Genomic DNA, 134,625 nt, shown 5'->3' on the forward strand with positions numbered 1-134,625 from the left:
CTTCTGGGATAAAACAGGTGACTCGAGCTCGGAACTGCATCTGTGACTCTGAAGAGAGCTCAGTGTGGCTCAGCCAGGTGAGGCACCTTTTTTGCAGGAAACTACAGTCCCACCAAACTGTGTTTGAGTTACCAGCACTGACAAATTTGGGTTGGGTGATGATGGCCATGAAAAGACATCTTGCTTTCCAGCAACAGCACTTGCCCAGACCTAGAACACTCAGGGTATCACAGTTCCTGTGGCCACTTTCTGCACCTTCTGAAGTTGTTCTGGCCTCAGAGAGGTCCATGCCTGCAACAGTGTTCTATGTTGGAAATGAAACTGTCTGCTAAGGGCATTCTCCTGATTTCCTGACCTGGTGGTTGCTCCCTTTCCCCTCTTGGCTGCCATAAACCCCTCCCAGCTGCCTGCAGACCCCAGCCCTTCTCAAAGAAGGGGTCTGTCACAGGTGCTGTGACTCACCAGGTCGATGAGGTGGGTGGTGACAGAGCAGTCAGGGATGCGGATGGCCACACTCTGAGGGGTTCCAACGTACTTAGCAGAGTCCTTCATTCCCAGGAAATCCACCCATTCACCTGCACCAAGCAGAGCCACCCAGCACTTTGAGATTTACATCAGTCCAAACACAGTGATTGTAACAGGAATATCCCTGTGGAACACGTGGTATTGCAGGGATTCAGAGTTCTAGGAATTTCAAACCCAAAGCTCTCCAGAGAGCTTGGAGCTAACAGCATTTCCTCACCTCTGGGAATGACCAAGCTAATGGGAGATGGCCAGGCAGCCTCCATGAAGTCCCAGAGGAGGGGAGTGAACAAATGCTTGGCAGGTTCCAGTTGCTTTAGGCTGGAAATCCAGAGGGACATGGGGCGATCCTGAGCCTGGCGCTTGGACCTGGAAAGAGGGAAGAAAACGTGAGGCTGGAAGTAAGATAAGGATTTAAATTCAAGGAAAGGAAACTGTTGGAGAGGTCTAGAGCTAAGACAAGGTGTGCAGGCTCTGCCCGAGGTCACCAGTCTGGAGTAAAAGTAGAACTGTTCAACAACTGACTGGTAAGGAGGCAACATTAATGACTATTCCCAGTTGGGAATGTCTACTCCAAATCAAGGCTTTAACTTCTTCTGTAGTGACGGGTAAAGGTCCCAAAGGCCCAAGATCTGAGGAAACCCCACCGATACGAGAGGCTCCAGCTTACAGCAAGAGTCTGTTGTCACCAGAGGGGTTTTGTTGTGACAACATGTACTTCCAAGTCAGAACAATAACCCCCTGGCCCTTTTGCCACTGGTTTGGGTTTCTTGTGGAGTCCAAGTTACCTGGCTCCATCAGCCCTCAGTACCTCAGAACACAACTACAGCTCAACTCCCTCCTTTCCTGCCCTGGATCTTCTCCCCGCCCTGCTGTCCCCACCAAGGCTGAGCTGCCTTGCTCTCACCCGGTGCTGCCGCCAGCACTCAGTAGCAGCTGCGAGTTCTAGAAAGTTCCTGAGGCCAGCCCAGGTGCCAGGACTCACCGGTGAGCTTTCTCCACGGCGTCAGGCCGGCTGCAGGCGGCCACCAGCACATACACGGTGTCCGTGGGGATGCCGCAGGTGCCGCCGTTCCTCAGGATATCTGTTGGCATGGGAACAGGGCACGAGCCCCTGAGTGACAGGTGAGGGGTGTAATTCCCGTGGCAGAGCTGTCACACAACGTGTGAGCCTTTTCCCGGCTCTGGCAGTGCGTTTTCCCAGCACTCCTCCAAGGGGACATCTGGCATTTAGGGGGGTTCTGGGCCGGAGTGGAGAGAGCAAGGACCAAAGCATTGGCTCTGCTTTCTCTGTGCAAAGCTTGGGGCGGTAGCCCCAGCCTGGAGGATTCCTGGTCTCAGACCAAATGATGACACAGGGAAACGATGCAGGAGACACAGCAGGGAATTTGCTGCTCGACTCAGCTGTGACTCCTGCAACTTGGCCCACTTTACCCAAACATCACCACATCATCCAGGCTGCCACACAGGCTGGATGGGGCTTGGAGCAACCCAGTCTAGTAGAAGGTGTCCCTGCCCACGGAACAAAATGTGTTTTAAGGTCCTTTCCCACTCAAACCACTCTGATTGGGATAATGTCCTTTTAAGAGTGTTCTGCTATAAAACCTCGCAGAATTTCCCCTCCATCCCCGTGTTGTGCCCTCTGTTTTTCCCTTACCTGCAATTCTCTTGACTGAGGAAGCTTTCCTGGCAGGCAGGTGAAGGCACTTGGTCGCTCCTGCCCCGACACCACTGAGCTGCACCACGGGCCTCCCCATGGGAAAGCAGCAACCCACAAAGGTGCTGCTGGACAGGGCAGCCAGGAAGCAGTAAAAGCTGACCAGCCCAAAGATGAGGGTGGCAGCGATGTCGTATCCAGCGGGCAGAGCATGGATGGCATCCAGCAGGAAGCTGACAGCGATGAGCATGAACGTGAGGGAGTAGAAGAACCAGGCCATGTTTAGGAAGAGCGAGCAGAAGACAATGAAGGTGTTGAAAAGCATGAAGGCAACGATGCCCACGGCTGTGTGAAAGCTTCTGGCAGTGCCGTAGAGGCCACCAAACCTTGTCAGGCCCCAGATGATCCACATGACAGAGTAGAGGATGAAGGCACTGCTCTCCAGGGTTTTACCCCGGGCAAAGGCCACTGAGCCACCAAGAAGCATCAGGATACCACCAGCTACCACCACCCATGGGATGACAACGGTGGCGAGGGGAGCCTGGGGGTCTCCTGTGGCTGTTAGAGCAAAAGAAGCCAGGACACTGCAGGCATAGGCAAGGACTTCTGCATCGGCATACTTGGAATAGCCCAGGTAGGGAGCGTGAAGGTCTGGGCCCTCCCGGAGCTTCAGGAGGCTGCTGTGAGCAAGGAGGGCCTTCACAGCACCCTTCCCTGGCAGGATCTTAGCCCTGGCCCTCACATTGTACAGGTGAATCACAGCCACCAAGGCTGAGGCCACAAAAATGGCCACGGCCACGCCTTGGGGGCCACCTGCAAAAAAACCCCGGGGACTGCAAGCCAAGGCAATGCAGTAGGTGACAAAAACCAGCAAGTACAGGCCATCCACGGGGCTCTGAAGGGAGAGGAAAAGAGCCAAGACAGCAAAAAGAATGGAGAAAACCACCAGGAATGGGGTTGGGAAAGACGGCTCCTCTGGCTGCCAGGTGGGGTACAGGAGGCTGTAACCTGCAGCGAATTTGAGGATGGAAGTGAAGCCGAAGGCTGTGGCCATGGGAACGTCCATTGCACGGTAGGACAACACACAGATGCCAATCTGGTAGGTGCCAGCTGCCCACAGCCAGGGCACGTGGCCCAGGAAGAGTCTGTGGGTGACTCCCAGGAGCCTGCAGCCCAAGACACTGGCTGACAGCATGTTCAGGAGCAGCCCAGGGGCTGCAAAGGGGTTGGTGCTGCCAGCGCTGCCCCAGCCCTGCTCCTGGGCCTTTTTCTCGGTGAGATCCGTGCCAGGGAGGGCAACTTTCCCCTTGGTCAGGAAGTAGAGGATCCTCCCCAGGGCAAAGTATCCCCCGACCAAGCAGACAACGAGGTGGCTGCAGGCCACGGCCGAGGGCCCGAGCGAGGAGCTGTAGTGCAGGGCCACCTCATGGGCACTGGCCAGGGACACAGCAGCTGCCACCAGGGCCAGGACGGGCTCTCTGCAGAGGAAACCCACCAGGGCCACCAGGAGCAGGGCCAGGGTGAAGGTGGCCAGGCCTGGCACCAGGGCATCGCGGGCATCCCCCGGCTCGGGCAGCATGCCCTGCCCTGCCAGGACCAGGATCACTCCATAACCACTCCAGAAGGCTGACAGGGTCAGGCACAGGGACACCAGCAGGGAGGCGTTCCTGAGGCTTCTCCGGATCCCTGCGGAACAAAGGGAGACAGGGCTGTGACTTCAGACAGCAGGGTGTGGGAAGCAGGATCACTACAGAGCGAGGATCAGCATAGCTCCTGCCTGATGACGGATTTGTGCTGGAGAAAAGGCGGCTCAGGGGGACCTTATCACACTCTACAACTACCTGGAAGGAGGTTGTAGGGAAGGGTCAGGCCCTTCTCCCAGGGAGTAAAAGGACGAGACGAAATGGCCTCAGTTTGTTCCAGGGGAGGTTTAGGTTGAGTATCAGGGAAAATTTCTCATGGAAAGAGTTGTCCAGCCCTGGCACAGATGTCCAGGGCAGTGGTGGGGTCCCCATCCCTGGAAGTGTTCAAAAGACACAGATGTGGCACTTGAGGACGTGGCTTAGTGGCGACCACGGTGACGGTGCTGGTGGGTGGTTGGACTTGACAATCTTTAAGGTCTTCCAACCTGAACAATTCTGTGATTTGATGATTCTGTGATCTCACATTATCATTGCTATGAATTACAAAGAATAAATAATTCAACATTCATTCTGGAAAGTGTGGCATTTTTTTCTAGGCAGTGATTGTTTTCACTCAGATAAGTAGAGGCGCAGTTTCCTGGCATTTACCCATTTCAATCCATGGATGTTAAAAGCACTCTCAGAAAGCCTGGGAGAGAAATGGTGTGTTCAGTGTGTTAAAACCCTGAGATCCTGGTAGAGGATTTGTTTAAAATACCCAAATTCTTCTTCTATAAGCAAGACAAGAAATCAATGTTAAAACCACATTGATTCATTTTCTTGCCTGTAGCGAAAAAAAAATTTGCTGTGCTGACCCAGAGCCATGGAATGGTTTGGGACACCTTCCACTGTCCCAGGCTGCTCCAAGCCTCATCCAGCCTGGCCTTGGACATTTCCAGGGACCCAGGGGCAGCCACAGCTGCTCTGGACAACACACTCCTCTGGGAGAAGGGATGAGTCCAGCGAGGCTGCCATGGTTTGTATCCTGTTGGCAAAGCAGGCCTGGATGTGCAAAGCCGTGGGAGGGAGGCTTTGGGCCTGGCCAGCCCCAGCTCTTACCTGCATAGGCCAGGAGAGCCGACAAAACGAGCAGCAGGACTCCGAGAGCTGTGCTGGGGATCAGCGGGGCGGCCCGCGGGGAGCTGTAGAAATGCACGGCCAGCAAGAGAGATCCTGTGGGACACGGAGGGGGGAAGCACAAAGAGCTTGTAAACCTGCCCCAAAAACCAGGAGAGAATCAGGGCGGACAGAGTGGGGAATAGAGGAGAAATAACAGTGCGAGATCTGCAAATAGGAAAGCCTAAAGAGCTGGGGGAGTGGGACTCAGTTTGTGCCCAAAGTCTCACTTCTTTCTGGGTGCCTGGCTTGAAATAACTTGAAATTAATCATTTGAGGATGCCCAGAGAGGTTGTGGATGCCCCATCCAATCAAGGTAAGGATGGATGGGGCTTGGAGCAGCTTGGTCAAGCTGGGGAAGGTGTCCCTGCCCACGGCAGCGGATGGAACTGGATCCCCTCTAAGGTCCCTTCCACCCCAAACCATTCTGGGAATGTATGAAAGAGTTTGAAAGTTGCCAGATAAAGGTAAAAATCCACGACTCCAGTTATACAAAAGGCAGACAGACATACACACACACCCTGCAGCTGATCCCTCCAGCCTTGTACTGATGGAAAACCAGCTGAAAAAAATCCAGGAAGATGGAACACAAAGAAGGAGCAAGTGATAGGGAGTGAACACAGAAAACAGAGCTGCGAGGAGAAGTGCTGGAAAAGGAAAGGGGAGGAAACTGCATCCAAACTGAGATGATTTACTACTGTGACTATGAAAAAGTTTGGATCCGCTTCCCACCCAACGTGGAACGAGTACAAAATTTCAGGCCAGCCCTTGGAAGCCAAGACAAATATTTTGTTGGCCGCCGAAGCAGGCGCTGGGACCTCTGGATCGAAAAGCTTTCCCCAGGCAGAGAAGCCTGCGGATAAACAGACTCTTTAGCCCCCTTGGAAAAGGGGGGTGTCCCGGACAGCTGGTCCCAAGGCCGTGTCCCGTGCCAGGATGCCCGGAGCGGTCCCTACCTGCGGAAATGCCCAGGAGCCCGATGCAGGAATGCAGTGACTCAGCCCCGCTGTCGCCCATCCCTGCGCGCCGCGCTCCCGGCCGAGGGCTGCACTGCTGCCTCTCTTTCCTCCCATGCTCTTTATAACCAAACCATCGCCGCTGCCGCCGGTCCTCCCTGCTCCCCACCCCTTTTCCCTACAGACCTCTTCTGTTCCTGCTCCTCTCTGCATGCGGGAGGAAATGCAAATGAAGTCCTGGCTGCAGTAAATTTGGGGCTGTGAGTCAGCGTGGGCTGCTGGTAGCTCCCTCCAGGGGCCTCTTAATTTTACTCTTGATTAACCCTTGTTAAAAAAGACACTTGAAAAATAAGGCCGAGGGTTTGTTGCTGTTGCTGCCTTTTTTGCTCCTGCCAGTGAGGAAATTACACTGGTTAAAAGGAAGGTTTTTGCAAGCATCCACCTTGATGGAGCAAACAAGCCCTCTGCAAGCCCAGCAGCTCCTTGGGGACCACTTGTTTCTCCTCGCACTGACCACAGGCCTGCTGTTTGTCCCTGTCACAGCTCTGAATGCCTGGCACCAGCCCCTGAGCTGGGCAAACCCAGGGCAGACTCAGTGCCATTCCCTTAAAGGTGACTTCTGTCACCTTTAGGTGTGGGTCTGTCACTCCACATCCAGCTCCTCCAGCCCAGAGGAGCCTTGCTGGCTTTCCAGGTCAGGAGTGAGTGTCTGACACAGCCAGGATTGTGTCCCAAAGGGGACATGAAGGCCCTGTGGGCAGTTTCCTGCTGCTTCCCAAGGGGACTGATTGCATGGCCAGGGCATAAAGGTGTTTCTGGATGGAAGGGAGGCTGCAGAAGGCAGTGGGCACTGGCCTGGGGATCATGTTGAGTCATGGGTGGGGTGGGAATTGTCAGAGAACCGTTCTGTGAGGGCTGACAGAGCTCTGTTCCTCTGCTATGTTGTTTGTGGGGATGAACCAGGGTAAGGAGTTTCCCTTGAGGGACTCAGCTCCGGGTAAAGCAAATCCCACTCTCCTGACAAGATGAATGGTGCAGAACAGCGTGCACAGCTTTGCACTAACACACTTGCGTTGGAGTCCTAGAAACTTAGAATTTGGGGTTTTGGTGCATAGTAATACATGTGAGTCAAGATGGAGGATTTGAGGTGTTGTCTTTGTTCTTCTTCTTCACCTTCTTCTTCCATTCTTTCATGGGTTTGGGTGGTTTTCTGTAACTGGGTGTAACAGGTCCGCATTGCGGCCTTGGGTGGTCATTGTTGGATCAGAAACATAATATAGGTGTCACCTTGGTATTGGGTAATTGTCACTTAAAAGACCTTGGAGAGAGTTAGAAGCACTCCATTTTACCTCGTTTCCCTCGCTTCCTAGTCAAGCTCATGGTTTGTGAACCTGTAAATGGTGTGAATAGATAAGATATAATAAACGTTCCAAGTCTGAGCCTGACATCTTCATTTCCTGTGTTAATCATCCTGACCTTGGCAAGGGAAAAAAAAGAAGCCAAAACCTTTGGGCTGCCCAGGGATGGCTCTGCAGAGCTCCTCCAGCAGCCAGCTCTGATGTTCCCTTCCCCTCAGCAGACCCTGCTCTGTGATCCCCCACAAATCCTGTTCCACAGCCAGGGCTGGAGGATGCAAAGCTGCTGGGAATGGGGCTGGGAGCTGCACTGGTTGGAGCTCACAGTCAGGCCTGTGGGATCATCCAAGAGGTGTTAGAGCTATGATGATGCCTTAAGTTTCAGTTTTCATGTATTTCAGGTTCTGTGCTGCCCAGGGGTGCAGCTCTGAGCTCACAGTCAGTGTCACTCAGCTCTGCACAGAGCAGGGACACAAAACAAATCCTTTTCCTGCTGCACACCAAGGACAACTGTCAGCCCCGAAAGCACAAACAAGGGTGGCTGAAGGGAGGAACAAGAAGGATGGGACCTCACAACCTGGAGCTGGAATTGGACAATTAAACCCCAACACGCAAATGGACCAAAACTTATCAAGGTGTGAGACCTTGTGACTGTTTCTCCATTTTGTGACCATTTTGGGTCCACCTTGGGTGTAGCCCTGGCCAGGCCCTGTCCTGCCCATGGTGTACCCTAAAGGCCTTTCAATAAGTGTCTGCTTTATTCTCTGGCTCTGTCCAGTCTCTGTTCCGGGTCAGACTCCCCAAGGCATCGATGACAGCATCCAGAACAACCCCAGAGCATCAGGTACTGTCAGACCTGAGCCAGCTGGAGCACGATGGCAGCTGGATCCAGCTGCATCCCTGTCACTGCTCCCAAACTTTCCTGGTGTCTCTAACTGTGTTCACCCTGCAGGAAGAGGGTCCCTTCCCACCCCTCCTCACTAGAACCTTAATGCAGATTAAAGTCACTTGTTAATACCAAAGCCCACAGTAAATGAGTACAGCCAAGGCCACCCAGGCTGGAATAACCCAGCTGAGAAATGTCATTTATCGCTCACCTCTTCATTGCAGAGAGATCTTTAGGGCTGACATGTTTATTGAGACAGATGTTTTTCCGAGGGGAAGAAACAAGCCTGGCTGGCCCAGTTGCACCAGTCATCCCAGTCAGGGGAACCAGCCCAGGCAGTTTACAACAATCAGGGGTAACTGATGTGGTTTGCAGCAGGCAGGCTGTGGAAACCCTCAGCCTCTGGCCACTTTGTTCCATGGCTAATGGGACTGCTTCTGAAGCAGCTGCAGGAAGGAGAAATTACCTGTTCAGGTTGCAACATCACTTGGCTGTTTTTTTGCAAAAGGAAAAAATATACCCCGAAACCATAGTCAGGATTCCTTAGACAGCAAAACAAACAGCAGGGGAAAGGCTTTGGGTGTTTTCTTATGCACATCTCAATTCCTGTTCTGGGCAATAAAAGTAACTGAGAGGCACAGCCTGGGTGGATTAGTGGGATGCAAGGCCTCTGTCATGTGTTTCTTGTTCCTGCTTGTTCAGGTAGCAGCTGGGTGCCTGAAATCCCTGATTTTGGGAGAAACATGCCCTAAATGAAGTCCCAAGCAGCAGGAGTGAACCTCCTCCTCAGGCCTGCCCTGACTGAACACCCTGCCAAGCCACGAGTTCATTACCCACAGGATGTGCTTCATGTCTCTCCCAAAAATGACAGAGCCCCAAGGAACATGTCTTATAAATAACCCCTGAAAAACACCCTGCAGCCATGTTGTGGGAGCTTTTTGTTCTCTCAGCCTCCACAGGGCACAGTTATTTGACCAGGGCTGGGCTGAAATAGAGAGGTACAGGATCATCTCCATGAGAGCAGGGCCAGGGTGGGAGGAACGAGCTCCAGACACTGACTCCAGCTGCCAGGGGCCCCTCTAGAGCTCAGGGCTCCACGAATTCCCAGTGCCACTTCCCAGAATTAAATAGAGAGGTTGTGCTGTTGATGAAGAATCTCATTAATCCAGAGATCAAGAAGTTTTTGGACAACACTTTAAGGCATAGGGTGGGATTGTTGGGGTGCCCTGTGCAGTGCCAGGACCTGGACTTTGTGGGGTCCCTTCCGACTCTATGACTTCATTAATTTCTAAACTCAGGGTGCAAAAGCCAGCAAAGTGTAAAATATCCATTTTTGGGAAATGGGATCTGAGGGAAGGAACAGTCAGGATCCAAAAAGGAAATGTTGGTGTTAAAAGCCTGAAGTCGCCTATGCAGTGCAGAGTTCAAAGAATGGGGCACAGAGGGGAATGCACTGGCTGAAATCCTGGCTCTGGGCAGACCCCCTTCGATACCATCTCCCGTGCAAAGGTTTTGGTGCTTCAGTCTGAGCTAGAATAGAAAATCAACAGCCGAGGAGGAAAAACACAGCTGCTCTGCTGAGCAGAGCACGTCAGCTGGGGCTGCTCTGCAGACAACGTGCTGGGGAGATCTGTGAGGGAGCAGCCAGTTGAGGAAACAAATAACATTTATATGCCCTGCCTGTGGAACTGGAAATAAAACCTCGTTGCCAGTAAGAAAGCCAGCCCAGCCCTCCCGGCCCCACCTGCTCCTGCGGGAGGGCGGCCGCTATAAAGGGCTGCGGGCGGGGAGCGGAGCTCACAGCGGCGAGCGGCTCTCCGGGGAACCCCGCTGCTCCCGGGGGACCATGGCAAAGCGGGTGGCCGTGGTGCTGGCCGGCTGCGGGGTGTTCGATGGCAGCGAGGTCCACGAGGCTTCGGCGGTGCTGGTGCATCTCAGCCGGGCGGGGGCTCAGGTAAGAGGCACCGGCGGGATCCTGCCCCGGCTCCTTCCCCCGGCTCTGCTCCTGAACCTCTCCTTGTCTCTGAGACAAACTCCCTCCAAAACCAACAGCGGTGCCTGGAGTCACTGCGAGTGGTGCGGAGAGCTCCCTGCTCAGCTGGGCTGTGGCGTGGGGCTCTGCATCCAATGGATCCAAACTCTCCAACAGACTTTACTGAGCGCCTCCTCTCTTTGCTTTTGGCTTGCACATCCTCTTTTCTCGCCTGCTGTTTCTGTTAAAAGACAGTTTGGGCTGTTGGAAATACGTGTTTTTAAAACAGTCAAAGAGTAGAAGTGAAAATAGAATCAGAGATTCCCAGAATGGTTTGGGGTGGGAAGGACTTCAAAGCTCATCCATTCCCATCCCCTGCCATGGGCAGGGACACCTTCCACTGTCCCAGGGTGCTCCAAGCCCCGTCCAGCCTGGCCCTGGGCGCTGCCAGGGATGAGAGAACAGACAGGGGCTCGTGAGTTAAACTTGAGGGATAAAAAAGGTGCAGCTGCTGTAAAAGTCGGGAGAGCCGCTCCGTGAGACTGGGAAAGAGGGAGAAAAAGCCTCTGGGACATCACCCTCAGCTGTGAAGTGCCCGCGTGTCTGGGTCGGAGCCGTCCCCCTGGGAATGGGAATTGCTCTGTGGAACACAGAGGCGCAGGGGCGACCTACCTGTGCTAGCTCCCCCAGTTCCAAACCATTCCAACTCTGCCTTCGCTGTTTGGCTCCAGGTTTGACTCGGGCAGACGCTTTCTCCACTGTGTGTAATTTTGCTTTTTCCTCCTCTGGAGCTGCTGCAGTCGCTCCCGTCCTGGCGTAGCCCAGCCCAGCGGGCTCGGAGCCCATCGCTCCCCATCCCTGGATCGGCAGGGGCCTCTAGTGGAGGAAACTCGGGAGACATGTCAATCCCTCCCTTCCTAAGGAAACAGAACAGCATAGAGTGGAATATTTCAGTTGGAAGGAGAGCTCAGCACCTCCCTCTCCACGGGAAGCTGCTATGAGGTTGCCCCTCAGCCTCCTTGTCTCCCACCTAGATAATCCCGCAGTCCTTGGCTGCTGCTCACAGGACATTCCTTCCAGCGCTGCCCTCCTGAGGACACCCTGGTGTTCCTTAAATCCTTCTTAAATTGTGGGGCCCAGAACTGCACAGGTGGTACAGCCCCAAAATCTGTTCACCAGCCTCCACTCTTAATTTCTGCGTATGAGCTTGAAAGTGCTAAAAGAAGGGGAAGCGTTTTCCAGAAACATTCTGGCTTTGGGAAAACGGTGGGTGGGTGGGGAGAGGAAACTCCAAGTCCTGTCCCAGTGGGAGATGGGACAGCAGCTCTCTGGGTGGTCACCTGGCAAGAGGGATTTATTGGGATATGGATGGACTCTTTAGCCCGAGACAGGCAGTTCTGGGCACAAACTACGAAAGGTTTCCTTCCTCCATGCCAGCTCTTTCCCAAGAAAGCCCCTCAGCATTCCCACTCGCTGCCTTTCCCACGTTTATCCATCATTCCTGAAGGATAATAGCCCTTTCTCCTCCCTCCAGGCTGAGGTTTATGCTCCCAACATCCCCCAGATGCACGTGGTGGACCATGTGAAGGGGCAGCCAACGTCGGAACAGCGCAATGTCCTGGTGGAAAGTGCCAGGATAGCCAGAGGCAACATCAAGGACCTGGCTACGCTGGATGTCAAGGGGCTGGATGCCCTCATCATTCCAGGTAGGACTGTGTGGGATGCACCTGTTCACAGTTTAGATGTTCCATAGGGCTGGAATGACACAGGAGCTGTGGGATGGAGAGGGACAGGCTGGAGCAGGGCTTGGAAGGAGAGCTAATTCTAATTCTTTTATTGGCCCTGGAAAAATGCTGCCGACCATCCAACCCACCTGAGCATCCCACCACGCCACACCTGGCAAAAATCCTGTCCTGGATATATATCACCTGGATGTAATCGCTGTTTCCCTTTCCTCAGGTGGCTTTGGAGTGGCAAAAAACCTGAGCACTTGGGCCACGCAGGGCAAGAACTGCAGCATCTCCAAGGAGGTGGAGGGTGTGCTGAGGGCGTTCCACGCTGCCCACAAACCCATCGGGCTGTGCTGCATCTCCCCAGTGCTGGCAGCCAAAATCTTCCCGGGCTGTGAGGTGACCGTGGGACACGACACGGAGTGTGAGCAGTGAGTGATCTGGGGAGGGTTGGTGACAATCACACCTGGGTCCCCCCAAAGTCCCCAGGATCCTGGCCAGCGGGTGGAAGCTTCACAAGGGGCTGGATCTTATTTCTGAGAACTCAGCTCTGCTGCCTTGAGTGAGGCCTTTAGCAACTCCAGTCCTTCTGGGGACTTAGCAGGGAAAAGCAGGAACTCTGGAAGATGATTTTATCATTTCTCAGCACAGCAGAAGGAACGATGTAACACCAGATCTGTTTGCATTTTTGTGACTTGTTTCCACAACTCCAACGGCTTTGAATAAGACACTTTATTTTAAATTAATTAAAATGTAATTTATTATTTTAAATTAAATATTTGCCAGCCTGTGATGACTCACAGACCATGGGTAGGAAAAACCTTGGCTGACTCCATGTTAAGCAGATCCAAGGCAGGAACAGGATGGTTACCCAAGGCTTGGGGTGTTAAGAGAGGAAGGGAGTGAATTTGTCTTCAGTCCTACAGAGAAGCTGTGACTGCATTCTTTTGCTAGGAAGGAGTTTTTTCACTAACTTAGAGGAAGTTGGTGAAAAAAGCCCCACCCCAAACCTAAATCTAATTGTTGCCCAGGGAAGCTGTGGCTGCTCCATCCCTGGCAGGGCCCAAGGCCAGGCTGGGCAGGGCTTGAAGCACCCTGGGATCATGGAAGGTGTCCCTGGCCATGGCAGGGGTGGCACTGCATGGGCTCTGAGGTCCCTTTTCACCCAAACCATCCCAGGCCTCTATAAACATGAACACCTGAGTGGGCAGTCTTAGGTAGTGGAACAGCCAAAGTGGAACTTCAAGTCTAGTTTTGTCTTTACTTCAGATTTGTAACTCATTTGAACAGGAGGTTTTCCTGTTGTTTCTAGTCCTGGAGAAACTCCTCTAGCAGGAGAAGATTTGGATCCTACTGGGCAGGTTTTGTGCAGTGACCACAGCGTTTTTCCTCTGGCCCTTCCCCAGTCACGGTGTGAGGACGTCGCCCACTCCAGGTTTTCATTCCCTGTTCCCCTGCAGGTGGCCTTATGCCAAGACTGCGGAGGCCATGAAGGAGCTGGGCTGCCGGCACGTGAACAGCCAGGTCACCGAGGTCCACGTGGACGCCAGGAACCGGCTGGTGACCACCAGCGCCTTCATGTGCAACGCCCCCATCCACGACATCCACGACGGCGTCGGGAAAATGGTGCAGGAGGTGCTGAGGCTGGCCTGAGCTCCCGCAGGCACCCGGCGCCTCCTGCTGGGATGACGCCCTTCCCCGCACACGGCAGCAGGAACAGTGACACTCCCAGCTCTGCTCCCGGACCTCTGGTGCCTGCTGAGCGGGGAGAATCTCCTTGTGTTCTGCCAAGGACACATCACTCACTGGTGCAGGAGGTGGGCTGGGGGCTGCCATGGGATCATGGAATGGTGTGGGTTGGGAGGGACCTTAAAGCTCATCTTGTTCCAATTGCTATCCCAGGCTGCTCCAAGCTGGCCTAGAACATTTCTAGGGATCCAGGGGCAGCCACAGCTTCTCTGGGCCTCCTCACCCTCACAGGGAGGAATTCCATCCCAATATCCCACCTGTCCCTGTCCCCTCTCAGCCTGGGGCCAGGCAGGAGCCAGGATCCCACAGGGCTCAGGTTCAGCTGCTCCCCAGCCCCTCCCTCAGAGCAGGGAATTGCAGCCAGAGGAGGGAACCCAGTTCTGCTACCAAATAAAACCTGATGCTTTACTGAATTCCGAGCTCTGCTTCTGTCTCTGCCTTTCCCTCTGGATCAGGACAAGCTCTGGGTCAGCTGGGAAAATGATACAGGAAGAAAGCCCCAGCACCAACCCCTCCTTGTTTTGCTGGGATTTGTCAGAACTCAGACTGGAGCAGGAATGTGACACTAGTGAGAGCAGGGCCAGCTCTGGTGGGGAGAGGTGAAATTCTCCTGCATTAACAGAACCTGGGAATTCCAGGCTGGGCAGATCTCAAGGTTCACCTGCTCCAACCTTTCTTGGTAAAAATGCTGTCTAGACAAGATGTCCCAGCATCCTGTCCTGATGGATCCCAAAGTGTCCAAGCTTGGGGAATCCTCCACTTCCAGCAGCTGACTTTCTCATGGTGAAAAATTGTCCTCTGGTGCTCATTCAGCATCTCCCCAGGAAAAACCTGCACAGATGTACAAGGGAGGCCTTGTACTCGCCATGATTCCTCATAAAAAGAGAGTTTCCTTCTCTTTTGTAGCCACCCTTCAAATACCAAACATGGTGACAAGATCTCCCCAAAATCTGTTTTCCAAGGCTGAACAAGTTCAGTTCTCTCAGCCTTTCCTCACACAGGAGCTTCCCAGGCTTTGGATCATCCTTGTGGCCTTTCTCTGGATCCTCTCCAGCCTGGCCACATCTTTTTTTGGCAAAGTGGAGACCAAAACTCTTTCCACAAAGCTGATGGTTTAAATGAAGACTTTATTTGAAATCCAATGCCATCTGCAGCCTCTGAGCATTCCTGCGAGCACAGAGCTCTCAGCAGCAGCATTGGGAATTTCCTTCTGCAAAGATTTCTTTACCCATGTGAACTGAACACAAGGAAAGTTGCAGCAGTTAGTTTTTATTTTGAGTTTAAAGAATGCCCTAAAAGGGGGGGGGGGGGGGGGGGGGCGGGAAGGATAATCCTCATAAAACAGGTTGTAAAAAGCTGGTCCCTGCAAATACATCATAAAAAGAGTTCAGTGTAGGGCCCAAACCAAGACATAACCCCAAAATAGATTCACACTGAGCAATGCATTGACACTGTCTGGCTTTGAGTCATCTCTTTACCAAACTGGAATCATTTGGACCCATTCTTTTTAGTCAGAAAAGGATCTGAATTTGGTCCCAAAAATGTGATTTGTGTACTTTAGGCAGTGTAAACATCATAACCAGCAAACATATTGCTGCCTGTAAACAGGGTGGTGCAAACTGCTCCCAAACACCTTTAAAACTGCTAAACAAAAAAAAAAAAAAAATCTACACAAAAAACTTCTAACAGGGCTGACCTGTATTTTCTGCTGCCTCCAAAGAAATCAAGACACTACAGAAGTGAGGCCCTCCATTAAGGAATGTACACAAGTGCCAAGGAATAAATCCCAGTGGGCTTCAGTAAAGGCTGGTCTTCTTCATGATCCTCAGGAATTCCTGCTCGCTCACTTCCCCATCCCCATCCCGATCTGCCTCGTCAATCATCTCCTGCAAGAGATTTGGGGTCAGCAGTTAGGGCTGCCTTTGACTGGGAATCACTGCATCCATTCACAATTCCAGCCCCTCTTTAGCAGTGCTGGAGGGGACAGTGTTGGCTCAAGCTCAGACAAAATATTTCCTGAAATCTCTTTTGTTGCGTGTATTTATAGAGAAATCTGACCAGGAAATATTACAGGAAAAGTCCTGGGGGAAACAAAGTGCTTGGAGGAGAGTCATTCCTTTTTCACATCACTGCTACTCCACAGAACTGCAACTGGATGATCCCATTCCTCCATCCCATCCCATCCACGTGGGCTCAACCCATCCTTGACCAAAAAATCCAGAGATTCCAGAAGTTCCAACCAGCACAGAGAGGATTTTCCTCCCAGCCCCAGCACAAAGATCCCAAAACCACCAGGTCCAAACCTGCAGCTCTTCATCTGTCAGGTTCTCCCCCAGCTCTTTGGCCACACGTTTGAGGTTTTTGAAAGAGATTTTTCCAGTTTCATCATCATCAAAGAGTTTGAAAGCTTTGAGGATCTCCTCTTTGGAATCTTTTTCAGCCTAAAGGAAGAAGGAGTTTCAGGTGAAAAAGGAGTGGTTGTGTTGTAGGTGACACTCAAAATAAAGTTATAAAAGATCTGATAGACTGAGAAATCCTTGGGAACAAATAAAAGGAGCCTAGCCAGCTGAAATTACACATAAAACCTGAAAGCAGAGAGAAACACAACCAGAATTCCAGAAATTCAGGCTTTCAGGGATTTTTTTTCCTGTCCCTGCCAGCCAGCTATCTTTAGGATTCCACTATCAGGATCTTCTACTATTAAATATCTGGGTTTTAAAAAATATTTTTCAAACCAGAGATTTAATCTGTAAATTAGAATTCCAGGAAAGAAAACACCCCCAAGGCAGACATCCACCCTCCAAAAGTTTCCTGCAGGCCTGAGCTGGTTTCCCTTTTTTCAAACACACAAACCACCTCTGGATGTTAAAGGAACCTGCTAATGATATCATGATTTTAATTTTTCCCTGAAAAACAAGAGACTCCAGGATAGGGATTACCCCAACTTTTATACATTCAATTGTTAGGATTAAAGCAGTGCTTTAATCTCCCTCTAAACCCAAACGGAGATAGAGGCTCCTCATCCACCTTCAAACTTCCCTTTGTTTGGAGCTGTAAAACATCCATACCATTTTCTGTGACATCACTGCCAGGAAGTCACTGAAGCTGATTCTTCCTGTCCCTTCCTTATCGATGTCTGAGATCATTTTCTTGATCTCTTCTTTCTTAGGTTCAAACCCCAGGGCCCTCATGGCCACCTGGAAGGACAAAGTAAGTTACAAATCCGACACAATTATCACCAAAACCACAGGAGAGGGAGTGAAAAGTGAATTTTCTGTCAAAAATTCCGTGTGTCCTGGAAAACCAGGCAGGCTGAGAGTGAGGCTGCTCTGCGCTCACATCAGGATGCAGAAAACAGGGATAGAAACATTCCTGTTCTGGAATTGTCCCTCAGCTAAGCCAGGAATTTCCTGTACACGCTCTCACCATCTTGAACTGGTCAACCAAAGGGAATTTGAATAAGTTTCTTTTTCATTCTGGTGATAAAAATCTTGTTGGGAAAACATCTTCCTCCTTTGATAAAGGGCCAGACAGTAGCAACAACAACAACAATAATAATAATAAAAATAATAATGATGATGAAGCATTAAATCCTCAACAAGAGAGAAAACCCACCCTACCACCTTTTTAATGTGCACAACCCCTTTTAATGATGTTTTATGAACAGAGAAGAAGTCAGGACAGAAAGCACAGAATTGTACAGGAATTGTGGGCAGCTTGGCCCTAAACACGCTGGATGAGAGGAGTAAGAGCTGCAATTGAAGAGCAAACTGTGCCTTTTGCCCATCAGGTTTTCTTCTGGAGGGAGGAAACCCAGGAAGCTCCTGTGCTTTTTGAGGTTATTTCAGCATTTATGGCCGTGTTCCTTTAGAGCCTCAGCGCCTTCCAGCCCCAGGGAAGCCCTGACCTTCAGCTCCTTGACATCGATGCTGCCGCTGCCGTCGGTGTCGAAGAGCTCGAAGGCCTCGCGGATCTCCCGCTGCTGCTCCTCCGGCAGCTCCGGCTTGGGGCTGGCCCTCCTCCGCTGCGCCGCCGCTCCCAGCGACGGCTTCTTAAAGCCGCAGGCCTCGGCACGGTACGGCGGGGGTCAGGGCGGGGGAGCGGGGTACCCGGGGGTGCCGGGGTGCCCCCACTGCCCCGGAGCCCCCTCAGTGCCCCTGAGCCCCATCACAGCCCCCGAGCCCCCTCAGTGCCCCCGAGCCCCTCAGTGCCCCCGAGCCCCTCAGTGCCCCCGAGCCCCCTCAGTGCCCCTGAGCCCCATCACAGCCCCCGAGCCCCCTCAGTGCCCCCGAGCCCCCTCAGTGCCCCTGAGCCCCATCACAGCCCCCGAGCCCCCTCAGTGCCCCCGAGCCCCCTCAGTGCCCCCGAGCCCCCTCAGTGCCCCCGGGCCCCCTCAGTGCCCCCGGGCCCCCTCACGGACCCTGGAGCTCCCTCACAACCGCTGAGCCGCATCAAGGACCCTGAGCCCCCTCACCGTTCCTGACCCCCCTCCCGGCCCCTGCATCCCCTCAACGTTTCCGAGCCCCTTCCCCGCCCCCACAAAGCCCCCTCAGAGCTCCTGAGGCCCCTCCCAGCTTCTGAGTCTCCTCAGTGCCCTCAGCGGCCGCTCGGCGCGCCCTGACAGCCCCTGACCGCTCCCGAAGCCCCTCACGTCCGCCCTCACCATCCCGCCGGCTTCACGCCTGGCAGCCGCAATATCGCGCCCTCCCATTGGCTGTCGCCGCCACGCCGCTGCTATGGCAACGCGCGCTGCTATTGGCTGGCGTCATGGCGGGGCCAAAGGTGAATGAGCGCGTGGGAGAATCTCCTCCTTCCTTCAGCGCGATTGGCCAGAGTGGAGAGGCGTTGGACCAATCAGCGAGCGGGAACGGGCTGGCGCGATGCTCGCCCCAGGAAAAGAGGCGGGAAGGGGCGGAGAGGGCGTGGTCTGGAGGGAAAGCGCGGCACTGATTGGAGAGGAACAGACAGGGGGCGTGGCCGGGGGTGTGGCCGGGGCGCCGAGCGGGCAGAGGCGCCGAGAGCGGACCGGGACGGTCCTGGCGGCCGGGAAAGGTGCCGGGAACGGCGGGGAACCGGCGTACGGTCCGTGAGGAAGGTCCCGGGGGAATGTGGGAGGGTCCTGGGCGCTGTGGGGAAGGAGCTGGGAGCTGTGAAACGTGCTGGCAGCAGGGCAGGAGGTCCGGGGCCGTGGGGAGGGTCCTGGCGGCTGTGGGTGTGAGTGGGGAGAAGGTTGCGGTGGGCTCTGGGATGGGGCTGAAAGAGCTGGGGGGGAACTGGAGGTGCAGCAGCTCATAAAGTGCATTTTGGAGAGGGATGAGGGAACAACTGGAGGGGGATCACCCTGTGCCCCAGCTTTAAACCAACTCGGTGTTCCAGGTGGGCAAGCACCAATCCCGCCTCTTCCTGGATTTTTCCCTTGGGATTTCAAAGGGCTTTCAGAAAAATCAGCACCAAAGAGCCAGGCCAGCACCCGCAGCTGCTGATTTAGTTTGGAAGAACAGGGAGAATTAACTCCCTCGCTTCATCCTTCTTCAGCATAATGACTTCAATCACTGATTGCTGTAACTGGAAATGTGTTCTTTTGTTGGGAATAAAAGAATATTCTCCCTTTTTTCAAGGGTTCTGGTGGACAGTGCCTCGTCCAAGCCATGGCTGCACACCTCAGATCGGTGAGTTGGGGCCTCAAATGGTGCTTTGGGAAGTTTTGTCTTGCAGAGAACAAATTCATAAATATTCTGTGCATCTCTAGGAGAGCCATGAGGCTGATCCTGCAGTAATGATAATTCTGGGGAGAAAAGCTGTTTTGCCAAGGTATAATTTGGATAGGTTGAATTCATACCTTGAAATCAATATAGACATGTAGCTTGGCTTGCCATAAATGTTTTACTGTACAATATCAAATTACTGAGAGTTTTGAATAAGATTATATATCATCGTGGCTGCCCCTGGATCCCTGGAAGTGTCCAAGGCCAGGCTGGACGGGGTTTTTAGCACCCTGGGATAGTGGCAGGTGTCCCTGCCCATGGCAGGGGTGGAATAAAATGAGCTGTAAAATCCCTCCCAACCCAAAGTGGTCTGGGATTCTGGGATTCCTGTGAAGCCTCTGCAGTGCTCAGGGGTTCAGAGGCAGAGGGCAGCATTCTGCTACAGTAAAACTTCACTTCAAGCACATCTCAGAGCAGTCTGGGTGCTCTTGGTTCCTGGAGAGTGCACAGGGATCAGGGGATGCCAGAATGGTGGGAGGTGGGATGGACCTAATGGGAAAAGGTACAGGGGAAAGAGAAATGGCAGTGGAAGGGAGCGACTGCCTTTGAGGAGAAGCTGCAACAGTTTCTGTCCCCTCAGCAGCCATTCCCCCTCTGACTGAATCCCCTCATCTTCTCCAGGCCACATCCCAAAATCCACATCCACCCACTGTCTGAACACTTCCAGGGATGGGGCCCCCAAACCCCCCTGGGCAGCCCCTTCCAGGCCTTGGCCACTCTTTCAGTGAAGAAATTTCCCCAGATATCCACCGTGACCTCCCCTGGCCCAGCCTGAGGCCGTTCCCTCTCCTCCTGTCCCTGTTCCCTGGGGCAGAGCCCGACCCCCCGGCTGTCCCCTCCTGTCAGGGAGCTGTGCAGAGCCACAAGGTCCCCCCGAGCCTCCTTTTCTCCGGGCTCAGCCCCTGCCCCAGCTGCTCCTCACAGGCTTTATGCTCCAGACCCTGATCAGACTCTCCTGTGCACGACCCATCCCAAATCACTGGTTCAGCTTTGATGTAACTCAGGGAACTCCTCAAATTTCTCTCTGGATCACCCAACACTTGGCAGGAGAAACTTTGCCTAAGGATGAAGAGCTTGAACAATCGTTGTCTTTGTGTGGCTCCAGGGGGTTCAGGCTCCCTCAGAGATCCCTGCAGAGGTGGGGGTTGTGTTACAACCAGGAGTAAAACTCTTTCCAGCCAGCACAGAGCATTCTTTGTGTAAAAGCTCTCTCAGACTCAGGGCCTGGATGTTCTGTGCTGGCAGTGAGGTCTTTGGTCTCAGTCCAGTCAGATGAGTGGCCAGACTGAAATCTGTTAATTAGTAACTCCAATCATTGGTTTACAAAGCTTAAAGAAAGGAAGAGCTCATGGCTCCAAAGGACAGTCCCTGCCTTTACCTGTTTGCTTTCCTGGCTCTGAGTGTCACAGGTTCTGATAATGGTGATGGTTTTAATGCTCTGAATTAGCCGTGCCAGGAGGCTGAAGCAAATCACAGAATCATCCCAGACTGCTGTGGGTTGGGAGGGACCCTAAAGCGGGTCCAGTTCCACCCCCTCCATGGCAGGGACACCTCCCACTGTCCCAGGCTGCTCCAGCCCGGCCTTGGACACTGCCAGGGATGCAGGGGCAGCCACAGCTGCTCTGCCCGCCCTCCCAGGGAACAATTCCTGCCCAGTCTCCCATCCAGCCCTGCCCTCTGGCTGCGGGAAGCCGTACCCTGTGTCCTGCCTCTCTATGCTCTTGTAAATCTCTCTCCATCTTTCTTTCAGGCTCCCTTCAAATTCTGTTTGCTTTGCTATCCAGGCAGAGTCCATGGGGGGCCAATCTTCTTTTTCTTCCCTCCTCCTTGAGCCTCTTGGCTGTGAGCACGAGGCAGAGTCCTCCCAAAATCCCAGCAGAGCGTCTGCACTCCTAACTCCCTGTGACAGCACAGAGCTCTGATGTCCCAGTTCAGGTTCCTGCAGCAGCTGGGCAGAATTCCAGCTCAGTGTGCTGCAGGGCAGCTCAGGGGGCTGTGCTGGGTGTGCCTGTGTGTTAGGGAGGTTCTCCCTGTGCCTGCAGGCTGGCAGGAGCTGCACGGTCATCGGGGGCTCGGGGTTCCTGGGGCAGCACATGGTGGAGCAGCTGCTGGCCAGGGGCTACAGGGTCAACGTCTTCGACATCCAGCAGAGCTTTGAGAACCAGCAGGTGACCTTCTTCCTGGGAGACCTGTGTGACAAGGAGGTGAGCAAGGACGGGCTGCAATTAGCAAGGGCAAATGCAGGCCTTGCACTTTGCCTTGGAAGCCTCAGAAGGGAGCAGATGTGGTGTCTGATGCCTGGCTTCTGCCGCAGGCTGGAAGGAGCGGGACTGGTTTGTGCCTGGTGCTTTGGTTACTGTGAGCTGAGATTCACGGGGTGATTACAGTCCCTGGGCTGATTGCAGGGGGCTCTCCCAGCTCTCCTCAGCTCCATGAGAATGGCACAAATCATTATTCCCAGCAGTCATGGTGGGATGAGGGGGAGCCTTGGCCAAGGGCTGCGGGAGGTGACGTTGGGACAGTCACCAGCACTCAGCCAGTGCCATGGGGAGCTTTAAACCTGCTGCTTCCTCAGTGTCCCAGCTGAGCCTTGTACCTGCACCTGGGAATTGCAGGCAGCTCAGCCTGGACAGCCTCCAGCTCCGGGGAAGCTGCCAGGATTTCTCTGGGAAAAGGAGAGGATGTGATGTGTGGTGAGGACAGGACATTGTGGAGATCTGGGACGATAATCCGTTTCCAGCTGCCCCCATTTATGGAGGGAGCATGACTTGAAATGTAGCTGTTTCCATTTTTAAAAGAGCTGTTTTATCTCCCTGCTGTTATTTTTTCCTGGTACCCTCCATGGCTGTTGCTCCACTCCCGTCTCCCCCGTGGTTCCCTGCAGGCTCTGCTGCCAGCCCTGCAGGGAGTGTCCGTGGTGTTCCACTGTGCATCTCCAGCCCCTTCCAGTGACAACAGGGAGCTCTTCTACAAGGTGAATTTTATGGGAACCAAGGCAGTGATTGAAGCCTGCAGAGAAGCTGGAGTGCAGGTAAAGGTGGAAAAGCCCTGGAGACCGGGAGACGCTGATGGACTTTGTAACACTTGCATCACAGGCCAGGGTCAGCTTTGTTTGAGAGGGGGACAAAGGGCTCTGAGGTGCTGAATTCCCACTCTTTCCATGAAAACCAGTGGAAGAGAGACTGTGAGTCTCCTGCTTAGTGTGAGCTCAATCCCTGTTTGCCACAGAAAACCACATTGTGATGGAAAAGCATCCATTAAAATGTGTCCTGCCTGGGAGGACAACACCTCACAAGTGGCTTCTTTTCTGCTTTCATCAGGGGACAGCCCCAGAGATGGCTTTTCCAGCAGTGGGAATATTCATGGCATCTATTCCCTCCATCAGTTCCTCACCATGGGAGGAGGAGGAACACACTTGTGCCATGATCTCAGTGTCATTTGGTTTAGAAAGTCAATTGCCCAGGAAAGGAAGAGCCTGAGGAAGCCAACCTGGAATTGGAGACTGGATTTTCTCCTTAAATTACTTTGATATCCCATAAGTTTTCATTTCAAGTCATTTATTCATTTATTTTAAATTTATTTATTATATTCATTTCATTTAACTCACCAAACAAAAACATCCAAGGTTTCTTTTTTTTTGTTTAATCCACTGTGGTCTGTTATTGCCAAGATGAGCAAATCTTTCTTTAAAACACTGGGTGTGGGTTAAATATTCCAAGCCTCTGATTTTCCCGGAGATGTTTCCCCTGGATTGACTTGGGTGTTTGTTGGAATGTTTTAATCTCCTTTAGGTGGCATTAAATGATGGGACAGAATGAATTAAAAAGGGGGAGTTCTCCTACCTGCACTTTCTATTCATCTTCTGTTAGACTCAGGTTATTTTCTGTAGGATCAGTTGCTTAAACACTATTATTATCTTTTTACTAGTCTTTGTAAATAAAATCTAAATACACTAAAATCTTAACATCTAAGTTTCCACAATTCCAACAATGACCCTTTTATTTGAGGCTTTGAACTGTTTTCTCTCCTATCTCTTGCAGAAATTGGTGTTAACCAGCAGTGCCAGTGTAGTTTTTGAGGGTACAGACATAAAAAATGGCTCAGAAGATCTCCCCTATGCACAAAACCCCATTGATTACTACACAGAGACCAAGATCCTGCAGGAGAAGGTATTTGCCAATGGTTAAACTGTTATTTTTGGATGTACTCACTTAATAAAAAGAGAATAAAATCAAGCTGTGGCATGACTTGCCCCAGAGGCTGAATGAAATCCTGTGTGACCCTGCAGAGGTGGCTCCAGAGCTGCCTGAGGTGTCACTGCTGTGGAAGAGCCACGGGATAATCCCAGTTCTTACCTGCCACAGCTTTGGTTTAACAGCACTCAGGGGAGGTTTTTGTCTTCTCTGCTTCTTTTCCTGATTTGCAGCCTGAATTCAGAGTTGGGAATGTGAAAAAGGCACTGAGGAAGGAGGAGAAGAGGTGGGAATGTGGCTTAAGCTAAGGGGCACAGGCCATTACTGAAAATATTAATGTTAAAAAGGATCTCCAGACTGAGAGTTCACTGCTTTGGACAGTTGCACACCTCCAATATCTGCCCTGCTCGTGTTCTTACTGCTGCAGCATCTGTGGTTTCAATATGGGAGAACCATGTTTTCAATCAAAGGCACCAGACCTTTTTTGGATCCTTTTTCCATGGCTTGCATTTCAGCTGTGGGAAGAATCTGTGCTTTTTGTGCCACAGGAACTGGGAGTCCCTTCCATGCTGATGCCGGCAGTGTGAGAGCCTGGAAGGAATTTCCTCCACAAGAGTTTAATTAATTTTAACTGGGGAAACATCTGTTCCTTCAGCTGCTCTTTGCAGTAACTGATAAAGGGGAAGCTGAGGAGCAGCAATCAGGGGTTGCCCCAGTGCTGGTGATTATGGCTTTGTTTTGAGGGAAACTGAAAGGATTTTGTCTGTGCCTCCTCCATAGAAATTCCAGCAGCTGCTGGAAATGAGGGGAACACGTTGTTTGGGAACTCCCAGGAGAATGAAATCTCCTCCAGAGCTGCTGAATGTGCTGCTGGAGCTCCAGGGAGATGGGATCAGCCCTCCTGAGGCACATCCAGGAGGGCTGGGGTGGGAATGTCCCTGGGAGGGACAGAAATGGAATTCCTGAGTGTCCTCCTTTGCTCCAGCTCGTGCACAGAGTTCATGGAGTGGAGCTTAGAAAGCTCCTCTGGTTTCTGGGATGTTAAATGAGAGAAGCAAACCCTTCACTTCCTTTGTCCATTCATTAGGTGCTCAGTCATAAAAACGGGGTTTTGTCTGGTTTTCTTATCAAGGAGAGCTGGGAAAAGCAATGGGAACAAAGGAAGGATCCCTTGGAAAGACAGGAGGGGATAATAATTCATCCACTGGTTCCTTCCCAAGGAGAGGGGGAGGCCCCAGCCCCTTCAGTGATAACCATGGGATGCATTGCTAAGTTTTCCTTCCTGATTTTCTTCTCCCCTTTCCCTACAGGAGGTGCTCAGTGCAAACGACCCAGACAACAATTTCTTCACCACTGCAATCCGTCCCCATGGAATATTTGGTCCCAGAGACCCTCAGCTGGTTCCCATCCTCATCCAGGCAGCTCGGAGTGGCAAAATGAAGTTCATCATTGGGTGAGCAAGGCCCAGGCATTTCAGAGCTGGTGCTGGATCTACAAAGCCCTTTTGGAAGGGACCAAAAGGAAATCAGTTGTGTTGTTCCTTTTATTTTTCACTTTCCTTTTTTTTTTTTTTTTCCTTAAAAATCCTGTGTTTGGGGCTCGCTCCCTGCCCTGGTGAGTGTCCATAGTGCCAAAGGAATATCCATGAGGAAAGCTGGCATGGCTTGAGCTGTTAAAGAGCTGTGCCATTAATAAGAGACAGCTCAGATTTTTTGCTGTTAGCTTACACCACTGGTGGTATTTGAGGTTCTGACAATTCAAATCCCTGTTAAATATGAAATACTAAAAGCACGGCCTGAAATTGCAGCACCAGAGAGTGGGAGAAGGGGAAGCCTGGGCCGAATTTATCCTGGTAGACGTCCTTCCTTTTGCCACAAGCAGATTTTCAGCCCACCTTGCCTTGGGGTTAAATTCCTTTTCTGTGTGCAGGGATGGGAAGAACTTGGTGGATTTCACCTACGTGGAGAACGTGGTGCACGGGCACATCCTGGCTGCAGAGAAGCTGCACAAAGGCTCTCCCCTGTGTGGGAAGGTGAGGAAGGAGGGGAGGGGAGGGATCCCCAGCCTGTGCCGTGGGATCCATGCTGACTCCTGAGTGTCCTGGGCATCCATCCTGCAGGGGAGCAGCTCCAGGTTTTCCGTCTGTGGGGAGCGTTGTGTGCAGCCACCTGGGCTGAGCTGGAGGGAGATCCTGGGATTTCCTGTTCTAAAACTCCTTGTGGAGGGCAATCCAGGCAGAACTGGGGGCAGGCAGGAGGCACCCATGGAAACACAGAAGCTTTTGGGACACAACTCAGAACAGGAGGAACTTTTCCAGCTTTTCCTGGTCCCGCGGTGCTCTGGGCACACTCGGGTGTTTTGACCTGTCTGCTCTGTGCTGTGGCTGCCAGTTTGGTTGACATTTATGAGGAATCCTGGCCTCTGGACTGCTGGAAGTAGCTGGTTTCCTTGGAAAAGCAGGGATTTCCCCCTCTGCACACAGAGGTGGGCAGTGCAAAGCAGTGTGTCAGGACGATGTGCTCTGGCCCAGGTCAGGGGGGCGAGGGGCCACCACAGAGCCAAGCCTGGGAAATCCACCACGATTTTAACGCCTGGCTTCTCCCCTGCCTCTCTCCCAGGCCTTTCACATCACCAACGATGAACCAATTCCCTTCTGGACGTTCATGTCCCGGATCCTGACCGGCCTGGACTACGACCCTCCCAAGTACCACATTCCCTACTGGCTGGCCTATTACCTGGCCCTGCTGCTGTCCCTGCTGCTGGCCCTGCTCAGGCCCCTGGTGACCATCAAGGCCACCTTCACGCCCATGAGGGTGGCCCTGGCTGGGACCTTCCACTACTACAGCTGTGAGAGGGCCAAGAGGGCCATGGGCTACAGCCCCGTGGTCAGCCTGGACGAGGCCATTGCCAGGACTGTGCAGAGCTACCCCGGCCTGCGCCGGGCCAGGGCCTGACAGCCCTGCCTGCCGCCTTCCACCTCCCCTCCGTCATCTCTGACAGCTGCACGTGCAGCAGATGGCACCAGTTCCCAGGAGCCAGGGGTTTTCCTGAAGTCTCTGCTCCTCCTCCTCCTCCTCGTGGCCATCGCCCCGTGTGGGAGCTGTGCTGACGGTTCCTTTCTTGGATGTGACTTCTTGTTTGGAAGCGGCTGCTGAGCGCTCTGGGCTGGGAATAAACACCCTGCTGTGCCCTCTTCAATCCCAGGCAGGCACACCAGCATTCCTGCTCCCCTCCCTCCACCCTTGTCCCGTGTTTTGTTGCTCTGGTGACGGCAGCCAGCCCTTCCCAGAGCTGCAGGCTGGGTCACAAACACTTCCCATGGCTGGCTCCCCTCTGGGCTTTGGCTGCGCTCTCCACAAGAGAGCCCTGTGCCGAAAGGGAGTTCTGCCACCATCTCTTAATTCATTGCAGCTCTTTTGGTTTTCCCTCCATGATCAGGGGGTGATTTGGCTTTTCCCTGAGGCAGCAGAAGGAACCCATAAGGAGTGTGTTCCTTTGTCCGTGCAGGATTTATTCCTCTTCCAAAAGAACCCAAATAAATCATAGAGAGATGACTTTCCAGCTTTGTGTCCCACCTCTGAAAGGGCACATCCCACTCCCAGCACAAACAGGATGTCAGTGATTCCCTTTTGGGGGCAGAGATCTTTGGGAGCTGCCCAACTGTTTTACCACAGCTCCCTTCCCACCAGGTCTGCAGTGGTGGGAAGATCCTCCAACAGCACCGAGCTCCTCCTCCCTGCCCTGTCACTGCTGCTCACGGGGATTTTTGGTGCTCTGACCACTTAGTCCATGAAAAAACCTCTTTTCCACAAGGAAATGGGTACAAAGCAATGGCCCCCAAGCTATTTCCTGTGACTTGTATATTAAATGTTCTTTGCCCTCTAATCTTTCTAAGCACTTCAGTTCTGGTTTGGTTTTAAATGAGAGGTTTAGGTTCGAGCTGGAATTTCGCCCTGTACAAATCCCTGCGAGTTCTGGTGTTGGGAATTGTGGAAGGTTGGGAAGTGCCTCAGTGACAGAATTATGGAATCTCAGGATGGTTTGGGTTGGGAGGGACCTTAAAGCCCATCCCATTCCACCCCCAGGGTCACCTTCCACTGTCTCAGGCTGCTCCAACCTTGGACACTTCCAGGGCTCCAGGGGCAGCCACAACCTCTGCCACAAGGAGCCTTAACCTCAGTGTGCTGCTGTAGTCCGATTAAATGGGTTTGATTTGAACTTCTGGCTGTTTTCTGGGGGGAAAAAAAACAAAAAACACATTGGGCTTTTTTTTTCCCTAGGAATTTTTATTTGCTGGTTAACAGCTGGTTTTACCAACCTCGGCCTTGCTTGATCTTGAAGCAAATAGTTGCCAGTGCTGGGCCAGCTCCCACCGTTCTGATGGACACTCCTGCCGGGAGCAGGGATGACTCTGCCCTCCCAAGGGAGGGAATGGGCTTGGGTGGAAGCGGAAGGGTCCAGGATTTCCCGAAGCCAAACCAGAGGTAAATCACTACATCACCGTGGGCCTCTTGGCGGCATTTCCCAGCCTGGCAGCTCCAGTCCATCCCAAAACACGCCGGGGCTGTGCTCGGGCACAGTTCCAGGGCAGGGTCACTCCTGTCTCTGTCCTTGGGAGCCTGGCAGGGGAGCTGAAGGTGCTCCCGGAGCAGGAGGCCCTGGGAGCTGAGCTCAGCTGGATCTGAGCAGGGCAGCGGGGTTCCCTTCCCCAGGAAGGGATGCAGAGCTTTGCTGGGATGGGGCAGCAGTTCCCCACGTTTCCCGGGCTGGGGAAGCAGTGGCCAGGCTGGCACTGAGGACAGGGCTGTGACACTCCTGGCTCAGGGAGCAGTGGCCAGGCTGGCACTGAGGACAGGGCTGTGACACTCCTGGCTCAGGGAGCAGTGGCCAGGCTGGCACTGAGGACAGGGCTGTGACACTCCTGGCTCAGGGAGCAGTGGCCAGGCTGGCACTGAGGACAGGGCTGTGACACTCCTGGCTCAGGGAGCAGTGGCCAGGCTGGCACTGAGGACAGGGCTGTGACACTCCTGGCTCAGGGAGCAGTGGCCAGGCTGGCACTGGGGGCAGGGCTGTGACACTCCTGGCTCAGGGAGCAGTGGCCAGGCTGGCACTGAGGACAGGGCTGTGACACTCCTGGCTCAGGGAGCAGTGGCCAGGCTGGCACTGAGGACAGGGCTGTGACACTCCTGGCTCAGGGAGCAGTGGCCAGGCTGGCACTGAGGACAGGGCTGTGACACTCCTGGCTCAGGGAGCAGTGGCCAGGCTGGCACTGAGGACAGGGCTGTGACACTCCTGGGCTGGGGAGCAGTGGCCAGGCTGGCACTGGGGGCAGGGCTGTGACACTCCTGACTCAGGGAGCAGTGGCCAGGCTGGCACTGAGGACAGGGCTGTGACACTCCTGGCTCAGGGAGCAGTGGCCAGGCTGGCACTGGGGGCAGGGCTGTGACACTCCTGGCTCAGGGAGCAGTGGCCAGGCTGGCACTGGGGGCAGGGCTGTGACACTCCTGGCTCAGGGAGCAGTGGCCAGGCTGGCACTGGGGGCAGGGCTGTGACACTCCTGGCTCAGGGAGCAGTGGCCAGGCTGGCACTGAGGACAGGGCTGTGACACTCCTGGCTCAGGGAGCAGTGGCCAGGCTGGCACTGAGGACAGGGCTGTGACACTCCTGGCTCAGGGAGCAGTGGCCAGGCTGGCACTGAGGACAGGGCTGTGACACTCCTGGCTCAGGGAGCAGTGGCCAGGCTGGCACTGAGGGCAGGGCTGTGACACTCCTGGCTCAGGGAGCAGTGGCCAGGCTGGCACTGAGGGCAGGGCTGTGACACTCCTGGGCTGGGGAGCAGTGGCCAGGCTGGCACTGAGGACAGGGCTGTGACACTCCTGGGCTGGGGAGCAGTGGCCAGGCTGGCACTGAGGGCAGGGCTGTGACACTCCTGGGCTGGGGAGCAGTGGCCAGGCTGGCACTGAGGACAGGGCTGTGGCACACCCGGGCTGGCTCTCCTGGTGGAATCAGGGAGCTGCCAGGTTCCTGTGGCTCTGCTGTTTCCCCAGCTCAGGTAAACAGAAGTGCTGGAGCCTGCCTGTGCCTCCAGCCCTGGCCCCAGCACAGCAGAGCCTTGCTCGACCCCCGGCCTCTTCCAGCCCTGCTCCAGCCTCCTCCTCTCATTTTCCAGTTCTAATCAGCATAAATCCCATCCTGGGTTTCTTGGGCAGCTGATGAGATCGTTCTGCTGTGTCCTGCCTGGATGTGTTTTTGTTCTTCAGCACAGGGAGGACGTGGAGCTGCTGGAGCCAGCCCAGAGGAGGCTCCAGGGTGATCCCAGGGATGGAGCAGCTCTGCTGGGAGGAAAGGCTGAGGGAATGGGGATGCTTCAGCCTGGAGAAGCTCTGGAGTGACCTCACTGTGGCCTTGCAGAGCCTGAAGGAGCCAACTGGAAACATGGAGAAACACGAAGAGAGACAATCTACAAGGGATAGAAGGATAGGACACAGGGCAGGGCTGGATGGGAGATTGGGCAGGAATTGTTCCCTGGGAGGGTGGGCAGTCCCTGGCACAGGGTGCCCAGAGCAGCTGTGGCTGCCCCTGGATCCCTGGCAGTGCCCCAGGCCAGGCTGGACACTGGGGCACCCTGGGGCAGTGGGAGGTGTCCCTGCCATGGCAGGGGTGGCTCTGGATGTGCTTTAACATCCCTCCCAACCCGAACCATTCAGGGATTTTTGTGACTCCCAGCCTGTATTTCGTGCGTGTCAGCGAGCAGAGGCCGTGAAGCAAAATTGCCATTATCAAACTTCCCTTCCAAACATCGAGGATCAAGTGCAGGTGCAGTCTGTCCCTGTCAGTATCGCTCAGCAGGAGCTCCCCACGACTTCAAAGAGTTCCCTGGAGCACTCTCATCAAACTCCTTATCTCCCTCTCTGCTTTCCTGGCTCTTCCTTGCTGCAGCTCCTAATTTTGCTGACTCGAGACAGGTTATGGCAGTGGGAGAGATAAAGAGAGATCTTCTGTTGCTTGTCCTGGAGGAAGGAGAGGGAGGGAAGGGAGACGGGATTAAAAGTGCTTTTGTAGGAGGAGTTAAGGTAACCAAAACCCCATTCCCCTCTTACAGAAGCTGCAAAGGGAACTCACTCAGGAGGATTGTCCAAGGAATTCCTTTCAGTCTTGCCCTTGGAGTGTGGGGGAAGTCCTGGTCCAGAAACACCTCCAGAGAGGAAAAAGGGTGGCTTGGGTCTAATTACCAGAAATAGGCCAGAGGGAAAATGGGTAAAAGCAGGTCAGAAATGACCCTGCGTGTCCAGGGAGCACAAAGGCACAGAGGGCACTCCAGGGGTGTGCCGGAGGTGTCCAAGGCCAGGCTGGACAGGGCTGGGAGCAGTCTGGGATAGCGGAAGGCATTCCTACCCGTGGGGTGGAGCAAGAGGGGCTCTAAGGTCCCTTCCAAGCCAAACCACCCCACGGTTCAGTGAGGTTTGGGAGCAGTGTGACATTTGCACCCAGGGCATTTCCGGACGTGGGGATCCAGGACATGCTGCAGGGCTCGAGCTGAGCGTTTTGGGAAGCTGTGGAAGGGATGTTTTCTACCCCAGCACACCCTGTAACCCCAGTGTGCTGATGCCAGGGAGCACCAGGACATTCCCACACCTCCCAGGCACGGCAGGATGGGCCTCTGCTCCTCGGGAGGATTCTCTCCTGAGTTTCGCTGCCGCTTGTGCAAGCCCCGGCTGGTGCCAGGCCCACGGGGAGAGAGTGGTGCAACCCGGGCCCTGCCAGGGCGGGAGGACGAGCAGCTTGTTTGCCTCCGAGCCTGCAGGGACCTCGCTGAGCTGCTGAAGGGAAATCAGCATCTCCCTGCTTGCGCCAGAGCGCGTTTGGGACATTCTGGTGGCACTGTGGTGTCCCCGGCACGGCTCTGCCTCTGCTGACAACACCACTCCGTGTCACTGCCGGCTCTCCTGAGCTCCAGGAGCGTGCAGGTGTGTCCGTGAGCACGGGGAGGTTGCTGCATGCCAGCAGGGAATGGTGTGGGACACACAACGCCGAGCTGTTACCTGCTATTAGGAAGGTGAGGTCGGGCATTCTGGCAGGGCTCTGGAGCGACGCCTCATGAAAAACCAGTTGGGTTCCCTTGTAACAGATGGGTGTAGTGGTTTTACACCCTGCGACTCATCGCGGCCCTGCCGGGGCTCCGCTGGGCTCGGGGCTGGTGGCACCTCTGCACAGCGCACGGCTCTGCAGGGTTACTCACCTGCCCTCCCCCTCCAGCGCTGGGGAGGGGCTGGAGAAAGCGCTATCGGGGAAGCAGGAAAGGTTCCAGAGCAGCTCGGTGCTCTGCGGTGGGGCTGGTGGATTTCTCATCACTAGGAAATACTGGGAAACGTTACAGGATGTTGCAGTGGCTGTTCAAACACGGGCTGGGCTGTGAGGGTGCCTCTGGGCAGGAGTCACCTTTGCTGTAGGAATGATTTGGTAAAACCCCCTTCCCATAAAATGGGCTGCCTGGATTTCCAGGTTGGAGCAGGTTCCTTGCAGACATCCCTGTTCCTGCAGGAATGAGCTGTGGGGTTACAGCTGTTGCCACCCAGCTGCTCTGGAAGGGGCAGAACAAGGACTGGAGTGCCAGCTGTGGGACATCTTCATGACAAAGGGGTCTGTGTGCTTTCCTTGGAGAGGAGATCCCATGAAAATCCATTTCCTGGTGAAGTCAGACATTCCAGGCTGAAATTTACTTTATAACAATAATGTTTAACTGGAGCTGGGGAAAAAAGGCTCTTTTTCCCTGCTCTCCCATGCTGCAGGAGTGTGTCTGTCCCTGGAGAAGTTGTGTGGGAGATAGGACCTTGCTCCTGCTCTGGGCTGGGCTCAGGCACAGCTTTACCTGAGCCTTGGCTCATGGCTGAGGAGGGGCCAGGCCTGCAGGGCCAAGCCAGATCCTCTTGGTTCTAACCACATTCAGTGGGAAAATGGAAAAATTCCCCTCTTGGATTCTGCTCAGGCTGGATGAATATAAAGGACTTTTTGTGTTGTCGACTTCAGCACACTCAGGTTTCCTCCAAAGGTGTGCAGGCACCTGTGCTGCTCCAGGTGAGACCAAGACTGGTGTCTTTTCCTCGAGCGTCCTGAATTTGGCAGAGTTTAACTCCTGATGTGAACAGCTCCCTAACAAACAGAGATCTGGAGTCTGTCCCTGAGCCTCTGGGAGAAGCTCCCAGCTTTTTCAGGCTCTGGAAGGTCACAATGAGGTCACCCCAAAGTTTCTCCTCTCAGGCTGAACAATCCCAGCTCTCCCAGCCGAGCTGCTCCATCCTCTGCTCATCCTGGAGCCTCCTCTGGGCTCCCTGCAGCAGCTCCAGGTCCCTCCTGTGCCGGCCCAGGGCTGGGACAGCTCTGCAGGTGGGGTCTCACCTGAGCAGGGCACAGGGGGAGAACCCCAATCCCTTTCCTGCTGTCCACACTGCGGGGATGCATCTCCTCAGCCAACAGTGACCTCCTGGGCTGTTGCTTTGGGAGCTCCTCATCCATTTCTCTCCGTGTTCGACGTTGAGTTGTCGTTCATAACAAACACCTTCCCCACACGCAGTTTTTGAACATTCACTGTGGAACACGGTGTTCCCACTGGGAAAAGCCAGAGCCCTGAGTCCCTGGGTGTCCCTGCCGTGCTTTGGGCCCTCCTGCACCTGCAGGGCTGGCCAGGCCAGGTTGTTACTCACTGTTATTTCAGGGAAGAACCCGGACAAACCTTCAGCAAACCCTGGCATGACTCAGGGCGTATCGAAAATAAAGCTGCACTGTCAGCCGGAGCCCTGGAGCAGAGGATGCTCTCCCGGGAAGGGTCTGGGCTGCGTTCCTCCAGCTGGCTTTAAACAGCTCCGATTTCCCTGAGCTGGACACCGCGGCCCGCCGGGAGCTCAGGGCGCGGCTCTGTGAACAGCCCGGCTTATCTCAGCCGGGATCAGCGGCAGCCACCGAGCAAAGCTCAGCTGAGCCCGGCTGTGCTGAGCCTGAGCAGATCCGAGAGGAAGATCTGGGGCTGCAGAAACGCGTTCATGCCTGAAAATCCCTGCTGTCATCCTGGCTGTGCTGCTGGGGGCCAGGGCTGGGGTATCGGCCCTGTGCGAGCACATCCTGCTGGGAGGGGAGGGATGGGATGGGATGGGATGGGATGGGATGGGATGGGATGGGATGGGATGGGATGGGATGGGATGGGATGGGATGGGATGGGATGGGATATTTGCCCATCATCCCACTGCGGATCCAGGGGGAGACAGCAGGAGCTTTCCTTTCCAGCCGCTACAGGCTCAGCATCACCTGTGCTTGAATCCCGGAGCAGGGGAGAGAGGATCCTGCTGGGTGCTCGACTGGGGCTTTGTCACCTCCAGGGCTGGAGGAGGCCATGGAGCTGCTCCAGGGCTGGAGCCCCTCTGGAGCCAGGCTGGGAGAGCTGGGGGTGCTCACCTGGAGAGGAGAAGCTCCAGGGAGAGCTCAGAGCCCCTGGCAGGGCCTGAAGGGGCTCCAGGAGAGCTGGAGAGGGACTGGGGACAAGGGATGGAGGGACAGGACACAGGGAATGGCTTCCCAGTGCCAGAGGGCAGGGCTGGATGGGAGACTGGGCAGGGATTGTTCCCTGGGAGGGCGGGCAGGCCCTGGCACAGGGTGCCCAGAGCAGCTGCGGCTGCCCCTGGATCCCTGGCAGTGCCCAAGGCCAGGATGGACACTGGGGCTGGGAGCAGCCTGGGACAGTGGGAGGTGTCCCTGCCCATGCAGGGGATGGGGCTGGATGAGCTTTAACATCCCTCCCTCTCAACCAAAATTATTCTGGGATTCTCTGGTCCTTCCCACCGTGTGGCAGTGCCAGGCTGAAGCCCTGGCCCCTCAGGACAGCTCTGGACACACAGCCCCAGCTGCCAGGCTTTAGGGATGTGCAAAAAGCGTGTCCCAGGGTCTGGCTGTGCCAGGCTGTGCCCGCAGCCGGCCCTCGGGGACCGTGCGATGACCAAGGCAATTAGAAAGGGAAAGAAAGTGAGGAAGAGCGGAATGCCCAGCAATTTCCCGTGTGATTATCGCACCTCTGGGGCTCGTTAATGAGATCCAAGCAGACAATCAGTGTCGAGGGCTAATTACAGCCGCGGTCCCTGATGCTCCCCGGGTACCAAAGCGGCTCCGAGCCCGCGGTACCCGCGCAGCGGTGGGGTCCTGCCGCCCCCGCCTGGGGGCCGAGCCCTGGCAGTGCTTGTCCCGAGGAGAAATTCCATGGGCTGAGAGCTGGGGGGCTGCTCCGGGCTGTGCCAGTGGCCCACAGGGCTGGGGACCGCGGCATTCGCTGGGGAATGCCAGGAATGCAGAGGAGAGCCTACAGGGAGGGGAGCCCGTGCCGCCGAACGGAGAAACCTGTTTGATTCCCCTGAAGGGCAAAACACACCCAAGTCTCCTCCTCAAAACAAGGCTTGGCTTCCCGGGGCCGGCCCTCTCGGCAGGTAAGGGCTCAGGTGTGCCACAGCCGTGCCAGGGCCGCTCGGAGCCGCCGCTGCCGGGAGAGCTCCGCGCCGGGAACGCAGCTGGGGAAACTCCGCAGGTAGGGATGGGATGGGATGGGATGGGATGGGATGGGATGGGATGGGATGGGATGGGATGGGATGGGATGGGATGGGATGGGATGGGATGGGATGGGATGGGATGGGATGGGATGGGATGGGATGGGCACCCCGGGCTGGGGTTGCTTCACCTGCCCGGGAGGGTGAGGGAGAGGAGGGCTGTGCTGTCCTGCTGGGGGACACCGTGAATCCTCCTGCTCCCTGGGGAAGTGGGGCTCTTCAGCGGTGTCTTGGATCAAAGCGTGGATCTGTCCTGGTGTGAGTTCTGCAGGGATGGGCTTCCCACAGCAATGGGGGTGAGGCTGAGGTTTGGCTCCGGAGCTTTGTTGCACCTGTCTGATGTCAAATTCCCTCCCTGCCCAGGGCCCCACCTCCTCCTAAAACCCTTTCCCCTCTGGAATTCCACGGGGCAGGGCAGTGACCTACCTGGGACAGGTGTGGGTGTAGGCAGAGACCGGACAACGCCGGGAAAATTCAGGCCTGTGACCCCTGACAACCTCTGGAGAGTTTTGGGGGAGCTCCAGCTCTTTGCGCCTCTCCAGCCCCTCCCTCCCAGGACTCCTGTGGGACTCAGGGGCTGCAGGCGGAGATTTCTCCCTCTCTCCTGCTCTGCCGTGTTTTGTTTGTCCCTGAATCAGTGTGAAATCAGCACCCTGGGAAGGAGTGGCGGAGCTGGCACGGAGCTGGCACCTCCCTCTGCCCTTGCTTCATCCGAGTGCAGGGAATGTCATCCCCATTTCCCTGTGCCACCCCCTGCCCCAGGACAGACCCCGCACAGGAGGATGAGCTGGATTCACCTGGGTAGGTTGGGAAGCAGGGATGTCCTTCCCCCTCAGCTGGATCAGGAGGGTTTGTTCAGGATGTTTTATTTATTTTGTTATAAACTCAGCTGATCTTATTCCTCCAGCCAATGATTCGGTACGTTTCTTCCACCCAAAAATTATCAGGACTTAAGTGGAAGTCCCAACTTCCACAAGTGGCAGATTTTAGCTTTCTTTTACAAAAAAAGGTTGTGCTTTCTTGGCAAAACTTTGTGGTTTTGCCAAGTTAGTGGCACAAACGCAAAGCTCCACCTTTGACACAAACCCCATTTTTCCTTCCTTTTTCCTTTCATCTTTGGACATCAAGGCTCAAGGTCAGCGGTGTGTGGGTGTGGTGAGCGTCCTGCACATCCTTCCTTTTAAACCCAGAAATTAGCTGAGCAATTAGGAATTAATTCCGTGTAATTAGAGCAATGAAACTGCACACCCAGGATGGTGAAAATGAAATCTTTGGCAGCAGCAGGGGTGAGGTTTTGTGCTGGGGGTGGTCCTGCTGGGAGCTCCCAGCCCCGGGATGATCCCTGGGGTGGGCAGGGCTGAGTTCTGCTCTCATGAAATTCATGCCACACTCTCCTGACTCCAGCAGCTCAAGTCTGTGCCAGCTTCAACAGGATTTGGGGTTTGTTTTTTGTGGGATGTGTGGTTGTGAGTGAATGAAAGAAAATTCTAATTGTGCATTTGCAGCTTTCCACGTGTTGTCTGGGACGTGTCTGTGTCCTCCTGTTCATGAGGTCTGGGCAGGATTCCCCAGTCCAGCTGCAGGTTAGGGTTAGGGTCCCTTTTCCCCATATTCAGGGAAAAAGAGACTTCACTGTCCTCAGGTCATGGAGAGAAGATCCCAAGGGAATGTGGTGCTGGGATGAGGCTCCTCAGAGCTCCTGAATAGCCCCCAGTGGGGTCAGGACGGAGCTCCAGGATGGACATCAGCAGGAATTTCTCCAGGGCTTGGCAGGGGCTGCCTGGGGAGGTTGGGAGTGCCCATCCCTGGAGGTGTCCAGGGAAGGCCTGGGGTGGCACTCAGGGCTCTGGGCTGGGGACAAGGTGGGGATTTGGCACAGTTTGGATTTGATTTTGGAGCTCTTTTCCAACCTCAGGGATTCTGGGGTTGTGGGTGCATCTGGCTCATGAGCCAGGCAGGCGTGAGCTGTTGTGTTGCACAAGCCCAGAAGGGCGGATTTAAGGTTTGATTTAAGGTTGCCTGGACAGTTTCAATTATTGGATTCATGATTGTTCGTAGCTTGAACTTTAGAAATCTCCTGGTGCTTCTTAAATATCCCCAATGTTTATGGAACAGCATCAGCATTAAACAGACACTGCATGGGAAAAGGGAAAGGCAGGAATAAAAAGCTGGGACTTCAGAGCAGCTGAGCGTTGTCTATAACCTGGAATCCCAGAATGGTTTGGGTTGGAAGGACCTCAGAGCTCATCCACTGCCCCCCTGCCATGGGCAGAGACATCTCCCACTGTCCCAGGCTGCTCCAATGTCCAGCCTGGCCTTGGACACTTCCAGGGATCCAGGGGCAGCCACAGCTGCTCTGAGCACCCTGTGCCAGGGCCTCAGGCTGGGTCTGGTCTTTCAGAGGCTCCCCCAGAACCTCCCCCTCCAAACACAGAGCCCCTTTGTGCGGGAGGTGGGATGAGATCCTCAGGTGCAGGCTGTGAGTTCCCAGTGTGGAGCCTGAGGTGGAATTCCCGTTGGCCCTTGTGTCCCCAAGTGCAGACAGCAGGAGGGGAGTGTCCACCCTTCCCAGGAATGGGATGAGTTTCAAGCCAGAGCTCAGAGGTGAACTAGATCTAGTTTTAAGAATGCTGGCTTAAAATGGCACAGCCACTGGGCTGCCTGGAGCTGGGGTGGGTCTGGCAGGGGTTATCGTGGGTCTGGCAGGGGTTATCGTGGGTCTGGCAGGGCTCCTGCCAGCTCCCTGCTGTCCCTCCTCAGCAGCTCAGGTGTCAGGTGCCATCAGGGCAGAGCAGGGACAAGGTTTGCATTGTGTGCTCTGGCTGGTGCAGAGAAACTCGAGTCCGTGCCCTCCCGGGAGGCAGTGCTGGGGTCTGGATCTGCCTGCTGGGGCAGGTAACCTGTGCCAAAGGAAAAGCCTTCTCCCCCTGCTCTTCTTCCCGGAGGTTTCCAAAAGCTGGATCTGCTTTGTGTCACTCGATCTGCTGAGTGTCACGGCAAACTCCCACCTTCCACGTGGAAGCGGGGACCTGGCCTGGAGATGGGGCTGGAGGCCAAAACTCTCAGCAGGCTTGAGGAGGCTCAGAGGAAGGAGGTTCAAACCTCTTGCAAGCTTTAAATACATTTTAATTTGAGGCTTGTGAAGGTCAGAACAGGCATCAATTATCCTCAGACCAGGAGATTTTTCCGCATGACTGCCCTGGGTGCTGTTTGCAGCCGAGGCCTTCGGGTCACCGGCCAAGTCCTCCATCAGTGCCCAGCTCCTGGGGGAAAAGAGTTCTGTGCTGGTGGCCAGGGCAGGGGGAGCACGGGAGACATCCTGGGAGAGCTCCAGCACGGGCTCAGCTGGTGGGAGCAGAGCCTGGAGCTGCTGCTGGATCACCTCAGGTGGGACCTGGATCACCACGGGCCCCAGATCACCATGGGCAGGACGGGATCCCTTCGGAGCTGGGTGCACAAGTGACACCACGTGGGCTTTGGGCTGAGGGAAATCACCCTGGTGGGGGCACAGGTTGGCATCTGTGGGTTCCCTTTGTGTGAGGCACCCAGAGTTTTACTCCTTGTCCAGGAATCCCAGAGCCAACGAGGCTGGGAGGGACCTTCAAGGTCATCCAGTGCCACCAAGGCCTTGCACGTGCAGGGAAGGCAGCAGTAGGACCTGGGGGTTCCTGCTCCAAAAAGGTTCAGCTAAAACCGGGATCAGCATGGAAAAGTGAGTGTGGAGCTTGGGGCATCCCATCCCAGGCCAGGAAGCAAAACATGGAGAGCTGGAGTTGTCAAATCTGGACTCCGTGGCTGGCCTGGCTGCATGGACAGTTCAGGAGTCAAAAGGCACCCGTGGTGCTCCCAGGAAAGCTGGATTTATGGGATCACAGCAGCTCCACTTCCTCTTCCCAGGGCATTCCTTCAATCCTCAGAGCCGGGTCCAACTCGGATCCAGCTCATCCCCAAACTACACAGAGAGCAAGGTGCTGTTAGGCACAAAGGGGCCATTACCCCAAGTGTCCCACAAACAGCAGGCTGAAAACCTGTTATTAACATTTAAAAGTCCCAGCTGAGCCATCAGGAGGAGGGTGGCTGGCCGGGAAGAGGAGCTCCCGTCAGCTTTGAAAGGACAGCAAGTGTTTCATCTCCTGCAGGGTAATTACAGCTCTTTCAGCGCTTTCCATGGAAAGCAGGATCCTTCCCAGTTAAGGACTGGGCTGCTGATTTCAGGCACTTGAAGGATCTGTCAGGGGAGAGTTGGTGCGGCCGCGCTTCTGCTCCTCAGGGGACAGGGTGGGTGGGCAGGGACAGGTCACCCCTCCAGGGCCACAGCAGCTCCGTGGCCTTGGGCACAGCTGGAGCTGCTCCCTTGTCCATCCCACGGGCTGTGATCCATAGGGATCACTCCCTGCTGGGGATGAGAGAGGAGTTTGTGGTGTTGGAGCTGCTGCAAAACTCCAGGGCACGGGAAGAGCTGAGGCAGGGCAGGGACCCCACGGAATGTGCCCCAGAGCCCCTGAACATTGACACCCAAACAAGGGTCCAGCTCCCTTTTCCTTACTAAATAGCCTGGGATTGCTTTCCATATTAAATAGCTTGGAATGGCTTTCCCTGTGGGATGAGGAGCTTCAGAGGGTCCCCAGTGGGACACTCAGCCAGGTTTGATCTCTGGCTCTCAGCAGAGCTGCCTGTGAACCCCAGGGTTTCCCAGAGGTGGGAACAACCTGTGTGTGTTGTCTTGGTGGTTTTCCACGCCTCTGGAGAAAAGGATTCTGTGTGACTTAGCATGGATTTAAGCACCATTCCCATCTGGAGTGTGCAGTCTCGGGACACAGTTTAATGGGATTTTGCTCCTGTGCAGATAGGACTCTTATGCTGGGTGGCTCATGCTGGATGCTTTGTCAGTGGGAATTAACCATTTTTATGGATCTCCTGCTGCCTGGGATATCCCAGTGCTCTATCCCAGAGGTTGGTGTCCAAAGCTGAGCACCAGTTGCAGTTATCCAGCACACAAGATGAGGGATTGATTGTACCGAGGACACAAGCTGGACCATAAATCATAGGTTATTCCAAATATCAGAAGGAATACTGGAATATCAGCTGGCTGCTGTGTATTTGGATTGCACAGGGATGGGTGTAATGCTTGGGAATGTTTGCAGAGGGTGAGGAGCCTTGGGGAAGAGGAGGGGACCAGCAGTGGGCAGATCCCTGGCTGAGACAAGGCAGGGGAGGAGGCTTTGCCAAGCAGCAATGCCGTGAGATCAGCGCCCAGCATTCCTGCCAGGCATGTGGCTTCCCGGGAATACTGCAGGGACAGGCCCACCAGCAGGGAAAAACAACCTGATTTTACATTCTCCCAAAGAGGGTTGGGCTATTTCTGACTCGCAGAGTCATTCCACAATCCAGGAGAGAGTTTTGGCAAGGGAAGACTGGGGGTGGTAAAACCTGGAAGGTGTCCCTGCCATGGAAGGGTTTGGAACTGGAGGAGATTTAAGGTTCAATCCAACCCAAACCATTCTGGGATTCAATGCCTGATTTTCTCCTGCAAAAACAAAAGCTCATCCTGCAGCTTCCATGAAAAAATTAGGAGTGAAAACAGAACCATTTCTGACAAGCACAAACAGCTGCTGAATTAACCGGGGTCCTTCTCATCCCACCTGACACAAATGCCCAAGGATACTCCAGGAATCTCGGAGTTCTGTGCACTCCAGAAGGTCTGGCCCACCTGAGTGGCTCTGGGTATTTTGCAAGGTGTCCTCCAGCACTTTCCTCCCAGATCTGGAAAAACACCTCTGGCATGGCTGGATTTGATTTTCCTTGCTGCTGCAGGTTCAAGGATGGGGAGCAATCCCATCTCTGGTACAAGGCCGGAGTCTCCCCATCCTCTGGGCACCGTGGCTGTGCCACTGTGGCTGTGCTCTCCTCTCCCCTTGCCTGCCAAGTTTTTATACCACAACTGATATTTTGCTTATGCCCTTTTCCCTTTCTCCCAGGAGCTTGTTGGCTGTGAGCAGTGGCAGAAGGGGAAGGCGTTGCTGAGACCATGATGTCCCTGGGTGTCACTACAGGTAATTCCCTCCTCTCCTGCTTTTCCTCTGTTTCCTGTGCCCAGCTGGAGCTGCTGGAATGTCTCTGCTGGGACAGGCCACCGGGGAGGTGTTTCACTGAGGTGTGGGAACTCTGCATGAACCTCAGTGATCCCATGGGATGCTGATCCTGAGGTCTGGATGGCCACATCTTCATCTCCCATCAGAGCTGGTGAAAGTCCCACCCAGTGTTGGAATGTCTGACAGAGAGGAGAGGGCTCCGTGCTGGGGTGGATCCCATCTGCCCCGGGATCCTGTGAGGTTTTCAGTTTGGAGCAGGTTTAAAGAGTCCTAAGAAAAGAGGGGGGAAAAAACAGTCCAGGGAGCTTTTCTGCCCTAGCTAGTTAAACTAATTAAAAGCAAGGAGATCTCTGTCCTGCTGTCTGTCTGAGCCTCGGATGAACAGTCCCGGAGCAGGAATGCAGAGGAGTGAACGCTGTTTTCTCAAAACAAACCCCGCACTTCTTCTTTCCCCGCTTCGCACTCAGAGCCAGTCTTAAAAGTACCAAACACAATATCCAACACAAACAGAGCAGACAGTTAGGGATACAAGCACCTTAAAGTCACCCTGAGGCACCTTCCCTCCCTCTCGCTGCTCTCCAGGAGGGGTGATCCCGCCCAGCGACGAGGATCGCCGCAGGATCATCCGGCAGATGAAGGTTCGCACCACCCTGCGCGGGGACAAGAGCTGGATCCAGCACCACAACTCCGACTCGGATGAGGAGAAGAGCAGCCCCCTGTAAGAACATTTCCTTCTCCTTCCCATCATGACAATTCCCTGAGTTGGAAGGGACCCGTCAGGATCCTTGATCCAACCCCCAGCCCTGCACAGACACCCCAACGATGCCACCCTGTGCCCGAGGGCATTGTCCAAACACTCCTGGAGCTCTGGGTTCTCCGGACACTGGTGGCTTCGACATCTGCAAGAGGGAGTCACTAAAGGAGTCACTAAAGTCCGGTCCTTTGGCCAGCACAGATGAGAAATCACTGTCACCTTCGCTCCTGAGTCCAGGAGACCTGTAACTCCGATTGTTCTGTCGTTATGGATTAGTCTGCCAGTCAGTTGTTGTTGGCCCGTTGTTCTTTCTGGCAGCGGCTGCATTCCCTGGGGCCGTGCTGGAGGAGCCCGGGAGGGATGCTGGGCAGAGGTTTTTCATTCACACCTAGCTCGGAGCGGCACTGATTTGCATAATGCCTTCCTTTGTTACATCTAGGGCAACAGTCAGGTAATCCTGTGCCTCCTGCCGGTTCTGGGCAGTTTTTAATGACTTTAATGACGTGTCCAGGCTTCCCACATTTGCAGCACAATCTCCTGGTGGTCTTTGCTGACAGTGCTGCCCTTGCATTACTCTGTTCAAGTGGCATGGCCAGGAGCCCCTCCTCATCCCGGTCCCCACCCCCTCTCCCCCTCTCTTTGCAGCACGAGATGTGCTGTGACAAGTTTTGGGGTCCCCGTGGTGCCAGGCAGTGACACTGCCAAAGGAAATGCTGCTCCTGTTTATTTCTGATAAATGCAGGGTGGGGAGAAGCTCGGACAAATGTCTTCTGCTGGAGCTGGAATTCAGCAGCACAGACAGATTGGAAGTCTCAGGAGAGCTCCAGAGTTTTGTGAAGCCAGATTGTGCTTCAGCATCTTGGAATGACAAACTCAGGGCAGGCCTGGATGGAGGGAGTTTAGGATGGAAGAGGGAGGAGATCAAACAGTTCCCTGGATGTCACACAGTGCCCTGTGCCAGGGAACACCAGTCTGCTCCAGCTCCTCTTTACTTGGGAACAAACCCAATTCCAAATCCCTCTTCTCTCCCTTCTCTCTCTAAAATCATCATAGCCATGTCCAGCATTTAGTTAACCACATCCTCATGTTTCCTGTTCCCTCAGGTCTGGACAGGCTGGTGGGGGACCCCCAGCCCCCAAACCCGCTGCTCCCCAGCAGGACAGGTAATTCCAGGGGCCCATCCTGCTCCTTCCCTGCTCTGCTGTCTCCTGGGGTTGGGGCAAGCTCTCGCTCTGTGCCCTCCTCTCCTCCTGCTGCCAGCACACGTCTGGGGACAGCCCTGTTCACGGTGGTGTCTCACCTTGGAGGGAGCAGGGATTGGCTCCCCAGAGGTCCGGCAGGATGGAGGGATGACTTTAACTCAGAGGAATGGAGCCTTTGAGCCCCTGATCCCACAAGGCTGGGATGGGACGTCATGTGTGCTGGTGCAAGCCCTCAGTGCTCCAAGCAGGAGCTCCTCAGGGCAGGGGGAGCCCTGGGGGGGGCTGGGTCTGGTTCAGAGCACGAGGGGTCTCCAGGAACTCAGGAGCTTGCAGGAATATCCTGAAATAGCAAAGCCTTGGGAAGGGCCTGGCCCCGTGTGGGAAGTCTGCCCTCTCCCGTGAGCACTTCCCTGCTTCCCTTTCCCTGTGCCAGGTCTCCCCACTCCTGGTCAGGCGGTGCTCTCCAGAGGAGCCAGACTGTGCTCCCGCCCTGGGAATGCACCCTTGGAGGAGCTGGAGTGGAGCTGTTGCTCTCCAGTGATAAAATAATCAGGATCTGTATCACATCTGATTTCCCCCTTCAGTGCCACCTACCTGGGCAGTTAATGTAGGGCCAGAGAACACTGCCGGCATGGCTAATATTAATTGACTAACTCTAAAATTCACTTTCCCCTATAAAAATCCTTTCCATCTTGTTCTGATGATTATTCGTTTTAAAACATCACTCCAGGGTCAATCCAGCTGTGGGATCCCTCCAGGCCTGCTTAGCTGGATTTTTGTTTTGTCATCCACGTGGACATTTCCCTTCAATCCTGGTGCTGCTGCTGTTGTTTTCCCCGTGTTTTTTAATCCCTGATCTCTGTTCTTTGCACAGGTCCTCCGCCTCCAAGCCCCAGTCCGGATACCTCATCAGGTGGGTATGGAATGGGAGAGATCTGGGCTGCAGGGGGAGGAGAACTGGATCAGGAGCAGAAAGCAGGAAAAATGTTCCTTCCTGGGTTCTGTCAGCTGGGAACATCCCAGTGCTCAGGGTCAAGAGCCAGTCCTGTTGTTTCACCTTGGTGGTTTGAACTTGGCTCCAAACATTTTCCAACCAAAACTTTAAGATGCCTTTCCCTCCCCAGGGGGGTGTTCACCAGGACCATCGACAAGAGCTCGTCCGTGCCGGATTCTTCACCTCCCAGCCAGGCACAGAAAAAGTACGAGTGCATCCCCCCTGTCCCCTCCTGAAGGGGAGGCAAATGCTGCCCTTCAACTGAGCAGCATTCCCTGAAATCAGAGTGGGGATATTTGGGGTGATGCTGTTTTCCCCCTTCCTGTGGAGCTCCCCTGGGGGAGGAGGAGGGTAGGGATGGGAAGGTCACATTCCCAGGCGTGGTTTGTGTCCCCTCAGCACTCCCCTGAAGGGACAGAGCCGCTCTCCCTCTGGATACAGGATGACCACAGAGGACTACAAGAAACTGTGAGTGTGCAAAGGGAGCAGCTCTCCCTGCCCCTGCTCAGGATGAGCCCCAGGAATGCCCCTGGAGCTTCCAGAGCTTCCACTGGAAACTCCAGTGGTTCCCAGGGCCCCCCCTCCGTGGGCCAGGAGGTTCTCCTTGAACTGCCACCGGCCTTGGAGTGGAGGGGATTTTATCACCAGGCCAGAATGGAGGGTGCAGCCTGGGAGCTGGGTTTGGAGCATCCCTGAAGCCTGGAGAAAGGGAGAATCCTTGTGGAAGAGCAGAACTCTGGGCATTTCCTGCCCAGCTTTTTGTGTCTCAGAGCGTGGCTCTGATCTGAAATGGGGTTTGGGGCCTCTGGACTAAGGAAAAAGTCCTTCAGGGACATGTGCACCCCTATGGAAAACACAGGTGTCTTCCAGGGTCTGAACATTCCCTGGATTCACTTATGTTTGGCTCCTGCTGCCTCTGCCCCAGCCACAGCAGCAATTCCCTGACCCTGGCTCTCCCTTCCCATCCCAGAGCTCCATACAATGTCCGGCAGAAATCCGTGGATGGGGATGAGGAGGACGTGCCTTTTTCTCCGGTTGAGCACAAGAAGAGGTGAGGCCTGGAGGTGTCTCTGTGTTCCTGCAGGGACAGTCACAAGTTCTGTTCCATCCTGGAGGCTTGGTGGAGCCGGGCACGGACCAGGGCTGGGTGCAATCCAAGGATAAACACAGCTCTCCCTTCTCCCAGCCCGGCTCTGCCCACGGGCCACCGCGCTCCCAACAAAACGTCATTAAAATCCTGACGTGATCCAGCCTGACAGCACGGCCCAATTAAGCGGGCAGCTGGGAAGGGCTGTGGAATCCGTGGGCTGCGCCGTGTCCATGGGAAACGTGGGGATGCACAAACAGCCGGGAGGGAGGAGCCCAGCTCCCCCCACTGCGGCTGCACCCTGGGCCGGGATCACTCTGGGACTGGCACCTGAGCCCAGCTCCAGGCAGGGCTGTGCCTCTCCTGTTGGGAAGAGGGTCAGAGAATCATCCCAGAATGGTTCGGGTGGAAGAGACCTCAAAGCTCGTCCAGTCTCACCCCTACCATGGGGCACCTTCCACTGCCCCAGGTTGCTCCAAGCCCCGTCCAGCCTGGCCTGGGACGCTGTCAGGGATGGGGCACAGGACGTGGACAGGAGCAGGTCTGGTCTCTCTGGCTGCAGCCTCGCTGCTTTTGATGGAGTTTCTGAGGACCCTTTTCCTCAGCTGCATGGCCTGTACTAAGGAAAATTTGGTCAATGTCCCCTGGGGTCCAACTGCTAAAGAGCTGAAGAGGGACGTTAGATAAGGGTTGGAGGGACAGGACGCAGGGAATGGCTTCCCACTGCCAGAGGGCAGGGATAGATGGGATGTTGGGCAGGAATTGTTCTCTGGGAGGGCGGGCAGGCCCTGGCACAGGGTGCCCAGAGCAGCTGCGGCTGCCCCTGGATCCCTGGAAGTGATTCCATCTCCCCTGGGACAAGTGGCAGTACTGAGGTCAGTGCAGACACTCCGTGGAGTGTGTCCGCCACAGAGCCCATGTCCCGTTTTCCTGTCCATGGAATCCAATATTACAACAGTCCAGGTCTGCAATGGGTTGTCCAGCCCCTGCACAGCTGCCCAGGGCAGTGGTTCAAAAGTGGCTGTGGCACTTGAGGACACGGGCTAGTGGTGGCCATGGTGGTCGTGCTGGTTGATGGTTGGACTGGAAGATTTTAAAGGCCTTTTCAAACCCTAACCATTGCACAATTCCATGAAACCTGCTCCCCAGAGCGCAGAACTTGTGTCAGGGTCAGCCCCAGCCTCCAATGAGTTGTTCCTTGCCTGTCCAAGGCTCCAGCTGGGAGTACCAGGATGAGCAGGGTGTGAGCCCTTCCCTCTCTCCCTGCAGGACTGAGGCTGCCAACAGCGTCCTGCGGCGCTCGGCCGGCCGGGAGCGCGCCTATGTCCTGTCCGCTGCCAAGAAGAGCAACGGGTGAGTGTCCAGGGGCTGGGAATGACAGGGGCCAGGGAAGGGCTGCTGGAGGTGAAGGGAACCTCTCCAACACAGCAGCCAAGGACAGGCCACAAAGATGCTCCAAGGGCTGGAGCTCTTTCCCTGCAAGGAGAGAACTGGGGTTGTTCAGCTGGAGAGGAGAAGCTCCAGGGAGAGCTCAGAGCCCCTGGCAGGGCCTAAAGGGGCTCCAGGAGAGCTGGAGAGGGGCTGGGGACAAGGGATGGAGGGACAGGACACAGGGAATGGCTTCTCACTGCCAGAGTACAGGGCTGGATGGGAGATTGGGCAGGAATTGTTCCCTGGGAGGGCGGGCAGGCCCTGGCACAGGGTGCCCAGAGCAGCTGTGGCTGCCCCTGGATCCCTGGCAGTGCCCAAGGCCAGGCTGGACACTGGGGCTTGGAGCAGCCTGGGACAGTGGGAGGTGTCCCTGCCCATGGCAGGGGATGGGGCTGGAAAATCTTTAAGGTCCTTCCAGCCCAAACCTTTCCATGATCCCAGGGTATCTGCAGATTTCTGCAGAACTGGGAAATCCTCCAGGTATTCCTTATTGGGAGGGATGAAATTTCTGGGTAAGAAAAACCATGGCAGTCCCATTTTCAGCCTCAGCCCTTCAGCTGCTCTCTGCAGTTTTGTTGTGTTATTTCATTGGGAACTTGCCCGGGTGGGATGCCCCTCATCAGGGCCAGCCCTGCCCAGAGGGGTGACAGGACCTTGCACACCTGGGCAGGGTTCTGGGGGGCTCTGCCCCTGCCCAGGAGGTGTCTTTCCCTCCAATCCTTTAACTGCTCCTAAATCCTTCCTCCACAGCAGCCCAACACAGGAATTCCCACCCCTGTTTGCCAAGAGGTAGGTGCTGGACCTCAGGGAGCACTGCTGGGATTGGGTGCATGTACCCGGCTGGGATAGCAGATCCTGGGAGTTTCACAGCAGAGGAAGGACAATTCCTTGAAAAAGGATGCTGGGGGTTGGATCCCGCTGGTTTTTGGGGAGAAACAGTGTTGGAAACACTGGGAATACAATCCTGATGGTGCTTTGGGTTATGGGCAACCTGAAACTGGGGAGACTCAGTCACAGCCCTCCTGTTTCCTGGGAAGCTGCTGCAGCCAGCCAGGCGAATGGTCCTCAGGCATCTCCCTGCTAGGGCTGCCAGTGGGACAGGGAAGCGTGCCCAGGGCTCCCTCTGGGATCCAAGAACTCAGCTGATGCTGTGTGGAAAAATCCCACTGACCCAACTGCGTTCTGCCCCTTGGGATGCTCAGCAGGAGCACAGGGAGCAGGAGGAGTAGGAATAACCTGGTCAGGAAACAGGGAAATCACTGCTGGGGGAAAACAGGGATAAACTGCCTGGAAAGCTACCAAAAAGAGGAAATGATATGACATTTGTCTCTTTCTCCCTGTGGAAAGAATTGAGATAGAAGAGGAGGAAGGACAGCAGAGGAGGAGTTCCACTGTGCCAGGTTCATCCAGGTTTACTCCGGATAGCAGCAGGTATTCATTCCTCAGTGCAGGATGGCTGATTCCAGGGCTTTGCCAGCTTTGGGGATAACTGCATTTATCAGCTGTGCAAACACAATCAGGCAGAGAGGGTTTGCAGTGGAGACCTTCCAGGAAACACTGGGTACAGAAACAGCTCCAGCTGGGATAAATGGGGAAAATCACTTTCTAAACGCAGGTGTTCCGGCAGAAAGGCAGATGTGAGTGCCAGCAGTGCCAAAGAGCACAGGGACACTGCTCGGGAAGCAGCACAGGAGCTGTGGGCACAAAGCAGCATTTGTGCTCCCATGGGAGAAGCTCCTAAAAATCACCTGGCTTAATGTTTTTGTTAATTTGGTTTTTGGTTTGATTTTTTTTTTTTTTTTTTTTTTTGGTCAGTGCTAATGGGCTAAGACAAACCAGCCCTGTGTCTTCCTGGGACGAGCCAAAGCCAGCAGCAGCCTCTCCCTCCAGGTAAGAGTTCCAGCACAGCCAGGGTGGGTGGGACAGCTGGGGCTGAAGATCAGAGACCTCGGCGGGAACCACTCTGGGACAGGGGAGGAACCAAATCCATCTTTCCATGGGAAACCTTTCCTGGATGCAGACAGCTCTTAATAAAGGTTTTATGGCTGAAATCCATGTTATGTCCTGCCAGGATCTGACAATATCCTGATAGAAGGGCTCAAAACCCAAAAGGAAAAAACCCAAACGTAGAATCCTGGAATGCTTTGGGCTGGAAGGATTTTAAGCCCATCCAGTCCCACCCCTATGGGCAGGGACACCTTCCACTACTCCAGGTTTCTCCAAGCCAAGCACCATCCAGCTGTACCCTTTCTTGCCATACAAGTGTAAGGGAATAATTTTCAGTTGTTTTCCAATATTTTTGACTGAATCCATGCCTGGGGTATAAAAAAGGTGGAATAGTTCTCACTGCAAACAGCACTTTGGCTGCTGCCCTTGTCCTGGTGCTTTTACTGGTGTGTCACTGCAGAAAGTGGAAATGCCTGGCAAAATCAGTGCTTTTAATTTAAAACTTGCTTCTGAAAAGATGACTCTGCCAGTGAATGGATTGAGAAGAACGATGATTCATTCCCATTTTCTTCATTCCCATAAGGAAGACTCCAGTGCAGGGTAGATTTGCTGCAGTGGGAGCTGGTTTGACCAGGAATGACAATTTTGTCCTTTGTCCTCTCTTGCAGCCCCAAAGCAGGCAGCAGGAGACAAACATCCCCATCCCTGAGTGACACTCTGGGGAAAATCTCCACTTCTGCTGAAATCAGGTGGGTCTGGAGGCCCTGCAGCAGCCTCAGGATCCCCTGAGGGCAGGATGGGGAATTCCCTGGATTCCTGGGGGGATTCCCTGGAGACACAAAATCCTCCAGGACAGGAGCAGCACAGAACAGCAAACACCACACGGAGAATTCCAGGGAAGGGGCAAAGGCATCGGGGAGGAAACATTCCCAGATGGAAACCGAGGGTCTCCCGCAGTTTGAACCTTGCCCAGCTCTGTGCTGGGAATCTGCATCCAAACCTGCAGCCCTTTCCATTGGCCCATCTGATCATTTTCCCTCTGATTTTCTCCCCTTCCTGCCCTGTTCAGAGCTCACTTCCAGCACCTTTCTGTGCAGTACCTGTGGCTCTCCATCTCCCTTCCTCATGCTCCTGCTATTTTCCCTGCAGGAATGGTGAGGACAGAGAGGCCCTGAATGGGAAATTCTCCTTGGAACCGGTGTCCCAGCGTGGGGATGGGTAAGGAATGGGCAGGGGCTGCTCCGTGCTGCTGGACCAAGGCCTGACCCTGGATTTGCTCGGCAGCCGCAGCTCCTGGTGTCCCCCAGCCCCGGGCTGGGCTGCACTCCAAGAGCAGCATCAGCTGGATGAGATTTCCTCTTTTCCCTCACTGCTCTGGGATCCTCCTCCCTGCCTCGCTCCCTGAACACTCCACTCCCGGCATTTCACTTCGTTTTGCTGCTCCGTTTGCCTCCCGCTGCCATTCCCTGGAGCTGTCCCACCTCCAAGGGCTGTGCTGGTCTTTGGTGGTTCCTGCTGGTGTTGGGCCATGGTTCCATGATCCATGGTCTGCAGCCGGGCCCACTGGGCTCAGGAATACAGCCCTGCCCATCCTGTTGCAGAGATTTAACCCCATTTTGTTGCCCAACCAAATATCAGCAGATTTTGCTAGGATGATACTTTACAAATGCTGCCAAGTCCCATTTTCACTGGATTTTTCCTTTTTCTAGTGATAAAGCTCTGAAAGAAAAGCCTGAGAGGTTCCCATGGGATGAAGGGGTGCCCAGAGCCGCTGAGGCTTCCACGAATGGAAGGTAGAGTCGCTGTGGGATTCCTGACCTCGGCACGGCACAAGCCATACAGTTCTGTTCTGGAGCTGGCTGGAATCTTGGCATGGCTGTTTACTGATGGAAAAGCAGATTCCACCTGAACCTTGTAGAACTGCTCTCTCCTCTGTGAAATGTGTGAGAAAGTCACTGTAGAACATTCCTCAAGCTGTGTCTCTCTTTTCCAGGTTTTCTGAGCCCACAGATGCCAATAATGGGTTTTACCCACCAGAGTAAGTGGAGAATTCCCTTTTGGGGGGGGGGGAGTTCTCCTGCCCTGTGGATGAATTCTGGGAGCAGCCCTTGCAGAGGCAGGTGGGCCTGACCCAGCATCTCAGAGGGGTTGGGATCTTCCAGCTGCTTTCCTCACATGAGGACAAGTGGATTGGACTTGGGGCTCAGCCCTTCAGGAAACCCCCAGAGCTAAGCTGGAGGGAGGCAAAGACATTCCATTGGAGCCAGGAAAACCTCATGGTGCTTGTTTTTGCTTCTTGGTGTTCTCCTCTTGCTGAATTTCCTGCTGGGACCAACCCCCTTCTCTTACAGGTCCAGCTCTGGTTCCTGGGACAGAGCTGGGGATGCTCCAGAGAAGCTCCGTCCGTCCGAGCCCTCCCAGGGTGACACCAGGTGCGGCCCTGCACAGGTCCTGGGGCTGGCACCCTCTGCTGCCAGAGGGAGCTGGGCTGGGAGAAAGCAACTTGTCCAGAGTAGAGCTAGGATTAGAATCCAAACTGGGCAACAAAGCAGCTGGGAAAGGAAAATCCTGTGTGGGTAAATAGTGGGAAGAGCATCTTTCTGTTCACTGTTGCACCACTTCTTCCCAGAGAAGCAGCCTGGGAATTCAGGAGGAATTTCTTCCTGGAAAGGGTGGTCAGGCATTGGCAGGAGTCCCCATCCCTGGAGGTGTCCAAGGAAGGCCTGGAGGTGGCACTCAGTGCTCTGGGCTGGGGACAGGGTGGGGATTGGGACTCGATGATCCCAGAGGGGATTTTCAGCCTCAGGGATTGTGGGAGCAGATCCCGCAGCTTTAGCTCTGCCCTTAGTGCCTCCATCCCACACGATTTGAGCCTTTGCTCCCCTGATCTTGTCACGGGTGCAGAGTCAGGGGGGAATCGCTGCTGTTGGCAGCACTGATCTCCCTGAAAGTGCTTCCCTCCCATGTCTATTATTTTGGGATTCATTTCCATGTATTGGCCCAACAAAGACCTTGTGGTGAGCAGATTTCAGGGCCAGGTTGGATGGGTCTTGGAGCACCCTGAGCTAGTGGAAGGTGTCCCTGCCCACGGCAGGGGGTGGGACTGGATCAGCTTTAAGATCCCACCCGAACCTTTCCAGGATTTCTGGATTTTATGAAATGAATTCAGCCCCCTGAGCTGAGGTGAGGAGGATCCCATGGCCTGGAGCTGCTGCTGGTGCTGTAGGAATGTCTCCCTCAAAGTTACTCATGTTGTGCTTTGTCCAGGTGCTCCATGCTGGGACAGGACAGGAAATTCCTGTGGGAATTGAATCCCAGTAACCACTGCAGTTCTAGCACCAGCCTCTCCTCCTCTTGGTTAGGATGGGAAATGAGTTTTTCTGAGGGAAAATCAGTTCTCTGAGACAATTCTTTCCTGTTTCCCGGGCTGATACAAAGTGCAGTGTTGCTGTTCCATACAGATCCCCTGGAGACTTTTGGAGGCTCTAAATTCCTTTTTTTTTTTTTTTTTTTGGCTAGGTCACCCTTGCAGTCTGATGTCCCTTTTTGTCCCACTGAGAGAACCCCTGTGCACATCGAGGACACAGAATATTCCTTTAAAAGGTAAGAGTAGGGTGAATTTAGTGGGTGTAGGAATAATCCTGAGGATTAAGGGAAACCTGAATGGGCAGGCACAGAAAGAGGCTGCTCCTCCTGCTTTTTTCCCAAGCACGGAGACCGCAGAGGTTTAAATAAACCCGAGAGCTTTGTGTTTTATCCCCCTCCATCTCCTTTGAGACCAGACAAGCACTCCAGATTTTTCCTCCTCTTGTGTTCTCAGTGGCATTCAGTCACTCCCTTTTAAATTTCCTGATAATCCAGAGATGCTGGAAGCAGCTGGAACACAGGGCCATGGACTGTCCTAGAGAAAAGCCCCAGTGCAGGCTGGCACAAGCCTGGCCTGGTGAGCAGAGCAGTGCCAGCTTCCAGGTGCTGGTTTTTAGGGATGTGATGGCTGTTGCTCTGGTTTCCAGGTCTGTGTTGGGCTATGAGGAGAGGAGCAGCTCCACGAATCCTGAGGGCCCATCCCACCACCAGCCCTACTGGGAGGAGACAAGGTGAGGGCTGGGGGCGCCAGGACATTTGGGGTTGGGGGCACCGGGACGTTTGGGGTTGGGGCGCCGGGACGTTTGGGGTTAGGGGCACCGAGACGTTTGGGGTTGGGGGCACCGAGACGTTTGGGGTTGGGGGCACCGGGACGTTTGGGATTGGGGGCGCCAGGACGTTCGGGGTTGGGGCGCTGGGATGTTTGGGGTTTGGGGTTGGGACGTTTGGGGTTGGGGCGCTGGGACGTTTGGGGTTGGGGGTGCCAGGACGTTTGGGGTTGGGGGTGCCAGGACGTTTGGGGTTGAGGTGCCGGGATGTTTGGGGTTGGGGGCACCGGGACATTTGGGGTTGGGGACACCGGGACGTTTGGGGTTGGGGCGCCGGGATGTTTGGGGTTGGGGTGCCGGGACGTTTGGGGTTGGGGCGCCGGGACGTTTGGGGTTGGGGCGACGGGATGTTTGGGATTGGGGGCGCCGGGACGTTTGGGGTTGGGGCGCCGGGACGTTTGGGGTTGGGGCGCTGGGACGTTTGGGGTTGGGGCGACGGGATGTTTGGGGTTGGGGCACCAGGACGTTTGGGGTTGGGGCGCCGGGATGTTTGGGGTTGGGGCACCGGGATGTTTGGGGTTGGGGCGACGGGATGTTTGGGGTTTGGGGACGCTGGGACGTTTGGAATGGCTCTGGCCAATTGACTCCTGCTCCCAGCCTGCTCCTCTCCAGGGCATGGGTGTCTGCCCATCCCGGAATGGATTTTCCCACCCCTGGATCTCTGGTTTAGGTTCCTGGACTCAATCAGCCTCACTGAGAGGGGCCAAGGAGCTCCTGGCCATGACACCCCCCCAGAGCCCCCCAGGCTGAGGGATCCTAGTGAGCCCAGCAGGGCGGGGTAAGGATTGGGATATTCTCCCTGCCTTCTCATGTGGGATGTGGGGGCATTCCTTGGGCATCTTTCCCCCCTGCTGATAAATATCCTCCCAGGTTCTCCTTTTCATAGAATCATGAGATTGTTAAGGTTGGAAAAGACCTCTTGGATTAAGTCCAAGCATCAGCCATCACCATGTTCAGCACCAACCCACGTCCTCAAGTGCCACATCCACACATTTCCTGAACATTTCCAGGGCTTGACAACAGTTTCCATGAAGAATTTTTTCCTAATACCCACCCTAAACCTCCTCTAGTGGAACTTGGGGCCTTCTTTTGCCTGATTCTAGCACTGCTTCTACTGCACGAACCTTTTACCATGGTGTTATAGGAGAAAAGAGCCTCCTTAGCTGGAGTCAGCTCGACTGCCAGGAGTTGCTTCCTAGAGTTTAAATTTGGGAGCAGAGGGTCTCTAGGGAGAGACAATAAGCAGTAAAATTTGGCATTAGGCTCCGTGATAATGCTGGGTCTGGTTTTGCACTTCCCCAGTCAGGGTGGGTGTCCACATGGAAGGACTTTATGGACCGATTTCCTTTCTTTTGTCCGTATTTTCTGCCTAAGTTGGAAGAGTTGAGGCTCTTGCCCTCCCAGGTGTGTCAGTGAGGACACCTCGGAATCAGAGGGTGACCAGAGTGTTCCTCTCCCCAGGTCTGAGCTGCACTCCCAGGACACTGCTGGGAGCAAGGACAGGGACATGGGATTGTCATCCTGTGTGCAGAGTGAGGAAACCACCGCAAGAAGGCAAGAGAAATAACGGGGCTGCTTTTCCTGGTGGGGGGATGTGGGGAATTTGCTGCAGGGCGCTCTGGAGGAGGCACTAAAGGTGCCATGGTTGGGGTCCTTCCTCTCACCCGTTTCTTAAGAGGTCTGGGTTTTCCATCTGTTATTTTCACATCACTTTGGGTTATTTGAGGACTCGGGTTAGTGCTGGGTGGTTGCATTTGATGATCTTAGAGGGCTTTTCCAAACTAAACAGTTCTGTGATTCCGTGATGCTATCTGGCATGTTTCCATAGAGGGAATTGCAGGTTTGGGTTTGTTTTTTTTTCTTCTTCCTTGAGGCAGGAGATTTTCCAGGGGCTGCATCTCCATCCCACAGGAATTCTGTGCTCAGGGTGCTTCCACAGACTGTAAAGGTCTCATGTCTCGGCAGGTCCAGCTCTGTTCCTGGAGGAAGCAGCATCCCTGCTCCAGAGATTCCACATGCAAACAAGTCTGAGCCACGCAGGGACAGGTACAGAGCCAGGCCACTGGGACATCCCTCACATACCTCCAGTTCTCCTTCCTGGCCTGTCCCAAGGCATCCAAATGCTCATTTCCTGGCTTAGGGAATTCAGGAACCAATACAGGTCCTGCCAGTGCCACCTTTCACCCTGGAAGGAGAACAGCACTGCAGGGATCTCCCACAGGAATTGTTGCAGCTCAGCATCAGAAAGACCTGGAGCTGCTGGAGAGAGTCCAGAGGAGGCCACAGAGCTGCTCCAAGGCCTGGACCCTCTCTGGAGCCAGGCTGGGAGAGCTGGGGATGAGAAGAGAAGGATCCAGGGAGAGCTCAGAGCCCCTTCCAAGGCTTAAAGTGTTTCCAGGAGAGTTGGAGGGGGACTGGGGACAAGGGATGGAGGGACAGGACACAGGGAATGGCTTCCCACTGCCACAGGGCAGGGCTGGATGGGAGACTGGGCAGGAATTGTTCCCTGGGAGGGCGGGCAGGCCCTGGCACAGGGTGCCCAGAGCAGCTGTGGCTGCCCCTGGATCCCTGGCAGTGCCCAAGGCCAGGCTGGACACTGGGGCTGGGAGCAGCCTGGGACAGTGGGAGGTGTCCCTGCCCATGGCAGGGGATGGAACTGGGATGAACTTGGAGGTCCCTCCCAACCCAGCCCGTTCTGGAATTCCATGATCCTATGGTTCTATTAACACCATGGTGTCCCAGTTCTCCCTGTTCCCTGGAGGAAGCGGCAGCATCCACCCTCGGGAGACCCTGAACGCTCGTGTGAGCTACTCAGAGCAAAGACACCCCTTGACTTTATGGTCAAACTGGTTTTAATTCTTCAGCAGGTCTGACTTCAGCTCCCAGGAGAGTGTTCCCAGAGCCCACGAGTCCCAGACCCCCGTGTCCCTGTTCCAGGACCGCCAGTCCTTTGGAGGCTCCGTGCCCAGCCACAGGATTCCGGGCTACGTGGACAGCCAGGTGTTCAGCACCAGGAGGTGGGGGCTTGGCCATGAGGGGTTTGGGGATGAAGAGTTTAGCATGCAGAGACAGGGAAAGCTGCTAGCGTGGGACACCTTCCACTATCCCAGGCTGCTCCAACCCCATCCAGCCTGGCCTTGGACACTGCCAGGAATGGGGCAGCCACAACTCCAGGAAATCAGTTTGGGAATGCTTCAGCTTTGCTCAGTGTTGGGTTTGGAGCCTGCTCTCCCTGTGGAGTACAGAGCTGGCACATGGGAAATGGGCAGAGCATGGGGGAATACATGATGGACTCACGGAGTCCTCACGGCTGGAAAAGGCCTCTGTGATCATCAGCTGTCAATCCAGGGCTGTCACATGGTCCCCACAAAGCCACAGCCTCAAGTGCCACATCCACACATTTTCTGGACACTTACAGGGCTGGGGGTTCCCCTGCTGTGCCAGGGCCCCAGCAGTGACTGTGAGCCCAGTGAGGGCACTGCAGAGATTCCTGCTGCTGTGTGCTCAGGGCTTTGTGTCTCCTCCACAGGCCCAGCCCAGATCCCAAAGGGAGCGTTTATTCTGGGAGCAGCAGCCCCAGGAGCAGCTGGTATGACAGTGCCAGGGGCCACGGGGACTTCAGTCCCCCTGCAGGACGGTGAGTCCCGGGCTGGGAACTTCCCACTGCCACACTTACTCAGTATCCAGGTGTCCTGATCCAGTTGCTGATTCCCTGGATGTGAGCAGGTGTTGGGTGTGCCATGGCTGTGGAGTGGGAGGGGTCAGTGTCCCGCAGGGAGATTCCAGCCCAGCTTCCCACCCCATGTGAGGATCCCTCAAGTGCCCAAACTCAGAGCTTGAGACTGTTCCACTTCCTCTCCCCAGCCACGACTCCCTTCCCAGAGATCCCACCATGTCCATGTCCCAGAGAAGCCACAGGGTGCCGTTCTACATGGACAGCTTAAACAGTAACAGCACCAGGTAAACAGGGAGTCACCAGGGCTCCGAGGGAAATTTCCCAGGAATTTATGGAATAGGAGCCAGCAGGCAAAGCCAAGAGCTGAGAGAGGAAGGATTGGTTTCCAGGGAGTGTATGCATGATCCAGAGGCACAGACCAGCTCTTAAACCATTCCTAGCTAAAGCTGCCTAGCAGAGGGTCTGGGATACATCCAGAAAAATCCATGGACATTTTTCACTGTGTGGGAGGCCAAAAGAGAGGGACAGGAGAATGGGAGCTGGGTCCTGGCCAGGAATTGGCCTTTGCCACAGGAAGACAGAGATCACAGCAAAGAGAGAGAGAGGGTCACTGTCCCCAGAATGTCAATGGTTAAACGACAGAACTGCCCCCAGGATAAAGCTGTTGGAAGAGGCAGGAGGTATCCAGTATGGAATACCATTATCCCGGGCCCCCTGCAGTCCCTCCTGGCAGTGCCAGCCCATCCATGTGCTGTCTGATGCTCCATGCAGCCACCAGTGCAAGGCTGAGGGCTGGATCTGTAACAAGTGGTAGTTGTGGGGGTGAAGGGGAGGCACAAGATCCTTGGACTGGCCCCAGCAAAGGTCAGCCTCATTCCAGGTCTCTTTCCTGAGCAGATGGACAGAGCTGTTTTCCATAGTTTTGTTGCATTCTTCCTTCAAATTACCGAGCTGGTGACAGTTCCATTGGCTTTGGGAATATTCCCATCTCCTCCTGTGCTCTTTCTCCCATTGCTGCTCCTAATCAGGCTCCCACTCACTCAGCCCATCCTCACTGGAAGATCTCGTTGGATCTTCTGGCTCTTGGCCATACAAGTGAGACTTCCCCAAATCCCTTCTCCAGGGAAGCAGTTCTGTCCTATGGCAGATGTAGAAGGAGAAAGGGATTGGTTTGGTCCATGATAAGGTCTGGCAAAGGGCTGTGCTGTCCATCTGCCCTCCCAGCAGCGGCAGCCGTTCTCCTAGCTGCCAGTTTGGATCCTGCCGTGGCTCACAGACTTTTCCCTCTCTCCACAGGCTCCTCTCCAGTTCCAGTGAGAGGCTCTACAGCTCTGGGTACCAGCCTGACTCCAGCACTGCCGGGTAAACAACCGAGGGGGCACAATCCCCTCCCTGCAGGATGGGGCCATCCTGCTTCGTGAGGGATTCCAGCTTTGGCACCTGGCTGGTGTCACCCACTGTGGCCAGCAGGGTGAGGGCAGCGATTGTCCCCCTGCGCTGGGCACTGGTGAGGTCCCACATGGAATCCAGGGGTCACTTTCTGGGCCCCTCAGGACAAGGCAGACCCTGAGGGGCTGGAGCGTGTCCAGGGCAGGGAACGGAGCTGGGGAAGGGGCTGGAGCCCCAGGAGAGGCTGAGGGAGCTGGGAAAGGGGCTAAGCCTGGGGAAAAGGAGGCTCAGGGGGGACCTTGTGGCTCTGCACAGCTCCCTGACAGGAGGGGATAGCTGGGGGGGTCGGGCTCTGCCCCAGGGAACAGGGACAGGAGGAGAGGGAACGGCCTCAGGCTGGGCCAGGGAAGTTGATGTCGGTGGTGGAAGTGTTGAGAAAACAAGTGGATGTGACACTTGGGAACATAGTTTGCTGGTGACCACGGTGGTGGCATTAATTGATGGCTGGAATTGATGATGTTAAAGGTCTTTTACAACCTTAATGATTCAGTGATTCCATGATGTAGAAAGAGCCCGTGCTCAGTTTAAGGAAAAAAAAAAGAGGTTTCTTTCCTGAGCCATGACAGGGCTTAGTGTAAGAAAGGAGGATTAATCCCAGCTTTTAGTCAGCAGTGGAAATGCACCACGGCAAAAGGCTGATTAATTCCTGTCAGGGCTGCAGGCTGAGGGTGGGGGGCACAGGGGTCCCCTCGGCCTGCACGGAGCTGCACCACGGTAGGGCATGGAATTCTGGAGCTGGGATTGGAAAAAGGCAGGAATATGGAATGGAGGTGAAAACATCCCCAAGCAAACAGCAGCAGTTTACACAGTGGCTGAAAACACTGGAGATATTCCAGAGGCAGAACAGCCCCTGGAAGCAGCGTAGTGCCACAGGGCTCGGTGCTAATGGGGGAGCTGGGAACTCTCTCCCTGCCCATTGTGTGTCTAATCCTGACGGGAGCTGGGAAAGACTTATCCCTCAAACCCATAACTGGATGAAAGGGTTACATTATCCATCCCATTCTTTCCAATTAACTCGATTTGTTTTGGTGGGGTAATTAGAGGAGTTGTTGTTTAGCAACAATGCTGGATATGCAGGATTTATTCCAGAACAACAGCATCCCGCTCCGAGCCTCTCCCGCACGCGTTCCGTGTCCAGGGGCACACACGGTCCCTGCTCGGCTCTCCCGAGCCCCAGCCGCTCTTTTCTCATGCAAATGCTTCCCGTTTTCCCAGGAGAGGGATCCTCTTTGTCAAGGAGTATGTGAACACCGGCGGCTTTGCAGCCTCGCCACGCTACGGCAGGTACGGAGTGCTGGGGACACCCTGTGTCACTGCCAGGTGTCACACCCGTGTGTCACTCACGCGTGCAGAGCCCAGCACCGAGATTTGCCACCTCGCACATCCCACCAGGATGGAGCAGCTGGAACTGATCAGCGCCGGGGGGTTATTGGGAAGGCAGGGTCTGCTCTCTGGGGTCCTGCTGTGGTGGTGACAGCAGGACCTGCGTCCCACTGCTCCCAGGGGACAGGGAAGCTCCTCCTGAAGCGGCTGGGTCTGTGAGGTGGGTGAAAACACCACAGTGCAAGTTCCGCACTGGGAGGCTTCACCATGCACCTGTAAAGAAATGACTGGAATGCGTGAGGAGAATGTGGAGGGTGAGGGCTTTCACTGCAAAAACTTCATTATATGAGTTTGAAAAAGTTAAATTGCTCCATTTGCAAGCTTAAATCTTCAGTCCTTTGTGTTTTGCTCAAGTGAAGCTGCTCCAGGCTGTCCCTAGCGTGATGAGCAGAATTTGGCCCCATGCACATCATCCTCACAGCGATGTGGCACCAGTTCACACCAGTTTGATGCTCCCTGCAGGAATTCTCCTCCCTCAGCGCTGTGCTGGCATCCCTGGGGGAGCTGATTACACTCTGTAAATCTCCAGCCTGTCCTAGAGCTCAGCAAAGCTGCTGTCAGCAGCCAAAGACAAGCCAAATATCCAGGAAACTCAGGCAGAGAGGGAACACTCAGCTGGATGAGGGATGAAACCAGGGATGTTCTCCGTGACTTTTCCTGCATAATAGTGCAGGATTTGGAGTTTTAGCAGTGAAAAGCTGCTATTTGTAGGGGCTAGATGTAAATATGAGGTGAGGCCAGGGGAGTTTTGCCTGAAGAGTCCTCTCTGGGGGTACTTAAAGGTTCCTCCCTGTGTCCTGGGAAAGCATGAGGACCTTCTCCCCAAGGAACAGGTAGCCAGGATACTCCAAATCATTGGATTATGATTCCATCTGAGATTCTCTTCCCATATATCACTGCCAAGTGCTGATATTTCCCTCCTTCCTTCTGCAGTGGCAGCCTTGTGGATTTGAGTGACCTGGAGAGAAGCAGCTACCGCCACCACAGCTACCTGTCCAGTGCTCCCCTGCACAGGTAGGGCAGGGCGGGGCTGCCTCGGAGGGTTCATCAAATTCTCAATCAGAAATGATTTTAAGGGTTTGCTTTTTGAGGACCCTGGGGCGTGTCTGGTGGAACAGCAGCACAATAAATGGAAATACAGTGCCCATGGCAGGGGGTGGAACTGGATGAGTTTTTAGGTCCCTTCCAACCCAAACCATTCCATGATTCCACAATGGTAGGATTCTGAGATCTGTCCTGTCCCGCTGCAGTGGTCTCTGCACCCCTGGGACAGCACAGTCCCCCCGCTCTGTCACTCACACAGTCACACATGTGGGAGCAGGTTGTTCATGAGCAGCAGTGCTGATGGCTGGGATAAACCCCTGGCACCAGTGCTGGACTGGAACCAGAGCCTCACAGAGGAACCCACTGCCCTGCTCTGCCCAGGTCCAGCGAGCCCCTGTGCACTTACTGCAGCCGGGAGATCCGAGACTGCCCCAAGATCATCATAGAGCACCTGAACATCCACTGCCATGAGTACTGCTTCAGGGTAAGCCCCAGGGCCTGTGCTGCTGAGAACGGCAGGGTTGGGAGCAGGGATCTTCCTGCAAATTCCATCCCCAGGCTTTCAGAGGGATATACATGGGGTGTGCCAAATCCTTACCTCACACTGGGACAAAAACAGTCAGGGAGTCACAGGTGTCCCCAGAAGGTTTTCAGGGCCTTGAACAAATGCTAGAACAAGGAGAATTCTTTATTACTGGCAGCACCCTCAGAACACCCTGATGTCCTTGCCCCACTGTCCTTGGGGCAGACTTGCTGCTTTGTGGTCTTTGTGCTCTAGTGGAGGTGGCTGAATCCTCAAACCCTGCAGGGTTTCCAAGGAAAGTGTGTGGGGATTGTGGGGAGAGTGGGAGGAGGAGAGATGAGGAGTGTGGAAGGAAGAGGCCTGCAGGGACATTTGGCTGTTATAGGAAAGGGCAGCCTCAAAGGTTGCATCCTCACCCCTTAATAAAAGGATACAGAGACTTCTGTCCCCTCCCTTCTGCTGCTCCTGCAGGGGGTTTTGGTCATTGTCCAACCTCCTTGTTTTCCCTTTGGCAGTGTGGAATTTGCCACAAAGCAATGGGAGAGCTCCTGGATAAAATATTCATCCACCGGGACATTGTCCACTGTGACAAGTGCTACGAGAAGCTCTTCTAGGTGGGTTTCCAGGGCCCCTTTCTGAGGCCATTCCCGGGGGATGGCTGGGTGAGAGCTCAGAGTGCACTGGTGAAGGGCATTTAACCCTCACATCTCCAGGGGGACCAGGCAGGGATCTTCCTGGGGCGTAGGTGGGAAGCAGTGACCTTGCTGCAGCATTAGCTGGAAACTCGCTTGCGCTGTCCTGGGGGTGTTGGTTGGAGCCAGAATCTCAGTGACAAACAGGCTGTGGTGGCTTCCCGGGGGTGACAGGCAGAGGCTGGCTGGAGTGATGACAGAAATGTCCCTCAGAGGTGGAGAGCCCTCACGGAAGGCAGTTAAAGGTTCCTCGCTGTGTCCTGGGCTGACCCTGTGCAGGGACTGCGGGCGGTTCAGAGCTGTGACATTCCCCTGACAGGGACACAGCTCCTCGGCGGCAGGTGCAGCTACTCCTTTACCTAAAGATCCTTTGAGGTGAAAACCCTTGGGAAGAGTAGAGTTGTACATTCCAACAGATGACAGGAGCGGGTTGGACACGGTTTGGTTTTGTCTGATTATCTGGAAGGAGCAGCAGGGGCCATGGCAGCGACCAGAGCTGCTGTGCTGGGGCCGGGAGACCTCGTGTGCCCCCGCTGCCTCCCGGCACGCAGGAGGAGGAGGAGCAGTGAGCGGGGCTGCTGCCTCGCTGCTCCCCGTACCTGGTAATGGGATGTGACTGCTGAGGCGCCCATCCCCGCACGCTCCCGGCTCCACCGACCTCCAACGCCGCATTCCCGGTGGGATCAGCCCGTGCTCAGCCGCTCTTTGTGTGCTCGCAGGGCCCGGCGGAGCTGGGAGCGCAGCCCGTGCCCGGCGGCACGCCTGGGAATACCGCAGCTCCTGACCGGCTGAGATAGCAGAATTCCTGCTCCCGCTTCCCTCGAGTTCTTTTCCCTCTCGCTGCCCTGTAGCCGCGGATGAGTTCAGCACCTGCTGGTTGACGCTGTGACCTGCACCCCACAAGTGTGATGGGAACGAGACAAGGCAGCCGAAGATAACGTTTTCCAGAGGTGCCGAGCCCCTCAGCCTGGCTTTAGCTGCATGAAGATTCCAAGTGCTCCCGGAGCTGGCAGTCAGGCACAGCTCCTCACGTTCATCCCAGCTAATTGCCACGAACCTCTCCTGATGGTATTTGCATTTCTTTTCCTTGTGCAGCCAGGCTGTGTGAGCTGGCACACAGGCACTGAGAGCCTGAAACACTAAATTTGGAGTCTTGGGAGGGTTTGAATTTAGTCCTTAGCAAAAGCCTATTTCTGCTTCTTTCACCCCCAAATTCAGCCTAGAAATAGTTTCTGCCTGATTTCCATTTGCTTTCCCCAGGATTCCAGGAGCACTTGCAAACTCTATTCTAATTGTGTGTCAGCTTTAATTCCCCTTCCTGCCTCTTCCCTGAGGATGCTGCAGCAGCACTTGTGGCTGCTGCCTGTTTGGGGAGATAACAGTGTCCTTCCCCTGGTGTTCAGCTCTGAGGGCAGGTGTCTCGAGCCAGAGCAGGGGCATCTTAATTCCCTCTCCTGACAAAGAGCTCTGCTCAGCTGAAATCCCGATTTCCCCCCTCACCAGGGCTTTGCCCAGATCTCTCATTGCTGTAGGTTATTCACAGCCAAAATTCTCACTAACAACATTGAACCTCCAGCAGATGCTGCACTCAGTAAAATCTGAATTGTGTCATTTTAGCCCTTAACTCAGAGCTGAGAGGTTGGGAATGCTGAATACTGAAACCTGAAAGTCAGGTGTCCTCAAAGTGTCCAGACTTACTGTTTCCTCATGGGAAGCATTAGGTATCATAGAACTGTAGAATCCTAGAATGCTTTGGATTGGAAGGAGTTGAAGTTCATCTATTTTAAAGTTCATGGGCAGGGACACCTTCCATGAGCCCAGGTTGCTCCAAGCTCCGTCCAGCCTGGCCTTGGACACTTCCAGGGATCTGGGGGCAGCCACAGCTTCTCTGGGCAACCAGGGCTTCCCCACCCTCCCAGCCAACAATTGACGAAAACCAAGCTTCTCCCAAAATCTTGGGATTACCTGGGAAAAAGGGAACCCTGAACCCCCATGTGATGTTTTTGCTTGTGTTTGAGAGCAGCTGAGGGAGCTGGGAAAGGGGCTCAGCCTGAAGAAAAGGAGGCTCAGGAGGGACCTTCTGGCTCCACACAGCTCCCTGACAGGAGGGGTTTTTTCCCCCTAAAGACATGTATCACCCAAAAGGAATCTGCAGCTATTATAAAAATGTTATGCTTTATAATTTCTATTGGCCTGAGCTTTGAAGAATTGCTGACCTACTCCCCACGAATAAAAAACAAATGAATTATTCAAAAAGGTGAATCTTCCTGGTATTTGTGGAGAAGGGTGACCTGCACACAGACATTTCCTACATGATGGATGAGGTCATGCATTTTCTTTCACAAAAAGATCTTATTCCTCTTGGGCTTCTGCTGCTTGTGGGGACAAATCTTCATCAGGTTATTTTACATGAAATCAAATCAATAAATATATACACAAAGGGTACGAAATGTGTTGGTGGAGACTGAGGAGAGGTGGAGACAAACCCATCCTGCCACTGCAGCTCCCATGGTGGCACAGGTAACTCTGCTTTTGGACATCCCTTCTTCTGCTTCCCAGAGCATCTGAAAATTACCACCAGAGCAACAAAAACTGAGGAACAGAATTAACACTAGCCCAGCTGACACCAGGACAGATCTTGGGCAGTGTCACTGCTGCACGTGGTGTTCAGGCCAACTGGTACAAAAACAAGATTCTGCTCGTAGCATGTGGCCTTGGTGACTGCCAAACATTCAACGCTTCTTATCAGGAGGGGCAGAGGCTGTGTGTGGGTCCAATACGCACATTTGGGAGGAAGATGTCAAAGAATGGTGCTAGTTTTATTGTTGCCTGATAAAACTGTCCTAAAGAGACGTTATACTCACTGAAGCTTTGGAAGATCCCAACTAAGTCGTACTGTGTGTGTTTTTCTGGATCGCATGCACAGGGAGAGACTCTTTCCCCCCTCATTCAACACTTCCCTACTCAGCCCTCTTCCCCTCATTTGCCCCTCTTCCTCTCTCCCTTCCCCTTCTCCTTCACTTTCTCACCTTCTTCCCTCCTTCCCTTTCCTACCCCTCACTTTCACACCCCCTCACTCACCCCTTCCCCCTCACTTACCCCTTTCCCTCTCACTCCCTTTTCCCCCCTTTAACCCCCTTTCACCCTCATTGATCCCCACTCCCCTCACTCGTCCCTTTTCCTCCTCACTCACCTCCTTCCCACCATCACTCCTGCATTTTCCCCTCATTCATCCCCTTTTTCCTTCTCTCACCCCTTTCCTCCTCACTTACCCCCTTTCTGCCATCACTTAGCCCTTTCCCTCACTCCCTTCTCCCCATTCACCTTCTTCCCCTTTTAAACCTTTTCCCACTGCTACCCCCTTTTCCCCTCACTGATCCCCATTTCCCTCACTGATCCCCACTTCCCTCACTGATCCCCACTTCCCTCTTCATCTTTTTCCTCCTCGCTCACATCCGCATCCCCCTCACTCACCTCCTTCCCATCATCACTCCCCACTTTCCCCCTCATTTATCCCTTTTTTCCTTCTCACCGCCATTCCACCTCACTTCCTTTACCCCCCGCTCATCCCTTTCCCCTCACTCACCCCTTTCCCCTCCGTGCACCCTTTTCCCCTCATTCACTCATTTCCCCCCACTCACCCTTTTCCCCTCGCTCGCCCCTTTCCCCCTCGCTCGCCCCTTCTCCCCCTCGCTCGCCCTTTTCCCCTCGCTCGCCCTTTTCCCCTCGCTCGCCCCTTTCCCCCTCGCTCGCCCCTTTTCCCCCCGCTCGCCCTTTTCCCCCTCGCTCGCCCTTTTCCCCCATCGCTCGCCCTTTTCCCCTCGCTCGCCCTTTTCCCCTCGCTCGCCCTTTTCCCCCATCGCTCGCCCTTTTCCCCCTCGCTCGCCCTTTTCCCCCATCGCTCGCCCTTTTCCCCTCGCTCGCCCTTTTCCCCTCGCTCGCCCTTTTCCCCCTCGCTCGCCCTTTTCCCCTCGCTCGCCCTTTTCCCCCTCGCTCGCCCCTTTCCCCCTCGCTCGCCCTTTTCCCCTCACGGGGGTCTGACCGCATCCCCCCCGTGGCCGCCCCCCGCCCGCCGCCGCCTGAGGCGGCCCCGCGCAGGCGCAGCGCCCCCATCCCCCGTTCCCCACACAGGGGCGGGGGCGGCGCCTCCCGCCGTTCGCGGGCCGGGCTGAGCCGCCGGAGAAAGGCGGCACCGGCACCGACCGGGTGGGCGCCCGCCCTCCGACCGACCGCCATCCGCCCGTCCGGCCGTGTTTCCATCCATCCAGGTACCGTCCGAGGGGGGGATGCCCGCCGCGCTCGGCTCTGCCGCGCTCGGTGCGGACCGGCCGCGCCCGTGCCCCCCGCGGGGGTCGCGTCCGCCGGTGCCGCACAGCGCGCAGCCCCACCACGGCCATCAGAGCCGGCTCAGAGCCCGCCGCAGCCCGCCCCGGCCCCCCGGCTCCGGAGCTGCTCAGCCCCCCGCAGCCCTCCGGCCGTCGCAGCCCCCCGGCCTCTCGGAGCCCTCTCGCAGCGCTCATGGCCATCACAGCCCCGTCACGGCTCCCCCTGTAGCTCCCCCGGCCCCGGGGCCATCACTGCCCCCCGGAACCCCCCACGCAGCCCCGCGGCCGTCAGAGCCCCCCACAGCCACCTCGCACCCTGGCTCTCAGAGCCTGCACCCCCCGTCAGCCCCATGGCCATCACTGCCCCGAGACCCTCCCCACCCCATGGCAGCCCCCAGCCCCTTCACGGCCCCTCTCCCCGCCGTCGGCAGCCCCTGCAGCCCGCAGAGCCTTCCCAGCGCCGCCGGCTCTCCGAGCCGCCGTGGCCCTGGCAGCCCCCGGGGCGAGGGGACCGTTACCCTCCGTGAGACACCCGGATGTCTGCTCGGCAAACTCCGAATTATTGTCTCCGACCCGCTCACGGCTGCCGCCTTTTTGCCTCCTTCTAAACGTGTTTTAGTTCTTCCCCCCCCCCCCTCCCGCCCCCGGTCGCACAATGAAATTAACTTTCGCAGGTTTGTATCTCTTCCCCCGCATGTCTTTGCTGGGTTTTGGGGGTTTTTTGGTAGTTTTTAGACGTAGTGGTTGTGAAGAAAGACTGAACGCTTTTCAGCTGCTCTTCCCCCTCAACGTGTGTTTTTTCCTCACGTGAGGTTTTATCCAGCTCCTCACCCTTGGAAGGGAACCGATTTTTTGGGTGACCCATCTCCTTAATTCCCCTCCTTGAGCCACTGTTTTGCTGGGACAGTGGAACTCCTAGAACTCCCCGGTGGTGCATCCTCAGCTCCTGAACTTTGGGATATCTGTGGGAATACCACTGTTCCCTTCCTCGGAGATCTCCTTGGAAATCACACCGTGCCGTTACCCGAGAGGATCGTGTGGGTTTGTAGGAGTGGGAATCCACGCGAGGAGCTTTTTGGAGCTGGCACATGGGTGGGAATGGGATTCCTTGGTAACTCCACAGTGAATTTCCCCAAGGCAAAGTGCCTTCAGCAGTGCTGCTCGCAGGCATGGGTTTGGAGTATGGGTGGAAAGTGTGCTCTGTTCACTCACAGCTCTTCCTAAGTGCTGTTTGTATCTTTTATTAACTCAAGTGGAAAATTTACATCTTGCAGGTAGAGGACCAAAATAATACTAAAAAAAAATCAGGTAAAAAAACCCCAACCAAACAAAATGTATTTTAAAAGAAATTTACTCAGCTATTGCTGTTGCAAGTGGTTAAATAAAGAGAGATGCTGAGGTACCTTATGGGGGTGTCTCTTCGTAACCTCACTTTGTGTGACACTGAGTTTTTGTGGTTTCCTTTGCCCAGTGGCACTTAAAAACAGATGACATTTTCAGGCAGCAAAGGGAGGGGGAAGAACATCCACAACCACAAAATGTCAGGGTTTGATTGCAGTTGTTACAAGTGTATCAATTTTTAAACTTTGAATTGGCCATGTTGGCTCACTCCTTCTCTTAGTCTGTTTGCCCTCCTTCTGCGAAACAGAAAGGATTTCTGACTTTTAACCCATTTTACTGCTCTGTGGACCATTAATTAAGGGATTTTCAGTATTAAGGGCTTTCAGTGAAGAGTCAGTTTGGAAATGAATGTGCCCGATGAAACTGAAAACTCACGTAAATCTCGTGGAGGGAAAAAGCAGTGTTTGCTCATGGTGTAAAAACAGTGTGAAATGCACTTCATGGTTTTTTGACTTAGTGGAATATGTAATCTTGAGATTTGATTTTTCTTTTTGCTGTTTGCAGCCTTCTCTTTTCAGTTGTTACAGGAAAATACGTTATTTAAGCTTATTTTCATGTACCACAGTAACTGCACTTCCTGTTGTTACTTTGGTATAAGGTGATATAGAAATTTTTCCAAGTTTTCTGTTTTTCCAGGATAAACCTGGTAACGAACAAAGGATGTTTTCATCATTTTCTTGACACTGTTGTTGTCTGACGTCAGCACCTCGTTAATGATGTTTCCTGACTTTGCTCCATCAGTGCTTTTCTCAAGCATTTTGTTGGTAAACAGATGGAAACTAAACTATTGTGGGGGATTAAATCAGCTTCCTGTTACTAAACTCATTGACAGCAGAACAGGTGCGCATCCTTGCAGTTCAGAAAGTGGAATATTTTTCCAATTTGTTTCCAACGCTGCTTTGCAGCGTTCAACCCTAATTTCAGTCGTTCTTCTTGGATTTGGATGAAACTCAGACACCTTCCACCCCAGTGTAATCAGCCGATGCTTACAAAAGCCAGCATTTCCCACGTCTGATTCCCTTTGCCTAAAGACGCTGTGTGTCTCTGCTGTGTTTCCCGTGCCTTGCAGGGGCAGCGGCTGTCCCGGAGGATGGTGGTGCCTGGGAATGCCCCGCTGATCCAGCAGGACCCGGCTCTGGAGCCGGCCCTGGGCAGAGACGCCCCCGAGCCCTCGGCCATGGGCCCGGAGCCCCCCGAGGACGTGGGCCCCGAGGTGCGGAAGCTGCGGGAGCTGGTCAGGAGGCTGGAGCTGGACAATCAGCACGCCAGGAGCAGGAGCGGCAGGACCCTGCTGGGGACAAACGTGCCGGGGGACATCTGCGCCGGGGTGGATAACCGCGAGCCCGGCCTCAACGGGATGGAGATCAACAACAGCCTCAACGCCATTGCCGAGCAGCAGGAGTTCCAGCTGATGGCGGATCTGCACAGCCAGCTGAGCAAAATGAGGCAGGAGGAAGGAGAGAACAACTTCAAGAGAGGCCTGGATGCCCCGATGCAGTACAGCTGCAACAGTGCTCCCCAGGAGGTGTCTCCCAACGGGGAGCAGGGCCACAGCAATGGCCGGTGTCCCTCACCTGTGGATACAAGTGACAGCTCCGAGCTCCTGGGCAGCCTGCTCATGGCAGGGATCCGTGCCCCGGCTGGAATCCACGGACAGAACCCCAGTGACAAGGGGGCAGATCTAGAGGGGCTGCCGAGTCACGCGGACCTGGATGAAGTCAAAGTGTTAGAACTGGAAAATTGCCCCGAAGAGGAGGATTGCTGGTAGGTATCCCCACGTGCTGTGGTTAGGTGAGCCATTCCTTTAAAGCTATAAACTGATTTCTGGACAGGACTTGGAGTTTTAGCAGCAAGAATGCAGTTCTCATTAGTGGCTGTTCTTATTTTTAAGTCCATTGTGCCAGACCATTATTTTTTAAAAAATAAGTTTACCTGTAAGTGCTGTTTTTCCCCCTTCCTTCCAGCCACCTCTGCAGCTTCCTTTCCCTCTAAGTTCAGTTATATATAGCACATGCAGATGAATGAATAATGGAGCTTTTAAACCTTGTACACAACTGTCAAATACCATATTTAAATGAGAATTTTGTCAGTAAGAATCCTTAGACCATCTGGAATTTGTGGCTTTTGCTAGGACCTGAGGAGACAAACCATTCCCAGCTCCTGAAGGCTGTTTCTTTCCAGTTAAGCACCTCTTTTGTTCAGAGACATGAACTGAACCAGATCAATGATGTAATCCTCAACTGACCCGACTCTCTGGGACTCTCCCCTCCACCAGCAGCCTTGTTTAGGACTTGTTTTATAAATCAGCAGATTAGCAACCTTTGGAAGGGCAAGGAAAATGTAAGGTTTGAGGCTGATTCCAGCTCCTGCAATAACTGGGACTTGAGATTTTACCTGGAGTTGTTAATTGCTAAGACTTGGGAGGAAAAGCCTCAGGGCTCTGCAAATTGGGTTTCAAAATTGTGTAGCCAGATTAATCTGGCAGCAAGGACAGGGCTGCTGAACACAAACCAAACCTTCAGCTCCCAACATTCATTAGCTGTTAGAAGGGAAGGTAAAGTTTTTGTTAATGGAGTGGAGCTCAATGAGGTCACGGCATCAGCTCCAGCCTGAATTTGAGGTTATATTTAAAGCATGATTATGTGGTTTTTTCTTTGCAAGTGTACTTTTAAAACCCAAATACTGGTTCTAATTTGGTCACTGGAACTCTTCAATATACCTAAACAGAATTTTGAGCAGATTTCTTATAAATAAATAAGGGAATATATTTAACAAGTTGCATGTGGAAGACTGGCTTTATTATTTCCATGGTAATGGAAGCAGCCAGGTTTATATTCACGTTCATGGAGCCTGTGACAGGGGAGAGTCTTCAAATTCTGTTGAGTCTCAGAGGCTGAGATTTACCTAGGCAGGGATGCTGCCTGGTGAAATCAGGATTCTGTGCCTGGGAGTTCTGTTCTTTGACCTCTCCCTCACTTGGTGGCTGGTAGGACCCTTTTTCCCGGGTCCCCTTTACTCTGCACCTTGTGGGATCCTTGTTGGTTTGTTTCCTCTGGTTCCTTGCCAGATTTGGTAGGAACAGGGTGACCTGTGACAAAGAGGCCCCTGAGGAGTGGGCTAAGGGTGGTGATCCAGAGCACTTGTGCAAGTGCTGTTTCCATAAATTATCTTTGATTGTGCTGCATCACTTCCATCTGTTCCCTCTTCCTTTTGTCAGACAAACCTGCTGAAACAGGAAGCTGCTTTTAGTGGTGGCTTCTTGTTCTGGAGCTTGTTCTGAAAGCAGGGAATGAATCCTGTGTACAATCAATAGTGGCTGTGCTTATTGCCAGATATCCCAAACTGTCTCCATAAACACATCCCACGTGCAGCCCCTGCAGGTGTTTGTGCTTTCCCACAGCAAGAACCAGAAAACTGCTTGGAGGGGAGGGAGGGTTTTCTTAAAGCAAACAAAAAAAACCCAACAAACGCCCTTAATTCTCTGTGAATTTTGGATCAGCTCTAACAAGGTGGCTTTGCTGATGGGGGGAGTTTGGTGCTGCCTGGATTGAGCAAATCCAAAGGGCACAGCTGAGTGTATGGTGTACTTGCAATCCTTTTTAAAATATTTTACGTCCTTCCTCCCTGGAAGAAGGATGGAGTGGTCAGAGCGTTTCTTGCTGTTCTCAGCAGGGGAAGTCTCAATCCCTGCTCTATTTTGAAATTATTCTCATTTTCCAGCTGGAACTTGCAGAAGTTTCTGTGCGGCTCCCCTGGCTCAGCAGCTCTGAGGTTGTGTTTTGGAGCTGTGTTTGCAGTGACTGGGCTGTGTGAAACCCGAGGCAGTGCCCACTCCCAGCTGCTGTAACTCTGCCCTGGGCTGCCTGGCCTCTGACTGCTCCCTCAGCTCCCTTTCTCAAATAGCTGCTCAAAATTGTAAATATCCTGGAGACCAATCCCATGGAACTGCGCTCTGGCACTGGGGAGCTCAGTGATGCTCACCTTGGACTCCAGCACAAGGGCAGCTCCTGAGCTCTTTTGGGAAGGCTTTCATCCAAATTCCTGCTTACCCAGGGAACAAACCACATCTCTTGCTGCCAGCATTACATTGGTTGTGTTCCCCAGTGTTTGTCACTCTGGGGTTTTTCCATGGGGTGAGGAGAAGCAGGAATCCCTGGCACTCAGGTGAATCCCTGAGTTGCTCTCGTTTCCAAAAGTCTCTCTCTGGACTGAAACTGGGTCATGCTGTCTTCACCTCAGTGTTGTGTTGTCTCCTTGCCTGGCTCCGTGCTCAGCACAGCAAGTGGGCTGCCCTTGAATTGGTGTTTGCAGGGAGCAGGAGAGTGGTTTGCTCTCAGGAGTAACAGTGTAGGAGTTTCCTGGTAATGTGATTTTTCAGCCTTAGCTCTGTGTCCAGCGACCTTCTATATTCATGATTAAGACTTTTAATTCAATGTCCTGGAGGAAATCATTGCTGCTTGTGCCATCAGAGATGGGGAGGGAAATTCTGGAGAAGTTGCACCAAGTGAGGGTTCGATGCTGCACGAAACCCAGGAATCCTACCAGTGCAGCACCTTGTGCCTCTCACCTGGGGGAGAACTTTACTTACAGACTGGCTCTGTGTAATCCATTTATACCCTTCACAGGCTGTATTGCAGTTTCCCTGTGATCTCTCCTTGTGACAGGGTGCTGCTGACAAGATCTGCATAGCTTAGACACAGCAAATTGGAAGGTCTTGTTTTCACAGTCGTTTCATGAGGTGTTTTTACCTCCGTTGCATTAAATAATGAACAAGTCACTTCTCCAAACCTGTCCTGACTGACTGGTTTGAGGAGAGCCTTACCTGTTTGTGCTGGCTGCGGGATGGCCACGGGCTGGGTGACACCTGCCCCGCTGGGACAATCCCTGGGTGCAGGAGCTGCTGCAGAGCCCCGGAGCAGCTCTGTGGGATTGTCACCAGCACCCCAACCATGGCAGAGCTGAAAGGCAGACCCTGCCTGGTGCTGACATGGCCTGCAGAGCTCGGCCTGGGAGGGGGAATTGCTTCTCATGGCAGAGCCTGCCAGTGCCTGAGGCCCTGGGAAGTGCTCCAGGCGTGGCTCCTGTTCCTGATACTGCTGTCACATGAGGGGTGGGCAGGGAAATCCCTCAGTGGCAGTGCCAGAGAGCTGGGGAGCAGCCTGGCCCTGCTGCTGCAGGTGCTGTGAACACACAGCTCCACTCTGGGCTCCAGGTGCTGGGATAACTGTAGGGGCTGTTGGCTGGGTCAGGAGATTAATTTAGTGGGAGCTTTAGAGCTGCTCTCACTTGGGGGCTGATTTTTGGTGTTTTGTTCAGCAGGATTAGTCCCTAAATAGACATGAAAAAGTGTCTTTGCAGTGTCATTTTTTCCTCTCTTTGCAATTTCTTAGGAATAAAGCTCAGACCTCTCCTTGGGCTAACAGCAGAATGTTTTTGTGTGGAGTGTTCTCCGCAGGCTTTTTCCCATCTTTTCCTTTTATGTTTCTGTCCTTTCAGAACCTGGATAATACTGTTTCACTATGGCTTTCTACCCCAGTCTTGTCTGTGTTAGTATTTCTGTTCAGCAGGAATGTTTAGATTTGAGATTAGCATAGAATAACCAGAGTACTAAATCTGAAAATCAACTCTCTGAAGTCTGATATGGAAAGGAAAATCAATGTATTACCTGTTTGAAATCCATGCTTTGGAGAGGAATTCAGCTGCCTTTCAGCACTTGAAGGAGGTGTGTCTCATAAACCTGAAGTGTTCTAAACACTGTCAGCTACTTGAGGTCTCCTTCTCCTTGCTCTGTTGTATATAACTCAAAGGCCTGAAAATCAGTGCAGTGTTTGCCATTTTTGGAGCTGCTGCAGACACTGGTGCCAAGTGCTTTGGAAGATGGATAATAACCCGAGCTGTGTCTTCAGAAATGGGCTTTGCTTTACGCTCAGTTTAATTTCCTAATGCACTGGTTCTAGAGCCTTCTGCAGCCTGAATTCTGCTCTTATGATTTATAGATTTCTGCTGCAAATACTCTGCACGAGCAGGATCTAAAATTCTCAGGCTTGCACTCTTAGAACTGCTCTGATCTGTTACTCAGTTGCTTTTTCTCAGTGCATTGTGCAAGTTGAAAAAGTTGTGTTGCCTGCATTCTTGGGGTTTGGGGTTTTTTAAAGCAGGAATTTCAAAATCCAGCAGTGGTGGCCGTTAACTCCTGTAAATCCTTCTGTGACATTGATTCCATCAGGGAAGTAGTGTCTCTGGAATATTCCTTGGTTTTAGTGCCCTGGATTATGTCAGAGTAAAGTGCAGAGAGTATCACAGTTTCTTTTTGTGAATGGCTACAACTTAATGGAAGAAAAATCCTTGTGGCACTGGGTCCTTAGCAGAGATGTTTGTCACAAAATGCTGTTTACCGGGTAAACACAAACATTAGTAAGCAAAAACTAAAGATACTTTATTATCGATGGGTTTCCTCTCAGAAGCTGAAGAAAACCTCATTTGTATTTAATAATTCATACAACAAACCCCCAATACATCAAACTGGGAATATTTGCCCAAATGTTTACTTTGTGCATTTTGTATGAGGCCTTGTAAGTATCTAAATAACCGCTTTTAATTTGCAATTTGACAAAAGAAAACATTCAGAGACATTTAGAGAGAACAGCCAAACTGCTGAGCTGGAGGATCAAACTGCAGGGTAAGGCTTGTTCCTGAGCAGGGCTTTGTTCAGCTCTGCCTCACTCCGGGGTGGTTCCTGCTTTTCCACTGCTTCTGGGATTCAGTTAACCTGGCAAATCAAACAGCTTCAGAGCCTGAAAGTACCAGAAAGAACAATTCTGAGTGGTTTTAAACAAAGCCAAGAGTTTTTTAACTTTTCATAGCCCTCTTTTTCTGAGGTAAGGCTGTTTTAGCTCCCTGGATGTGAGGCTGGGTTGAGTCAGCCTCTGCTGGGTGCCACTGGTCACTGGACCTTCCTGAGCCTCGGAAAAGGTGACTTCTGGCTCTTAATATGTCCAGAGCAATATTCACATTCACATGTTCGAGGAACTGGTGTTTTCAGTTTAGTGCTGTTCCAGCACCTTTGGAGAAGTCAGGCTGCTGAGCCCTTCCCAAAGCTCCTGCAGAAGGAACATGGGAACCCTGGTGCTGTGGAGTCAAACCACAATTCCTTTTTTTTTTTTTTTTAGTTAGTTGCCTGCCAGTACTCTGAAGAAGTGAGCTGTGTTCACTTAATTGGGTTTGGGGAAACTGTGAGAGCTTCTCTTGCCAATGGACTTATCAGCAGAAAAAAATGAGGGTCCTCTGGCAGAGTCCAGAGGACTCCACAGCTCTGCTCCATGTGGGAATGGCTCTGCCAAGCAAACAAGGGTTGCCATCCTCAGCTGGGGTAGTCCTGGGTGGAAACAGGGTGAGGAGCATGGAAGGAGCTGGGCAGAACTGCTGGAGCAGGGCAGGATTCTCTCCCTTAACCTGGAATTTGTGCAGAGCAGCCTGACCTGCCCTGAGGAGGCTGTTGGCCTCTTTTTTGTGTGATGGTTTTACTGCTCCTTTTGTGGTCTGAACTGTACAATAAATCCAGGGAGAGGGAGCACTTTGTTTCCTGGGTTTGATTGGATTTGAGTGCTTGCAATGCTCATTTATCCGTGCAGAAACGCAGCAAGATTTGCTGGGGGGTCTGCCCTGAGAGGTACCTTTGGAGAGTCAGGAATATTTGCATTCATTCCTTGGCATTTATTTTGTCAATAACAAATTAACCTTTGGATTTTTTTTATTTGCATGTGGATTTGTGTGGTGAAAAGCTTCTGTGTGAGTTGTGACTGAAGAGGCTGAGTCTATTCCCTGAAAAAAATGGTTCTGGCCAGAGGCAGGGCTGGGAAGTCAGGGGTGGTGTTCAGGAGGCAGAAAATAGGGAATAATGTCCTTCTCCAGGTAACAAACAATATTTTGAGAGCTGCTGCATGCAGAGATGCCCCATCTCAGAGCCCCCAAATCTGGGGAGTGTTGCTTTCTGCATTCCATGTTATCCCTGCCTGGATCCAGGACAGCAGCCAGGGCAGTAGGTCAGGCAGACCTGTACAATATTTTAAATATCCCAGCTGTTGGTGTTCTGTCTTGGCCAGGTGTTGGTTTTACAGCCAGGACACCTGGCAGCTGAGAGTCCACGGTGTTTCTGTGGAAATTAAACCTAGGTTTTCAGGAATGAGTGGGATAATGACTGACATTCCTGCTGATTTATATCACTTTTGTTGTGGAAATCAGTATTTTATGGGTTGGATCTGAGCTGACTGTGAGAGAATGAGTAACTGAAGCAGAAAGGCTCCTTGCTGCAGGAGTGGCAAAAGTTGGGAGAGAGAGGAGGAGGTAACTGAAGCACAGGCAGACATCCCTTGGAATCTTAACTCCACCCTCATGGTCACTTTATGCTTAAATACTGAATTTTGACCTGATGAGGGTGAAATCCTCTGGATACATCCGTGAGGCCAGCTTTGGGAACACCATAAATTGCTCCGGTGTGGCTGTGGGTGGTTGCTGGTGACCAGGAGGGTTCTTTGTTCACCTGGGAGCAGTTCCTGAGGTGAAGGAGCGCCAGGAGAGGGAGGTGCTGGTGGGAAAGCAGCCGTTGTGTGACTGTGTGCATGGAGGAGCTCCCGGCTGGCCCAGGAGCTCCTGCAGCTGCTGCTGGGGATTTTCTGGTGCAGAGGGAGCAGCTGAAGGCTGTGCCAGCAGATCGTCAGAGCCTCAGGAGAGGGGGAGCCTGAGAGCCAAAGCTGATGTCCACAAACCACAGAATCCCAGAAGGATTTGGGCTGGGAGGGACCTTAAAGACCATCAGGTTCCATATCTAGGTTGAGGTCTCACTGCCTTCTGTACCAGGGTGTTCTCCAAGTGATGTGCAAGAGTTAAAAACAGTTTCACTTTTGGATGTACAAAGGACCGATTTTTCTTTCCCCTTACAAGTTTTGAATGTGTTGCTGAACAACAAAAACATTTAAAAATACACATGTGGGATGTGTCAATAAAATAATTGAGTCGCTTTTGTAGCAAAGGCTCTTCCAGCTTTGGCCTTTCTTCAGAGGAATGTTCTGCTTTGGAAATCTGGTGAAGATGCTGCTTTACACCCAATCCCTTGGAAATAATCCAGGAGTTTAAGATGATTAAATGTGTCTATCCATAAGGCTAATCCTGGGTTTCCATGCAAAGCAGTGGAGGTGTCAGAGATGTGGCAGACACGAAGGCTGGAGGAGAATTTATCTGATATTAGAGGGAAGATGAGGCACAGCCATGCTTCCTTCCTGTCTGGGAATGTCTGAATCCTCCAGTGAAGGGGTTTATCCCTGGGGTCTGGGAATGCACCTTTGGGTGTGTTAGAGCTGCTGTGAGGACACAGTTGTGCCTGCAGTGCTGAACAGGTGGAACATCCAGAGGGTTTCAAACAAAAACTCCAGCTCCTGGAAGGAGATCACCCTGCAGCTGGAGTTGGGAGCACCTCACACCCTGACTGTCTCTCAGGGTGGGGTTTTTGGAAGTGGGGAGTGGAGGGAGAGACAGGTGAGTATCTCAAGAACTTCATTCCCAGCAGTGTTGTAACAACCCAGGCTGGCACCTTGCCTTGCAGAGCCTGTGGGTTTCTCTGTGAAGCCATTGAATTTTCCTGTTGTGGCAGTAAATTTTATTTCTTAGTCATAATATGCGATTTAAACTTGAATTTTTTAATTTGGGTAACTGTTGGTTCCTGATGGCTACACTCTAGCAAATGTCACTTTGGTAGCTGTATGCTTTGAATTAACTAGCATTTCTTCCTATCTCCTTTGAATCCTTGCAAAGGCTCTATGTGTCTCCAAGGAAATCCGTGGATGAGAAAACAGCCTCTCCTCTGAAATGGTGCCGGCAGGTGCTGGACAATCCCAGCCCCGAGATTGAGGCTGCCTGCAGAACCCTCATCAACAGGCTGGACCAAGGTAGGGCAGCTGCAGCCTCTGCTGCTCTGGGGGCCCTTGCAAATCTCATTCTAAGCAGGAAAATCGAGCTTCGTGTTGTCAGGCTCTTGAATTTTTAAGTTTTGTTAATATTTAAACATTTTTAAATGTAAGAAATGTGTAGAGGAAGAAATGAGCTGCTGGGGAGCGGGGAGAGAACCATGGAAAACTGTTCTTGCAGCTTCTTTCTGGAGGAGAACTCCTGGTGCTGAGTGTTCCTAGTGGTGTTTATTCCTCCTCTGGATATCCTACTGGATCTTCCCAGCTGCTCTTACCTGGGTGAAAAAGTTGTCTGCTGCTCAAAGCTTACAGCAGTGAAATACTAGACTTGAAGAAATGGTGTCACTTGGAAACCAGGTTTTTCCTCCAGTTTATCATCCCCTAAAGGCACTTCCTGGTGGGCTGTGTTAATCCTGAGGGGAAATCCCTCATTTCATCTGCCTGAAGTGAAAACCTGGAATGTTGTGTACAGTGGGGACATCTCTGATCACAGGCCGTGTTCTGGGGGCTGGCTTTGGGGTTTTGCTTTTCCACCTGGGCTTTCAGTGGTGGGAGAGCTCTCAAAACAGGTGCAGTTCACAGGACAAAAATGAGTTTATTCTGCTCCTACCTCTGTCCTGCATCTCCTGCAGTGCACCTGGTGCAGATCCTGCCTGTGTCAGTTCAAATGGCCCCCAGGTCCGTGTAAAACGTGCTGGACACTGACGGGCTGGAAAGGAATCAGTGATTATTTTTTTACGTTCTCTAGATTCCCTCTCATCCAGCTCTCCTGGTCAGGACTTGCTGCAGCTGCAGGTTTATTGCAGAGATGTGCTGCAGTCTCCTCTGTCCAGCTGGGCTCAGGAACCTCCAGACACAAAAGCTGTGTTTGAAAAAGTGACACTTCTGAGAGAATCAATGTTTGGAAGCTCAGGGATACCCCTGAGCTGCTGGAATCCAGCCCCAGCTGGGTCCCCACGTTGGTGTCTGAGGGTTTGTGGTGCCTGTGTTTGTCTCCATGGGAATGCAAGAATTCTGTTTGCAGTTGAACCTGCAGTTTGAGCCCTGTGGTTTGGAGTCTGAGGTCACTGCTTTGGGGCTTGGTCTGGGATTTTTTAGTTTTCATTCTAGCGGTGTTTGGCACTGCGTGAGATCTCAGGCTTGGGTTTAACCTTGGCATGCCTGATTGGAGATAACTGAATAGACCTTGAGAACAAACTTCATTTGCTTTCATAAATCATCTGTGCATAGAAATTTGAATTAAATCTATTTGATTACCTCTTTTCTCTCGGAAATGTATCAGGCTTCAGTTGTACTTGGTCTGACCTGGTAATATTTGTGGGAGAAATAAAAAAAGAAAACTTAATAAGGTGAATCTTCATTATTTTCTTAGTTGATATTCTCACAGTAGGGAGAACTGAGTTCTCTGGGCAGTTCAGCAGCCCCTTGAGTATTTCCGGAGCATGGTGTGAGTAATTTCCTCAGTGTTGTAGCTGCTCATTTCCACCTCCAGTAAGGATGGAGGTGTTTGGTTTTGTCACTTGCCTTATTTTGGTTCATTTATGAACATGTGAGTGTGTTTGAGCTGAAGAAGTTTAATTCAAAGAGCTGGTTTTATATTGGCTTGGCATAATTTCTGTGGTTTAATACTGTCTTGGTTCCACCATAAAAATTCAGAGTAACACACATGTAACAAAAAGTTCAGTGAGTTCTCTAAAATGAAGTGGTGTAGAAGTGGCAGGTATTGATGGAAATAGTCATCTGGCAAGCCCAGTACTGGAACCTTGTGAAATGTATGGCTTCTTTAAAGCCAAGCTTGTCAGGAGTTACTCTTGGAATTCTTCAGAAGGGACAAAACCAGTTAAAGGGCACGAGCAGGGGACTGGGCCCAGCTGCGCTCCCCGCGGCGTGGCCCTGGTACCACCAAGTGCGTCTGCTGCAGAATTTAATCCTGGTTGATACCTCTGCATCTTGTTCTTGATCTTGCTCTCTGTTTCCAAAATAATTTGCTAACCTTTGTGGCATTTTTGTATTTTTCCTTCTAGCCAGTAGATGGAAAAACCTGTATTGCAGCCCCCTGGCATCTCCCAGCGCACATAACCTGAATTCCGAGGCAGGCTCCTGTAGCAATGCACTAAACTCTCCTGGGCACCTCAAATCGACTAACAAAGCACTACTAACCTGTGGCAGCTCAGGTATGGCATGGCACTGCAGCACTGGGCTCTTTAAAATGCAAGGAGGGTGAAGGATCGGCACAGGGAAAAGTTCTCATGGTGTTTTCCCCTTTTCATTTGCTCCCTTCCTCACCTCAGGTTTCATTTGTGTGGGAGAAAACCTCCTTGCATTCTAAATGTCCTGAAGTTATTCCTTGGTTTGGGTTTCTCTACTTCCCTCTATATATATATATATTTATAAATTGTACTAATTTTAAGTAGCTTAAAATAGAAAACAGCTGTTGGGGCAAAAATATATTGCTCTTGAATAATGTTATAGACTGTAGATGTGATCTTCATAAAGGTACTTGGATTCAGTTTTCTGTGGAGGGTTTCTCTTGGGAATATTGATTAATGCAGGGAACAGAAAGCTGCCGAATTCTCCAGGGTAAAGCCTTCAATTACCTGAGAGAGCAGCTAAAACAAAATATCAGAAGTTTTCCTTCAGCCCTGATTGTGTGTGGAGGAAGATTCCCTGCCTCAGAGGCAGCTCTTGTTGCAGTCTGATAATGAAACTCCTCCAAAATGCTTTGGCCTGCAGCCTCCCTGTGCCTGAGGAGCCAGGAACACTCTTCCAGGAGCTCCATTTGTTATCCTTGGTGCAGTTCCCTCTGTTCCTAGCACAAAGGCTTTGCCTCTTGGCTCTGTTATCAAAGGACTCTTCTTTATTTGTTTGTTTTGTGTGGAAATTGCTAAACCCTACTTTGCATGTTTCAAAACATAAAGCATGTTTAACAGTCTCTGCCTCCAAACTGGATATTAAATGAACTTTTTCCCCTCTAAAAAAAGAAAAAGGATTGCCTGTGGCTGTTTTCACAGGTGCAGGTTTGTTTTGGAGGTCTGATTTTCTGCTATAAATAGAAATTAACACTTATCTCTGTTTTGCAAACAAAAGGATGCACGTAGGACTGAGGATTTTTGCCAGCTGAGTTCTGCAGGGAGACATCTCTAAGGCAATGTCTTGTTTTTCATAGGAGGCTGGGGGGCAATCCAGGTGTCTTGAGCACCTTTTCACCCAGGAACAGCTCCTGATGAGTAAAACCGAAGTGTCTCTGGCTTCTGGGAGGCTCACTGTGCAGATGTGCTGGGTGGAAGGCCAGAGCCAGGACAGGCTCTGTCCTTTCAGAGCATGATGAGTTCACCTCATCTCAGGTGCCTCTTCCGTGTGCCTTGTGCAAGTGCTGACACGAGTTTAAAGTTTCCTGTCAACCTGACTGACTCAAATCTTATTGTATTTCCAAGAAACAACGGTTTGTCTACCCTTCAAATGGAAAATGTTTAACAGTGACTTCCCTTGAAAACCCAACCAACCCCTTTGACAAGACCCAGATGTGGTTTCTGTTTGAAAACCATCATCAGCTCAGCTTTACTGATGGAAGAAGGAGCAGTTTATTCCCCTCCTTGGCTATTTTTAGCTGGACCTGCAATTTCAAATGCAACAGCCAAACGAAACAAAGTTGGTTTGGGAGTTCTGCCTTTCAGAAAGCTGGTCTCAAGGTCCAGCTGGATTTTTAATCAGTATTGAAGGTGCTGTTAATTACAGCTGGAAACCACATCCTACAGGTGCAAGCCTGCTCAGGATGGATTTATTTCAGCTCTTACACTCTTTTCCTGACACCAGGAGGAAAGAAAGGGGAATTTTGTGGAATATCTTGACTTGGAATGTGTATTTGTGCAGCATACACCCAGATGAACCTTTAAAGTGCAGCCACACTTCTGTCAGTGTATTATTTAAGCATCCTGAAGCTCACAGTTCTCCTGCCATGTTCTGAGAAGATTTGAAGGCAGGTCACCTCCTGAATACTCAACAGCAATGGTGAAATAAACCATTTCCCAGCAAAACTGAGCAGCCCTTTCAAACTGTGATCAAACCAGCCAGGCAGGAAAAAGCAGCAGGTTCCCAACATTATTTCTTCAGCCAGCTTGGAAGAGAAGTAACTGCTGAGGTGGAAAGCACAGGTGTGAAGTTCAGGTGTAAAATGGATTTCTTAAATGGGCACTGACCAAGCTGCTTCCTGCCAGTCAGCCTCACATTCCTTGTTTGAAAAGCACCTGAAAACTGCAGGTTATAAACTGAGGGTTGGAATTGCTAAATTCTTGCTTCTCACAGCTGGACCTGAAGATCCCAGCTGCACTGCTGAATTCCTGGGATAGATCCCTGCTGCTCCTGGTGGGTTTGTGAGTGTCTGACTGGGATTGTGTCCCTCTCCCCCAGGGTACCTGAGCATGCACTCGGCCCTGAGCTCCCAGTCCTCGGTGGACAGCGAGCTGAGCACCTCAGATGACTCCATCTCCATGGGCTACAAACTGCAGGACCTCACTGATGTCCAGGTCATGGCACGGCTGCAGGAAGAGAGTAAGTTCTGTTTGTTTGTGTGTGTGTTTGTTTGTTTGTTTGGGGGGTTGGGTTTTTTTGGGGAGTTTGATTCGATTTGGTTTTGTTGGGGTTTTTTTTAAGTTGCTTATATATTGTCAGGCAGGAAAACTTCACTGAAGGCATAGGCTGGTGAGGAGCTGTAAATAGCGCAGGTGCCACCCAGGCAGGTGTGTTTTCATGGGAGGCAGACTTTCAATCTTTGTTTCCACCATTGAAATGCTGGTGGGTGCAGAATGAATTAAACTAAAAGATTTAACCTGTAAATGAGACTCCCATACCTGTAAATTAGACTCCTATACTTGCTTTACCTGCTGGAGCTTGATGGCAATGCCCACAGTCTCAGGTGGGACTGGGGAGCACTGCAGGTCCCCTGAATGTTAATTGTGCTGTAATTAACCAGTGCTGATGTAGATGATGCTGTTCCAGCTGATGGATTCCAGGGAAGGACAGGTGTTAACCTGACTCTCCTTCCAGTGTGAAACAAATCACTGCCAAAGCATTGCTTTGGAATTTGGGATGTGTTGGAATTGGCGCTGCCCGTGTCCCCCGTGTCCCCAGGCCTGCGGCAGGACTGCGCCTCCAGCTCCGCCTCCGTGTCCCGGCGCAGCTCCAGCGCCTCCCTGCACTCGCTGCGCCGCGGCACCTACAGCGACCAGGAATTCGACACCTACAGCCTGGAGGACGAGGACGACTGCGACTGCTCGCTGTCCTTGCGCAGCGCCCACCGCTACTCGCCGTCCCCGCTGAGCTCCCCGCGCTGCCAGTCGCCGTCGTCGGGCGCGGAGCTGGGCAGGGCGGCGGCGTCGCGGCTGCGCGCCCCGCGCAGGGCGGTGCAGAGCCCCATGCAGGAGCGCCTCAAGTACGCCAACAGCGAAGGTGAGGGGCGGGATGAGCCGGGGAGCGGGGTCTGGCACACACGGATCTGGGGCAGAGGGCCCGGGGTGCTGGTGGTGCTGGGTGTGAGCCAGCATGTGCCCAGGGGGGCAAACCCAAGGGACACGGGCTGGACCGAGAATAGGGTGGCCACAGGACCAGGGCAGGGATTGTCCCCTCTGCTGGGCACGCCTCGAGTGCCGTGTCCGGTTTTGAGCTCCTCACCACAAACACGACATTGAGGGGCTGGAGTGTGGCTAGAGAAGGGAATGGGGCTGGAGCACCAGGAGTGGCTGAGGGAGCTCCCGTTGTTCAGTCTGGAGAAGAGCAGGCTCAGAGGAGACCATACTGCTCTCTACAGCTCCTGACAGGAGGGTGCAGCCAGGTGGGGGTTGGTCTCTTCTGCCATGTCCCAAGTGAAAGAGCAAGAGGAAATGCCTCAAGTTGCACCGGGTGAGGTCCAGGTTAGGTGTTAGAAACAATTGTTTCCCTACAGAAGTGGTCAGGCCTTGGAATGAGTTGCCCAGGGAGGTGGTGGAGTCACCATCTCTGGATGTGGCTCTAGGGGGTGTGGCTCAGGGGTGATCGTGGTGGTGCTGGGTTGATGGGATCATCTTGAAGATCTCTTCCAAGCTCCGCATCCTGTGATTCCAAAATCGCTGCTGTTTACTGGAAGCCAAGAACTAGGTACAGACCACTCTGCTTTGAAGTGGATGGGATTTTCCAGAGAGCCTTAAAGCAGCAGCAGGGGGCTGAGGCTGTGTTTGCTTTCAGAGGAGCTGAGGCACAGCATGCCCAACCTGGCCCGCAGCAGCCTGCGCGCGCTTGAGGCCGTGCGGAGCAGCCGCAGCCTGGAGTCCGACCTGCAGGTGCCCAGCAGCCGCATCCCAAGGACTCAGCAGCGGTCAGCAGGTCAGTGCCACCCCTTCCACACACCTCCATCCCCTCCCCTCTTTAGCCAGCCCTCAGAGATGCTGTTGTGTCCCCTGCAGGTCTGACTCCCAGCAAGCTCAGGTATTCCTCGGGGGCCGCGCAGTCCCCGCTCACGGGACGTCAGCCTGGGAAGGCGGCCTCAGGAGCCAACTCCCTGCTGCCCGGCAGGCAGGTGGGGAAGCCCTGCAGCTACACGGCTCCTGTCCCCCCAGCTCGCAAGCCACAGCTCCACACGAGCTCCTCCAGCAGCAGTTGCACTTCCAGAAGCACCACCATGGTCACTGTGGCCAAAGCCGCTGCCCTGAAGGCACGGCCGGCTGTGGGAGGCGTGGCCGTGCCCAAGGGAAAGGCAGCGCCCCCGTCCAGGAGGTGAGTGGGGCTCCGAACCTCTTTGGCGTTGTAGTAACTTCATGTGACAGGGTGAAAGCAGAGTGGAGGGAGTGGTGTCCCAACACTTAAATCTTTTGTTCTTGTTGCTGATTTTTTAATAGCTACTGTGCTAAAATTCAGACTTTTATGGTTGAGGGAAGTTAAATCAATCCAGACTTGTCATGATATATAACTGATATCAGACTACTAAGCAACCAGTGCTTGTTGATCTTTAATGTCCCATTGGAGCCTTACATTGAAATCTATCTACTTACCTTAAAAACGTGAAAGAGGGAATTTTCAGTCTCCTAATATGTATCAGTACTCTATATACCTGATTATTTTTCATGTGTTCAGTTATGCTTGCATGGAAGAATACTTCTCTTGGACTCAGTCATGGGCTGAAATCACAAGAGTGTTAATTTGGCAGATATCGGTGTTTAAGCATCCAGTAACAGCCACTGAATTTCCTTAAAGTGCCTCAGATCAGTGTTGCTGGTGCCCAGGGTGTGACAGCAGCACTCCACCCCTGGCAGGGAGATGTTGGTAACCCAACTCCCAAACCCATGTCCACTACAGGGCTTTTCCTGGAGCTGTCCCTGACGTGTTGTTTGTCCCCCCCCCAGGTTCCTCCAGGCAGCACAGACCCCCCAGGCCCCCGAGGACGACTCTTGGAAGGATGGGTGCTACTGACCCCCCAGAACACCTCTGTGGAGCAGATCCCAGCTGGCTGGGCATGACCTCTCTGGGAAAGGCCCCGAGCCCCTGTCCCTGCCGACTGCTGTACATATCCCTCATTCCTGTGCTCTCCACACCACCCACCTCCCTCTGCTCTGCCAGGGCTGGGACACACAGCTCCCAGCCTTCACTGAAACCTGAGTCTTCCCAGGAAGACTGGAAAAGCCTTATTTCATCCACACCCCAGCTGCAGCCCTGGGAAAGGTCTGCCACCATCCCCTCCCAGGGATGCTGCAGAGCTGGGGTGTCCTCTCTGTGCCAGAAGCAGCTCTGAGCTGGTGCTGTGGCAGAGCTCATGGAGAGTAGACATAGTGACATAGGTGTTAGATTTGAGACTTTTTAAGCCCAACCTGATGTACTCTAATATTTGTCTGGAATTCAACTGGGTTTGGTTTGGTTGGTTTTTTTTTTACTTCTGTATAGAATGTATTTCTGCTACTTTTTATTGTTTGGTCTAGAGTTGCAGCAGGTTTTTATAACTGTAGAACACTCTGAGCTGTTGTATCCAGGTGTCAGCACAGGTCACAAGGAGCAGTACACAATATTTGTGTGGGGTGTGAACAGGCAGGGACAGGGATGCCACTTAAAAACTGCTGGGCACCAGCACCTTCTTACCTCAGCTGAGCCAAGTTCAACACCACTGAAGAGTAAACTTTTTTAAAATCACCTTCCCTCACAGCTTTGTCTTGAAGTGTTGGAGCTCTCAGCTGGTTCCCAACTGCCCTGACTTTTGTAGAAGTTTTCTACTGTCTCTTCAGGATTCTGTTCCAGTGTCCTTTTCTTCAGCAAGTGCTGGATGCTACAAATACAGTCTTAGTCCAGGAAATATGCACTGATAGCAATGTTCTCCCTGCCATCAATGTGACTTTGATAGTGTAGTTTAATAAAATGTTATGGTGCTGAAATAGATCTGCTTTATTCCAGGGGTGAGTTTTGTGCCATGAACGAGGCTTGTCCTGACAGAAAAGAGCTCTGCAAGGATAAACAGGGCTCCAGTAAAGTCTGGTAGGATGCAAGGAGAGATTTACCTTTAATTCCTCAGAGATCAGAAGGACAAGGAGGGTGTTAGTAAATCAGAAATTGAGAGCACTCAGTGGTGTGCCATTTCTGAAACATTCTCACGTGGCCTGAGCGGAACCGAAGCCCGGAAGCAGCACAGGGGAAGTTCCTGCACTGCAGAGATCGCTCGTGGCCCAGGGAAAGGGACAGTTGTGCCCACAGTGCTGTGAGGGGCCCAGGAGTGTTCCTGTGCCACCACCCAGCCCCTCCCAGGCCAGGCTGGCACCAGTAGCAGAGAAGGGGCCCAGGAGGCTCAGCTGGAGCTGCTGCTCCAGCCCTGGCTGTCACACTCTCCCCATAGTGACAAAATTGAGTTTAGAGAGGCTTCTCCCACCTTGATAAAGCTCAGTGGGGTCCCAGCACTGCCCTGTTGATTCTCTCCCCTCATGCAGAACATTCTTTTCTGAGACCTCTCCCTGCTGGCACAGCTGGACCCTGCTGACACTGATCTTCCCAGAGCACTGAAAGGTAAAAGAGCAGCAACATCTGATTGCTCTGTGACTGGAGGGTTCTCCTGCTGCCTTTCCTGTGCCCTGTATGCCAAAGGGGGTTTTCCAGGCACTGCCATTCTCTGCCCACCCGAGTCAAGAGCTGCTGCTCTTTCATGGACATCGAACAGTAGGTAAAAAACAGAAACTTCCTGAGAGAGTCAGATGTTAACTGTTGAAGGCTACATCCCAGTTAAAGCCTCTCAGGCAGGTGTGATTGTCTCCATTTTTTCCAGCCCTGCTGGTTGTAGTCACGCAGACCTGGATGCAGCTCCAGGCTGAGCAGAGCAGCAGGAAGGGGCTGTTCATTTAATTTTATCCTTTCGTTTTTCTGAGCTGTTCTCACACCGAGTGATCTCCCTTCAGCTCCCACTATTCTCTATCATCCCAAGCCCTGGCTGATACCATTAAAATGCAGCTTTGCCTCAAACTGAGATAACGATCAGCAACTCCAGCAATTTCTCCAAGTCCAAGAGGAAATCCAGCTCCCTCATCCCAAAGCGTGAGCCTGCTTCCAAAACCTCCCCCTCCATCAGCACAGAGCATTCCCAAGGTAGGTTTTCCACAAAACTACAGAACTCTGCTTTCTGTACAGGAATTTAATTGAAATCAAGGTCATGGTTTTTTTACACTAATGCCTCAGTGCATCCTTGAGAAGGAAAGATTCTCTTTAAAAATTATTTGTACATAAGACAAGAAATCATCCAAATGAACATGGTAACAGCACGATCCCTAAAACATGCACAGCTGGACCTGGGGCTGCAGGAGCAGGAGCTGCTGGGAGGGGGCTCCAAGCTTTACATTCAGAACAGAAAGAGAAGCAGGTGCCAGTGGCCACTGGCACTTTTTGGATATCAAGATCCAATCACTCTTGGTCAAACTTCAGCCCAGTGGAAGACAAATCCAAAGGAGCTGCTGTTTCTAGGAGAACCCTGGGCCCTGCTGGGAAGCTCCACGGTCAGTCCCACATGGGAAGGAGCAGCAGTGCCACATCCCCACCCCACGAGTGTCACCAGGACATCATGGCACCAGCTTCGTGCTCCAGCTCAGGCACCAAAAGAAGCCTCCCATCCCTTGACTTCCCTGGGCCAAAAGCAGATTCCTTCCCGCCTGAAGGGTGTTTCCATTTTTTCCCTGGGAAAGGAGCCCATCAGCTCCAGGACAGAAGTGGCCCCAGCCCTTGCCCAGCCTCAGCAGCTCCAGCTCCTCAGCCAGGCCTGGCTTGGGATGGAGATGTGCAGCTGGCACAGAAACAGCGCCCCTGAGCCTGCATTTGGTTACCAGCCTTGGGTTTGGTTTGAAATCCTCCCGGAGGAGAACCTTCATCCTCTGGCAGAGCCTTTCTCCCTCAGACCTTGGAGAAAGTCACCAGCCACCAACTCCAACCCTTCTCTGTCCTCCAGTTCCAGTGCACACCTTCCAGGAGAAGCACAAGCAGCAGCTCCCTGACACCTTAGCAAGGCAGATTGGCCCCAAATTCACCATAGCCAGTGCCAGATTTATATTCATTGCAGTCCACCATCCAAAGAAGAGCAGGAGAAATCATCTGTGAGAAAGCAGATCCTGAACCGTGTGCAACCGTCCCCTTTGCTGTGTCCGTTCAGCCACCAGCCCGGGGGAGATGAGGAAGAAGTGAGGATGAAGAGGCAGCCACTGCACACGCTGAGGTGACCCCACACCCTGCTCCTGCCTGCAGGATCACTGCAGGAACAGGGAGATGTGCCCAGCAGCAGCACCTCCACCTGAGAGTGCACAAAGCCCAGAGCCCATTTGCTCCTACCAGGGTGACACCGTGACCTCCCTGTGGTGCAGCACTGGGAGCCACCAGATGCGGCCAGATGTGCAGGAGAGGTGCTCTGGGAACCCAAACCCACCTGCCCCCATTAGTTTGGCTCAGCCCACCCTGAACGTCCTCTCTGGGACAGCTCCATTCCAGCAGGGACAGCCGCAGCCACTCCTGTCCCCACCCAGGGGAAGCCACACGGACACGGGGCCAGCATGCACAGAGCCCTCTGGAGGGGTGGCATTGGGACAGCAAAAGGAACACAAAAATCCTTTCAAGTAATTAACCCAGCCCACTCTTGAGGTCACAGCTGCGGGAGCAGCGACCGGCTGGGTCTGTCTGGGTAAGGCAAAACGTCTCAAGTCCTGGAGGGATGGGAGATGGAAGGTGGCCGTGGTGACGGGCGGGAGTCACTCTGGAGCTTCTTTCTTCACACTCTGCCTCATCTCCTGGTGAGCAGCTCCAGTTACTTCTGCACACAGCTGGGCCAGGCCAGCCCGCCACACACGGCCGACAGGATGATGTACAGGATCACCTGGGGAGGGAAAACGGGGATGCCACAGGGAATGAGGGATTCCCGGCATTCACTGACTGCCACAGCACACACCTGGATGGTCAAAAGCTTGAAGGACCTGTCTAACACTGTGCTGTCCCTCCACACCCCTGCAGCTGAGCACTGTCCCCATGGAGGTGACAAAGCGCTTCCCACCCTGACGCTGCAGTTGCTCCATCCACAGTCCTTACAGCTCGAGGGGAACTGTCACACCAAAAAAAGCCACTTTAGAGTCACAGAACTGGCTCTGAACGCAGCAGCACTGAGGGCTAAAAAGCCACCCCAGCTCAAGCAGGACACCTCAGCTGCTCCTGGGCAAGCAGGGGCAGCTCCTGGACATGGTGCACCCATCTCCTCTCAGAGGGTCACAAAGGTTGGGAAAGACCTCCATGATCATGAGAGTCCTTGAAATCCCACCACATCCACTAAACCATGTCACAAAGTACCACACCCACTCCTTTTCTGAACACCTCCACGGTGACCCCGGCACTGCCCTGGGCCTCATCTCTCTGTCAGGGAAGGAAATTTTCCTAATCCAACCTGAACCCCCCCGATGCAACCTGAGCCCAATTCCCCACTTGCCTGGGAGAAGAGGCCGATCCCCACCTCATCACAACCTCCTTCCAGGTGCTTGTAGAGCCACAAGGTCCCCCCTGCACCACTCCCTGCAGTACTGATGGTCCAGGCCCTTCACCCTCTCCTCACACAAGCCCATCTGGAGTCTCTGGCCCTGGTTCTGCCCTCCTAGGCAGAGCTGGGCACACACAGGTGCCAGGACAGCCACGGGGGTTTGGTGTTCCCAGCCTTTCAGCCTGGCACAGCAGCTCCAGGCTCCACACTTACAATAGACACGATGATGATGACGATGGTGAGCTTGAGGTTCTTCATACACATGGCTCGGGCAAGGTTCCTGCTGGTGGTTTTGAAAGTGACTGACTGCAAGAGGAAACAAGGAAAATCCCAGGATGGATTGCATTGGAAGGGACCTAAAGCTCATCCAGTGCCACCCCTGCCATGGCAGGGACACCTTCCACTGTCCCAGGCTGCTCCCAGCCCCATCCAGCCTGGCCTTGGACACTGCCAGGGATCCAGAGGCAGCCACAGCCTCTCTGGGTAACCTGTTATGAAAAGCTTGTGGTTGTCCCATCCCAAGTGTCCTCTCTGTACCCTGCAATTCCACGCATTCAAAAAAGGGTCTGGGCACCAAATGACCCCACAGACCCCCAGGCTGGGTCAGCGCAGCCGTTCCACACAGAGCTCAGGCAGGATGCACCTGCCCCAGGAAGCAGCCATTCCAGCAGCTCCTTCTGCTGGGCAGCACCAGCTTTTCCTCCAAGCCACCCTCCATGAGGCTGCAGCGGCAGGAACCACATCCCTGGGAGCTGCAGTTCTGCCTTGGAGCCCATTCCCAAGGTGGGGAACGCCAGTCCCGGATCTGCAGGGATGCTCCCTCCTGGGCTGTGGGACATTCCCACTGCAGGATATTCCATCCCTTCATTTCCCTGAGCTTTCCAAAAGCCAGCACTCCCTGGGATGGGTCCTCCATGAGCTCAGCCCAGCTGCTGAAGAATTCCAGTCCCTTTCCCTAAAGCTTTACCTAAGCTTTCAGCCCTGCCACCACCTGAGGGAAGGTTGGAACACCTGGGAGCTCCAGGACTGTTCCCTGCTGGAGGCAGGAAGCTCCAGACAGCTCTGCTGCCCCTCCAAAGCAGGAGGGCTTTGGGACAGCTCAGGGACGTTTGGATCCCCATAGCCCCACACAGGAGCTCCTGGCACTCTCCCAGCCTGAGGATTGGATGCCCCAGGAGCTGGGCACCAAGCCAGGACGCTGCAGAGGAGGATGCTGAGCCAGGGCCAGGGATTCCCAAAGGAAAAACAAAAAGCTTCCAGAGTGCACAGCACTTTGCTAGATAATTCTGCTTTATAATTACATTAATTTGGGTTTTTTTTAGTCTTCACTTCCTCAGAAACACTCCAAGAAGCTCCAGAGTCTTTAAAGATCATTTAGATGCAACAACTCAGCTTTTTTTAATTTAAAATCAGCCACACTTTCCCTGCTGGTATCAGAACAACTCCACTGATGCACATTTTCCAGTTGATTTGCATCCAGCTGTTTTCAGCCCAGCCTGCCAGGGAAGTGTAAATTGTGATTTTATCTCCCCTAACACTGCAGATTATGAGAGGGTTTTCCCCACCTTGGGCACAAGGGATGAGGACAGGGATGTCACCCTTGGCTGGCCAGCTGTGGCACAGGGAGCAGGGGGAAGCTGGATCTTTCCCAGACTGGGATGCAGCTGGGAAACAGCTTGAAGGAGGGGGAAGGATTCCCTGCAGGTCTCGATTCTTCTGTGTCCCTTTAAGTGTCTCCAGGCACTGTCCCCACCTCCCTGCTCCCAGACAAGTAACACAGTAACACAACCTCCCCACTTCCAGGATTTCCCCAGACTCACCGAATCCACGAGATTCTCTGTTTTATCAATCAGCAGCTCCAGCTTCTCGCCTCTTTGTGCCACAAGGTCTGGAGAAAGACAAACATCCAGCTCTGAAGGTGACATTCCAGGGCAAAAAGCTGCTCCCAAGCCACAAGCTCCTGGCTGCAGCTTCCAGCCTCCCTGGGCTAACCAGGGACTCAGGGAACAGCCTCACATCACACAGGCTGCATTTGGGGACTGAATTCTGGACAATTCCACATCTCACCCTCTATTTTGAATGGTCAGACTTGACAGCACCCAAGCCCAAAATCAAAGCAGCAGCAGAGAGCATTTCCCAAGGGAAGCAGTACCTATATTCCGGACCATGATCCCTTTGAGTTCATCGATCTGGGCTTGTGTCTCTGCCACCTGGTCTGGGCCCTTGCTCTCCGAGTGGTATTTCTGCAACAGAGAACAGGCAGGGAAACAGGACCCTCAAAAACCAGGATCCAGTGAAAACAGCAGCCTCGAGAAGCCAACAGTTTGGGAATGCCACACCAGATGCTGAAGGTGGCCGGTTTGAGTGGCCTGACTGCTCTTTCCACAGGGATGGAGCAGCCAGGAGCCAGCCCATGTCCCAGAGCCAACCCAGAGGATCTCCCTGTCACCTCCTGGGCACAGCTGAGCCCTCACCGACAGCTTTGCTGCTTCCAGCCCCTCTGGTGTGTTATCCTGAGCACCATTCCTGTCATCCCTCCCCCTCCATTCCCTTCACAAGTGACAGGGACTTCTCTCAGTCTGTTCCCCCCCATTTGGGGATCCCAGGGATCCTTTGGGGGCTGCACAGCTCGGCGTGGCTCAGAGCAGCACAAACCAACACCAGGTTAAAGGAGCCTGGGTGTTTGCAGAATCCCAGGCCCAGTCAGCATCAGGGAACTGGGCTCTGCTATCCCTGCATGGATTTTAAGCCACTGTTCACATCACGACAGCTCTGCTCCATAACCACCCACGTGGCTGCTTAAATCCCAATTTTCTTCTGGGTAAGGGTTCAATTTCTGACAGTACAGGCAGCCAGAGTCTGACACTGCCACCCCCACCTGGGCAGTCACAACTCATGATGACGGAGCCAAATCCAGCAGCTCCTCCACCTTCTCCTCAGGGGGAGATTCCCAGGAGGTTTCAGACTGGCCACTGGTTTTACTAGAAGCACAGCCTCCCTCTCCAGGATTATCTGAGTGCTGCACTTGAGCTGGGGCTGGATCTCTGCCTCCCCCTCAGCCTCACACAGGAACCTCCTGGAGAACATCCCTGCTCCTGCACCCCTCACATCCCAGGGGATCAGGGGAGGGAAGGGCTCTGCCAGCACTGAACTCCCCTCAGCCGACCCCAGCAATGTGGAAAAGCTCAGGCAGGCAGCTCCTCCTGTGCTAAGGGAGATGGAGAGGCTGGGATTTTAGAGGAATACCAGCCCCATGGCTCCAAAGACAGCCTGGCTTTTCTGATAAGGCAATTCCAGCTTATTCCCACCCAGAACGGCTTAAAAAGTGATGAGTCAGCACTTTGGGTAGTTTCAGTCCCCACATTTCAAAGCCTGGTGGAGAGGAAAAACTCCTTCCTCACCCCTAGGAAATTAATCCCATTTATTATGCACTGGCATTGTTATTCCTCGCTCTGGAGTAACTGTGGAAGCCACGGAGCAGCTCCTGGAATGAACTCCCATGACTCTCCCTGCTCCAAACCACCTGCACAGCCCCAAATCCCAGTGCAAACTTCAGGCAGGAACAGCACAAGTGCAAATCCTCCCTCAGAGCCCTGGCCTCACCCTGCACCCACCACGCAACCAGCAGAGCTGGGACTGGTCCAGAATTCCTACACCGGGGAGAGTTTTGCTGTTGCCACCAAGGGCCCCTCCTCCTGCAGCTGTGACACCCCCAAACCTGGCCCCTTCCCTGGGACAAGCAGCAGCAGAGCCAAGCCCTCCCTGGAGAACAGCCCCAGCAGAGCCCTGAGAGCCTCCCACCCCACAGGGTGGGTGATGTCTTCAGTTTCAACTCTCATATTTCTCAGACCCTGCACTGCCTTAGTGTGTGACCCTGAACTTCACATAAAGTGTCAGCCAGCTCTCCTCACAGTTCAGTCAGACACAACAATCCTTTTCCAGCCCCAGAACCAAGGACACTGTTGCAGCTTCAGGCCCGAGAAGTATTAACGATGGTGAACTGAGGAGAGCAAACTGTGAGGATGGCACTTCGTTACCTGAAGCTGTAATGGGACAATTAGCCCCAATATGTAAATGGACCAAAACCTATAGAAGTGTAAAAACTCATGACCTCTGGTCCACCTTGGGTGTAGCCTTGGCCAGGCTCTTGTACTGCCCACGGTGGATCCTTGGAAGGCCTTTGAATAAATCCCTGCTTTATTCCTTTAACGCTGTCAGGTCAGCCTCTGGAGCCACCATGGGGACAGCCCTAAAGCCACCATTCCCAGGACACCTTGTCTTTAATCCAAGGGACATCCCAAACCCTCCCGAAAGCCCACCCAAGGAGGACTCCTGGGCTGGCCAGGCTGTGGTGGGGCCCCTCACCAGCTGTGCAGCCAGCACGGAGGAGAACTCGCTGTTCATGGCGTAGGGCAGGGCGGTCTGGGCCCGCGAGCCGTACGTGGTCTGGAAACGCTTCTTGATCTCGTTCAGGAACGTGAAGGCTCTGGAGCGCTCAAAGTCCTGCGAGCAGAGAGCAGGGAAGGGCAGCAACAACAGCCTGCCAGGCCTGCAGGGGCCTGCAGCTCCCAGCTCCGACTGGCCTGGCTGGCTGGGACACGGTGACGCGGCCAGGGCTGTGCCAGCTCCGCTCCTGCGCTGACAGGGAGGATTTCCTTCAGCACTTCCAGAATTCAGGAGCACCAGGCAAGTCCCACTGGCAACTGGAATGGTCTCTGCACCACCAACCCACTGCACTGAGAGAGAAACTGGGCACAGCAGGAACTTCACCCTGAAACTCACAATCCACAGGACTGCAAGGTCTCTCCCACGGCAGGGGCTGGAATGGGATGATTTTGAAGGTCACTCCCAACCCAAACCATCCCACAACTCTGATTTGAGCTGAGTTCAAAGCTGTAACAGAGGTTACAGTGGGAGAAAAGGCACCTCAAAGCAGCCCTCACTAATAACTGCAATATGGAAACCAAAATCCCCAAATTTCCCAGGGCCTGCCTGGGCTGTAGCTGTGTCCCCAATACTCACATCATCTGTGATGCACAGGTAAATGATCCTGTCCTGGCAGATGTAATGGAACAGGTAACTGCAGGGAATTGAAAGGAAGAAACAAAACATTATTGGAAGCTGCCACATTTCCAGAATTTCGTCTTCCAGAAGCCACTGCTGCCTGTGGTGCCTTTGGGGGCTGGCAAGAGAAAATCCCAGTTATTCTACAGAGCTGGCACAGACAAACACGTCCCAAGTAAATGTCCAAGGAATGACAAGAAAGTGAGGCTGAGAGCTCAGGCCTCTGACCTGAAGGTCTGTTCCCACAGAAAAGGTCAAAAACCCTTGCACATCCACAGCTCTCCTGGAAGGAGTGAGGTGAAACTTGTCTGGTACCACCCTGCAGACTCCTCAGAGAGTCCAAGAGGGATCCCAACAGCAGAGAGAGAGAGAAACCAAAGAATTCCTGATGCCAGAGGGCTGCCTTGCCTTGGACATCTATACAAAAGACACAGAAGTTCTTCTTAAAAACAAAAGGAACTCATTAAACGAATTTAAGGAGTTCAAAATAACTCAAGTTTTTCCCATTTCAGAACAGGATAAACTACCCTGGACAGAATCCAGGGAGTTTTTCAGCCTACAGGCTGGGAGCCTGGCGAGGCAGAGGATCCCTGGGAGGCTCCAGACAGGAGGAACAACTCCAAGTGCTCATCGAGCTTCACAGCTCCCACATTGTGCCCAGTTACCTCTAAAAATGCACCAGAGCACTCCTCAAACTTAACTCTTCAGCTGGTTGAACAGCACTCAAGGCAAAGCTATTTCCCTTCACTTAAATGAGTAACTAAAAAGATTAAAATTTATCCTTAAAATTCCAGCAGGAGAGAAGAGCTGCGGCATCCAAGGTGTGCCAGACTCCAGAGCAGGCACTGCCTCCAAAACATCTCCCACAGAGACTGGCTGTGCTCCCGAGGATGTGGGAAGCCCAGCCCAGTTCTCATCTCCTGCATCCTCAGAACAGCTCTGACACCAGCTTGGGCACCAGAGAGGATCCAGCCGTGCTGCCAATTCGGAAAACGTGGAATGGGCTCCAAAAAAAAAAAAAAGGAGCTGGAATGGGCTCCAACACCTCTAAATTTGGGATTTCCACAGCTGTTTTAGTTTGTTCCCATTGACTCACCCACTTCCCACGTGCAGGAAGTACCAGGCGATGAAGCATCTACTCCCTGTCCTACCAACACTGACCAAGGGTTCAGAGAGCTGGAAAAATCCTGGGAAAAATCCCCCTGTCCTGCAGACTAGATCTGGGGCAGCTCAGAGCAACTCCATGTGATCTGTGAGCACAGCTTGTCTCAAAGGCTCCAGGATCCACAGGCAACCCAAGAAGGGTGACAGTTTTACCTAAAGCCATGTTCAAGACTCAGAAAATCCAGGGGAAGCTTCCAGAAGACGGACTCCAAAGCTGGGCACCCTCCGGCTCACTTTGGAGTTGTGTAAAAATGGAAAATTTGATTTTGTATCAACTGCCTTGTGCTGCTGCTGGAGCTGGAGTCAAATCCTGGTTCTGCTGCTAAGTTCTGGGGGACAGGAGCAGCTCCTGAGCCGGTGGCATGTTCCATCAAATGGGAATTTGGATGGGAAAAAACTGCAAAATCACAGGAAAACCCCCAAACACATCTAGTTTCTTGCTGTCCTCATGCATCCCCACAAGTTCCCCAGACCCAGGGAGAGGGGTTACTCACTTGCCATGGGAATAGGTCAGTTTGTTGTTCTCGGATGGGATTTTGGCCAGGATCTGCTCGGTCACCTCCAGGAAGTTCCCTCCACACCAGGCGTGTTTGGCCAGGATGGTGGTGCCCCTCGCCACGACAGCAAACAGGATGGCCATGGCTGCTCTCCTGCTGGGGACAAAACAGGGCTGGGATCAGGAGCTGGCCACCGGCAGGGGGGCACAGGGCCCTGCACAGTGTCCCCTGGCACAGGGACCAGGACGTGGCCAGGACACCACGACCACAAAGTTCTCTCAACCGTTCAGTTTCTGCTCATGACGACACAAAACCCTCCAGGAAAAGAGATTTTTATCACCTCTGTTGCCCTGTGAGGGTGGCAAAGCTCAGGCTGTCCTGAGCAGCTGTGGCTGCCCCCGGATCCCTGGAAGTGTCCAAGGCCAGGCTGGATGAGGCTTGGAGCCACCAGGGATAGCAGAAGGTGTCGGGAGTTGGAACTGGATGAGCTTTAAGCTCCCTTCCAACCCAAACCACTGTGGGATTCCCTTAGTCTCCAGAGCTGGAAAAACAGCCCTGCTGCCACAGAAAGGGACACTCATAATCAGCTCAAGTATCAGCACAGTAATCTACAGCCAGAGCCAGATCTAACGAGGGAGCACATGTCAGAGCCCAGCTGGGACAGCTGCCCTGCTCATCCTGCACATCCATAAGCCTCTTTTCTGCTTAGGAAGGACTTAGGACGACTTTGGACCCTGCAAAACCCAAAAATCTCATTTTTCATTCTGCACTTAGGCCCTACTTATTACCTGCTCTATTCTGTGCCTCAACAGATCTGGCAAGATCACAGACCTATCTCAAATCCCCCAGGAGACCTCTCTGGGAACAGCCACAGAGCAGGAGTGGTGGCTGACGTTCTGGATCCAGACTTTCCATCCCCCTGGCACTGCCTGGTGAGAATTACGGATCTCTCCTGGGTTACCGAGGCTGTGAAGGGAGATCCAACCACCAGCCCAGCAGGGCTCACCTGGGCAGGCTGAGCTCCACAGATCCAGGCTTGGCCAGCACCCATCAGGGCATCTCCAAACCTCCCACAGCTCTGAGCCCAGCATTGGAGGGGAAAAGGACAAAGTCATGGATTTATTCACAGGACAGACTCCACACAACCACCTCGGAGCACTGCCAAGGGGAACAGAACCATGGAAGGGACCTCAAGACCATCCCCATGGCAGGGACACTTTCCACTACTCCAGGGTGCTCCCAGCCCCATCCAACCTGGCCTTGGACACTGCCAGGGATCCAGGGGCAGCCACAGCTGCTCTGGCTGCTGGGGTTGCCCTTCCCTCTGCCGTGAGCAGCACTTCATGTGACTTATCCAAGGTTTAGTTTTCTTTCATCCTCATAAACTTGCTGGGTTTGGCTTCTGCCTTGGCTGCTCTTCAGGTGGAGGAGCTGGATCCTGCAGGAAGTTTCCAAGGAATTGCTGATTCCTTTATGTTTTAGCCCTGAGTAATCTCTCTCCTTTGGCTCATTTTCAGGCTGAAATGTTCCTGTCGTGAATAACATTGTGACTAAGCCCAGGGAATTCACTGCACCCTCCTGTCCCTCCAGAGCCACTGACACAGGCTTTGGCCAGCCCAGGGCTGCCCCAGGCCCAGGGAGCAACAGCAGGGCACAGCCTGCAATCACAAACACCACGAAGCCTCTGGAGTAATCAGGTGAGCGTCCAGCACCAGGAAAGCACTGTCTGCTCCTGCAGTCACCCAGGAGCTTTCTGTACCAGAAAACACATCTGCCACAACCAGCTGAAACCCGGGGTACAGAGCCCCCACACACAGACACCCCAGTTCCCTGAGAAGAACAAATGCAGCTCCGAACTGAGGATTGTAAAGTGGTTTAGGCAACTCCTCCAAATCTCTGTTCTTTCAATATCGGATATTGGTGGAACTGACATCCCTGAGGTGACACTCGCTGGCACTGCAGGATCCCACAGTCCTCAATTCCCTGAGCTCATTGCTCCTACCTCCCTGGATTCACAGTCCTGATTCCCCAAATTCCTGCCCTCACAGTTCTCAGGACACAGGAGCCCTGTGCTCTGCAGTAACACCAGCCCCAGCTCAGAGCAGAATGAAGGGTTCAGCGAAGTAAAAGAGATTAACGAGGAGCATTTTTCTCCCTGAGCAGCCCCGTACCAGCCGTGTGTTACTCCTGTTAGAACACAAATCTGTTAAACTGCTACAGAACGTCCTTCCTCAGCAGTTACAGGAGTCAGGAAGGAAATCCCTTTAAATCAACCCCTCTGCAGAGCTTTCTTCCATCTAAACTTACAATATTACACAGCTGGAAGCAGCCAAGATCAAACCTTCCAAAAACACGCTGCAAGATGCACGAGCTGCCCTACGAGGTCCCTCTAGGGATTTAACTGAAGGATCCTAGAAAAACAGAAGGGTTTGGGTTGAGAGGGACCTCAAAGCCCACCCAGTGCCACCCCTGCCACGGGCAGGAACACATTCCACAATCCCAGGGTGCTCCCAGCCCCATCCAGCCAGCCCTGGGACACTTCCAGGGATCCAGGGGCAGCCACAGCTGCTCAGTGCACCCTGTGCCAGGGCCTGCCCGCCCTCACAGGGAGGAATTCCTTCCCAATACAAGGCATTGGGAAAAAGGCACAGGAAAACCTCTTAAGGAACATCAGAAACACAGGCTCAGTCTCCAGCAGGATGTTTAAAACTCCTGTAAGGATGATTTACTGTTTCCCAGCCACCCTTTTGGCCCAGAAGATTCCCAGCGCAGTGCCAGTGAGCCATAGAAGGTCCCTGCCTGCACTTCCTGAAATCCTCTTACAGAAAGCAAAGGGCACCGCGCTGCTGTTTAAGCAGGGAACAAGGGGAGGTGTTGCAACCCAGTGAGTTGCAAACTGGTGGAACAAAGAGATCGTTAGTGCAGGATGAGCTCAGCAGAAAGCAGCCCAGGCTTCCCTCTAACCTCTGCTGGGCAGCTGGAAAAATCATTATTCCATTACAGAATAATCCACCGCGAAGCTGTGGGGATCTCCTGTTCGTTTTGAGCCTGAGGATCACGACATTTGTGCTCCAACTTATCCCAAGTTCAGCTCCCCTTCTGCACACAGAGTTTACTTCACTGCATCACTAGGGAAACAAATCACCAAGGAAATCAATCCACGTGGTCTTCCAGCCCCATCACCTTTCCTGGAAGCAGCACTGCAGGGTTTGGAGGGGGGTAAGGACACAACACAACAGTGACTGAGGAAACAGCTCTCTAAAAAAGGGAACACGTGCAGCCCAAAGCACGGAATCAGGGAATTGTTTAGGTTGGAAAAGCCCTCCAAGAACACCGAGCACAACCATTCCCCAGCACTGCCAAGGCCACCCTAACCCACGTTCCCACACGGCTTTTAATTCCCTCCAGGGATGGGCACTCCAGCACAGCCCCGGGCAGCTGTGCCAGGGCTGACAGCCCCTTCCAGGTCAGAATGTTCCCAACATCCACCCAAACCTCCCCGGCACCGCTCCATCCTGTCATCCCGTCGCTATTCCCTGGGAGCAGCGCCTGACCTCCTCCAGCCCACCCCACACCCCCCGCCACTACACCTGCGATTAATTAATTCACTAATTGAGCCGTGCAGTGCTACATCCGCGACCACCCACACCAATAACACACCAGTAACACGCTGTTAATACATGGCCAACACCCCAGGAACACACTAATAACATCCCAAAAACATGCCCGTAACACCCCCCTGATAACCAGACCGGTAATATACAAATAACACCCCAGTAACACCTCAACCTCAATGACACCCCAGTAACGCCCCAGTAACACGGCGATAAGACACCAGTAACATCAATAATTCACCAGCAACACACTAAAACACCCCAGTAACACCTCAACAACACCCCAGTGACACAGCAGTAACACCCCCAGTAACACGGCAATAACACGCCAGTAACATACTAATAACACCCCAGTAACACCCCAGTAACACGGCAATAATACCCCATTTAACCCAGCCAGAACACCCCAGTAACACACCAATAATACCCCATTTAACACACCGATAACACCCCAGTAACTCCCCAGTAACACGGCAATAAAACACCAGTAACATCAATAACGCACCAGAAATACACCAATAACACACCCGTAACACGGCAATAACAGGCCAGTAACACACTAATAACACCCCAGTAACACCTCAACAACACCCCAGTAACACGGCAATAACATCCCCAGTAACACGGCAATAATACCCCATTGAACCCAGCCAGAACACCCCAGTAACACCCCATTGAACCCAGCCAGAACACCCCAGTAACACGGCAATAACACCCCATTTAACGCAGCCAGAACACCCCAGTAACACGGCAATAACACCCCATTTAACGCAGCCAGAACACCCCAGTAACACGGCAATAACACCCCATTGAACCCAGCCAGAACACCCCAGTAACACCGCGGTAGCCGCCGGTCACCCCGCAGTGTCGCCGCTGTGTCGCCGCTCGCGGGGCCGAGCGCGGCCTCCCCCCTCCCCAGGCAGCGCCCGCCGGCCGCGGGGCCGGGGCTGTGTGCCAAGGGCGGCCCCCTCACGCCCCAGCCCCCGGCCCGGCCCGGCCCGGCCCCGCGGGCTCACCGGCGCTCCCGGGCCCCGCTGCGGCCCCGCCCGGCCCGGCCCGGCCCGGCGCCGACGTGTTTCCGGCCGCGGGGCCGCCGGGAGCGCGGAGCTCCGGCCCGGAACCGCCATGGCCGGCGCCGGCAGCGGCAGCGGCGGCCCCGCGCTGGAAACCGTGAGGGAACACGGGGAGCGAGGGTCGGGGTCGGGATCGGGGCTGCGCTCCCTCCCTCACAGGAGGTAGAGCGGGGGACCCCGGCTCTGCTCCCGGGGAAAAGCGCCTCACGTTGTGCCAGGGGAGGGTTAGATGGGATATTAGGGGGAAATGCTCCGTGGGAAGGGCTGCCCAGCCCTGGCACAGCTGCCCGGGGCAGTGGTGGGGTGCCCGTCCCTGGTGGGATTTAAAAGCCGTGTGGATGCGGTGATTTATTAAAGGCTCAGTGGGGACGTGGGTTGAGGCTGGCCTCCCTCGGCAGTGCTGGGGAATGGTTGTGCTCGGTGCTCTTGGAGGGCTTTTCCCACCTCAGTGATTCCGTGCTTCCACGATTCTGTCATTCCCAAGCCTGGCTTGGCGATAGGGCACCCTCCCGTGTGGTGGGGTGGCATTGGCATCAGGACAAACCGTGTCCGGGTGGCTCCGAGGCTCCTGTCATCCTGTGGTCAGCAGGTGGAGGCCAGCACTAACCTGGTTTAAAACCAGGGGGAATTTTGGAGCTTTCCCACCTCCCTGAAGGTGTTTTGGTCCCACAGCAGCAGCGGAGGTGGCCCAGCGAGGTCTACAACCCTCCCAGTTACTCTGGGAAGCTGAGCACGGGAGCTGATCTCACCCTTCAGGTGTCCCTGTCCTCAGGGAGGTTACAGCTTCTCTCCCCCGTGGTGACAGATCCAGGCGGACGGGACGGACGGGAACTGCGTCACGTTTGTGCTGCACGACGAGGATCACACCCTGGGCAACTCCCTGCGCTACATGGTCATGAAGAAGTGAGTGGGGCCTCTGAGGGACCTCCGTGCCTGCTCTGGCCTTCTCCTTCCCGATCCACACCTCCGCTGGGATGAGGCAGACTATCCCAAGCGCCCTCTGTGCGCACCCTTCCAGCCTTTGTGTCGGACAGGGAGCCTTGCTCCCGCCTGCTGCTCCTCCTTTCCTTGGGCTGTGTCGGGACCCCGAGAGCACCAACAGCCCCTGAAGGGCCTGACCAGCCTCTCCTGAGCCTCCAGCCACACCCTCCCCTGCCCAGGAACCCAAGTTCAGCTCAGCCCAGGGCTTTCAGTCCCTCCTGAGCTGCTGGAGGAGTAACTGGGCCCTGGACTCCATTCGCTGCCCGGAGAGGCTGTGACTGCCCCCTCCCTGGAACTGTCCTAGGACAGCTGGATGGGGCTTGGAACACCCTGGGGTAGTGGAAGGTGTCCCTGCCCATGGCAGGGGTGGGACTGGGTGAGCTTTAAGGTCCCTCTGATAAATCACTGTGACAACACAAAAGAATCTGCTGGCCAAAGCTGGGGGTCAAAGCTCCAGCACTCAGCTCAGCTGGAGGGAGAGGTCCTGCAACATTTTGGGAACTCCTCCAGCGCCCTGGACCACTCAGCCTCTTCCACCGAGCAGAGCAGCAGCAGGTTTGGTTACAGGGAGAATTCCAAGCATCCAGGATCCCGTGTTTGGATCTGCAGAGCTGGCACTGCTCTGACTGTGCCAGCGCGGTGCCAGCATTGTCTTTGCCCTGCAGAGCTCCAGCTCAGCTCAGAGAGAGATGGGTGTGAGGGAACAAGGTCACACAGGGACCTTCCCCTCAGCACATCCCTCCCCTAAGTCATTCTAGAAACATCCAGAGGCCCAGCAGACCTAGGGTGCCCTGAGCCTCTGACTTCCCTGGGATTTGCCATGGATTGGCCTGGGTTTCACTGCTCCTTCTCCTCTCTGCCCTCCTGCAGCCCTGACGTGGAGTTCTGTGGCTACTGCATCACACACCCCTCGGAAAGCAAGATCAACTTCAGGATCCAGACCAGAGGTGAGCCTGGGGCTGTCCCTCCGTGTCTGGGGCTCTGTTCTCTGCTCCCAGATTCTGCTCCAGCTGCAGTGGGAAGCAGTGTCCCTGGCTCCAGGCACCTGGGCTGGCTGGGAGCTGCCCTGGCACCCCGAGCTGTGTGGCTGGGGAGGGTGCACACCCCTGGGGAGGTGAGGACTGCCCTTGGGAAGCCACCTGCCATGTCCCTAATCAATCTTTTCCCAAAGGGACCCTTCCTGCTGTGGAGCCATTCCGGAAAGGGCTGAATGACCTGATGGGTGTTTGCCAACACGTGCTCAACACCTTTGAGGTGAGACATTCCTGTGGAGCTCAGGGTCAGTTCTGTCCTTTAGTCCATTCCTGGAGAGCTCAGGGTCAGTTCTGTCCCCTGGGCCATTCCTGGGGAGCTCAGGGTCACTTCTGTCCCTTGGGCCATTCCTGGGGAGCTCAGGGTCACTTCTGTCCCTTGGGCCATTCCTGGAGAGTTCAGGGTCACTTCTGTCCCTTGGGCCATTCCTGGAGAGTTCAGGGTCAGTCCTGTCCCTTGTTCCCCGAGGGGGATGCTGAGGCCTGTGTTTGAGACACCTTTGGCAGGAAAACCTGGCGGATTTTTTGGACAGGCTCTGCCTGATCCATGGCATGGCCTGGCTCCCTTTCCTTTGGAGTGACTGTAAAGCTCACCCCCTTCCAAAAGCACCTGGAGTTCCGTCAGAGCTTTCCAGGCTCCGGGCAGAGGAGTCCCAGCACAGCAGGGTGGTGGCTCTGTGCAACCCCAGGGACACCTTGGTGACATTTGTGCTTTGCTCTTGTTTCAGAGGAGCATGAAGGAGTTCAGGGCACAGAAGGAGGAGGAGATGCAGTAGCCTTTGGGAATGGCGTGGATGTCCATGGACGCGTAACTTCTGTGTGTTGAATTCCCTGTGTCCAAACGAGGGGGTTTTTTGGTTTTTTTATGACTTTGCTGCAAAATGTATTTTCTTTAATAAAGTTTATTAATTTAGATGCTGCAGAGCTGATGCTGTGTCCTGCTCAGCACAGGGATGGAAGGTCATAGAATGTGGACACAGATTGCTCCACAGATTGGGAAATTTATGGACAATGGGCTGGTCTTGACATTCCTCAGGCTCTGTTTTCTTTGAAACCCATTTGTCTTTATGATTTATTTGTAAAACATTTACATTTCAGTGAAAGTTAAGCTAAAAAATCCACCCCAACACCTGGAAAATGTTTTAATTGCAGGTCTTGTCTCTTTTCCCGTTTTCCTCTCTCAATTTTTTTCCATGACAAGGTAGAAGGAGGAAAGAAGGAAAAGAGAGAGAGGGAAAAGAGAGATGTGGGAAAACCAACAAAAAATCATCAAAAACTTGGTAAATACAACCTTTTCATGCACTTTTTCTGAAAGTTTTGGCAAGAATGCTAGAATGGAATCACGTGGATTCACAGTCATGTGGAATCACATGGATTGCAATCACAGACTGGTTTGGATTGGGAGGGACCTTCACTCCCTCTCCTCCCACCCCCGCCAGGGGCAGGAACTCCTTCCACTATCCCAGGGTGCTCCAAGCCCTGTCCAACCTGGCCTTGAAAATTGCTGGAAAATCACCTGGGGGATGAATTATTGCCAATAATACATTTGAGAGAGCCCTTTCCCATATTTTAGTTGGTTCCAGCAGCTCTTCCAGCTGAGATCTCCACTGCCTTTCCCACCTCCACATGACCACGAGGACGTCTCTGTCCTTCACAGGGATTTATCCAAGCTTTGGTTGGCTTTTCCAGCTGGGAATTGTCACTCTCCCTCTCCTCCTCACCCCACATCCATCTCAGAGTGACCACCCCAACCTTCCTTCCCTCCCCACACGCATGCCCCCGCCTCACATTCCACCCTGAGGCAAACGGCCAGAAGTCCCTTGGTTTTCCTGCGAGGAAATGAAAAATCCTGTGAGGATGTGAGTCCCCTTCCCTCACCTGCAGAGGCGACTGCTGGGGTCGGGCTGGGCTGGGAGCTGGCCCTGGGGAAAGGCTCCAGCTCCTTCCAGTTGGGATAGGACACAAAGGCAAAGCTGATTCAGGCCCAGCCAGGAGGAGCCTGGGAGAGGATGGGAGGGGTCCTGCTGTCCTTGTGCCTTGTCCCTGGCAGTGGCAGGGATTTAGGAAGAGCTGTACTTGTTGCTCAGGCGGGAGCTGCTCCGGTCCAGCCCCAGCTCCTGGCCCGTGGCTTTCCACTTCCCAACAGATCCCTTCTCATCCGTGGGGGTGATGCTCAGGGCTGGCCTCTGGCACCAGCAGCACAGGCAGGACTGGGGAGACACAAGGGGCAGAGGTCACACGTGGGATATGGGAAAAGAGGAGGAAATATTCCCGTATTTGTGCCAGCAAGTGACTCTGCGCAGCGCCAGGCCGGGAATTGCTGAGCCTTGCTGTCCTGCAGCTCTGCTGGGAGCAGGTATTCCAGGATAGGGCTGGGAAGGGTGGGAAATGAGGATGCTGAAATCTGGGGCATTTTTTGTAATTGTGTGTTCTCGTCATTGGGGGACAGAAAATACAGGTGATGCCTAACTGGGCTCAACTCCCATCCCATCCCATCCCAATCCCATCCCATCCCAATCTCCTTGCCTTTCTTTCTCAGGGCTTCACTACTGAAGATTATCTCCTAACATCTTGGGTTCAAAGTTTGAAGCAGCCCCAGCCCCTGGAGTTTGTGGGGATGTTCCTGTTCCAGAATGACAGGGAATTTTTGGCTTCTCCTAAGTCCTGCTCTGACAAAAGCCTCCCCCCTGCAGGGCACTGAGCTCTGGTGTACTTGGGGAAGAGAGGTACCTAACAGGGAAAATTTGGGATGAGGAATAAGATCAGCTTGTGGCCCTGGGCCTGGTGACTGCAGCCAGAAGCTCTGGAGGAATCATTCCTACCTGGAAGCAGTTCTTGAATTTCCGGCTGACAAAGTACAGAGCCACGGGGTTGATGCAGGAGTTGAGGGAGGCCATGTTGATCCCGAAATAATCCATCACCAGGAGGAAACTGAGGTGGGAAGGGAGAGAACAGATGTGTCAGAAGCCCGTGGAGAACAGGGGGAATTTCCAAATTGGAAATTCCAAATTTGGCCTGGGATCCCGCTTCTGTGGAAGAGCAGTGACTGATAGCTGAGCACAAATCCATCCTTCCCTAAGAAGAACCACTTTTCCTTGTGAGGAGCATTCCCTGAGGAAGCCAAGAACACGAGCTCTGACTTCTCCTGGTGCTCCTGGTGTTCCCAAACCCCAGCACAGCAGCAGGCCCTGCCCTGGGCAGGATTTTGGCTGATGGGTGGAAGGGGAGGAAGACAGGTGCCTCCAACCCGGCAGAAAGTGAGGAGCCCTCAGCTCTGCTGGGAATGCTCCTGTGCCCAAGAGACCTCAGCTTCAGAGACATCCCAAACTCTAATTTAACCCTTCTGATGCCCCCCCACCCTCTCCGTGCCCGTCAGGAGGGCGGTGCCATCTGCACAAGGCATTCCTGAAAGCAGGAGGTGGAAGGCAACTCCCGCTGTCTGGAGCAAGCCCGGCAGGGCCTGTGCTGGTCCCCCTGGGGCTCCCAGGGGACTGTCACCTCTGGGGGCTCTACCTGAGCAGCTCGCAGCGGTTGGGGTCCGTCTGGTCGTAGATGGTCTTCTTGAGGATGCGGCTGAGGTGCAGGGGCAGCCAGCAGAGAGCGAAGATCACCACCAGGCAGAACACGGTCTTGGCCACCTCCCGGCGCTGCCAGACAGGGGCAGGGGGAGGATGAGCACTGGGGAGCAGGTCCCCAGTTGTGGAATGGTGGAATGATTTGGATTGGAAGGGACCTCAAAGCTCGTCTTGTCCCGCCACGGGCAGGGACATCTTGCACTAGCCCAGGTTGCTCCTGGAACCCGGCATCAGCTCCAGGCTGCAGAAAGGGGCAGGGAGCAGCAGCTGCACATGGGCCAGACCCCTTCCCACCATCGCTCCTGGTGGCTCTGCTGGGATGGTGTTCCCTGGGACACGGGGCCTCCTCCATTCACCCCTCACATTGTTACAGTGACAACCAGGGAACCGTTCCCAAACGTGGGAGAGGACAGGGAACTCTTCCCTGCGCCCCTTGTCTGGGATTTGGCACATCCAGCCTTTGGTGCAGGGTGGTGTGGGCTGGGATAAATGACCAGGAGAGCTTTAATGAAGCTGGGCTCTGGCTAGAAGGGTTTGGGGTCAACCCTGAGGCTGGAGATTATGGAGCTGAAGGCCCGTTTCCCTGGTGTAATCCCTGCACCAACATGCCGAGATCTGCTGTGAGGCTTTGCCAGCTCATCCTGTCCTTCACAGGGATGGGAGTGTCCCCCCTCCAACAGCACTCTTTGGGAATCCCAGGATTCCTCCCTGGCCCTCTCACCCGTTTCATGTGGTCATTCAGAGCAATCCGCATCCCATTCCTCTTGCTCAGCATCTCGCAGGACATGAGGGTGTAGAAGATGCCCGTGCACACCAAGGGCAGGCAGAAATAAAAACCAAAAAGCCACCAGTCCTTCACATCCCGGTAGAACTGCGGGGGAAAGGGAGAGAAAGCAGCTGGAAATAGGGAAAGGGCAGGAGAGGTAACTTGGTATGCACATGTACCCTCCTGAAGTGGGACTGGGGTTGGGATTTGGATTGGGACTGGGACTGGGATTGGGATTGGGATTGGGGTTGGGATTGGGATTGGGACTGGGACTGGGATTGGGGTTGGGATTGGGATTGGGATTGGGATTGGGATTGGGACTGGGACTGGGATTGGGATTGGGACTGGGACTGGGATTAGGGTTGGGGTTGGGGTTGGGGTTGGGACTGGGACTGGGATTGGGGTTGGGATTGGGACTGGGGTTGGGATTGGGATGCACACGTACCCTCATGAAGCGGGATTTCTGCTCCGAGGCCAGCATGCACACCCACAGGTGCTGCTCCCAGTAGCTCAGCTCCACCATGTCGAAGGCGATGGCCTCGGGCACTGCCAGCACGACGGCCACTGCCCAGATCAGCAGCACCTCCACGGCCTTCCACATGGGGATCCCAATGCCCTGGATCCGGCTCCAGGACGCCACTGCTCTGTACCTGCCCACGTGTGGGAATGTGACAGGAGCACATGGGAGTGAGAAAAGCAGCCAGGGGGGAGAAGAAGGTGCAGATTAGAATTGTCCCCTGAGGTCCTTTCCCTCACACCTTCCTCCTCCACCTCTGAACCTTCCCAAGTGCGGGAATGGGAAGCAGGGGCTCAGTGGATGGATGGGATGGGGCCTGTCCTTGGCCAATTTCCTCACCACCCCACCCACACCATGATCCTCCCCTCAGTCTTTCCCAGCAGGATTTCAACTCTGTCACCAGAGAGTTCCTGCTGGATTCCAGCTCCACACGAGAGCAGCCTGTCCCCATCTTGGCACTGGCCTGGGAACAAGCTCCCGGTTCTGCCTCTGGTCCCAGAGAAGGGACAGGGGCAGGCTGGGCAGCGCAGGTGTGGCTGCTGTGTCTCACCTGTCAATGCTGAGGGCACAGAGGCTGAGCACCGTGATGCCCACGGAGGCTTTCTGGATGAAGGGCACCAGCTTGCAGACCTGCACTCCGAAGGGCCAGTCCTTGGCCAGGAGCTGGGGAGGATCCACAGGTTACCAGGCTGCTTTGGGAACGTGCTTCCAGCTTCTTCTCGGTGAGCTCTCCCACGAGGTGTGGGGAGCCCAGAGAGAGCAGGGAGAGCTCTGAGCTTCCCATCGCTGGGAATGTGCCATGGGCACTTTCCCATGGTTTGCTGGCACTGGGAAACTTTGGTTTCCCTGACTAGACACAGAGATAAAGGATGGTCCAGACACCAGGTCCTGACTCCAGATCGTGGGGGGGTTGAATGGATCTGAGTCCTAAACTCCACACTAGGCTGCTTTGGATTCTTTTCAAAGGGAAGATGAAAGTCGTGCTCTGACACAGCCAAAATCCAGCCTGGACAGCTTCAAAGCCGTGTGTCCTAAACCTTTTCCAGACTCTGACCCCTGAGCACATTCACTTTCCTGACAGAAGCCATGGTCAGCTGGGACAAGCAGAGGTGGGGACAATGTGTCCCGAAGGCTGGAGAAATCCAGGCCACTCATGCAAGAGGAGGAGAATGAGGCTGAGTTCACAACCCCTCTGTGCCCCTGATCCCTGGAGCCCTTCCTGAGGCTACCCCAGAACCAACCACCCATTCCAGCTCCTTCCTTCGGCCTCAGCAGCAACACAAATCATGGAATCTCAGGAGGATTTCAGAGGGACCTCAAAGCCCATCCACTCCCACCCCCTGCCACAGGGTGGGACTTCCACACTTTCCACTATCCCAGGCTGCTCCAAGCCCCATCCAAGCTGCCCTTGGACCCCTCTAGAAGACCCAGGGGCAGCCACAGCCGGTCCCAAGGTGCGAGCAGCCCCGTCCCAGCCGAGCCAGGTGGAGCCTACCTTGTAGACGTTGATGGGCAGCGCGATGAGGATGTAGAGCAGGTCCCCCAGGGCCAGGCTGGCGATGAGGACGTTGGGCCCGTTCCTCATGCACTTGTTCTTGTAGATGATGCGCAGCAGGGTGGAGTTGCCGATGATGCCCACGATGAAGATGGTGCAGGACACGATGGTGTTGATGTACTTGAAGACGTGGCGGATGTCGGCGGGCCTGGCGCACACGGGCAGCAGCGGCGGCTCCGAGGGGCTGCTCCCGGGAATGCTGGCCGACACGTTGGACACTGGCACAGCCCGGAGAAGGCCGGGCTGGACCAGGCTGTAGGCGTGCTCCTGGCTGAGCACCTCCAGGGGCACGGTGCTCTCCTGGAGGGCCCAGGGGGTCTGGCTGTGTGTCCCAGAGAAGAGGCAGCTCAGGAGAATGGCCAGAGCGGCGGGAGCTGGGATCAGTCCTGCTGAGGAGCGGGCAGCAAAGCTGGGGACACGAGTCCTCATGATGCTTGTGGGATGTCCTCGGGGGTCTTGCTGGGATCTGCCGGTGGCAAAAGGGACCAAGGAGAGGAATTATTTAGCAGAGGAAGGAGAGATAGGATACTGGTGAGAAGAAAAGTTGTCCAGCCTGGAGAGGAGGAGGCGGAGGTCAAACCTCACTGGGGTCTGAAATCTCCTCCTGAGGGGCAGCTCTGATCTCTGCTTGCTGTGAGCAGGGACAGACCCCAAGGAACAGCTGTGTCAGAGGGGTTTAGGTTGGAGATCAGGGACAGGTTCTTCCCCCAGAGGGTGCTGGCACTGCCCAGGCTCCCCAGGGAATGGTCCCGGCCGCGAGGCTGCCAGAGCCCCAGGAGTGTTTGGACAGTGCTGCCAGGGATGCCCAGGGTGGGATTGCTGGGGTGTGTCTGCAGGGCCAGGGGCTGGATGATCCCTGTGGATCCCTCCCAACCTGAGATATTCTATTTTATGATCCAATTCTATTTATGAGTTGCTGGAGAGCTCCATCATCAAATAGAAACCGTGCCAGATCGGATCCCACCAGGTCAGCGTTGTTGACCCTGAGGGTGGGGTTTGTGCTGCTAAATTTAGGCAGTTCAGTAGAACAAACTGGAAGCAGAACAAACTGTCCCTTGTGCCTCTGACACGGCCCTGCCGTGGCTGGGGGCACCTGCCTGTGCTCAGTGAGTGTGGGAGCAGTGACTGCAGCTCCTGCACTCAGCACTGCTGCTCCTGTGGCCAGCCCCAATTTCCTTCTGTGACCATCCCACCCCTCACTTAGAATCCCAGAATCATTATTTTTGGAAAAGCACTCCAGGATCATCGAGTCCAAGCTGTCTCATCCCCACCTCAACACCAGCCCAGAGCACTGCTGTTCCTTGGACACCTCCAGGGATGGGGACTCCAAACCTCTCTGGGCAGCCCATTCCCAGGCGTGACCACCCTTTCCATGAGGGAATTCCTGCTGGTGTCCACCCTGAGCCTCCCCTGGCCCAGCCTGAGGCCGTTCCCTCTCCCCCTGTCCCTGTTCCCTGGGAGCAGAGCCCGACCCCCCGGGCTTTCCCCTCCTGGCAGGGAGTTGTAGGGTTTAGTTTTGGGTCATTTCGTTCCTCAGCCTGACAGGTTGAGGTTGCAGTTTTGGGGCACCTCTGTCAATGCCTGCACATCTGGGCAGTTCTGCAGTCCCACCTCAGGGTCCACAGAGCCAGCAGAACTTTTCCAGTTTATTCCACGGGGAAACAGAAGCCTCACCAGCATCCTCCTCCCCAGCTGATCCCACGGGCTGCCCCTGCACAGGGAGGACTCAGCACAGCCCTGCTGGGAAAACACTGCAGGGCTTTTTCCAGCGGTGCCATATTGACACCTGACATCTCATCCCGATTTATGTGCAGCAGCACAGCCCCTCCTTCACCATCCTCTCCACCAACAACTGAACCTCTTCCTTCCCAGCCCACCCAGCTCCGTGCTCAGGGGTGTAAATCTCCCTGGGCTCTTTCCAGCCCTGGCTGCTGACACAGTGAGAGTTCTCCAGGGCTGGAGCACCAATAAATATCCCCGGAGTGGTTTTGCTTTGCACAGCTCTGACAGCTCTTCCAGGAAGGAAGAGCCAAGTGGCTGCTGCACAACCACAGGGGAAAGCTGAGGGTGGTGGTGGCACCATCCTGGAGAGTGTGGGTTTGAGGAGGGGGTTTCTGGGTGATCCAGGCTTGGAAATGAGCCCAGAGAAGGAGTGGGAGAGGGCAAAAACTCCAATCTGTTCCTCAGGCAGGGATAAATCTGGGGGCTCCTGGCTGGAGTGAATAAGGAACACTCTTGTCAAACTGTGAAACTCCCCAGCTCTGATGGGAGAAGAAATAGCTGTGGCTGGGCTGGGAACTGGAGCCTTTCTGAGAGTCCCTGGGATCTCCCTGCTCCAGGGAACAAGTGAGGCAGGGATCAGGGAGCCTGACTGGGATTAGAGCGGGGACTCAAGCTCTGCTCTGCCTCCTCCACACAGAGCTGGGATCTGATCCCAAACCCGCTGCACTCCGGGATCTGCTTCCCAGGACCAGGCAGCCAAGGCACTCCCAGGTCGTAGCAGGGCTCTCCCTGCCCATGGCAAGGGGAATCCCAGGCGCAGCACCGCTCCCACCCCGGGAGGAGGCGGCCAGGCCAGGCAGGAGCCCCCCAGGACTGACCACAGTGGCAGCTGTGCCTCCCCCAGGGGCTCGGGCTTTGTGGAAGTGCCTGGGCTGGGCTGGGAAGGGGGAAGAAAGGAAGGGAGAGGATGGATAAATCCCCCAAAGGGTCACAAGCCTGGACGCAAATCCCTGCTCTGACCTGTTCCAGGGATTTCAGCCTTGCTAAACTCCCCAGCTCCACTGTCTCCTCTGGCCCCAGCAGGGACAGGTGTCCACTGGGGGTGTCCCAACCTCTCCTCCAACCGTGCCCACAGGATTGCAGCTCTCAGGAGAGGGCAGACCCAGCTCAGAAATCCTGCCTGAGGTCCCTGAGGGCTCACAGGGACAGCTTTGCACGGCACAGCCACTGGTGGCTGGTGGACAGCAGTGGCACTGGCAGAGGGTGCCAGTGTGCCCAGAGCCCCCCTGGGCTGTTTAGTGTGCCCAGCCTGATCTCAGAGCTCTGCTAAAGAAAAATTAAGAAGCGTAAAAACCCTGGGGCTCAGCAGAGGAGCTCATGTGAGGGAGGATCACAGGACACAGCTCCTGCCCAGCCCCTTCAGGGTGCAGCTGCAAAGCACTGGAGAAGAAAAACACTTTCTCCTCATCTCGCCTTAAACTGAATCAAATCTTTTACTAAATCCAAAATTTGGGCAAAAATAAACTGTTTTCTCCTATCCCACTGCCCACTGCTCTTCCCATCTTGGAGTGCTTGGAAGCGCAGCCCTCCCTCAGCTGATGGAAACTGAGGCACGGGAGCATCAAGAAGCTTGTTCAGATGGGAAATCAATACCAGCATGGTTAAACCCCAGATCCAGAACTGCTTTCACCCATCCCAGTGGGAATTTTAACTGTGCCGAGCCCGAATCACAGCTGAACCTCTTGGAATCCTGACATGGACATCAGGGAGAGATCCCCAGAGAGAAAATCAGACTGAAAACTGCCACCTCAACCCTACAGAGCCTGATTCTGCCTGAAAGGTGCTGTGTGTGGGATTGGAATCCCTCTTCCCTCAGAGCCCAGGAGAGCCCAGCACATTCCAGGCAGCATCCTCACCTCCAGCCTCCACCCTCTCCCTCCATCCTCCTCCTCCTCCTCTCCCTCCCTTCCAGAGCAGTCCCACCTCATCTCTCAGACACCAAACACAGCTTTTCTGGGGATAAATATTGCAGAAAAATCTCTGTGGATGGAGGAGAGAAGGGAGAGAGGTGACAACAGCACGCCCCACTGCTCCCTGACCTGCAGCCAGCCTGCTCCAGGAGCAGGAGCTTCCACCAGAGGTGTGCTGGATTTCTCCTCTCCCTGCCACACACTGGATCTTGTCCAGGCACCGTGGTCCCTCCAATGCCTTCCCCAGAGGGGGCTGTAAACCCTGCAAAAATTCACCCTGACACAAGGAATCGTCTTGTCTGCAGATTAATGCACAGAACAGCAAAGCTTTCCATCAGAGTCGTTACCTTCCCGATGACCCAAAGGGAATTTGGGTGCTCCTGGGAGCTGCTTCTTCCCCCTCAGGGCTCCTTCCCCTTGCCTGGGACACTGGGCATATCCTGGGAGAGCTGCAGCGGTTTGGATGCTGGAGTTGGCTTTTGTGTGGGGGCTGGTGCTGTGGGGAATGCTCCTTCCTCCCGTGGCTCCTGCAGTGGGTGGTTTTATAGAACATCCCAGGGCTCCCCCAGCACAGCCCCTGTGACCAATGGCTGAGGGTGGGATGGGGATGGAGGAGGGAAAAGCTGGAGAAACACGGGATAGCTCTGGGAAGGAGGGAAAATAATAAACAAATAGAGCTGGATGAGGGGCTGGCACTGTCTGCTCCATGAGTGACAGGATCCTCAGCTCAAGATTTGTTCAAAGTGGCTGATGAGAACTGGGCCAGCCTGGCTTCTCTCAGTGGTCAAGGTTTTTAAATGGGGTAGAAATCATCAGCATACGCAGGAAAAGCCAGGTTTGGTGGGAAGGACATGGAGGTATAGCCAGGTTTAGTGGGAAGAACACAGAAGTAGACCCAGGTTTAGTGGGAAGGACAGCAGGAAAAGGCAGGTTTAGTGGGCTGGGCGGACACAGCCCACCCCTGGCCTTGCCTGGAGCACTCAGCTGCTGCTCCTTTTTGGCCAGGAATACCCAGAGATGTTTCCACCTTGAAATTTGTGTTCCAGAGTTGTCTCTGGAGCTCAGTGGATCATTCCCGCACCTTGGTGCATTCCCAGGACTCTGAGGCTGGACTTTTGGTCTGGCCCAGGCGGGAGCAAACAAGTCCATTCCCAGCTGGAGGCTTTGAAGGGCAGCAGGAGTGACCTGGCCCTGTCCCCCCTGCTCACTCGGTCACCAGGCAGAGCAGAGAGCAGCCCCTCAAAGGGCTCCTCTACCCAGGGCAGAACCCATGGGTTCAACCACCCTTTAACCCTTTGGCCTCTGTGAGGAGCTGCAGCTTTTCCTGGGCTCTCTTCCCAAACCAGAGGTGTTTGGGGCATGCAGGGCCCCCCTCCCTGACCCCTGGGGGGTCCTGCATCCTCTTCTGGGCCAGTCACGTTCCTGCACGGGACAGGGCATGAATGGCCCTCTGTTCTGCCCGAGACAAAGGATGGCTCCAGCCCCTCGGAGACCCCCAGGAAAACCCAACCGTGCCAAGCCAGAGTGGCCCTGACACACATTTGGGCCCAAGGCTGATGGTGAGAATGAAAAATTCAGTGATGAGAATGAAACCCCAAAACGACACCAAGTCCCGTTTTGTGTCACAGCAGGAGAGCAGCTTCAAGGGAAACCCCGGGATCCCTGAGGTCCAAGCCACTGGAACAGCTTTGCCAGACAAGGATTGGTGAAGGAAAATCGCTGCTGCTTCCAGCCAGAACCACGGGGTTTAACCTGCAGGTGGATCAGTGTGGAACTGCCCCCCAGAGGCTCAGCTGGTCGCTGCTTTGGGGGGTGGAGACTGAGAGGAATTCCATTGACAGGAGTGGTCACGGAGCACAGAAACACCTGGAAGAACCATTTGGAAGGTTCTCCTTACCCCTCCCAACATGTGGGTGCTCCCCCCATGACAGAGGGAATGCAGCTGTTTGCCCTGGGATGTGCCCTGGGATGTGCCCAGGAGGGGATGGAGGTGCCTCCCAGGCCCCCCACTAATTGCTTTTATTATGGTACTAACTAGGGCACTAATTAGGGCACTAATTGCTCTTCACAGCCCTGAACCCCCAGCCAGGCCCCAGAGCCCGTTTCAGTTCAGCTGGAGGAGTCCCAGTGTCCAGGTGCGAGTCTGTGTTATCCCAAACGCAGGGAGGGGGCTGTGGGGAAGCAGGGATGCCTGGGAGGAGGGAATATTCCTGGAGGCATCACATACAGAGCCTCTCCTCTGGGACCTGAACAGGAAAACTCAGAGACAGTCCCTCGGGAATACAAACAGGTAAAACATCATGGAGAAGCGACTGCTGGGAACTTGCAGGGACAAATCCTTTGGGAAGATGTTTTTCCAGGGTTGTCAACTGGCAAATCCTCCTGCTTTTGGGAGGCCTGGTGTCATCTGACTGAAATGCTGGGTGTATTTTTGCTCAGGCATCCTCTGAGAAGGCTTGGATTTAGTTCTGGGGCACTGGGAATGCTGATGTGGAATGCTCAGAAACTGCCTCCCAGCCCAACACCTCCATTGGCATCACTTAAAATAAATAAATAGAAGACTGTGCCTGCATTGCTGGTCGTATTCCTCAAATTCTGCTGCCAGCATTCCCTGCCTTTTATTCCTGAGGGGTCTGGAGGGCTGGAGAACAGCTCTGGCATCTGTCCAGCAGTGCTTTTCTGCTGCAAATATTTTCATTCACATCAAGTTCTGACCTCTGAATTTCTCGTTCTCCTTTCTCCCTCCAGGTTGGTTATTCCCTGGTTTTAACTCCTGGAGCAACCCAGCAGTGCAGCAATGAAGACTGAAGAGAGCAAGAGGTGGTGCCTGTTCATATCCTGCCCTCTATCCCTTCCCTTCCCCATCCCATCCCATCCTATTCTATCCTACCCTATCCGATCTTATGGAGAACTAAGTCTGAAGTCTCAGAGCCGCCCTTCAGGTGAGTCAGGAAAAATGTCCCAGAGGCTTGGGAAAACGTGGAAGCAGTGGGATGCAAATCCCATTTCTCCCATTGTGCCCCTGATCCCCATCCTGCCCTGCACCAGCCCAAGAGGAACCCCAGGGAATGCTCCTTGGGTTTAACACTATGGAACCTCCTCGGGATCCCACCAAACCGGGAACGTTCTCCTGTGCAAAGAGCTGCAAAATCGGGATTATTTCAGTGTCTGCAGCCACATCCCCTCCCTCCAGCCGGGATGGGTGAGTGCAGGAACGGGATTGTTCTGGCACCCGGGACTTTCCCTTCCCGGAGGAGGGGATGCCTCGGGAATCAGCCAGATCCCTGCTGTTCCCACGAGCCCGCGCTGACCCCGCACTTGAAGTTTTCTTGCTCATAACTTTCTTATCAGGCGGGGCCGAGCGAAGTCAAGTTCTTTGGAGTCGTTTGGAGTCGTTTGGAGGGGGACGGGGCGTTTGCAGCCCCGCCTCGGCGGCGCGGGGAGCTCCGGGCCGGGGGAGGGACGCGGGCCAGCTGCCGCTGCCGGGGGGTCGCGCGTTCTGTCCCCGTGTCACGGCCCGGGGTGCGGCCGTGCCTGCGGTTCCTGCCCGACGTCGGAGAAACTGGGGCTTCTGACGAGCCTCTTGTTGTCTTCAGATGGCCCTGATGGCAAAACATCAGAGGCTGGGGTCGCTGTGTCCCCTGGGGTGCGGGAGCCTTCAGGAAGTCACAGGAACTGAGGACGTCTCTGTGTCCCAAAGATGTCGAAACCAGCGCGAGGGGAGGATGCTGAGCCTGGCCTTGGTGGGAAGAGGGCTTAAAATCACAGGATCGCGGTGATGTTAAAGTGGAAAAGACCTTTCTGGCCAACCATCAATCACCACCGTGATCGCCGCTAAACCTTGTCCCCAGGTGCCACATCCATGTGGTTTTTGTGACTTCCAGGGATGGGAACTCCACCACTGCCCCGGGCAGCTATGGCAGGGCTGGACAGCCCTTTCTGTGAAGAGCCTTTCCCCAATTCCAAATCCAGCCCCCCCTCTGGCACAGCTTGAGGCCGTTTCCTCTCACCCTGTCCCCTGTTCCCTGGGAGCAGAGCCCGATCCCCACCTGGCTGCTCCCTCCTTGGTTTCTCCAGGAACCCACAAGTCCTAAGGCTTCTCCAGAGGCAGAGGGGAAGCACCTCGCAGGTGTTTACAGCCACAAGGTTGGGATTACTGCTCTCAAGGTGGTTGGTGGCTGCAGGTGGCAGAGAATCCCCCCAAAGTGCTGGTGGAATTGTCCCTCTTCACCCAGAGCTCTGCCACAGCTCCCAAGGAGGTCCCTGCTCTCCTGGATGTGGAGCTGTGCTTCCTTAGGATCCATAGGTTGCTACACAGTTGATCAGGTGCCAGGCTGAACGTGGGAGTGAGGCACAGGAACACAGAAATGGGATTTCTGCCAGGGTTTTCATGTGTCACAAGGTGTATTTCCCTGAGGGGTTTCGGGAAGATCTCCCACAAACCTCCTTCCACTGGAAACACTGATGCCCTTTGCTAATGGGCTTGATTAAAGGTGGGTTACTGGCTCCCACAGCAGAGCTGGGATGTAATAATTACATTAATTTCTCTTTAGCAGATCTTTGGCTGAACCCTAAATATTGTGGGCTTTAAACCTGAGCAAACTCCCCTGCGCTGTGTAATTGTTCTAACCCTTAATTAATCCTTTGCTTATACACATCTATGTATGTTAAAATATTGTTATTAATTGATTGATAGGAAATGGAAGTGGATTTGAGCTTTTTAATTTCTGAATGCTGTTTGTTATCTTCATTTATTTTGGCAAATCTACTTCATTTAAGTAGTTCAGCTCCAGAACTGCCAATATTTTGAATTCAGGGCCAAAATTCCTAAAAAATTGGAATTGAAGTAAATCCAAGCACTGTCAGTACCAGAGTGGATCCAGACACTTCATGTGAAACCCACAAAGATCTGGGGAGATCTCCAGATCTTTCCAGTGGCTGATGAGCTGGGGCAGATCCTCGGTGGCTTTGGCAGAACCACACCAGCACTGTAGCTCCCACAGCCACAGGGCCCAGAAGCTCAGTGGGACATTCCCTGGATTATTTCCCAGTGTCTCCCACCTTCCATTCCCTCCTTGTGCTTAACAAGCTTCTGAGAAAAGCTTGGACAAATGGGTTATTGCTCCTGAAACGATTGCAGATAATTATAGAGAGATTAATGGCCTCTCCTCGAAGAGCCACCAACAGCTTCAAGTACCATTGACCTTTCCAGGAAACGGGAATGAGGAAAGACAGCAGGAGATGGGTTGGATAAACAGTCTGGAATTTAGGGTCTTCAAAGTTCTGGGGAGGGCAGGACTGCTGAGATTCCCCATATTCATCCCATGGAACCCCCTCACTGCCCGCCAGAGACAGCTGGGAGTGGGGGAGTGAAAAATGCCTCATTGGCAGCAGAAAAAATGCCTTGGGAATTCGAGAAGGCAGAGGAAAACACCAGTGGGGATCACCTCCCTGGCATCTGGGAGAGAACTCGGCCTTCCTGTGGTCTGGGCTGTGGTCATCCCTGGGGAAGGAGGGTGAAGGCCAAAGGCAGAGCCAGGAATTCTGGGCTGCCCTCACTCTGGGATTTGCCAGATGACTTCCATAACTTGGTGGCCAGCTCAGGGATGAGCCAGGAGAAAACAGAATTTAATACTGGTGGTGGAAAAATCACAACTGGGCACTGCTGGGTTCAAACTCACCCCTGAGCCTGGACCCTGTGGGAAGAGAAACCCATGGATGCCATCCAAGAAAACTGAGGAATCCCTGGGAGTCTCCAGTGCCTAAAGAGGATGTTGCGCCTTTTCTGATGAGTTTTGCAGTGGCACCTCCAGCAGGAATCTGGAGGAGGCTTGGAATGAACCAGCTGAGTTTTAAGAGCTCTGCCCATTGGAGCCACCCTGGAGAGACAATAAAATGAAGGATGAAAATTGCTTTAGGAGCATTGGAATCCTGCCAGGGGATGTCTCTAACTCATGGTGAGAACCCTGAAGTTTGGCAACCCCACCACAGCCCGGGACAGTTGCCTCTGAGTCAAGCACTGGCTGTTGAGATCAGTGTCTCCAAAAACGTTTAAGGAAGACAAGAATTGTCCCGTCTTTAATTCCCTGGTTGCTTCAAGGGAATCCTGGAAGGAGAGGTAGGATGAGCTCTGTGCAGCGCTCACATGTGCAGAGCTGGCTTTAGCAAGGAACCATCAGCTAAAAATCCATCCATGCACAGGATTCATCCCATCTCAGTGCCCCAGGGAGATCCTCATGCCCTCAACAGTTCCAGTCCGGGATTTAATACCATGAACCTCTAAGCTTCCCGAGCCATCCTGCCTCCTGATGGGGAGGGAGGCTCCAACCAGAATGGGCAAATCTTCCTTCACGGATCTGTTGGAAAGTATCCAAAGGAAGCCTAAGAGATGGAGGATGGAGGAGAAGTCCAGGAGCAGTGGCTGAGGTGACTTGAGAAGAGGAGACTGAGGTCAGACCTCATCGGGATCTGGAACCTCCTCCTGAGGGGCAGCTCCCCTCTCTGCTCCCTGTGAGCAGGGACAGGAATTAGGGAACGGCTGGAGCTGTGCCAGGGCAGGGTTAGGGTGGAGATCAGGAACAGGTTCTTCCCCAGAGGGTGCTGGCACTGCCCAGGCTCCCCAGGGAATGGTCCCGGCCCCGAGGCTGCCGGAGCTCCAGGAGCATTGGGACACTGCTGCCAGGGATGCCCAGGGTGGGACTGTTGGGGTGTTGTGCAGGGCCAGGAGCTGGATCCATGATCTTTGGGGTCCTTCCCAGCTCAGGATATTCCAGGATTCTCTACAGGAGGGGATGTGCTGGGGGAACAGTGTGAAGCTCACCCCTGGAGCCCCAGCCCAGGGTGGGTCAGGTGACAGGGGGGGACAGAGGGGGTCAGAGGGGGGTTTCATCCTGCTGGGGTGGAGCTGGAGTGACACTGACGGAGGGAAGAAAAAATACGGAAAAGAGGAGTTGCCTTGTAAATGAAAGATGGCCTGGGGACAAAAGCAGTCACACGTGTTAGGGCTGACTGGGCCATGTGAGGAGCCTCAATGGGGCTCTGTGAGGGGACACTGGGCCCTCTGTGAGGGCTGCACGTCCCCACAGAGCCGCTGGGTCACAAGCACCACATGTGACTGGACACTGCCACCCCACCGCGGCCACTCCAGGGGATGGGGAGTTAAGGACAGGATTTTGGGAAGCCCCTCCCTGCTCCATTAATTAGGCAGGGGAGGCAGAGAGGGAATGGATTTTTTTTTAAAATATAAAAAAACTGCTCCAAATATCTCATTTTATTAGATGTTGGTTTCTGGGGAGCTTTGTGGGTTCCTGCACACAGGAGCTTCACTGCCATGGACGGACGAGGACAAGGATTTCCTTGTGGAGATTCCTCATTTGTCACCCACAGATCTCCTCCGGGATTCAGGAAGGGAAAGCAGCACGTGGGCACAGCTGATGTCCTCTGTCACCTGCTGACCACATCACGGAATGGTTTGGGTTGGAAGAGACCTTGAGGGTCATCCAGTTGCATCCCCCCACCATGGGATGCCATCCACCAGCCGTGGGAGGCTCCTCCATGCTCAGGTGTCTCTCCAGCAGTGAAAGCACCCTGGAAACCCTCCTGGGACAGCCCTGGAGGGAAGGGCCTCATTCAGAGGGCTGGGATGTCCTGAGAGGCTCACCACCCATCTGGCAGAAAGTCAAAGTGAGGGAAGGAAGAGCCCCACCTGAGAGCAGGGAGCTGGAAGGAGATGTCTCACTGCTGGGGGGGCAGAGCTTCCTACTTGAGGAGGGCAAAGCAAAAGTGGAATAACAATTCCAAATAAACTCCATTCCCCTCCCCCCCAAACTCGGATGGGACAGGGGCAGTGTTTAAAGGGAAAGCTGGGCCCTCCTGTTTATTTTAAGCTGGAAGCCAAGAGGCTCCTGCCGGTGACTTCAAAGAAAAGTTTGTTTCTGTGTTCTGCTATTTACCAGAACACCCAGACCCCATCTCTGGGGCCCGGAGCGTTGCAAAAACATGGAAAGGTTAATTGAAGGCAAAGGGAAAAGGAGAATCCCGGCTTTAACCTTCCTGGGCTGGCCTTGTTATGCTGACAGCACGGTGCAGGCAGATTTAATGACTCCTCATTACCCTGCTACCTAATTAACCTCCTGCTCTGAAGCACAGAGAGGCTGAGAAAGAACTCCCTGCCCAGGAAGCCCCTCTGCCAGCAGCCCCCAGGGTTAAAGGAGACATCTCCAGCAAGGCCACGCTCAAATCCTGCCTGCATTCCAAAGAATTCCTGTGACACAGAGAAGGGCCGTGCTGGGATGGCTCTGTGGTGTCGGACACCGGGAATCTGTTTGCCCATCATGCCCATGGGATGGGAGCAGGGTGGCTCCCAGGGACAGAGCTGGCACTAGGCTTCCAGTGGGACAGCGAAGACTCCAGCTGGTCATGGCAAGGGTGCTCCAGGGTCGTTTGAGGGTCAGGAAGGTGCTTTGGGAGCACAGACCTGGACAGCTGCCCCTGCACCCTCCTGGCAGCTTCCCCAGGATCATGGAATGGGTCAGGTTGGAAGGGACCACAGTGGATCCCCTGGTCCAACCTCCCTGCTCAAGCAGGGCCAACATCTGGAATACCACTCCAGATGCTTGGGATTGTCCTGTACGGAGCATGAATCTGTCTCAGTTAATGAGGAAAAAAATGTTACACATTCTCTTTGCTGGATCAGCTCCTGCTTTTCCTCTTACCTCAAATACTGGTGCAGATGAAATCAAGGACTGGCCCCTTGATTTCACCTCCAGAAGGCTGGAGAGGGATTTCCCCTGAGGGCATGGGATGATAGGACAAGGGGGAATGCCTTAAGCTGAATGAGAACAGGGGTAGATGCAATACTGGGCAGGAATTGTTCCCTGGGAGGGCAGGCAGGCCCTGGCACAGGGTGCCCAGAGCAGCTGTGGCTGCCCCTGGATCCCTGGCAGTGCCCAAGGCCAGGTTGGACAGGGCTGGGAGCAGCCTGGGACAGTGGGAGGTGTCCCTGCCCATGGCAGGGGTGGGACTGGATGGGCTTTGAGGTCCCTTCCAACCTAAACCATGTCATGATTCCATGACCCACACTTCCAACAGAGCTGCTGGGATCTGCCACTGCTTGGTGGGACCTGGCCCTGCCTCTGAGACGGGACAGTTCTGTCACCTGTGAGAGCTGAGCCACCAGCATGACACAGGTTGGTGCAGGTTTGGAATTTATTACAGGAATTGCAGTTTATTTCTTGGTGTCACTGCCTGGAACGAGCCCGTGAGTGCCAAGCGTGGGTAAGGAGCACAGATGTCGTGGCCACAGTGTCCATAGGAATGCTGAACATCTTGCTCCACTTCTAGGAGCAGCTGGGCACCCATGGAAGAGCTGGGGCAAAGGATGGGCAGCAGAGAGAAAAGGAGCAGGAGCAGAAGCGTCTCCATGGGCCACGGCCACGTGATGGGCCAGAAATGCAGAGGCCAGAGCTGGAGGGACATAAATCACCCCAACCCCCCTGGAGAGTGCAGTGCTCTGCGAGGCTTATCTGGGCTTTGATGTGTCACTGAACTGCACAGAAGAAGGGCCCGTGTGGAATTCACTCTCCAGGACATTTAACTCGTGTCCGAGGCACCAGGCCGCTCACATCCTGCTGTCCATGGGGAGAGATACGGGGCCATCGGCACGGCCTGACCACAGCCCTGCTGTTCCCAGTGGCTCTGTGTGTGTGTAGGGCTGGGCCCACACGGGCTCTGTGGGGAGCTGGGGCAGCGACTCCGACTCCTCCTGCCTTCCTCCTCTCCCCCTCCTTGGAACTTGGGGATTGTTGCTACTGGGCAAGGAGAAAATTGCCCCTGGGGCCGACTGCCTGGGGTGGTGGCAACAGACTGGAGGGGACAGTGAGGCTGCAGGATGTCCTGACAAGCATCTGGGGTGGCCCTTTGGTGACGTGAGTGTAGGGTCCATCCCTAACTGCCAAACCATTGCACATCCACAGGGGTTTGTAAGTCATTTGTGTCCATTTATTTCCTTTCTTTATGCATTGAGGATTTTTAGAATGGTTTGGACTGGAAGGGACCTTAAAGCTCATCCCATTCCACCATCCCAGGGTGCTCCAAGCCTCGTCCAACCCAGCCTTGGACACTTCCAGGGACCCAGGGGCAGCCACAGCAGCACTGGGCAGTGCCAGGGCCTCCCCAGCCTCACTGGGAAGAATTCCTTCCTTTCCTTATACTCTTGCCAAGATGAGACATCCAATCCCACGTGCAGCTCATTCCCGGTGCCCTGCAGCCTGTCTCTGGTGGGATGGATCACATCCCTTCCTTCATTTCCGATGGAGTGCAAAGACAGTCCCTCGGACTCTCCAAACCAGGACCAGGGCTGCAGAGACAGAAATGCTGCCGATCCTTTCCCAAACCAGAGCAGGGACTGGTCTGGGAAAAGTCAATCCCAACCCTGCCCCTTGCCATGGGTACACGGAGGGATCCCCTGGAGGGATTTCAAAGCTGTGTGAATGTGACACTTGGGGACACGGGGCAGTGGTAGCTTTGGCAGTGCTGGGGGAATGGTTAGACTCGGTGAGCTGAAAATTCTTTCCCAACCTGAAATGTTCTGGGATTCCACAACTGCAGCCTGTGGCTGAGGGGCTGGTGTTGGCCAGGAGATGGTGCTGGTAGGAAGGTAATGAAGCCCTCGCTCCACTCCACTCCTGCCAGCAGAGGAGAGCTCAGATCTTTTCTTCTTCCTCGAAGAATCCCTGTAAAATTAACTGGGCACGTTTAATGGTCCCAGTCCCACCCCACAGCACCCACCGAGTTATTTATTGCATCCAGCGGGGTCCTGAGAGCTCAACTGCAGTAACCTGAGACCCGGGAGGCTCCAGCAGCTTCTGGGCAGAGGCTTCTCTAATGGAAGCCCAACCCTGATGGATAATGGTTTTAAGCTGATTTATTTTTCCCCAGGATCCTTCTCAGAACATCCTCCTGACAGGCTGGGCCAAGCCAGGCTGCCTCACAGTGGGGTCATTCTGGGGATTTCCCCCCAAAAGCAGCACGGGGGGACACCTCACCCTGCGTAAGGGCTTTTTTGGGGTTTCTAATGGTTTGCCCTTCTGGCAAAGGCTGTGAAATGCAGGGGTCGGTCTATCCTGCTGCAGTTTGGGGCTTTGAGGGGGACCAATCTTATTTTTATTTATGCCTCAACATGTTATATTCTTATAGGGGCTGCCCGTGTGCTGGCAGCCCTGTGCCCCAGGAAGGCTTCACCTGGCAGCCAAACAGGGCAGAGGAACTCGGGCTGTGAGCAGCCCCGCCACAGGCCAGTGGTGCGAATGCCCGGATGCCCTCCCAAAAAATGCGTGCAAAAATTCCCGCCAAAAAATCAGCTGCCAAAAAAAAAAAAAAAAAAAAAAAAAAAAAAAAAAAAAAAAAAGCCTGCCAAAAAAAGCCCGCCAAAAATGCCCGCCAAAAAAAGCCCGCCAAAAATGCCCCCCAAAATAAAGCCCGCAAAGAATTCCCGCAAAGCCGGGCTGTGGGAGCAGCCTGAGCACATAAACACAGCCAGCTCGATACAACGGGAGCCTTTTGTCTCTGAGTACCTTGGAGGGAGCGGGGGCTCACCTGTGGGGTCTGCTCCACCCCGTAACACCCCTCGCTTTTTCCTCCCCATGGTCCCGTTTCCTGTCTGCACCTGAGAGATGTGTGCTAATGTCTTTGCAAACAATCTGATGGGTGAAGGGATGGGTGTTGTTATAAATGCATATTATAAAGTTGGCTTTTCGTAGGATGTGTGTTATATGATTAATAACGTTGTGGTAAGGATAGAAGTTTTTTATTTCTGCTATTAGTAAAGAAAATTAGGCATAGTGGTAGTAGTTGATATAGTATTGTCTGTTTGGTCAGGATAACATCTAGTGAACGTGTAAAGAAGACCCTGCTATTGAGATACCAACTATCAGCATCCACCATCGGAAGAAAAGTATGGACCAAGGCCCAAGCTGGAGGTGATAATGAAGACACAGCCAAGAAACACGCATGCTCTAAAAAGGCAGACCCAAGGAGAGACTATGCAAAACAGTTCCTAAATTATGGAAACTAGTTTATGGAAAAATATGAGTATTCAACAGATTGATACAATAGAAAGGGAATTTGAAGAATGACTCTGATATTGCAGAGTCTGGACTTGGCTGAATGCCAAGTCACCCGGCCTGCTGGACTTTGCTTTTTTTTTTTTTTCTATCTTTTAATTGTCTTATTTTCTATTAAACCTATTTTTTAAAAAAAAAAATTACATAGAAAGTGAACCTTGTTTTTCACAGTGTTAATGCCTTTGAAATGTATCTTAATGTTTCGGGCATGACTTGGGGCAGCAGGTTTCTTGCAGAGCCCAGACATCTTGGCTGTCTGGATAGACGAAGGTCTGCAGAAGACTGATCTTCTGAACTTTGGGGTGAGATGGTTGGTTCGAGGGGGGATATGGGATAGGCAGTTTGGGAAGGCTGCACCTTCCAAGTACCTCAGTTGGTGGGGGAAGGAAGAGGGCAACACGCAGCCGGGAGTTCAGGATAAAAGGAGGCTGCGGCCTCCAAAACCCCGAGAGAGAAAACCTTGTGGAGGGTGTCCTGGTGGACTCTCTCCCTTTGTTCAAATAAAGTTGAAGGACTGCTCTGTCTCCCTTTTGGACATAACCCTCCGGTGTTTGTGGATTTTCCTGGCGGAGGGAACACAGCCTGCTGCTGTCTGGAGATCACGCCCAGCCCACCCTGGAGCCACGCGGACACACCGCTGTTCACAGCACTCACATTCCCTCTGCCAGGCCAGGCTGACAGACAGACAGAGAGACAGACAGGGTTCTTGTGGGAACTGTCCCTGCCTTCTCTTTCTTTCTCCGTGTCTCTTTTTCCCCTCTCTACTCCTTTTTTCCTATCCCCCTTTGGTAGGAGCCCTTACACTTTTTTACCAATGAACAGTTCTCAGATATGACATTGTCGCGTTTGCATTTTATTTTTGGCCAAGAAATGGATCAAAGAGAATCCTTCCCAACTCCCCCCTTTTACAGCAGAACGGGACAGGCACAATCCGTCCTTCTGGGGGTAAATCCCCACTGGAGCCACAGGGGTTGTGGAGCCACAGGGGCATCTCCGGTGCCTCTGGAGCTGCTGCCCTTGGCTGCTCCCGGATTCCCCTGCCTGCAGTGTCTGGCAATCCCACAGGGATTCCCGTTTCCAGTGGAGGGGGAAAACCTGCCCCTGTGCCAAGGAAAAAGGAATTAAAGCCATCAACCATCCCAGGGCAGGCTCCTTCCCTCCTCCCAACATCCACCTGCGTGGGTTTGGCAGGAGCCTGGCAGCAGAGACTCATGGAACAGTTTGGGTTGGGAATGACGTTAAAGCTCATCTCACTCCATGGGCAGTGACACCTTCTACTATCCCAGGGTGCTCCAAGCCTTGGACACTTCCCAGGATCCAGAGGCAGCTACAGCTTCTTCTGTGCCAGGGCCTCCCCACTCTCATTGTAAAAATTATTTTTCCTCATACTTAATACAATCTGACTCTCTTCTAGTTTAAAATCATCACCCCGTTCCTGAGGTGTGAGTGAGACTGGGGCTGGGATGTGCCCCAGGATCAGGGGGAAGTGGCTTTGGGGTCTGAGCCTCCAGCTCTCGACCTGTGGAGCCAAGCAGTGATGCTGGAGGGGACAGGCTGAGCTGAGCCAAATCTGGTTTGTGTCCCTGCGTATCCAAGAACCCCAGTGCCCACGGGCCAAGGGCTCCTCCCCAGCCTGAGCAGTGCCAGCGTTTGGGACTGTGTCCTCTCCATGGCTGGGTGCCCCCGCACTCCCACTGAGATGAGTGTTATGGAGCGGGTGAGAGCAGGCTGGAATGTATTCTGAGGTCATCAGAGAATGAAATCATCCTCCTGCAGGATGAGGACTGATGTCTGTGGCTCTCCAAACCCTCGGCACCGGGCACGTGAGTGGGTGGGAGCTGGTCCCGGGTGTTGTGTGACATCCAGGGCAGCCGGCGGGAGGAGGCTATGTCTCCCTGTTTCTCAGGGCTCCTGCAGGACCACTGTCCCTTCTGGAGGGTGGATACTCACTCTGGACATCCTTTCAGCTGCAAACCATCTCCACTGGGATCCCCAGGCCTATTATAGGCTGATTAAATATTAAAACAATTCATTTTGTACTTAAACTGTTCCGAAGGCTCCTGCTGACGAGGACTTTGAAGTCTGCGGCGCAAGGCTTTGCTCTCGTTTCCTCCCTGCTCCATCCCCTCCTTCTACACCTTTTCCCAGGCAGGGAGGGAGGGTAGGGGAGCCCTGGCTGGGTCTGGCTGTCCCAGGGGATGGGGTCTTGCCTGAGGGTGTGGAGGGTGTGTTGGTCCTTGTTTGGGAGCTCGATGGCACAGCTGGAGCAGGAGGAAAGCTCTGAGTGCTGATTCCAGGGACCAGGAGGGACTTTGGAGAGAACTCAGCATCTGCCTGGATGTGGATGCTCAAGGAGAAGGGGCAGTGAAGGCCTTCACCTGGTCCTGCTGGTGCCCTGGGAGCCCCCAGGATCTGAGGGCAGCATTTTCATGGCAAGGAGGTCCCTGCTGGTTTTCCTGTGCTGCTCTTTCCAGGCTCTCCAGGATTCATTTGATACCTCCAGGCCCTGAGCCTGGAGCATCCTAAATCTGGGTGCAGGACCTTGATGACCCCCAGGCCGTGGTGTCCTGCCCCACAGTGCCCTGGGGTCCTGCAGGGAGGGACAGCCATCTGCAAAGAGCATTCCAGGGTGAGCACAGATACCTCGGGGGAAGGCAGGGTGGGATGTGGTGAGCTGGTCCCTGCACCAGAAGGATTGAGGATGGAGATGTGGGAGAGGCACCCTGGGGTCCGTGACAGTCCCTTTCAAGGGTTGGAGCGGACTGAAGGGAGGGGAGGACAGCCTCTGGGGCTGGGGGATTGCTCAGGGTCTGCTGGGGACAAGGTCCAGGGTGGGACCCCAGCCCTGGAAGGGTGTCTAAGCACCTCAGGGCTTCAATTTCCAGCTGCAACCTCCCTGTTTATCCACCTGATCCCAGCTCAGGAGCCCAAAGTTCAGGAGGACCTGAACTTCCTGCGGCCCTGCAGAGGGAGAAAAAGGTGAGTGGCGAATATTTCGCCTCCCCAGCTGGATCTGGCCTCCTTCCCTCTTCCCTCCCCCTTCCCCAATCCCATCCTTTACATCTGCAGGATGTGAAATGCAGCAAACTCTCAGCAGAGCTCATTACTCGGGGCCCATTGCTCTGAACGGGGCTGAAAGGTCCTGCTCGTAATGATTTGGAGGTGATTTGTATTTAAGGCGCTCGGCTTTCAGAGGCTGCCGGGGGAGGGGAAATTAAATAATTGAAAGCTGTGGGGAAGGGAAGGAGAGAGCCCTGGGTGGAGGGAGAGGACCAGAGTTTCTCCTGATCCAGAAGTGTTTCGGTTCACCTGCGCCGGTCACATGGGTGCAGGTTTAAAATGATTGAGGAAAATGTTCCTGTTGTCCATGCAGGGTCAGAACATGCTCCAGAGATTGATGGATGCCCCGGGGATTTTCCAGGGATTGCACAGCTGGCCAGTGGGGTGAAAGGTTTGACCCCAGTGGGACAGGGGACCCTCTGCCCTCGATGTCCCGGTGGGATGTGGCTGCCCTTGGCCACACCGACTGCTCCCCTCCTTTCTGCTCTTCCCCCTCCCTGCCTCTGGCACACTCCAGGCAATAAAGGCAATTTTCCAGCCTGGCCATCAGCAGGCAGAGGGGGTGAAGAAGGCTGGAGCCCACGGTGATGTCCCTCAGCTGCTCAGGACAGAGCTGGGGGCCCAAAGCCACCGACTGAAAACTTGCAGTGAGAGCCACACGGTGTAAAGATCTCAGAGCCAAAGAAAACCCCAGGCAAGCTCTGTGGGGTGGGTGGGGAAACTGAGGCATGAAGGCTGGAAATGAACTTCCTGGGAAAAGGGCAGGTGCGTTGTGTTATTTACCTGGAAGTTCAAGCTGGGATACAGAGCTCAAACTTGATCTAAAGCAGTGTTGTTCCACTTTCATACACCAAAGCTCCTTTCAGCTTAATTGCTTCTCTATTTTTTTGACCAAATTGCCAAAAAATCCACCAGTCTGGTCCTGTTCTACCTGAAAATAAATGAACCTGAAGCTGCAGGGTTGTGACTCCTGCTCCTTTTCCAGCTGATGCCAGAGCCTGGGATCACCAGTGCTCCTGGGTGTTTGTGGGGTTTGGCACCAGCCTGTGGCCTCTGAAAAGCCGAGCACCCTCACGGAGCTCCTTCTGCACCTGAACTTGGAGTTTAAGCTCCAAAGCCCATCTTTAACCTTGACCCAAACTCGTGCCTGGCTGCAGATGCCTGGGAGAAGCTGCTCCCCAGTCTGGGGAACCCTTGGATGCTGATGCCCTTCCCAGGCCCTAACGAGCTCCCGATGCTTCCAGCAGTCCCTGGAGGGGGGCAGATGGCCCATTAGGCTCGGGTTTAGGGCTGGGAAGGGGAATTTTCCTTCAGCCTGGTCAGTGAAGATCACAGAATCAGCTCAGATTAGGCTGCCTGCTCTGGGGCTAATGAGCCAGGCCACGGCCGTGGAATGAAGGTCAGGAATCAATAGCCTGGGAAGATCTGATGCTTTTCCACAAACCCTTCATGTATTTCCCAGCTCTGTGCAGAAAGCAGGGAAGTTTTAGGAGCCTCGCCTGAAATCTGGTGTTTAACCCTTGTGTGTTTTCCCCTCCAGCTCTGTTTTCTCTCCCACTGTGAGATTCCCAGAGCGCCATCCTCCCAGAGCATCACATTTTCTCCAAAAAAAGAGGTGGAGGTGTGTGCCTGACTCTCTTGTAGAGGGGAGTCTAAGAAAATGAGTTTTTCTTAATCCCATTGTCCCAAAACTCACTTCTAGGCTAAAGGGAGGGCGAAGGGCTGGGGGAGGTGATAATTCCCTGATGTTGGCAGCGCTGGTATTCAGACCCTGTACCCAAACACACCTTTCCTTGCAATCTCTTGGGAAACACTCTCTCCTACTGATTTTGGGAGGAGGACAAACAGCATTTTGCTGTCCCTCTCCCCACGTGGCTCTGTCTGTGGCTGGAAATGGCTAGTGCCCTTCAGGTGTCTGGCCATTCCTGCCTCTGTCCCCTCCCTCCATCCCTCTCTGCCTCCAGGCTGTCCAGGCAAGGGAAGCAGCCTCTCCCCTTTCCTGCTGCATCCTTGGTGGATGTCCCTGTTGGACTTGGAGGTCTCCCACTCCCCCTGTGGATCACAGCCGTGTAGAGAAGAGTGAAAGAAAAGTACTTAGAGAAAATGCTTCCATGGTTTTATAGCTCCAGCAGTGGGAATTCTGGATCCCTGCTCCAAATGTGTGTCCTTTTCTTGTGATCCTCATATCCCAGGACAGCCCCGAGCCAGCATCTTTGTGGAGTGGGAAAGCAGTGTCTAATTAAAGCAGGTTAAATTAAGCCTGCTGCCAAGTGAGCCACCCACTTCCATCCCATTTCAGCTTCCCTGGGTGGTGAACTTGGAGCTTGTGCTTGGAATTTGGGGTTAAAATCAGCCAGGGATGGAGAGAAATGACCCAGCACACCTGGAAGGGCAGGTGGGTGCCCTGCATGTGCTTCCTGATAACCCTTATTGCCCTGAATTTATTGGGAAAAAGATTAGGTTGTATGTAAAAATGACAATAACAGCAACAATAATAATAACAATGATATTAATACTATTATTAATAATAATGGAGACCCAGGGGGTTTACAGAGCATTTAATCAGTAAAAACATTTTCCTGGGAACCCAAATCCATGGTAAACACTCTATCACAGAGCTCCACAGAAACAGCCGGAATGAGCCCTAAATATTTATTATTAATAGCAAAGCTGTTTGTTTTTTACATATTAAATAGGCCATATCTCATCTAATAAAACCTCAGGGCTGGCTCTGCTCGCCGGGAGAAGGATTTTGCTGTTGTGGTGTGAGCAGAAAGAGGGAATACAGGAGTTCCTGCTTGGGCTGGGCAATTTGGGATCTCATCCGAAGTTCCAGCCCTTGGATTTGCAGGAGGGCCGGAAGATTCTTTCCCAAGTAACTACACGGCTGCTTCTGGCATCTCCCAGGACGTGGTCTGGAAACGTGGAGAGGTGGGGATGCAGGTCCGGCCTCAGCCCATCCAGGGATTCCTGTGTCAGAATGGATAAACCACTTAAACCCTAGACTGGGCTTGGGATTGCACCAAGCAGCCCTTTGGGATCCTCGGAGTGACTGGGAGGCACATGGTGACAGCAAAAGCTCTTTTCCCCCTTCTGAGACATCATTAAGCAAATATCTACGAAGCTTCCCGAGCTCCAGAGCCTGAATTCCTGAAGTTTGCTGGATGCTTAAGTGCATCAGGACTTAATTGCTGCCAAGTCCAGGTGTCAGGGGGAAACAAGTGTTGCACAACCCCCCATCATTTCAACCCCCTTCCAATGGCATTAACCCCACATCCATCTCCCTGGGCCTCCCAGGAGCTGGGAAAAGCTGGGTGTCCCCACGGAATTTCCTTCCAAGTGCAGTGTAGCCCCTAATTCCTGACCTCGATGTGGGATACAGGACCAGGCTCTGCCTTTCCCCACGAGCTGGGGGTGTTGAGCCACCCCTACGAAGATTAGGAAGGAATTCCCCCCTGGGAGGGTTGGGACACCCTTGTCCAGGCAGCACCTGGGGTGGCCCAGACCAGGGACAGCAGGTCCAACCATCCTCTTCAACAAAGACCAGGGGTGAACGTGGGTGCAACCACAAACATGGGATCAACCCATTCCTGGGTTGGTCTGGGAGGAGAAATGTCTTCCAAAAGCCCAAATATCCCATTTTCAGGACGAGGTGTTGCATCTTTGGAGAAACTCAAGAGCTTTCCCAAAGCCTGTCAAACCCTTCCTGTAGGACAAGAGAAAACAGCCTCAAGTTGTGCCAGGGGAGGTTTAGATTGGATTTAAGGTATTAGGGAAAAGATTTTCATGGAAAGAGCTGTGGAAAGCATGGACAGATTTTCATGACCAGCCCTGGCACAGCTGCCCCGGGCAGTGGGAATTCCCCGTCCCTGGGGGAACACAGGACCTGTGGATGTGGCACTTGGGGACATGGGTTAGTGGTGGCTTTGGCAGTGTTGGGAGAACACCTGGACTTGATGGTCTTGGAGGGCTTTTCCAACCTGAAATGTTCGGTGATCCCATCAGAAATCCCACCTCCCACCCGCCCGTGGTCACACCGTTCACCGGCTCTTCTGAACATGAGTGCAAATCCCGCTGTTCCTCTGGCAGCTCCAGCGCTGAGTCCAGGCTCCTTCCCTGCTCCTGCAGACTCTTCCCGGATCATGTCCATGGAATGCAGAGCCCCACGGAGCATTTCCATTTAAAACAAGCCGGGAAGCTCCATCAGGAGCCTCGCTCCGAGGCCGCCGGAGCCTCGGCAGCATCATGTCAGTAATTTGTTCTACATTGGTGATAATAAGCAATAAGAACATAAACACGGGCAGGGCTTTGTGTGGAGAATTTTTTTCTCTCTCTTTTTTTTTTTTCTTCTTTTGCCTTTTTTTTCTCCTAAAGGAACCTCTGAGGTGGGAGGGGAGGAAAAAAAAAAGGCATGAATGATTCATCGATGCGAGGGGGGGAAAGTCGGAGAGAGGGAGAGAAAGAGAGAGAGAGAGATTAAGAGAGAGGAGCTTCAAAGTGACTGGAGAGGATTTGAAGTGCTGAGCGTTCCTGGGCTGGGCAGAGCAGCAATTCACCAGAGAGGCCCCGTCAAGCTCCCTCCACCCCGGCCTCATCCCAGCTGCCTCCTCCTCCTCCTCTCTGGAAAAAGCAGCCTCCAAATCACAAGTTCAAAGTTCAGCATCATCTAATGATGGGAAGGCCTCCCAGCCCCTCTGTGAGTGACATCTGTTTATAGCCATGGCCCTTCCCTGGTGGTTTAACCTGGCTTAAAATAATTTTTAAAAATAAAATAAATTAAAATATATATTTTAGAGGAAGAGGAGGAGGAAGTGTGGAATGAGATGCAGGGCTCCATTAAAAAAAAAATTATAAAAGAATCTACTGGTGGTGAAGTGCCTTTGATTCTGAATATTAAAAAAGGCCGTTGGATTTTCAGTGTAATGAGAATATTAACACTGCTGCCTTGATTTGTATTCACTGGCCACCCCAGCCAGGCTGGGGAGTGGGGAAGGGAAGCACAGCTCACTCCTGGCTGGAGCTGTCATCCCGGGCAGGAAGGTGGGAGATGGAGGGACCAGCCCTGCCCCTCCCCAGCACACAGCAGTGGGCTGGGCGCTTCCAAAGCCATCCCCGTGCTGCTGGGACTGCTGGTGTCACCACCAGCGTGGTTCAAACTCCGTAGCCTTTCCCAGGGAAATTCAGGCGTTTCTAAACAGTGTTTTGGGTTTATTCAAGGGGAGTTGGAGGCCAGGTTTAGATTAGGTGGTGATTAGGAATGTGTGGGGCGTTAGATGGGATATTGGGATGGAATTCCTGTCTGTGAGGGAGGTGAGGCCCTGGCACAGATTTCCAGGGAAGCTGTGGCTGCTCCCTGGATCCCTGCAAGTGTCCAAGGCCAGGTTGGGCAGGGAATGGAGCAGCCTGGGACAGTGGAAGGTGTCCCTGCCCATCGGAGGGGTGGCACTGATTCAGTTTTCAGATCACTTCCAAGCCAAACCATTCCATGATTCCACAATTCTATGAATTCCTTGTCCATGGAATAGAGGTCTTGAAACCAGTGACTTCTTTTTAATTTTGTCTGAAGAGCCATTTGATTCCTGATCCTCCAGCTGTCATTAAACGGAGCACCTGTGCACTGGTGATAAATCTGTGCGTGGGACGAGTGACAGCTACGAGTCCTGCAGGACCCATTACTGCTCCTGTGTCACAAAGTAAATGGCCCAATTATGAATGGCTAATTAGCAATTCACTCTATTTTAGTAATCAAAGGCCACGCCATTCACTGGCCTAATGAAAGAGTTTGATGTTTTAATATTTCTGAAAAAAGGGAAAAAAGAAAAGGGCTCAGGATTAATTAGAGGAGAAGCTGATTTTAGAAGAAACATCTTAAATTATTGCTTGGCTAAAATAAGGGTATCAAACACTGCAAATCTCCCAATTTGGGAATGAAAAGAACAGAAAATTAAATCAGAGGCTTCAAAATTAAATTTTAAAAAGAATATTTTATATAATTGTCTATTCTGTCATATCTGAATATGTCAGGACGTGTCATCAGGGGTCACAAGTAGTGAGTATGTACAGCTCTGACCAAAACAGAAAGAAATTCTATTGAACAAAGAATTCCATCATAAATATTAGACCACAGGTAATATTTAATTAATAATAGGGTGGACTTTCTGGGATTTCTAACTTATTTTTGGGAAGTGAAATATTCTAAAGACTTGGATAGGCTTTAAGGTCCTTCCCAACCCAAACCATTCCTTGAAAGGTTCCACGCCCTCCTAAACTGGAAATGCCAAGAGGGGGATCAAGCACGGCCCTTCTGTTTTGTCAGAAATCCCTTTAAAATCTCATCTTCCTCCTCCTCATCACAAACGATGTCCAAGGACCAATGGAAAACTGATTTTATCTAGTCCCAGCTCCTCATTACCAAAGTCTGGGTGAAGCCACAGCCTTTTAGCAGAGGGAAGGGCAGCTCTGGAAGTGGTTGAATTCCATGGGGCTCCAGCTGGGGCTCGCAGGGAGCCTGGGCAGGGGTGTTGCCATTTTAATGGGATTTCCCCCAGAGGAAAATTCCCCCTGCAATGCCCAGACACAGCAGAAAGCACAATTAACTCCACT

General features: G+C 53.8%; 9 protein-coding genes across 19 annotated transcripts in view; 5 read left to right on the top strand and 4 right to left on the bottom strand.

Moving 5' to 3' along the window:
* LOC136300143 (uncharacterized) overlaps positions 1 to 5,994 on the bottom strand; it is a 9,470-nt gene extending 3,476 nt beyond the window's left edge. The window contains exons 1-6 of the mRNA XM_066202313.1: positions 5,934 to 5,994; positions 4,921 to 5,034; positions 2,180 to 3,865; positions 1,508 to 1,607; positions 743 to 891; positions 463 to 575 (exon numbers count right to left, since the gene is read on the bottom strand). Coding sequence (XP_066058410.1) covers positions 463 to 575; positions 743 to 891; positions 1,508 to 1,607; positions 2,180 to 3,865; positions 4,921 to 5,034; positions 5,934 to 5,994 — 2,223 coding nt within the window. The remainder of the gene's footprint in view (positions 1 to 462; positions 576 to 742; positions 892 to 1,507; positions 1,608 to 2,179; positions 3,866 to 4,920; positions 5,035 to 5,933) is intronic.
* Positions 5,995 to 9,876: 3,882 nt separating this feature from the next.
* Positions 9,877 to 14,038, top strand: LOC136300252 (putative glutamine amidotransferase-like class 1 domain-containing protein 3B, mitochondrial). The gene is made up of 4 exons (XM_066202515.1): positions 9,877 to 10,128; positions 11,681 to 11,852; positions 12,106 to 12,307; positions 13,337 to 14,038. The coding sequence occupies exons 1-4, from the start codon at positions 10,021 to 10,023 to the stop codon at positions 13,527 to 13,529; spliced, it is 675 nt and encodes a 224-aa protein (XP_066058612.1). The 5' UTR covers positions 9,877 to 10,020; the 3' UTR covers positions 13,530 to 14,038.
* Positions 14,039 to 15,316: 1,278 nt separating this feature from the next.
* On the bottom strand, positions 15,317 to 18,336 carry LOC136300253 (centrin-2). The gene is made up of 5 exons (XM_066202516.1): positions 18,289 to 18,336; positions 17,533 to 17,691; positions 16,694 to 16,822; positions 15,929 to 16,066; positions 15,317 to 15,511 (listed from the first exon to the last, which is right to left on the bottom strand). The coding sequence occupies exons 1-5, from the start codon at positions 18,334 to 18,336 to the stop codon at positions 15,422 to 15,424; spliced, it is 564 nt and encodes a 187-aa protein (XP_066058613.1). The 3' UTR covers positions 15,317 to 15,421.
* A 276-nt stretch (positions 18,337 to 18,612) lies between these two features.
* Positions 18,613 to 27,821, top strand: NSDHL (NAD(P) dependent steroid dehydrogenase-like). 2 transcript variants are annotated; one of them, XM_066202634.1, is made up of 8 exons: positions 18,613 to 18,707; positions 19,244 to 19,294; positions 21,433 to 21,594; positions 22,275 to 22,421; positions 23,431 to 23,559; positions 24,894 to 25,036; positions 25,513 to 25,615; positions 26,202 to 27,821. In XM_066202634.1, exons 2-8 carry the CDS (start codon positions 19,274 to 19,276, stop codon positions 26,535 to 26,537), a joined length of 1,041 nt encoding a protein of 346 aa, XP_066058731.1. In that variant the 5' UTR covers positions 18,613 to 18,707; positions 19,244 to 19,273; the 3' UTR covers positions 26,538 to 27,821. The 2 variants fall into 2 exon arrangements, with proteins under 2 accessions (XP_066058731.1, XP_066058732.1); XM_066202635.1 differs by having other exon boundaries at positions 18,660 to 18,677.
* A 7,099-nt stretch (positions 27,822 to 34,920) lies between these two features.
* ZNF185 (zinc finger protein 185 with LIM domain) lies at positions 34,921 to 64,436 on the top strand. 5 transcript variants are annotated; one of them, XM_066202640.1, is made up of 31 exons: positions 34,921 to 35,145; positions 41,143 to 41,217; positions 41,839 to 41,974; positions 43,114 to 43,173; positions 44,087 to 44,125; positions 44,337 to 44,411; positions 44,606 to 44,674; positions 45,177 to 45,257; positions 46,563 to 46,646; positions 47,478 to 47,513; positions 48,072 to 48,155; positions 48,540 to 48,614; positions 49,340 to 49,420; positions 49,821 to 49,889; positions 50,381 to 50,464; positions 50,665 to 50,709; positions 51,023 to 51,103; positions 52,191 to 52,274; positions 52,685 to 52,768; positions 53,535 to 53,642; positions 54,326 to 54,418; positions 54,830 to 54,910; positions 55,729 to 55,881; positions 56,394 to 56,501; positions 56,729 to 56,824; positions 57,837 to 57,902; positions 59,205 to 59,273; positions 60,306 to 60,386; positions 60,798 to 60,900; positions 61,455 to 61,553; positions 62,351 to 64,436. In XM_066202640.1, exons 2-30 carry the CDS (start codon positions 41,193 to 41,195, stop codon positions 61,551 to 61,553), a joined length of 2,349 nt encoding a protein of 782 aa, XP_066058737.1. In that variant the 5' UTR covers positions 34,921 to 35,145; positions 41,143 to 41,192; the 3' UTR covers positions 62,351 to 64,436. The 5 variants fall into 5 exon arrangements, with proteins under 5 accessions (XP_066058737.1, XP_066058739.1, XP_066058734.1 ...); XM_066202637.1 differs by having other exon boundaries at positions 34,922 to 35,145; positions 47,475 to 47,513; XM_066202639.1 differs by having other exon boundaries at positions 34,922 to 35,145; positions 47,475 to 47,513; positions 55,732 to 55,881.
* Positions 64,437 to 65,761: 1,325 nt separating this feature from the next.
* Positions 65,762 to 85,707, top strand: LOC136300343 (SLAIN motif-containing protein-like). Of its 2 annotated transcripts, XM_066202678.1 has the most exons (9): positions 65,762 to 65,899; positions 68,427 to 69,121; positions 77,165 to 77,298; positions 79,341 to 79,490; positions 81,724 to 81,864; positions 82,444 to 82,761; positions 83,533 to 83,670; positions 83,751 to 84,060; positions 84,687 to 85,707. In XM_066202678.1, the coding sequence occupies exons 2-9, from the start codon at positions 68,448 to 68,450 to the stop codon at positions 84,751 to 84,753; spliced, it is 1,932 nt and encodes a 643-aa protein (XP_066058775.1). In that variant the 5' UTR covers positions 65,762 to 65,899; positions 68,427 to 68,447; the 3' UTR covers positions 84,754 to 85,707. The 2 variants fall into 2 exon arrangements, with proteins under 2 accessions (XP_066058775.1, XP_066058776.1); XM_066202679.1 differs by lacking the exon at positions 79,341 to 79,490.
* Positions 85,708 to 86,924: 1,217 nt separating this feature from the next.
* On the bottom strand, positions 86,925 to 100,705 carry VAMP7 (vesicle associated membrane protein 7). 5 transcript variants are annotated; one of them, XM_066202682.1, is made up of 8 exons: positions 100,667 to 100,705; positions 96,034 to 96,189; positions 94,334 to 94,391; positions 93,677 to 93,814; positions 91,464 to 91,554; positions 91,132 to 91,199; positions 89,525 to 89,617; positions 86,925 to 88,663 (listed from the first exon to the last, which is right to left on the bottom strand). In XM_066202682.1, the coding sequence occupies exons 2-8, from the start codon at positions 96,177 to 96,179 to the stop codon at positions 88,595 to 88,597; spliced, it is 663 nt and encodes a 220-aa protein (XP_066058779.1). In that variant the 5' UTR covers positions 96,180 to 96,189; positions 100,667 to 100,705; the 3' UTR covers positions 86,925 to 88,594. The 5 variants fall into 5 exon arrangements, with proteins under 5 accessions (XP_066058779.1, XP_066058780.1, XP_066058782.1 ...); XM_066202683.1 differs by having other exon boundaries at positions 96,034 to 96,192; positions 100,667 to 100,704; XM_066202685.1 differs by lacking the exon at positions 100,667 to 100,705 and adding an exon at positions 100,509 to 100,660.
* Positions 100,706 to 100,719: 14 nt separating this feature from the next.
* On the top strand, positions 100,720 to 103,648 carry LOC136300347 (DNA-directed RNA polymerases I and III subunit RPAC2-like). The gene is made up of 5 exons (XM_066202686.1): positions 100,720 to 100,820; positions 101,529 to 101,626; positions 102,575 to 102,651; positions 102,876 to 102,958; positions 103,464 to 103,648. Exons 1-5 carry the CDS (start codon positions 100,776 to 100,778, stop codon positions 103,509 to 103,511), a joined length of 351 nt encoding a protein of 116 aa, XP_066058783.1. The 5' UTR covers positions 100,720 to 100,775; the 3' UTR covers positions 103,512 to 103,648.
* Positions 103,649 to 103,726: 78 nt separating this feature from the next.
* On the bottom strand, positions 103,727 to 113,260 carry LOC136300344 (endothelin receptor type B-like). Its single transcript, XM_066202680.1, has 8 exons — positions 113,188 to 113,260; positions 109,089 to 109,614; positions 108,144 to 108,256; positions 107,522 to 107,726; positions 107,032 to 107,181; positions 106,249 to 106,382; positions 105,558 to 105,666; positions 103,727 to 104,945 (listed from the first exon to the last, which is right to left on the bottom strand). The coding sequence occupies exons 2-8, from the start codon at positions 109,575 to 109,577 to the stop codon at positions 104,796 to 104,798; spliced, it is 1,350 nt and encodes a 449-aa protein (XP_066058777.1). The 5' UTR covers positions 109,578 to 109,614; positions 113,188 to 113,260; the 3' UTR covers positions 103,727 to 104,795.
* Positions 113,261 to 134,625: the final 21,365 nt, after the last annotated feature.

This window comes from Chamaea fasciata, unplaced genomic scaffold (genome assembly GCF_029207755.1).
Source record: "Chamaea fasciata isolate MVZ Bird 193981 ecotype frontalis unplaced genomic scaffold, bChaFas1.0.hap1 SCAF_22, whole genome shotgun sequence".
In the NCBI taxonomy this organism is placed as follows: domain Eukaryota; kingdom Metazoa; phylum Chordata; class Aves; order Passeriformes; family Sylviidae; genus Chamaea; species Chamaea fasciata.

What these genes read in the sequence shown, in the direction of transcription:
- LOC136300252 (XM_066202515.1), top strand. Translation starts at nt 10,021, where the DNA reads ATGGCAAAGCGGGTGGCCGTGGTGCTGGCCGGCTGCGGGGTGTTCGAT. An exon ending in TCAGCCGGGCGGGGGCTCAG is followed by an intron (nt 10,129 to 11,680) that starts GTAAGAGGCACC and finishes TCCTCCCTCCAG; the next exon opens with GCTGAGGTTTATGCTCCCAA. An exon ending in GGATGCCCTCATCATTCCAG is followed by an intron (nt 11,853 to 12,105) that starts GTAGGACTGTGT and finishes CCCTTTCCTCAG; the next exon opens with GTGGCTTTGGAGTGGCAAAA.
- LOC136300253 (XM_066202516.1), bottom strand. Translation starts at nt 18,336, where the DNA reads ATGGGAGGGCGCGATATTGCGGCTGCCAGGCGTGAAGCCGGCGGGATG. An exon ending in GGCGTGAAGCCGGCGGGATG is followed by an intron (nt 17,692 to 18,288) that starts GTGAGGGCGGAC and finishes TACCGTGCCGAG; the next exon opens with GCCTGCGGCTTTAAGAAGCC. An exon ending in CAGTGATGTCACAGAAAATG is followed by an intron (nt 16,067 to 16,693) that starts GTATGGATGTTT and finishes TTCTTCCTTTAG; the next exon opens with GCTGAAAAAGATTCCAAAGA.
- NSDHL (XM_066202634.1), top strand. Translation starts at nt 19,274, where the DNA reads ATGGCTGCACACCTCAGATCG. An exon ending in TGGCTGCACACCTCAGATCG is followed by an intron (nt 19,295 to 21,432) that starts GTGAGTTGGGGC and finishes CTGTGCCTGCAG; the next exon opens with GCTGGCAGGAGCTGCACGGT. An exon ending in GCTCTCCCCTGTGTGGGAAG is followed by an intron (nt 25,616 to 26,201) that starts GTGAGGAAGGAG and finishes CCTCTCTCCCAG; the next exon opens with GCCTTTCACATCACCAACGA.
- ZNF185 (XM_066202637.1), top strand. Translation starts at nt 41,193, where the DNA reads ATGATGTCCCTGGGTGTCACTACAG. An exon ending in CCGGTTGAGCACAAGAAGAG is followed by an intron (nt 45,258 to 46,562) that starts GTGAGGCCTGGA and finishes CTCTCCCTGCAG; the next exon opens with GACTGAGGCTGCCAACAGCG. An exon ending in GAGGAAACCACCGCAAGAAG is followed by an intron (nt 54,419 to 54,829) that starts GCAAGAGAAATA and finishes ATGTCTCGGCAG; the next exon opens with GTCCAGCTCTGTTCCTGGAG.
- LOC136300343 (XM_066202678.1), top strand. Translation starts at nt 68,448, where the DNA reads ATGGTGGTGCCTGGGAATGCCCCGCTGATCCAGCAGGACCCGGCTCTG. An exon ending in GGCACGGCTGCAGGAAGAGA is followed by an intron (nt 81,865 to 82,443) that starts GTAAGTTCTGTT and finishes CCGTGTCCCCAG; the next exon opens with GCCTGCGGCAGGACTGCGCC. An exon ending in GACTCAGCAGCGGTCAGCAG is followed by an intron (nt 83,671 to 83,750) that starts GTCAGTGCCACC and finishes TGTCCCCTGCAG; the next exon opens with GTCTGACTCCCAGCAAGCTC.
- VAMP7 (XM_066202681.1), bottom strand. Translation starts at nt 99,026, where the DNA reads ATGATTTTTCCAGCTGCCCAGCAGAG. An exon ending in CAGAGAATCTCGTGGATTCG is followed by an intron (nt 89,618 to 91,131) that starts GTGAGTCTGGGG and finishes TTCCTCTTGCAG; the next exon opens with TCAGTCACTTTCAAAACCAC. An exon ending in TCATCATCATCGTGTCTATT is followed by an intron (nt 88,664 to 89,524) that starts GTAAGTGTGGAG and finishes TTCCCTCCCCAG; the next exon opens with GTGATCCTGTACATCATCCT.
- LOC136300347 (XM_066202686.1), top strand. Translation starts at nt 100,776, where the DNA reads ATGGCCGGCGCCGGCAGCGGCAGCGGCGGCCCCGCGCTGGAAACC. An exon ending in GCGGCCCCGCGCTGGAAACC is followed by an intron (nt 100,821 to 101,528) that starts GTGAGGGAACAC and finishes CCGTGGTGACAG; the next exon opens with ATCCAGGCGGACGGGACGGA. An exon ending in CGCTACATGGTCATGAAGAA is followed by an intron (nt 101,627 to 102,574) that starts GTGAGTGGGGCC and finishes GCCCTCCTGCAG; the next exon opens with CCCTGACGTGGAGTTCTGTG.
- LOC136300344 (XM_066202680.1), bottom strand. Translation starts at nt 109,577, where the DNA reads ATGAGGACTCGTGTCCCCAGCTTTGCTGCCCGCTCCTCAGCAGGACTG. An exon ending in TGTGCCCTCAGCATTGACAG is followed by an intron (nt 107,727 to 108,143) that starts GTGAGACACAGC and finishes ACACGTGGGCAG; the next exon opens with GTACAGAGCAGTGGCGTCCT. An exon ending in AATTCAAGAACTGCTTCCAG is followed by an intron (nt 104,946 to 105,557) that starts GTAGGAATGATT and finishes GTGTCTCCCCAG; the next exon opens with TCCTGCCTGTGCTGCTGGTG.